We start from the raw sequence: 121,896 nt of genomic DNA on the forward strand, positions 1-121,896 counted from the left end.
GTATTTATGGTTAGGTATAGGTTTAGGGTTTAGGGTTAGGGTTAGGGTTTATGATGCACGGTTCTGCAGCTCCGGCGTCGTGGTTTAGGGATTTAGAGGGGTTTAGGGCTCGAAGCCTCCCCAGTTTAGGGTTTAGGGTTTAGGGGAGCTACTTTTGCACCATTACACCTTGCATCACACTTTGACACATATCATAGGTCCACATGCAAGGTTTGGTGGGGTTCCGGTGCTCCGGCGGTCGTTATCCCCTCCTCCCCCAAAACAGCGGAACGTGTGCCCCGGCGGGTCTACCCCCCTTGATTTCTGCGCGGTCGGGTGCACAAATGTGTGATTTCATTCTTTTAGGTTTGTTTAGTACATATACACATGGAGAACCAAAGATTGGGACCCTTTGGCACATATACCCGCAGCTAGAGCCATTATCACACGATCGACGGTGTGCACAGTCTCTTGGTTAGGGTTAGGTGTAGGGTTAGGGCTAGGGTTTAGGGGCTAGGGCTAGGGTTTAGGTTAAAGGGTAAGTATTTATGGTTAGGTATAGGTTTAGGGTTTAGGGTTAGGGTTAGGGTTTATGATGCATGGTTCTCAGCCCCCGCGTCGTGGTTTAGGGATTTAGAGGGGTTTAGGGCTCGAAGCCTCCCCAGTTTAGGGTTTAGGGTTTAGGGTTTAGGGGAGCTACTTTTGCACCATTACACCTTGCATCACACTTTGACACATATCATAGGTCCACATGCAAGGTTTGGTGGGGTTCCGGTGCTCCGGTGGTCGTTATCCCCCTCCTCCCCCAAAACAATGGAACGTGTGCCCGGCGGGTCTACCCCCTAGATTTCTCCGTGCGAGGGTGCACCAATGTAACTTTTCATTCTTTTAGGTTTGTTTAGTACATATACACATGGAGAACCAAAGATTGGGACCCTTTGGCACATATACCCGCAGCTAGAGCCATTATCACACGATCGACGGTGTGCCCGGTCTACTGGTTAGGGTTAGGTGTAGGGTTAGGGCTAGGGTTTAGGGGCTAGGGCTAGGGTTTAGGTTAAAGGGTAAGTATTTATGGTTAGGTATAGGTTTAGGGTTTAGGGTTAGGGTTAGGGTTTATGATGCATGGTTCTGCAGCTCCGGCGTCGTGGTTTAGGGATTTAGAGGGGTTTAGGGCTCAAGCCTCCCCAGTTTAGGGTTTAGGGTTTAGGGGAGCTACTTTTGCACCATTACACCTTGCACCACACTTTGACACATATCATAGGTCCACATGCAAGGTTTGGTGGGGTTCCGGTGCTCCGGTGGTCGTTATCCCCCTCCTCCCCCAAAACAATGGAACGCGTGCCCAGCGGGTCTACCCCCCTAGATTTCTCCGCGCGAGGGTGCACCAATGTAACTTTTCATTCTTTTAGGTTTGTTTAGTACATATACACATGGAGAACCAAAGATTGGGACCCTTTGGCACATATAACCGCATGACTAGAGCCATTATCACACGATCGACGGTGTGCCTGATCTACTGGTTAGGGTTAGGTGTAGGGTTAGGGCTAGGGTTTAGGGGCTAGGGCTAGGGTTTAGGTTAAAGGGTAAGTATTTATGGTTAGGTATAGGTTTAGGGTTAGGGTTTATGATGCATGGTTCTGCAGCTCACGTCGTGGTTTAGGGATTTAGAGGGGTTTAGGGCTCGAAGCCTCCCAGTTTAGGGTTTAGGGTTTAGGGGAGCTACTTTTGCACCATTACACCTTGCATCACACTTTGACACATATCATAGGTCCACATGCAAGGTTTGGTGGGGTTCCGGTGCTCCGGCGGTCGTTATCCCCCTCCTCCCCCCAAAACAGCGGAACGTGTGCCCCGGCGGGTCTACCCCCCTAGATTTCTCCGCGCGAGGGTGCACCAATGTAACTTTTCATTCTTTTAGGTTTGTTTAGTACATATACACATGGAGAACCAAAGATTGGGACCCTTTGGCACATATACCCGCAGCTAGAGCCATTATCACACGATCGACGGTGTGCCTGGTCTACTGGTTAGGGTTAGGTGTAGGGTTAGGGCTAGGGTTTAGGGGCTAGGGCTAGGGTTTAGGTTAAAGGGTAAGTATTTATGGTTAGGTATAGGTTTAGGGTTTAGGGTTAGGGTTAGGGTTTATGATGCATGGTTCTGCAGCTCCGGCGTCGTGGTTTAGGGATTTAGAGGGGTTTAGGGCTCGAAGCCTCCCCAGTTTAGGGTTTAGGGTTTAGGGGAGCTACTTTTGCACCATTACACCTTGCATCACACTTTGACACATATCATAGGTCCACATGCAAGGTTTGGTGGGGTTCCGGTGCTCCGGCGGTCGTTATCCCCCTCCTCCCCCTAAAGCAATGAACGTGTGCCCCGGCGGGTCTACCCCCTAGATTTCTCCGCGAGGGTGCACCAATGTAACTTTTCATTCTTTTAGGTTTGTTTAGTACATATACACATGGAGAACCAAAGATTGGGACCCTTTGGCACATATACCAGCAGCTAGAGCCATTATCACACGATCGACGGTGTGCCTGGTCTACTGGTTAGGGTTAGGTGTAGGGTTAGGGCTAGGGTTTAGGGGCTAGGGCTAGGGTTTAGGTTAAAGGGTAAGTATTTATGGTTAGGTATAGGTTTAGGGTTTAGGGTTAGGGTTAGGGTTTATGATGCACGGTTCTGCAGCTCCGGCGTCGTGGTTTAGGGATTTAGAGGGGTTTAGGGCTCGAAGCCTCCCGCGTTTAGGGTTTAGGGTTTAGGGGAGCTACTTTTGCACCATTACACCTTGCATCACACTTTGACACATATCATAGGTCCACATGCAAGGTTTGGTTGGGTTCCGGTGCTCCGGCGGTCGTTATCCCCTCCTCCCCCAAAACAATGAACGCGTGCCCAGCGGGTCTACCCCTAGATTTCTCCGCGCGAGGGTGCACCAATGTAACTTTTCATTCTTTTAGGTTTGTTTAGTACATATACACATGGAGAACCAAAGATTGGGACCCTTTGGCACATATACCCAGCCTAGAGCCATTATCACACGATCGACGGTGTGCCTGATCTACTGGTTAGGGTTAGGTGTAGGGTTAGGGCTAGGGTTTAGGGGCTAGGGCTAGGGTTTAGGTTAAAGGGTAAGTATTTATGGTTAGGTATAGGTTTAGGGTTAGGGTTTATGATGCATGGTTCTGCAGCTCCGGCGTCGTGGTTTAGGGATTTAGAGGGGTTTAGGGCTCGAAGCCTCCCCAGTTTAGGGTTTAGGGTTTAGGGGAGCTACTTTTGCACCATTACACCTTGCATCACACTTTGACACATATCATAGGTCCACATGCAAGGTTTGGTGGGGTTCCGGTGCTCCGGCGGTCGTTATCCCCCTCCTCCCCCCAAAACAGCGGAACGTGTGCCCCGGCGGGTCTACCCCCCTAGATTTCTCCGCGCGAGGGTGCACCAATGTAACTTTTCATTCTTTTAGGTTTGTTTAGTACATATACACATGGAGAACCAAAGATTGGGACCCTTTGGCACATATACCCGCAGCTAGAGCCATTATCACACGATCGACGGTGTGCACGGTCTCTTGGTTAGGGTTAGGTGTAGGGTTAGGGCTAGGGTTTAGGGGCTAGGGCTAGGGTTTAGGTTAAAGGGTAAGTATTTATGGTTAGGTATAGGTTTAGGGTTTAGGGTTAGGGTTAGGGTTTATGATGCATGGTTCTGCAGCTCACGTCGTGGTTTAGGGATTTAGAGGGGTTTAGGGCTCGAAGCCTCCCAGTTTAGGGTTTAGGGTTTAGGGGAGCTACTTTTGCACCATTACACCTTGCATCACACTTTGACACATATCATAGGTCCACATGCAAGTTTTGGTGGGGTTCGTGTGCTGCGGCTGTCGTTATCCCCCTCCTCCCCCAAAACAGCGTAACGCGTGCCCCGGCGGGTCTACCCCCCTAGATTTCTCCGCGCGAGGGTGCACCAATGTAACTTTTCATTCTTTTAGGTTTGTTTAGTACATATACACATGGAGAACCAAAGATTGGGACCCTTTGGCACATATACCCAGCTAGAGCCATTATCACACGATCGACGGTGTGCCTGATCTACTGGTTAGGGTTAGGTGTAGGGTTAGGGCTAGGGTTTAGGGGCTAGGGCTAGGGTTTAGGTTAAAGGGTAAGTATTTATGGTTAGGTATAGGTTTAGGGTTAGGGTTTATGATGCATGGTTCTGCAGCTCCGGCGTCGTGGTTTAGGGATTTAGAGGGGTTTAGGGCTCGAAGCCTCCCCAGTTTAGGGTTTAGGGTTTAGGGGAGCTACTTTTGCACCATTACACCTTGCATCACACTTTGACACATATCATAGGTCCACATGCAAGGTTTGGTGGGGTTCCGGTGCTCCGGCGGTCGTTATCCCCCTCCTCCCCCAAAACAATGGAACGTGTGCCCGGCGGGTCTACCCCCTAGATTTCTCCGCGAGGGTGCACCAATGTAACTTTTCATTCTTTTAGGTTTGTTTAGTACATATACACATGGAGAACCAAAGATTGGGACCCTTTGGCACATATACCCGCAGCTAGAGCCATTATCACACGATCGACGGTGTGCCTGGTCTACTGGTTAGGGTTAGGTGTAGGGTTAGGGCTAGGGTTTAGGGGCTAGGGCTAGGGTTTAGGTTAAAGGGTAAGTATTTATGGTTAGGTATAGGTTTAGGGTTTAGGGTTAGGGTTAGGGTTTATGATGCATGGTTCTGCAGCTCCGGCGTCGTGGTTTAGGGATTTAGAGGGGTTTAGGGCTCGAAGCCTCCCCAGTTTAGGGTTTAGGGTTTAGGGGAGCTACTTTTGCACCATTACACCTTGCATCACACTTTGACACATATCATAGGTCCACATGCAAGGTTTGGTGGGGTTCGGTGCTCCGGCGGTCGTTATCCCCCTCCTCCCCCAAAGCAATGAACGTGTGCCCCGGCGGTCTACCCCTAGATTTCTCCGCGCGAGGGTGCACCAATGTAACTTTTCATTCTTTTAGGTTTGTTTAGTACATATACACATGGAGAACCAAAGATTGGGACCCTTTGGCACATATACCCGCATGACTAGAGCCATTATCACACGATCGACGGTGTGCTCGATCTCTTGGTTAGGGTTAGGTGTAGGGTTAGGGCTAGGGTTTAGGGGCTAGGGCTAGGGTTTAGGTTAAAGGGTAAGTATTTATGGTTAGGTATAGGTTTAGGGTTTAGGGTTAGGGTTAGGGTTTATGATGCACGGTTCTGTGACTCAGGCGTCGTGGTTTAGGGATTTAGAGGGGTTTAGGGCTCGAAGCCTCCCCAGTTTAGGGTTTAGGGTTTAGGGGAGCTACTTTTGCACCATTACACCTTGCATCACACTTTGACACATATCATAGGTCCACATGCAAGGTTTGGTGGGGTTCGGTGCTCCGGCGGTCGTTATCCCCCTCCTCCCCCAAAACAATGAACGTGTGCCCGCGGGTCTACCCCTAGATTTCTCCGCGCGAGGGTGCACCAATGTAACTTTTCATTCTTTTAGGTTTGTTTAGTACATATACACATGGAGAACCAAAGATTGGGACCCTTTGGCACATATACCCGCAGCTAGAGCCATTATCACACGATCGACGGTGTGCCTGGTCTACTGGTTAGGGTTAGGTGTAGGGTTAGGGCTAGGGTTTAGGGGCTAGGGCTAGGGTTTAGGTTAAAGGGTAAGTATTTATGGTTAGGTATAGGTTTAGGGTTTAGGGTTAGGGTTAGGGTTTATGATGCATGGTTCTGCAGCTCCGGCGTCGTGGTTTAGGGATTTAGAGGGGTTTAGGGCTCGAAGCCTCCCCAGTTTAGGGTTTAGGGTTTAGGGTTTAGGGGAGCTACTTTTGCACCATTACACCTTGCATCACACTTTGACACATATCATAGGTCCACATGCAAGGTTTGGTGGGGTTCCGGTGCTCCGGTGGTCGTTATCCCCCTCCTCCCCCAAAACAATGGAACGTGTGCCCGGCGGGTCTACCCCCTAGATTTCTCCGCGCGAGGGTGCACCAATGTAACTTTTCATTCTTTTAGGTTTTGTTTAGTACATATACACATGGAGAACCAAAGATTGGGACCCTTTGGCACATATACCCGCAGCTAGAGCCATTATCACACGATCGACGGTGTGCACAGTCTCTTGGTTAGGGTTAGGTGTAGGGTTAGGGCTAGGGTTTAGGGGCTAGGGCTAGGGTTTAGGTTAAAGGGTAAGTATTTATGGTTAGGTATAGGTTTAGGGTTTAGGGTTAGGGTTAGGGTTTATGATGCATGGTTCTGCAGCTCCGGCGTCGTGGTTTAGGGATTTAGAGGGGTTTAGGGCTCCAAGCCTCCCCAGTTTAGGGTTTAGGGTTTAGGGGAGCTACTTTTGCACCATTACACCTTGCATCACACTTTGACACATATCATAGGTCCACATGCAAGGTTTGGTGGGGTTCCGGTGCTCCGGCGGTCGTTATCCCCCTCCTCCCCCAAAAGCAATGGAACGTGTGCCCCGGCGGGTCTACCCCCCTAGATTTCTCCGCGCGAGGGTGCACCAATGTAACTTTTCATTCTTTTAGGTTTGTTTAGTACATATACACATGGAGAACCAAAGATTTAGGTTAAAGGGTAAGTATTTATGGTTAGGTATAGGTTTAGGGTTTAGGGTTAGAGTTAGGGTTTATGATGCATGGTTAAGTATTAATGTGTTAGGATTTATGGTTAAGTATTAATGTGTTAGGATTTAGGGTTAGGGTTTAGGGTTAGGGTTATGATTTAGGGTTATATGATTTAGGGTTATATGATTTAGGGTTAGGGTTATGATTAATGTGGCTAGATCAATGGGTTAGGATTTAGGGTTAGGGTTAGGGTTATGGTTAATCACACATTTCTTGAAAAACATGAAACATATAGTATTAAATAATACACATTTTGAAAAACAAGTTTAATATAATTTACAAATAAAACTTAATGTTATTGATAATTTACAAATAAAATTCTTAGTGTTATAGAAGTGGTAAAAATAAAAAAAAAAATTCTTTGCCGTGCGTGACGGCAAAAGAAGCTTTACGCCGCACGGCAAAGGCGATCCTGCGCACGGCAAAGATGCCCCGCACGGCAAAGGTTCTTTGCCGCACGGCAAAGAAGGCCGCACGGCAAAGAGTGAGGATAAGGCGCGGTGTCGGGACGTCCTGAGCCAGAAAACCTTCTCCCCATCCTCCACGCACACGACGCCGCCGCATCGACCTCCCCACACACGACGCCGCCGCCGCCACCTCGACCACGCCGCCGCCGCCACCTCGACCATGCCGCTGCTGCCCGGCCCCACGACCACGCCGCCGCCACCTGCTGCTCCTCCCGGGCGCCGCCGCTGCCCGGCCCCACGACCACGCCGCCGCCACTGCTGCTCCTCCCGGCCCCCACGACCACGCCGCCGCCACCTCCTGCTCCTCCCAGCCGCCGCTGCCCCGCCCACGACCACGCCGCCGCAGCCCCTTCCCCCGGCCACCTACGGCAGTCCTCCCCCACGCCGTCGCCGCCACCTCCTGCTCCTCCCAGCCGCCGCTGCCCGGCCCCACGACCACGCCGCCGCAGCCCCTTCCCCCGGCCACCTCCTGCAGTCCTCCCCCACGCCGTCGCCGCCTTGCGCGCACGCAGTGCAGTCCTCCCAAGCCCCTGCATATGTAAGGTTCTTAGTCTTAATCTTGATTCCATGTATCTACATGTTTTTATTCAAGCATTGCATGTAGTTTAGGCGATCTAGGAAAGTATAGGTATGCCAATGATGCTTCGGCTGTGTGGGCGAAAGAGGCGAGATGCCAGGCTGCCGTGCGACGCGGTGAGAAGTTGAGATGCCCATGGTTAGTAGGGATAGTTAGTGCATGTTAGTGGAGTAGTGGGTCAAAGAGTGGCATGAGTGGCATGTGAGAAGTGCCTACCTCGTGTGTATATATGTTGCATTGATGAATGAGAAAAGGCAGCCGTGAGGGTGCAGCAAAATGTAGTCAAGGTGTTCACCTCGTGTGTATACATGCTCTTGGCCTCTTGCTCAACAACCACGGCGGGCGACAAGAAGCTCTCCGGCTCGCCGGATTTTAGTGTAGATGATTTTATTGTATAGATGATTTTATTTAGGGGATTTCATGTTCACTTGCATGACAATTTTATTTTCTCGCTATGCAGGTGAAGCTTTGAGGTGGACACGGGGGGCGGCGTCGTGGGGGTGTTTGACGGGGGGCGGCGTCCCAAATCTTCTTCGATGATTCTCTCACGCGTCTAGGGTATAAATCTCCGGCCCTCCCAGCTTTACATGTACCTAGGTTTTTTTTGTGTCTAGATCACCAAGTCTGTCGCGATACCTAGGCGTCTCTTCCCGACCGTAAGGGTTACGCGGATAAATATGCATTAGTGGTCTCGCATATTATGAACCGTAACTCTTACGGCATTTATCGGGACAGCCGGCGGATGCGTAGTTGGGTACGTTCTCCGTGCTCTACCCCGATCCGAGACAGGATTTCGGTAGCGCCTCCCCGTTGTTCTCCGGATGCACACCCCTCTCGGCTTTTTGCCGAGACGTGTATCGGGAGAGCAGCGGGGAGGTGCTGCCGAAATTCTGTCTCGGATCGGGGTAGAGCTGGGAGAACGTACTCAATCTACGGATCCGGCGGCTGCTAGGAGCCCACCTAGTAGAGTTTCAGGTTGATGCACGCGTAAAATAAATAAATATATGATGCATTTATTTCGTATTTGATATATAAATGCTATGTTCGTTTGTTTTGTTGCTGATTAGAGGATGGATAATCGTGGCTGGATGTACGATGGCAGAATCGGTCGGTGGGACTATCTTGATGAATGGGGAGAAAAGACCGAAGCGGTTTGTGGATAGGGCGTTTGCCATCCCTAGCAGACCTATAAGTGTTTGGTGCCCTTGTAGTAAGTGCGCTAACCGAAAGGCACAGGACAAGGAAACTATGAGTATGCACCTGATCAAGTTTGGGTTCACACCGTCCTACAGGATTTGGACTTACCATGGAGAAAAGGCAAAGAAACGTGCTAGGAAGGAGGTGCGGCAGATTCAACCTAGGGGGGGAATACGACACTGGTTTTGATAGGTGCTTAGAAAACTTGGCAACTGGTAATGTGCCTGAAAGCTCTCATGTAGAGGTGTAGACTCCTCAGGATGCGGAGACAAGTGAGGACCCGGAGGAAAACACAAAGGAGTATTATGAGGCTCTGTTTGCTTCGCAGAAACCCCTACATGAAAATACGAGAGGTTACCCAACTAGATGCCATCACTCGCCTTATGGCCTTGAAGTGCCATAGGAACTTGTGCGAGAGATGGGTTCGATGAACTTCTGGTCATCGTAGGCAGCCTTCTGCCGAAAGGGCACCTCTTGCCGCAAAACTTCTACTATTCGACCAAATTGCTCGGTGACCTTAAGATGTCATCTCATGAGATACACGCTTGTCCAAAGGGATGCATGCTATTCGAGAGGAGCACGCTGACACAAATTATTGCATCAAATGCAATTCCTCTAGGTACTTTGAGGTAGACCGCAATGGTGATGGTCGAAGAGGCAGACCACGGTTGCCAAGAATATCCTCCGCTATCTTCCAGTTCTACGGAGGATCCAGCGGCTCTTCTTGACCGAGGATAATGCCCAGCAGATGAGGTGGGCCGTGGAAGGAAACAGATACACCGACAAGATGATACATCCGTCGGATGGTACTGCATGGAAGATCTTTGTGAAGAAATTTCCACTTTGAAAGCAGGTGACCCGAGGAGCGTAGCGATTGCGATATCAACCGATGGGTTCAATCCATATGGTATGTCGGCTGCGGTATACGATTGTTGGCCGGTGTTTGTTATTCCCATGAACCTCCCCGTGGCGTACGCATGAGATCGGAGAACATGTTTGTGTCGATGATAATCCCGGGCCCAAATACCCGGGCAAGAACATGAATGTGTACACTGGAACCGCTGGTGGATGACTTGGTTCGTGGCTGGGAAGGTCGCGGGATCCGAACATATGACGCATCAAAGAAGGAGTACTTCGATATGTATGTGTGGTACCACACGTCCTGCATGACCTGCCGGCACGTGCTTTGTTCTGCGGGTGGTGTACACATGGGAAGTGGCCTTGCCCACGGTGCGAGGCAGTCGTGACTTTCTTACGGCTAAACAAGGGAGGCAAGTATTCATGCTTTGATGAAGCTCGACGTTCCTTGAGCGGAGGCATGAATACGGGAGTGATGTAAAGAGTTTCAAGAAAGGCCGTGTTGTCCGTGGCCCGAAGCCAATTCCGAAGACCGGAACGGAAATAATGGCCGAGGTAGATCCTCTTCAGCCTAGCCATGAAGGTAATCGATTCTTCGGATATGGGGAGACACACCAATGGACTCACAAGCCGTGCTTATGGAAGCTCCCTTACTTTGAGTTTCTCGAGCTCCCGCATAACATTGATGTAATGCACACCGAGAAGAATATCAGTGAAGCCATTTGGAGCACGATTGTGGACACTGAGAAGACGAAGGATAACATAAAGGCTCGAATTGATCAAGAAATGTGGTGTGATAGGCCGGAGTTGAACCTGCAGCCACCTAATGGTGCCAAAAACTTGGACTAAGCCACACGCTCCGTTCTGCCTCACAAAGGCCCAAAAAGGGAGGTCTTCCAATGGATGAAGGACTCCTTGTTTTTCCCCGATGGGTTCGCAGCCAAGCTGGATGAGGGGCCTGAACATTGAAACGCTGCGAGTACAAGGATCGAAGAGTCATGACTACCACATATGGCTTGAGCGGATAATGCGGTGATGATTCGAGGCTATGTCCCCGAGAAGACTTGGCGAGTGCTAGCGAGGTTGAGTTTTTCTTCCGCCGATTTGTGCTAGGGAGTTAGACACTAAAGTGATTGAGAAGCTGGATGAAGAGGCACCCGTGTTGCTTTGCGATCCGGAGAAGATCTTTCCTCCGGGGTTTTTAATCCGATGCAACACATGATCCTGCACCTCGCGGAGGAGTGCTTAAAGGGGGCCCGAATTGGGGCCGTTGGCGCTTTGGTCCCGAGAGAGAAACACAAAAGCTTCGTCAAATGACTGGCAATAAATGCAAGATCGAAGCATCCATAGCCGAGGCAGTCCTGAACGTGGAGGTGGCAAACTTCACCACTAAGCACTATGATCCCAACATTCCCACAAAGCACAACCCGGTCCTCCGTTACAATGCCGCCAACAATGAAGAAGTACCCAAGCTTAGCATCTTCGTGGGGCTTGGTGGCAAGTCAAGTGGCTCGAAGCCGTACGCGTAACGGACCTACATGAGCGGACCTTGATCCACTCGTATGTCTTAAACACCATGGTCGAAGTGAAGCCGTACATCGAGTAAGTGCGAACCATTTAATTATTCGCAAACATTCACTCGTATGTTCGTGGCTAACTCTTCCTCTTTTCATCGGTATAGGAAATTCAAGGCTATACATTGGAAGAATACCCACAGGGAGCCTACCCCGGAAGAATCCAAGCAAATTTTCGATAAGGGAGGTGGTTTCGGTTTCAGTAGCTGGTTTTGTAATTTGGTACTATTCTATCCAAATTAGCTAGCACTTCCGACATTTATCGGTCATTTCTCGTTCTAAACTTCTTGTGCTAAACTTGTAGGCAAGAAGCCGACAAAGAGATGAAGTCTGAGCTAAGAAAAATTGCTAGGGGCTTTGACCATTCCGTAGAAGCGTTCAACTCCTATGACGTGAACGGGTATCGCTTCCAGACCCATCAATACACAACAAGCCAGCCCAACGCGAAGACAATAAATAGTGGGGTGGTATGTCAAGGTGATGATGGGCTCCATTACTATGGAAGAGTCGAGGGTATATACGAGCTGAATTACGGGTTTCACAAAGGGCTAAATCCCGTCGTCTTCAAATGCCATTGGTTTGACCCACGTCGGGTGAGACGGGATCCTGAAATTGGGATGGTCGAAGTTGAAAGGAACTCCGTTTATAAGGGAGAGGATGTGTACATCTTGGCAACCCAGGCCTTTCAAGTATTCTATCTCCCGTACGCGTGCAGAAACCCGACAAAACGTCTACATGGATGGGATGTTGTGATGACGGTGCCTTCACGCAATAGGCCGCCCCCGCCAAACAAGGACGATTACCGCCCCGTAGACCCCTCAGCAAGGAGTGTCGAGTTTTATCAGGAAGAAGGGCTCCCCGGCCATTTCACAATCGGCTTGCCGACTATCGATGACATGGTCGTAGACGATGAACAAGAAGACGCGGGCATGGATGGAGACAATGCAGAAGATGAAGCTGAGGATGTCTGTGCCCCGGAAGACCTGAGTTTGCTCGAGGCGTTCAAAGCAGGGATTGACCTCGATGCAGATGGACCACCTCCAGGTTTCATTGATGATTATTGGTTCGCCGAGCCTGATGACGATGAGGAGACACGCGGTCCAATCACGGATGGCGACACAGGCTACTGATCTATGTAGTAGTAATTGTGAGGCTAGCCTATTTGTAATAACTCCGTGTAATAGAGATTGTCTAGCTAGGTTATTTGTAAGAACTCCGTGCTATGTTTGAGAGAACTCTATGGTAGCTATTTGTTGCTTCCACTAATTAATTAATGTTCATCCTTTTGCATTATTTGTTGCTTTCATTAATGTTCATCTACTTATATTTCTGTTGCTTTCACTAATATTTATCTCTTTACAATATTGCGTACTAATAAACCACTCTCTTCATTTGTGTTTGCAGGTGATTGAAGCATGCCGCCAAAAAAAAGGGGTGGCGGTCTTAAAAAGAAGCTCAAGGACTTGGTAGGTGTAGGGACTTCGAGGCGGGGCCGAGCTACTACCCCCCCTCCTAGCCCCCCTCCTGTCGCTCCCACAGGGCGGCCGCGTAGGAAGAATGCGACGCGGGTACTCACTCCTAGTCCTAGCCCCCCTCCCGCAGCCGATGATGATGACGAGGAGGAGGACCAGGAGCACCACGGGGGTGGGGAGGACCAGGAGGAGGAGGTGGGTGGGGAGGACCAGGAGGAGGAGGGGTGTGGGGAGGACCAGGAGGAGGAGGGGGATGAGGAGGACCTCTCGGAGGATGAGGGGTTGGGGAACTTAGTGTTCGATCCTGATCCAAGCCTAGAGTGGTGTGAGCCGGAGGATTACCAGTACGTTCCAGCTGTGGAGAGGCTGAGGCCACGTGATAGGAAGCCATATCGGCGTGGGATAACACAACTCCCCTCGCTAAAGAGCTGGCGCTACAGGCACGTTGTTCTTGTGCCCTATGGAAGGAGGTACATGTTAATTTTTGGCATTTCGTTATCGCAATTTTGTCATTATCAAAATTATTATCACATACATATTGATGTTGTCGTTTCATGGTGCAGCTCGTTCCAGTTTGAAGACCCGACGCAGAGACCACCACGTGGGTACTCGAACATCCTTGGGGGCCTACTTAGATGGTATTTCCCTGGGATAGTCAATTTCCCTACTGGTGGCTGCGACGTAGCTTGGAGGTGGGCGCACTACAGCCTCGCGGAAGTTCCTCTTGGCCGCGGCACCGCGGCGGATATGGTTGTTGCCAAATTCTGGGTACGTGACTTTTGACTTCTTACCATTCATACACTCTCCTTGGTTCACAATAATTGCACTAATGCCCCTTGTTTTACCTATGTGCATGGTTGCAGAAATACTTCAAGAGGGCCGAGGGCAAGGAGAATGCGTGCGATGATGTCCTACACCAGCTTGCAAGGAAGAGGGTGACTGGCATGCACTACGAGGCACGTATTCAATGCGTCCGCGACTGGCACGCCGACCGCTTCGTCCACATGAGTAAGGAGGATGCTCGCGACACGCTCATGCAGCCGTGGCAGTACTTGCAGGTATTTGCATTTATGTGTTATTGATTTCTTTATCGCCATGTAGTTTATTTTACCATAATGGGTTTATCTTGTGCATGTAGAACCCTCCTCAGTACGTCGGCAACGACGATAGGTGCTTTCGTGCGATGGTCATGTGGTGGACATGCCCCGCACCTCAAGAAGCACGAGGAGGGCAAGGCGAAGCGGGCAGAGATGCGAGGTGGATCGCATATCCAAGGCAGCATCCCCATCTCTCTTCACCTGCAGAAGGAGGTGAGCAAATTAATGGTTCCTTCATTCTTTGAATTCATGTTATATATTTGTTAACTCCGCAAGGGTGTGTCACTTCACTCAATTACATGTTCTCTTTTGCAGGAAGTCGGGACAGGAGCGAAGCCTAACGTCTTTGTCGTGCTAAAGAAGATGAAGCAAAGGAAGACGCACGATCCCGAGACGGGGTCCGTGTGGGTTAACCCGCAATCCGAGACCCGGTGCACGTCGTATGTCTCCAAGTTCAAGCGAAGTACGGCGAGGACGCCAATCCAGAGGCCGAGGACTTTGACTCGAGGTCGCGGTGCTTGCGGGAGAAGGCTTGAAGCATGGCCGCCTATGGTTTGGTGACGGGTGCGTCGACCGGCCGAGGGTTCCCTCTCTCCGCCGGATCCGTCGTGGTCGTAAGAGCGGCCAGCACGAGGTAGAGCCCCGGCCACGGGCTTCGGATCTAGGCTGTCGGCGGTTACGGGTATGTTCTTCCTCGGGTCTCTACATTTCCTTTACATGCTTTCCATTGAAATGTTAATGACATCGCGGCAACACAACGTAGGAGGAGATGGCAGCGAAGGAGCAGGCGGCCCAGAGCAAAGGGCGAGATGGAGCAGCAGATTCTGCAGTACCAGCAGCAGCAGACACAGATGATGCAGCAGATGCAACAGCAGCAGCAGATGATGCAGCAGCAGCAGGCACAGATGAGTTGGCTGATGAGCCAGACGGCTCTGTCTTCTCCACCGGGGAGTCTTCCTCCTCCACCTTAATCCCTGCCGTGGATGCCGCCACCGCCCACTCATTCCCCGGGGACACCTATCACCGTCAACAACATGAACATCATCCGGAGCATGAACCTCGGTGAGTCCTCTTGTGCCCAACCCGCTACTTGTACTTGTTCAAGTGTTCAATATGCAAATGCAAATGCAAATGTTCATTCCATCAACCTTATAGATAATATGTCACAAGGAAATGGCGATGAAGCCGGCGGAAGCGGAGGAGGACAATAAGGTTGATGGCATGGTCTTGATGGATTTGTGGACATTACACTTGTTATGGATTGTACTTGTACTTGATGTGTGTTGATGTATTTGTGGACATTGCACTTGTTATGCATAAACTATGTGTGCTCGATGTATTTGTGGTGTTGTTCATGTGTTTGGTGATGCTATGGTGAATATATATGTTGTATATGTTATATATATGTGAAATGCAATTTTGAAATGCAGGGATTAAAGAAAAACAGAAAAAAAATGAAAAAACCAGGGGCCTTTGCCGTGTGTATGCACACGGCAAAGGACATTTGGTCACTTTGCACGTGGCGCAAGCCTGTAGACCTGGTATGCTGCTGTGCGTGCCTGGAGGGAGTTTTGCCGTGCGTGCTGGGGCGTGGCCGCACGGCAAAGTGTGGCCGCACGGCAAAGTGTTGCCGCACGGCAACGACCGATCGCACGGCAAAGAATCTGCCGCACGGCAAAGAACAGCCGCACGGCAACGAGGCGCACGCACGGCAACGATGGCTCGCACGGCAAAGCGGCTGCCGCACGGCAACGCAACGCGCGCACGGCAAAGCCCTTTGCCGGGCATGTTGGTCAGGCGCACGGCAATGTTGTCTTTGCCGTCGGAGACTATGCCGTGCAGACGTTGCCGTGCGTCGACGCACGGCAAAGCCTTTGCCGTGCAAAATAGGCTCTTTGCCGTGCGATCGGTCGCACGGCAACGCCTGTTTCTCCCGTAGTGTCGGTGGTAGTATTGACATTGGTTGTGGAGTGCTGTGAATCTATTTTTGCTGTCGTGTCCCTGTTCATCATCATTGTGCATCTCGGTGATCTGCTGCTTCTTCATCAGCGAATGTGCCCCTGCTTACGCTCTTCGTTGCGGCTCATGCGACCGTTAGCAGTTCAATTGGGTAGGTTCGTTAGCTTTGGGAAGTTTCACTGGTTCCTTCCCATGTTCCCCTTATGATCAGTACCCTCCCTAGCTTAGTGTGAGTGCATCTGGCGTCCTTCCGGCTAAGATAAGAGTTCCTCTTAGGCGTTGGAAAAAAAGGGTGATGATGTATCTCAATACAAACTACACGAATGGGCATGTTTTTTTGTCAACTTCTTTAAAGTGCAAACCCCAACTAAAAGGTTGGTGTAAGTAATATCCTCTGATATATTTAAGGCACAAACGAATGTTAATTATTTCCCTTAGGAATATCAATGTTTGACCATCATGTAATCTGCATTGGCTATAATTACCTGATCCCGGAAATGCCATATCATAGACTCAATTCAATGAAAGAGCCTTTAACTAAGAATACAAAATAGACTCTAATGTCTTGATCTAATGTTTGACCACATTCAAGATCATATGCTTAAGATTCAACGGAATCACCTACCATTATCTATCAGCTAATACCGCTTGTATTGCTCAAATGCCTAAGGGTTAAATTAATATTTTCCAAACTAGGGAGATAAACACTTTGCAAACACATCATGTAAAAATCTATTAGATTTATCCATAGTGTTTCACAGATTCTCATATTCCTGAATTTAAGTTCATGGATTGGTGTGAGACAACTTTTAGATTTGCAAAGTCCAGGGGAAGTAAAACTCCCAAATTATAACCCGGTGACGATCATTAGATCATATATATTGTACTCTTTTTTCCTTTAATGAGTTTTTCCTAATGGTTTCTCATAAAAGGTTTTTAATGAGACGATATAAATACAAGTGTTTAGATATGCCACATTGCTTTCTCCTTACATTTTCACATTGGGTTTTAAAGGAGTTTTCGGTGGCACATCATATTGCGCTCTTTGCAATATTTACACAAGATATATGGCATACCTCCTATTTTCCCCACTGGGGTTTTTAAAGGAAGTATATAGGGCATATTTATTGATCTCTAAAGTCACTAAATGAGATTTTTTTCCTTCTATAAGGTTTTCCTCATACGATTCCTCAAGGAGATGTCAATCTTTATATGTTGTTTAATTTTCTCCAGATTTTTTCCAAAGGGTTTAAAGGAGTTTTAACAACATATGAAATACAACTCTCCTCATATTTATTCCCACATGTTTTTTGGGGGAGAGATTCTAAAGATTAAGAATTTCAAAGATGATAGAATTTATGAAGAACAATGTTGTTTACAAGGACATCAACATGAATGCACAAGAACACTCTCAAGACTATGCAGAAAGATGCCTCAAGATTATATAAGACATTTTGAAGAACGGTGTTGTCCAAGGGGGAGTGTTAGGAATAATTAGCGTTAGCATTAGGCTAAGTTTCAACAGTTATGATTTGTCTAACCGCCTTATTAAGTGAAGAGACACTTACCTTGTACGCAACCTTGTAAACCGCCATCAAAGGCGCCTATTCCAGGTTTTTGTTGTTGTTGATAATGGGCGCTTTATTACTCATAAAAAGAAATTACACCCGACCTCTGCATAGCTAAGATGCACACAGCCGTTTAAAAAGTCTCAAAAGTCTAGAGTGCTAAAAAAGGCGAATTACATATTCGACATGAGCAAATGTAAAACGCCTAAGGTGAAGACGGAGGCCTAATCCGTAGATTATGCTGCCACCCATGCAGGGAAAAAGTATCCCTCGCCGTGTCCTCCAACCATGTACAGACCTCCGTAAACAGGTCGCGGTTCTGCACCTTCAGCAGCGCAATCCATGAACGGAAAGTAGCGGTACATCTGTAGATAACCTGCAAGAGAGAACAATTCTTGTCATTGAAAACTTTGTCATTTCTACACAGCCATAGCGACCATATAATGGCAAGCGCCCCCACCCTATTAAACGTTCTAAATCTGTGATCGATCCCATGAAGCCAATCACCGAAGATGTTGGCCACACTAACCAGGGGATACAGATCAAAAGCTATTTGGATGCATGACCATATAGATCTGGCAAAGCGACATTGGAAGAACAAATGTTTAATTGTCTCATTGTGTTGACAAAAAAAAACACTGTTTACCCCCATGCCAATTGCGTTTCACAAGATTATCTTTGGTTAGGATTACTCCTCGGCGCAAATACCAGCCAAAAATCTTAATTTTGAGCGGTATCTTCATCTTCCATATCTTCTTGTTTTTATCAACTAGTATTTCCGGTTGGATAATGGCATTGTACAATGAACTTACAGAGAATTTTCCATTGGATTGTAAGTTCCTACGAAATTCATCTTGCCCTTCAGACAACTGGATGGATTCCAAACACAACAGTAATGCATTTCATGCAAGAAGTTTCGGACCGATTAAATCTCGTCTAAACGTCACTGTCGGAGGTGAGGTTGCCATTACTAATGCAATGGTATCATTTTTGCGATGAACAATGCCGTATAACGCTGGATATTGTTTAGAGAGAGGCATATTCCCTAGCCATGTATCCTCCCAGAACCGTATCTGCGATCCATCCTTAATAATGAAAAGTACCACATTTGAAGAAAAAATTCTTCGTTGCCATTAGGCCAGCCCAAAAATGCGAGTCTCCCGGTTTCCAAAGGATTTGGGATAACGTTTTGTCACCGATGTACTTTCTTCTAACCATGATCTGCCATACGCCTTCTTCGGTTAGTGGCTTGAAAAGCCACTTACCTAATAAGGCTAAGTTCTTGACCTCAAGGTCGTGAACTCCTAGCCCACCCATATCTTTAAGTCGGTATACGACAGACCACTTGACCAGTCGATATTTCTTTTTTTCACTATCCCCTTCCCAAAAAAATCTCGATCTATAATAATCAAGCTTGTGTAATACACATTTTGGCAAAATGAAGAAGGATATCATATACATCATCATATTGGTGAGTACTAAATTAATGAGAACTAATCTTCCTCCAAGGGATAGCATTTTACCTTTCCAACTACTAAGTCTCTTCTAAAGTCTTTCCTTGACTAGTTTCCACTCAGCCATCGTTAATCTCCGATAATGAATCAAGATGCCCAGATAGTTGAAACTGGCCTTGCCCACAGCCAAACAGTTCCGAATATTCCGCGATTGAACCCTGAGCATCGCCAAAACAGAACAATTCACTTTTATGGAAGTTTATTTTGAGCCCCGATAATTGCTCAAAAGCAACCAAAAGCAGCTTTTAATTTCGAGCTTTATCGAGATCATGTTCCATAAATAAAATTGTATCATTGGCGTATTGAAGGATTGATAAACCACCATCTACAAGATGTGGGATCACTCCTTCAATTTGACCATCAGATTTAGCTCATTCGATCAATATAGCGAGCATATCCGCCACAATGTTAAATAAAAGTGGTGATAGAGGGTCGCCTTGGCGTAAACCTTTTCGTGTATGAAAGAAGCATCCCGTATCATCATTGACACGAATCGCTACACTTCCTCCATACACAAAATTATCGATCAACGCTCTCCACTCCGGTGAAAAACCTTTCATCCTGAGTGTCTGATGGAGAAAAGACTAGTTGACTTTATCATAAGCTTTCTCAAAATCAAGTTTTAAGATTACCCCATTCATCTTTTTGGTATGCAGTTCATGAACTGCCTCATGTAGAATCACAACCCCATCTAAGATATTGCATCCTTGCATGAAAGCGGTGTGCAATGGCCTTACCACATGATCATCCATTGTATTCAGTCTAATGGTGGCCACTTTCGTGAATATCTTGAAACTTACATTTAAGAGGCATACGAGTCTATATTGTTGGATCCTTTCTGCCTCTTTAACTTTGGGTAATAAGATAACCTCACCAAAATTTAGACGGAATAATTCTAGCTGTCCAGCGTGTAAAACACTGAACATTTCTAGAAGGTCGCATTTGATTGTATCCCAAAAAGCCTGATAAAATTCAGCGAGGAAACCATCTGAATCCGAGGCTTTGTTATGTTCCATTTGAAAATTAGCCTTATTAACTTCCTCCTCCGAGTAAGGAGCCGTTAAAATAGTATTCTTCTCCTGAGACACTTGGGGTATATCTGCTATTTGGGACTCATCCAGAGAGAAGGAACTCTCATCTGGCGGACCAAATAGACCCTTATAATAATTAGTAATATAGGATTTGAGTTACTCATGGCCTTCAATTAGATCCTCATCTTGTACTAGAGATTGTATACATTTTTTCCTGTGAGGGCCATCGGAAATCCCATGAAAATATCTCGTATTTGAATCTCCTTCCAGAATGAATTTGACTTTTGAACGTTGGTACCATTTCAACTCTTCTTCCCGAAGAAAACCCGCTAATTAAGTATTAGATTGATTTTTCAAATTCAATTCAATGCTCTTAGCGGTCTCACTTGTATATAAGCCCCTCAATCATCAATGAAAATGGATAGTTGATTCTCTCAAACTTCAGTTCTAAACAACCCCACTATGAGCAGCCTAGCATGCCCCCCCCCCCCGGCGTCATTAAAATTTAAAAAGGGTTATGTTCCGACATATTTTCACGTACAGTTTATTTTGTGCTAAAGATTTTTTTTAGAAACAAAGTACAAACGCAGGCGCTCACATACACGTGCATACACTCACCCCTATGAACGCACACACGCACACCCTACCCTATGAGCACCTCCGGAAGACCGAGCCGGCGGATTGGATCTTGAAATTGACGAAGTCACCACAGACACCTCGCTGTCGACGGGAATGTTGACAAAGGGTTATTTCTGTCGCTTTTCACCCTCGCCTCCGACTCCCATCACCACGACACCATGGTTCTCATCAGCACCAGCGCCGTGTCACCCGCATCATGTTAAGCGGAAAGCAAGAACGGGCTGTTCACCGCGTCAGCAGGGCTATACAATCCCCCACCCCCAGCGTTGGCCGCTGATACGTCTCCAACGTATCTATAATTTCTGATGTTCCATGCTTGTTTTATGACAATACCTACATGTTTTGTTCACACTTTATATCATTTTGATGCGTTTTCCGGAACTAACCTATTGACGAGATGCCGAAGTGCCAGTTCCTGTTTTCTGCTGTTTTTGGTTTCAGAAATCCTAGTAAGGAAATATTCTCGGAATTGGACGAAATCAACGCCCAGCATCTTATAATTCCACGAATCTTCCAGAACACCCGAGAGGGACCAGAGGAGGGCCACAGGGGGCCCACACGTGTGGGCGGCGCGGCCAAGGAGCCAGGCGCGCCGCCCTACTGTGTGGTGGCCCCAGACTCCCTCCGACTCCGCCTCTTCGCCTATAAGAAGCCCCCTGACCTAAATCTTCGATACGAAAAATCCACGGTACGAGAAACCTTCCAGAGCCGCCGCCATCGCGAAGCCAAGATCTGGGGGACAGGAGTCTCTGTTCCGGCACGCCGCCAGGACGGGGAAGTGCCCCCGGAAGGCATCTCCATCAACACCACCGCCATCTTCATCACCGCTGCTGTCTCCCATGAGGAGGGAGTAGTTCTCCATCGAGGCTAAGGGCTGTACCGGTAGTTATGTGGTTAATCTCTCTCCTATGCACTTCAATACAATGATCTCATGAGCTGCCTTACATGATTGAGATTCATATGAGCTTTGTATCACTATTAATCTATGTGCTACTCTAGTGATGTTATTAAAGTACTCTATTCCTCCTCCATGATGTAATGGTGACAGTGTGTGCATCATGTAGTACTTGGCGTAGTTTATGATTGTGATCTCTTGTAGATTATGAAGTTAACTATTACTATGATAGTATTGATATGATCTATTCCTCCTTTCATAGTGTGATGGTGACAGTGTGCATGCTATGTTAGTACTTGGTATAATTGTGTTGATCTATCATGCACTCTAAGGTTACTTAAATATGAACATCGAATGTTGTGGAGCTTGTTAACTCCGGCATTGAGGTGCTCTTGTAGCCCTACACAATTAATGGTGTTCATCATCCAATAAGAGAGTGTAGAGTGGTTTTATTATGTGATCAATGTTGAGAGTGTCCACTAGTGAAAGTATGATCCCTAGGCCTTGTTTCCAAATACTGCAATCATCGCTTGTTTACTGTTCTACTGCATCTGTACTTCCTGCAATATTACCACCATTGACTGCACGCCAGTTGTAGACATCAACTATTTTCTGGCGCCGTTACTACTGCTCATATACATTCATACCACTTGTATCACTATCTCTTCGCCGAACTAGTGCACCTATACATCTGACAAGTGTATTGGGTGTGTTGGGGACACAAGAAACTTCTTGCATTGTGATCGCAGGGTTGCTTGAGAGGGATATCTTTGACCTCTTCCTCCCTGAGTTCGATAAACCTTGGGTGATCCACTTAAGGGAAAACTTGCTGCTGTTCTACAAACCTCTGCTCTTGGAGGCCCAACACTGTCTACAGGAAAAGAAGTGTAAGTAGACATCAAGCTATTTTCTGGCGCCGTTGCCGGGGAGGAAAGGTAAAAGGTACTCACACTCCGGATCCTGGCAACTAAGCTATTTTCTGGGTGAGTGCTCGAAGCTATTTCCTTTAGATCCTGCAATTGCATTTTTTTGTTTCTTGTTTTTATTTCACTAGTTAGGCATAATGGAAAGCAACTATGAGCTTTTTAATCTATTTCCTGAGTTAAGACATAAATGGTGTGTTGCAAAAATTAAAAAACCTATGGAACCTTATTTGCATGCTAATGGCAATGTTATTAGTATGAATGCTTTGAACACCACTGTTGCTAATGCTATGGAAAATTCTAAGCTTGGGGATGCTGGTTTTGATGAGCATGATATTTTTAGTCCCCCAAGCACGGAGGAGAAAATTTACTTTGATGATACTTTGCCTCCTATTTATGATGATTATAATGATAGTAGTCTTTTGGTGCCGCCTGTTATGGAGGATAAATTTGATTATGATTACAATATGCCTCCTATATTTGATGATGAGAATAATAATGATAGCTACTTTGTTGAATTTTCTCCCGCTATTACTAATAAAATTGATTATGCTTATGTGGAGAGTAATAATTTTATGCATGAGACTCATGATAAGAATGCTTTATGTGATAGTTATATTGTTAAGTTTGTTCATGATGCTACTGAAAATTTTTGTGAGAGAGGAAAATATGGTTGTAGAAATTTTCATGTTACTAAAACACCTCTCTATATGCTGAAATTTTTGAAGTTACACTTGTTTTATCTCTCTATGCTTGTTGCATTATGCTTCATGAATTTGTTTATTTACAAGATTCCTTTTCATAGGAAGTGGGTTAGACTTAAATGTGTTTTAAATTTGCTTCTTGATGCTCTCTTTTGCTTCAACTCTTATTTCTTGCGAGTGCATCACTAAAACTGCTGAGCCCATCTTAATGGCTATAAAGAAAGCACTCCTTGGGAGATAACCCATGTGTTTATTTTAATACAACACTTTTATTTTATATTTGAGTCTTGGAAGTTGTTAATACTGTAGCAACCTCTACTTATCTTTATTTTATTGCATTGTTGTTCCAAGTAAAGTCTTTGATAGCAAGGTTGATACTAGATTTGGATTACTGCGCAGAAACAGATTTCTGTCTGTCACGAATTTGGGCAGGGTTCTCTGTAGGTAACTCAGAAAAATCTTCTAATTTACGTGTGTGATCCTCAGATATGTACGCAACTTTCATTCAATTTGAGCATTTTCATCTGAGCAAGTCTGGTGCCTCTAAAAAATTCGTCTTTACGGACTGTTCTGTTTTGACAGATTCTGCCTTTTATTTCGCATTGCCTTTTTTGCTATGTTGAATGGATTTCTTTGTTCCATTAACTTTCAGAAGCTTTGGGCAATGTCCAGAAGTGTTAAGAATGATTGTGTCACCTCTGAATATGTGAATTTTTATTATGCACTAACCCGCTAATGAGCTTGTTTCGAGGTTGGTGTGGAGGAAGTTTTCAAGGGTCAAGAGAGGAGGATGATATATGATCAAGAAGAGTGAAAAGTCTAAGCTTGGGGATGCCCCCGTGGTTCATCCCTGCATATTTCAAGAAGACTCAAGCATCTAAGCTTGGGGATACCCAAGGCATCCCTTCTTCATCAACAATTTATCATGTTTCTTCTCTTGAAATTATATTTTTATTCCATCACATCTTATGTGCTTTACTTGGAGCGTCTGTTTGTTTGTATTTTTGTTTTGTTTGAATAAATGCTTGTGTGAGAGAGAGACACGCTCCACTGGTTCATATGAACACATGTGTTCTTAGCTTTACTTTTAATGTTCATGGCGAAGGTTGGAAACAGAAAATGTTGCATGTGGTAGTGGTATACTTGCATAATCTTGTAGATCATTGAGCTTTGATAACTTGATTCTTTGCAAATGTTTTGAGGTATTTAGATGGTAAGGCTTGCTGGATAAATAAGTTAAAATTAGTAGTGGATTGTTGTCTTTAAGCTTGTGCCGTACTACAAACTCTACTTAAATAGTTGAAGGTGTAGTTGGACTTGATAGCTTTCCATGTCTGAGAGTTCATCGTAATAACTAAGTTGTGCTGAAGGTCGAGGGAGCTAGCGGGGTACTTGTGCCACCGTGAACGGCCCTCCTTGGAGTAAATTTTAATCATGCTCTTAATGATGAACCTGCTAGTTGTTTGCAATAAGCTTGTGAGTTCTTTTTGACTAATGTTAAGCTACGGTTTTTGGCACTTCCACCATCCAAATTTGGTAGCCTCTTCGGTACTGTGCATTGCCTTTTGCTCACATTGAGAATTGTGCATACTTCGCCGGTACATCCAAATCCGTGGGAGTACTTTCTCTTGTTCTCCTACACATAAGCCCATACATCTCCTCAAAACAGCCACCATACCTACCTATCACAGCATTTCCATAGATGTTCCGAGATATATTGCCATGCAACTTCCATTTTACATCACATGTTGTCATTTATTATTTATATATTGCTTTGCATGATCCTATACAGTTGATGTGTGGTTTACCCATGTTACGCTAGATCATTGCACATCCTACTACACCAGCAGAGGCATACAGTTTTATACATCATGTTTCATTCATTATGAGTTAGTTGTACCAAAAAGTGTGTTGTCATATTAGGATGTTGCCCCTAAAAGTGAAAAGAGCCATGGAGGCCATCAAAAAGAGAAAAAGAAAAGAAAGAAAAAAATAGAAAAGAAAAAGAAAAAGGAAAAAGAAAGAAAAAAAGAGAATAAAGAAAAAGGGGCAGCATTACTATCTTTTATCCACACTTGTGCTCATGTTTTAGCACCCGCATTATTCATAGTCATCATTTGTGCTCATGTTTAGCACCTACACTTCATATGAGAGAGTTTTCATGTTTCACTAGTATAACTATGTGGGGAATTTACACTATAGAACTTGGGTTGTATATTCCAATGATGAGCCTCCTCAAAAGTGCTCTAGGTCTTCGTGAGCAACCAAGTTGGATGCACCCCCACTAGTTCCATTGGAGAGCTTTCATACACATATAGCTCTATGTGCATCCGTTGCATGGCAATCACTAATCCTTGCATAGCTTCGATTATAAGACTTCCTCTTGTCTAATAATCACTTATAGCTTTGTAAGACTTTCTTTCATTTGGCCTTCCAAACCCCCATTAACGTTCTTCATGCCATAACATCCTGGTGCTAATACCAAATGCTTGCGCTCACCGGTTGAGTAGACTTCGAAACAGTTGATTCATGACGTCCATGTTTATGTTTACTTGACTGAATCCTTCTTATGTTGTGAAAATTTACTTGATGCTTGGAATGAAGGATAGAACTTCTACGCTGAATACTTAACACATCTTTAATGAACTTTGTACGGTTTCATGTCTTTGAAGCAATAGTTCATGAAAACTTCTAGCTTGTTTAACTCTTGCATTATCATCTCTTATATCTATATAGATATTTGCTTTGAGTGATTTGATCTCAGTTCACATGCTTTACATTATTATTGGATCAAGATTATGTTGGTAGCATGTCACTTCAGAAATTATCTTTGTTATCGTTTACCTACTCGAGGACGAGTAGGAACTAAGCTTGGGGATGCTGATACGTCTCCAACGTATCTATAATTTCTGATGTTCCATGCTTGTTTTATGACAATACCTACATGTTTTGTTCACACTTTATATCATTTTGATGCGTTTTACGGAACTAACCTATTGACGAGATGCCGAAGTGCCAGTTCCTGTTTTCTGCTGTTTTTGGTTTCAGAAATCCTAGTAAGGAAATATTCACGGAATTGGACGAAATCAACGCCCAGCATCTTATAATTCCACGAAGCTTCCAGAACACCCGAGAGGGACCAGAGGAGGGCTACAGGGGGCCCACACGTGTGGGCGGCGCGGCCAAGGAGCCAGGCGCGCCGCCCTACTGTGTGGTGGCCCCAGACCCCCTCCGACTCCGCCTCTTCGCCTATAAGAAGCCCCCTGACCTAAATCTTCGATACGAAAAAGCCACGGTACGAGAAACCTTCCAGAGCCGCCGCCATCGCGAAGCCAAGATCTGGGGGACAGGAGTCTCTGTTCCGGCACGCCGCCGGGACGGGGAAGTGCCCCCGGAAGGCATCTCCATCAACACCAACGCCATCTTCATCACCGCTGCTGTCTCCCATAAGGAGGGAGTAGTTCTCCATTGAGGCTAAGGGCTGTACCGGCAGCTATGTGGTTAATCTCTCTCCTATGTACTTCAATACAATGATCTCATGAGCTGCCTTACATGATTGAGATTCATATGAGCTTTGTATCACTATTAATCTATGTGCTACTCTAGTGATGTTATTAAAGTACTCTATTCCTCCTCCATGATGTAATGGTGACAGTGTGTGCATCATGTAGTACTTGGCGTAGTTTATGATTGTGATCTCTTGTAGATTATGAAGTTAACTATTACTATGATAGTATTGATGTGATCTATTCCTCCTTTCATAGTGTGATGGTGACAGTGTGCATGCTATGTTAGTACTTGGTATAATTGTGTTGCTCTATCATGCACTCTAAGGTTACTTAAATATGAACATCGAATGTTGTGGAGCTTGTTAACTCCGGCATTGAGGTGCTCTTGTAGCCCTACACAATTAATGGTGTTCATCATCCAACAAGAGAGTGTAGAGTGGTTTTATTATGTGATCAATGTTGAGAGTGTCCACTAGTGAAAGTATGATCCCTAGGCCTTGTTTCCAAATACTGCAATCATCACTTGTTTACTGTTCTACTGCATCTGTACTTCCTGCAATATTAGCACCATCGACTGCACGCCAGTTGTAGATATCAACTATTTTCTGGCGCCGTTACTACTGCTCATATACATTCATACCACTTGTATTTCACTATCTCTTCGCCGAACTAGTGCACCTATACATCTGACAAGTGTATTGGGTGTGTTGGGGACACAAGAGACTTCTTGCATTGTGATCGCAGGGTTGCTTGAGAGGGATATCTTTGACCTCTTCCTCCCTGACTTCGATAAACCTTGGGTGATCCACTTAAAGGAAAACTTGCTGCTGTTTTACAAACCTCTGCTCTTGGAGGCCCAACACTGTCTACAGTAAAAGAAGTGTGAGTAGACATCAGCCGCTGCCATCGGGGAGCCCTGAACGGTAGCTCCTGGTTCTCCTGATACCACAAGCACCATGGTGCCCGCGTCCTGTTCGACGGATTGTGCGGCCCAAACCATCACCGCATCAACCACGATGGTCTCCCCCGAGCTCGCCGCCGACAGCGACGCCGGCGAGCATGGCACTTCGTTCCACGACATCGCCATCGACGTCACCTCTGTGCTCGGTGCAGCTGCAACAGGCGACGGAGTGCACGCGTTCTGTTTGGTGGATTGCACAGCGCGCCCAAGTCATCACCGCGCCATCGACCACGCCCGCAACCACAACACCACCCCTGCTATGGGCATCTTTGATATCCACCAACCTCTGCACCGACAACGATGACGGCGAGCATGGTGCTCCACTGACAGTGGCACCGATGCCCAATTCTGAGTTCCAGGTCCTGATATGTTCTCAACAGCGAGTGCCACTGAAGTTGGTGTCCTGCCTGCTCTGATCGAAGGTGGCCACATCACACCTGTTGATGTGGTGTTGGCCGCCATCAGAGATGGCTACGCCCACGTGCTTCAAGCCGGAGCAGAACATCATCGTCTGGAGTAGTGGTGTGACCACTATGGCACTACTACAGGAGGGCGATCCAGAGCTAGTCCATGTTCCAGCAGTTTTCTATGTCTCTGCATCACCAGCCAAGAGTGGCAAGACAACCCTTGAAGTGGTTCCATCATCTGTTGGCTACATCACGCCCTGGCTTTCCCTCATGGATGTTCCTGACACTGGAGATGAATCACGGCCTAGGCCATAGCCATCGTTTCTGGTAGGTCAACTTGATGCTACAGTAAACCGTCCCCAACCATGGCCATCGTTTCCTTCTTGTGGAGGTATGAAGCCAACATATTTTGCTATTGGGAGTTCCTCTATACTGCAATTAGTGGTGTTTTCTGGCGACAGTGAATGGTGCTCATACAGTCATACTGCTGGTTTTTCGACTGTGTTTATGGGGCATATAATTCAGAGGGCAGTTTTGAACAATACGATACTGCAATGGTATGCAATCCTGAAGCTTTTCTTATGAGCATGGGGGAGCATCTGTTATCCATGTTTTGGCTCAATTTCCATGTCAAGTGCACTACACGTCGGATCTTGAATGAGCCACAAGTGCTGGGATGTATCAGTATGGATGTTTATGGTTTAAGTCATCAGGCTCATGACTGCTCTTTCTTCTTCCCTGTCACTGTTGGATGCAATAGTGCCATGGAGTTTGGTATTCAGCCAAAAATTTCCTTTGTTAGTGACAAATCCGAGGTGATTTTCGGTGCATGCTCACATGGACCTGTAAGTCCATTTGCCCAGTGGCTGCGGAGTCATGTTCAGCTGATTTACCAAGATCAAGACAAGTGGCCTTGAAAGTCTATGCAAGCTAGATGTGCAACTATTCACTAGACCCTCTATTGTCATCTATCTGCTCGTTGGAGTTTCTGCAACTGTTTTCAAGCTATGATACATTCATTGGTTCAGTTTCCTCTTCAGTGGCAAGGCAAGCGAGTGCGCAGCCAGCCCACCCGGGTTCGAATCCCTATCTCGCGGTAATTTCGCAGGGAGGGGCGAATAAACCGGGTTATCATCCTAGCGTCCATCCGCGGGGAGAGTCTCATCCTACCTAACAACGTATAGCCAAGGGAGGGATCATTTCCCCGTTGGTCAACGTTTTTTATTGGTTCAGTTTCCTCTTCAGTGAACGGAGTAGTGAAGAGCGATATTGCTTGGCGACTGGCCGGAGAATATTTTGATGTCAGCACAGCAGTGCAATTCTCTGTTGTTGATGAGCAGTATCTTCTTACTGGGTCTGCTGGCCTATTTTTGTTCACCAAATTATGGGTTACAGGATTCATCTTCCATTATTTCCAAGGGCATGCTGCCCGGGCACTACCCATCTTTGTTACTTTGAAGGCGAGCCAATATCTTCTAGCAAGGGTATCCTCACAAGAGTGCTATCTGAGGGCTCACTACTGCCATGACCATAAATTTGAAGGATTTCCATCGACATGTTATGCATTGTTGTTGTTGCTATACTTGAATCACGATCATCTGAATCCCTACATTTTGTATCCTGCCCTCCACTGCACAGCTACATCACTGATGCAATTTTGCACGACCATGTATGGCAACCAGTGCAACCATTAAGCTAGCAACCATTACAGATGTTGTCCTGGAGTTGACCTGATATTGTCTAGTGGAAATCTAGGCGGATTGGCATTCCCAGATCATTCAAACACTGGAGCACCCGTTTTTGGTTCATCATTCGAGAAGATTGGAACTGTACATTCAGTGTGATGATGGAGATGGTATAGTCACAAGGATGCAACACACAGTTCTGGTGCAACGCATGGAATTACCATGGGATCCAGGCGGTTTATCAGTGGCGTTGGCAACTTGGCATGGGGACAAGCCGAATTTCAAGAAGGGAGGGATGTTAGGACCCTATTCCTACGCTACCTATATTGGTACCTAGAACGGCCCAAGGCTGGCACATGGGCCTGCCCCGACAGTGAATCTCAGGAGCAGGTCACATATACCAGGGAGGAGGCAACGGAAAGATCATCCAGAAGGATCACGAACGGCACGGCGGCGGAACTTCCTCTCCCACCTTGGCTCTGATTTCTCACCCCCCTTCATGCTTGTTCTTGTAATCAGCTAGCAAACTCCAAATATCCTGTATATGTGTGGTGATTGAGTGAATTTGGCATTTGGGTGTTAACATCTGATGATGTCATCATGGAGGTAGGATGTTTGCTTACACTGAGGCGTCGTGGTATAAAGGAGGAGGGAGATTGGCGATGAACTCCTTGCAGCCATAGTCGGCGGTGCAGTGTTATTGTTCTTGTCGATGGTGTCAGCCATGCCGGACTCTTGCAGCGCCTGCACGCACTGCAACTCGCCATAGCTGCACGCAAGTGGTGCCCCTGCCTCTATGAGTCCTGCTTGTCCTTGTTCATGGATCATCTTCTAATGTCTTCTTCAGCCAATCAGCCCTTTCATGCTGGCCGTGAGGTGGATTGCCGACTCTTCCATGTACTCCTTGGGTTCCTCATCAACATCAGCCTTTTTTTCTTCATCTGAGGCTCCGGTGGCAGACAGGCCTCCCATGCCCATGGCAATATTGGCTAGCCAAAATTCCGAAGCTCCTCTAGAGTCCAGACTCAATCAATCTCGTCGATCAATCATTGCAGTCATTCTTATCTTCCATGGCAGGAATAAAATGCTTCAAGGGGGACCAAGCACTGAACTTCATCATGGGCCAGGGCCGCTGGACTTGATCACGTTGAGGAGGGATGAGTTTTGTATTAAAAATACTTAACTACACCAACATGCACTTTATTTCGAAGAGGTATGTTTTAATCTCCACCCTTGGTGTAACGGGAGGGGGGGGAGGGGGTCTATGAAAGGTAGAAGCACACGCCGCGTGTTACAGTTAACTTGGAATCAATAACACAAATTGAATCACGAATAGAACAATAAAAATACCTAATGTGAAGATGCGGAGAAGAAATGAACTTATCCCATGCACATGACATCCCGTGCATGGCTCCACCCTTGATTTTCTCTTTTGTGCTTTCAGATATGGAGAGAGAAATCTTTTGCATGCACCACATTCTCTCTCCCATCCATTTGCCCTCTCTTTTATTTATTTCCAAACTAAAACTTAAAAAGTCCATATATGTTGGAATAAGAGTCATATACATCTTTGGTCCTACAACTTGTATCGGATGTGCAGTTTAGTACGACATCTTGTAAAACATGAACCCTTGGTACCACAACTTGTATTAAGAGAGCAAATAGGTACCTAATTATTCTAGAGCTGACATGTGGCATTGTAAATATTGCACAAACACCCCTGGATTTATTTTTGTGGCAAAGGTTACCTTGGTGATGGAATTAAAAACGCAAGCGCATAGATGAGATTCGAACACAAAACCTTATGCTGCCGAACTTCCCAGGAATTCCACTAGGAAGCACACTTATTCAAGCATAATATTAGGTTGTCTAATATTTGTATTTGAATGCAGAAACGCACGAACATGAGGATGGCAGTGGTATTCACGTGACGATGTGCGGGTTGCTTCCGCCAACGAGGACCCGATTGTAGGCCGATCTACGTGTCTGGCCTGTAAAGCACTATGGGGTTCTGCGGTGTTCGTCGCGCTTGCGTTCTGGTCCTTAAGTACACCCGGTTCCCGCGGGAGATGGCCATGCTTTGGAGCAGTGTGATGTGACCGTTTTTCGTTGCCTATTCGACGGTGTCTCGGAGGAAGGATCCTCACGAGGGGAAATACAAGTTGCCTAACTACGGAATACTACATTACCGTGCCGCTGGGGCAGCCCCCGATGCAAACAGACGCGCGATCAGTTTCGACCATTTCAGCCGACCCAAACGAACATGCGCGGATAATTTGGACGTTCTCTTTGCGTCGCCTAGTTAGAGGCGTGTGCCTAACTAAGCTGCGAGGGGCGCATGTGGCCGGGCGTAATGATAATGTACAAAATTTAACCATCTTACGAAATTTCCAAAAAGAATTATTGGTGTGTTGGCAAGCACGTATGAGCGGTAGGCCAAGGTGCTGATATCGAATTCCCTCCTATCCCAATCAGTTTTAATCTTTCTCCTGACACTGACAGGTGGGACCCTCCTATAAGGCCTCAACAAGGCAACTTGTGCTAGAGAAAAAATACAGGGTTGTTTGTGCAAAATTTACAATGCCACTTGTCGGCTTTGGAATGATTTGGTACCTATTTGCTCCCTTTAATACAAGTTGTGGTACTATTGGTTCACGTTTTGCAAGATGTGGTAACAAATTGCACATCCAATACAAGTTGTGATACCAAAAGTGTATATATATTCAAATAATAATTTGTTTTAATCTATGTTTTTTATTCCGATGATATCTTTATAACAAGTCAAAAATTAACGAAATACAAAAAACTGAATTCTGAAGCACAATGAAATACAAGTTGTGATACCAAAAGTGTATATAGCTCTTGGAATAACTATTCAAATAATAATTTGTTTTAATCTATGTTTTTTATTCCGATGATATCTTTAAAACAAGTCGAAAATTAATGAAATACAAAAAACTGAATTCCAAAGCACAATGAAACAAACTGTTTTAGAAGAAAGTTTTATCAAAGCTTGAAACACAAGTCCAAAATATGGTGAAACACAAATTTCACAAAATTTAGAACACAATGAAATAAACTTTTTCGCAATAAAATTTCACCATGTGTCATCAAGTTTTTCAAAGTTTCATTAGGTTTAAAAAGTCAAATTTCAAATATTGTAAAAATATTGAGTATTGGCCTTGTTTTGAAACTCTCTTCAATAGGAACTCAGATATTCAAACTATTTTAAAATCAGACTTTTCAAACCCTGCAGAAGTTTTAAAATGTGAAAGGAGAGAGAGTGAGTTGACACAATATCTATGGAAAAATGTAAGGGTGGACCATGCATGGGACAATCGGTGCTCTCCATGCGGAGCCCATGTAGCCAAACGGAGGAAACTAACGGATTTGCTAAACTAGAACTTATGAGAGCGAAGAGAAGTAGTTTCAACTCAATCAGTAACAAATGAATCTTGAAAGGATAGAACGTCAGCAATGGTGGTACGGTGTCACTGTCGGATGTATCACCGGAAAGTTACCAATTGCTTACTTGCTTCCATGGTTAGCTAGGAGAGGGGGAATTTTGGCAACCTCTTGCATCGGGACAAAATCAATTCCAAGTTAAGCATGTACAAGTCCAAGTTAAGAAACAGCCGGCGCCTGTCGAACTGACAGAAAGCAATATTAAGATGTTCTGAACAAGAAAAATAAAGGAAAACTAGAACAGCACATACATACGATTCGCTACTTAAGCGTCACAATTTGTTGCGTCTAAGCATGCGCAGATGTTGCTGTCTATCTTCCAGGGGCGATCACGGCACTGTCAATGAATAAAAGACAGTAGATTACACGCCATGCAACAATAATGTAAGTACGCTACGGCGCCAAATTCAAATACTAGCAAGGAAAGATGTCTATGGTTGTTGGCAGCTATCCAGCTGATTCTTGTTCTGCTGCTGCTGCATCGATCTCCACAGGCCCACACCGGCCGGAATATGAATATACTAATCAGCCACTTAACTATCCTTTCGATGGAATTAGTATGTAGTACGCCACTACACTAGCTACTTCTGAAAGGAACGCCATCACAATGTGCCATATATAAAGAGGGACATGACGGATCTTTAGCTGCATCTTCATCCGGCCCGACTTTTGGCGCCAGAGGCAAATTGAAGCAGAGCTCACATTTAGCTATGGCTCTACTCTCTTTCTCGCTCATCTTCCTCTTTCTTCAGACACAGCTGCTCCTGCTGGTCGCCGGCGATTTCCTCCGCCTGCCGTCCGAACAGGATGTCGTCGGCACGAGGTGGGCCGTCCTCATCGCCGGCTCCAACGAATACTACAACTACCGTCACCAGGCAGGCAACATCTAACTGATTAATTACTTCTCCTTAATCATTTAATTGTATAGTAATAATATTTTCCAAGAATTTCTCTGCGCTATAGCGACTTATTTTTGACGTTCTGCCGGATTCACTCCTGACTTAATTAGGTTCTGCTTAATTATATTACGCTGTACGTTCGTGCAGGCGGACGTGTGCCACGCGTACCAGATCATGAAGAAGGGTGGGCTGAAGGACGAGAATATCATCGTCTTCATGTACGACGACATTGCCCACAACCCTGACAACCCGAGGCCCGGAGTCATCATCAACCACCCCAACGGCAGCGACGTCTACGCCGGAGTGCCTAAGGATTACACGGGAAAAGACGTGAACGCGAACAACTTCCTCGCCGCCCTGCTCGGCGACAAGTCCAAGCTCACCGGGAGCGGCAGCGGCAAGGTCGTCAGCAGCGGCCCAGATGACCATATATTCGTCTACTACGCCGATCACGGCGGCCCAGGTGTCCTCGGTAAGTATCATTCGGTCGCCATCTATCTTTGTTCAATTGAATCTTGTTTTATTCAGGGACGGAGACAAGGGGGGACGAGGGGGGGCTAGCCCCCCCCCAGATTTTGTGAAAAATAGTAGGCACTTAAACTGATTTTTCATGGTGATTTATCCATGTCTGCCCCCCTCATGAAGTTCACAACACAATTCGCCCCCCTCATGTTTCGATCCTAGCTCCGTCCCTGGTTTTATTGAATATTATTCGGCCTCAAATATAACTGTATCTTGTTTCATTGCATCGTAACGTGAACTGATAATGACGTTTGATTGAATGATCGGTTAGGGATGCCGGACGACGAGGAGTACCTGTACGCGAACGACCTGGTACAGACACTCAAGAAGAAGCACGCCGGCGGGGCCGGGTACAAGAGCCTGGCCTTCTACCTGGAGGCGTGCGAGTCCGGGAGTATCTTCGAGGGCCTCCTCCCAGGCAACATTAGCGTCTATGCAACGACGGCATCGAACGCGGAGGAGAGCAGCTGGGGCACCTACTGCCCCGGCGACGATGATGGCGCCCCACCCCCGGAGTACGACACCTGCCTCGGCGACCTGTACAGCGTCTCGTGGATGGAGGACAGCGACGTCCACAACCTCCATACGGAGTCCCTCAGGCAGCAGTACGGCGTCGTCAAGGATCGCACCTCGGCGCATGAGACGTACAGCCTCGGCTCCCACGTGATGCAGTACGGCGACCTGGGCCTAAACGAGCAGAGCCTCTACCTGTTCATGGGCACTGATCCTGCCAACGACAATGCCAGCTTCATCGGCAACTCCTTACCCTCGTTGAGGGGTGCCGCGGTGAACCAGCGTGACGCCGATCTCCTCCATTTCTGGCACAAGTACCGAAGATCCGCAGAGGGATCGACACGGAAAGGAGAGGCACGCAGGCGGTTGGTGGACATGATGGCACGACGATCTCACGTTGATAGTAGTGTGGAGTTGATCGGCAACCTCCTCTTCGGCTTCGAGGAAGGTCCCAAGGTCCTCAACGCCGTCCGGTCGGCGGGGCAGCCTCTGGTCGACGATTGGGACTGCCTCAAATATATGGTGCGGAGATTTGAGGAGCGGTGTGGGGGTCTAGCGCAATATGGGATGAAGCATATGCGTTCTGTAGCCAATATTTGCAACGCTGGAGTTCGAGAGGAGGCCATGGACAAGGCTGCGTCTCAAGCGTGCGCGATTAGTCCTCTTTCCATAGTTGTATAATTGTTCCATGGGACATCAATCGCTCAATATTTGGTGTTCTTGATATACATGAATATATCCAATAATAACAAATGTAAATATATTGTTCAATGTACATTATTGCCACAACTAGTTTGAGAACCAAAGGTAAATTATTTACTGTAAATATATGGTCATGTTAACCATGAAAGCAGGTTAAAAGAACACCTTGAACTCCCGGAGAGGCAAATCTCACTAATGAGTGATCATGAGAAGGTAAATTTTGAATAGCTCAAGAGGGAACAAGATTAGGCTCAAGTGTGCCAATGACAACATTTTGATTAAGCACAATTTTGCCTGCAAAGCGAGTTTCGTTTTTTCAGTAAGAGATATTCTAATAATATAAACAGAATATATTAAATACACTTAGCCTTTGCAACAACTCACTATCATGATGGATTCAAAACAACAGAGGATACACACAACCAAACTATTAGAAAAGAATTATCGACACACTAATTAACAACAACATCAAACACTTGCCTGAAAACACACAGGCCACAAGAAGGTTCTCCAAAAGCAATGTCTTCACCGAGACAGCAGCACACAGGTGTCTGCATTGCCAAATTCTATCAAAGATTAAATCATGAGTTTTCACCTCGGAAGTATAATTGAGCTTAAATTTCATGCAATGTCTTCAACAAGGCAACAATGCCAAAACACCTCTAGTGCTAGGTATGGCGATGAAGGTCAAACCAAGGGTTTTCACTCCGTTGCTCCACTCTCTGTACTGAATTTGCACCACAAAACCTCAACGACTTAGTGTTGTTGCATCCGCTTGACAAAGAACATTTTTTTCTTCTACCCTTGACTGTTGAACACAGACAAACGCCCACACTCTTGTACATGTTGTCTTCCAAAACACTTGGTAACAAATATGCATAAGCCTCACATTATGAGAATCATGAAACATGACATCTTAGAACGTCTTCAGCCTAAATTTTGGGTCTTCAAACAACACACGTAGTTCTGACTTGATCAACGCTACATAACCAAAACCTATGCTCAGATAAACATACCGACGGGAGGACGAGACAAGCGTGATAGGCACCACTGAAACCCACTTGAAGTGCCCCTCCAAAAGACACATTTAGTCTTTATAATCGGTAGATGACGGACTTGCGAAAATGGGAATTCCCTTTGAAAAATCATTTATTTTGTCCAACAACAGTTTTCACTGTACACCAAGCGCAATCTGCAGGCCAGAACTGACATGAAGCCGTATTACCCTGCCTCATTGGTTTGGTCACCCTTGGTATTTTCATTTTCATGGAAAGATGCCATACAACATGAAGCGCATCACACGGGTTGAGTTCCCATGTGGTGACGGAACTTCCTTAGGGACAAAGGGGGCCGTTGCCCCCTCCAAAAAATTCTCAAGTGTGCATATCACCTTTACGAGTTGCACATAAATTGTACATGAAATTGATTGAATAAATTAAGTTAATTCTAGGTCGACCAACAACTAGCCGTGGTTATTTGTTTTGTTGCATCGTACAAGAGCCTCGCGTTCAACCTGGAGGCGTGCGAGTCCGGTAGCATCTTCAAGGGTCTCCTCCCGGGCAACATCAGCATGTATGCAACGACGACATTAAACACGGAGGAGAGCAGCTGGGGAACCTACTGCCCTGGCAAGACGATGGCGCTCCACCCCCGGAGTACGACACCTGCCTCGGCGACCTCTACAACGTCTCCTGGATGGAGGACAGCGACGCCCACAACCTCCATACGGAGTCCCTCAGGCAGCACTACAGCGTCGTCAAGGACCGCACGAGACTTACAACCTCGGCTCCCACGTGATGCAGTAAGGCGACCTGGGCATAAACAAGTGCAATCATGGAAAGATGCCATGCCAACATTAAGTGCATCACACGCAGGTTGAGTTTCCATGCAGTGACGGAACTTCCTTAGGGATAGAGGGGGCCGTTGCCCCCTCCAAAAATCCTTAAGTGTATATATCACTTTTACGAGTTGCACATAAATTGTACATGGAATTGATTGAATAAATTAAGTTAATCCTAGGTCGATCAACAACTAGCCGTGGTTATTGTTTTGTTGCATCGTGGCATGAACTGATAATGACAGTGTCAGGGATGCCGTGAAACGAGGAGTAACTGTACGTGAACGACCTGGTACGGACACTGGAGAAGAAGCACGCTACCTAGAGGCGTGCGAGTCCGGTAGCATCTTCAAGGGTCTCCTCCCGGGCAACATCAGCATGTAAGAAACGACGACATCGAACACGGAGGAGAGCATTTAGGGAACCTACTGCCCTGGCGACGACGATGGCGCCCCACCCCCGCAGTACGACACCTGCCTTGGCGACCTCTACAACGTCTCCTGGATGGAGGACAGAGACGCCCAAAACCTCCATACAGAGTCCCTCCGGCAGCAGTACGGCGTCGTCAAGGACCGCACCTCGGCGCACGAGACTTGCAACCTCGGCTCCCATGTGATGCAGGACGGCGACCTGGGCCTAAACAAGCAGAGCATCTACCTGTTCATGGGCACCGATCCTGCCAACGACAACGCTAGCTTCATCGGCAACTCCTTACCCTCACTGAGGGGTGCCGCGGTGAGCCAGCGTGACGCCGATCTCCTCCATTTCTGGCACAAGTACCGGAGATTGGAGGAGGGGTCGACACAGAAAGGAGAGGCGCGTAAGCAGTTGGTGGATATGATGGCACGACGATCTCACGTTGATAGTAGCGTGGAGTTGATCGGCAACCTCCTCTTCGGCTTCGAGGAAGGTCCCAAGGTCCTCAACGCCGTCCGGTTGGCAGGGCAGCCTCTGTTCGACGATTGGGACTGCCTCAAATATATGGTGCGGACATTTGAGGGGCGGTGCGGGCCGCTTACGCAATATGGGTGAAACACATGCGGTCGGTAGCCAACATTTGCAACGCTGGTGTCCGGGAGGAGGCCATGGACAAGTCTGCGTCTCAGGCGTGCACTATCAATGCTCTTCCACTTTCCGATCAAGTTGTTTAAACGAATCATGTCGCATCAATCACTCAATGTTTTGTGTTATCAATATGCATAAATATATATCATGATAATTGTAAATATATGCTATACGAATAGTATGTGTTTTGGTGTACATTGTCGCACTAGCTTGATAGTCTGTAAAGTGTATGGTCATGTGTTAACCATAGGAGCATGTCCAAAGAAAACTAAGACAACTTAAACAAGTAAACGAGTGAGACAAGATTAACTATCATATATGACCATTTCACTTAATTAACTAAACTAGTAATTAATTCATTTAAGTGACATGTATGATCAACATAAACAATGGAGTGTGACATGCCTACAGTCCTATATTCGTATAGCCATCTTGGAGATACACCTATTCTCTTGACCTTTTGTCCAATACCGATTCGGCACGCCTAAACGAAATCTAAATAGAAATAGCTATATTGGGCTTTATGAATGGATGGCGAGAACAAATTATGAATATATCAAGGATTTCGACTGTTTTATAGTTTGTCTAGATAGTATGGAAAATGGATCTGGAACGGTAGGCAGTGTTGACCGGGTTACCGTTCACTATGGATCGGGTCAGTGAACATTCTGCATGAGTAGTGTTTACTTATTTGTATGTATAGGCTTTGATTTGGCACAATAAGCTAGATGTGTTTGATCGGATTACTATTGGGTTTCTACAAAGTTTGGGTCCTATGAGAAGAAAGGAATTATCATGTTAGCAGCAAGTGGCTTTTCGGTTTCTGTCAGAAAAAATACATAAAAGGATCTCTCGTATGTCCGATGGTGCCGGAACACAGACTCAAAGGCGAGAATGATTCCACCAACGAGAGGAGTGCGGAAAGGTAAGAGCATCATCTTTAGAGCGCACCCTACGCGGATGCAGCGTACGGGGCCGGCGAGATCTTCACCAGACGTTGCAGTTTACAACGCGCGCATAGCAGCCGAAAAACGTCTCCACCAAGCGCTGCAAACTACAGTGCATGACACCGGCGCAAACAGCATATGCACAGTTGTATATACTCAACAAGATCAAACACACAAACTAAAAATCAGCATATGCACAGTTATTACAACACAATCAAATAGTATAGCAATTAATACAACAAATACAACACAATCAACTACCGTTGTCTGTTCTATTTCCACCACTCATCCATAAGATCTCGTTGAAGCTCATCATGCACATCATTGGATTTAATAGAATGATAGGATTGAATGGAATGATATGACACAATGAAACGAGCCACCCTTTGTTGTGTCCTCCTCATTTGCATGGGACTCCCATCAATTCAAAATGGGTGTGGTCAACATCTTTACCACGACCGTTCTCTATGATCATGTTATGCATGATGACACATGCGTTCATGATATACCAAAGGTAATCTTGATCCCAAAATCTCACCGGTCCTCTAACAATAGCAAATTGGGCTTGTAAAATCCCGAATGCTCTCTCCACATCTTGCCTAGCTGCCGCTTGTGTATCGTGAAATTGGGTTTTTTCCTTACCTTTGGGGTTGACAACCGGCTTCACAAATGTTTGCCACTTTGGGTAGATGCCGTCGGCAGGAAAATAGCCATAGTTGTACTTGTGGCCATTTGCTTCGAACTCCACATTTGGACCCTCACGCAATGCAATCCTTGTCACCAGTGGTGATCTTTGAAGAGCATTGATGTTATTGCACGATCCGGGCATTCCAAAGAATGCATGCCAAATCCAAGTCTCGTGATCGGTGATGTCTACGCATGCACGCTTCTATTCCTGTAGACATTGTTGGGCCTCCAAGAGCAGAGGTTTATAGAACAGCAGCAAGTTTCCCTTAAGTCAATCACCCAAGGTTTATCGAACTCAGGGAGGTAGAGGTCAAAGATATCCCTCTCAAGCAACCCTGCAATTACGAAACAAGAAGTCTCTTGTGTCCCCAACACACCTAATACACTTGTCAGATGTATAGGTGCACTAGTTCGGCGAAGAGATAGTGAAATACAAGTGATATGGATGAATATGAGTGGTAATAACAATCTGAAATAAATATGGCAGGAAATAAATATGCAGTAGAACGGTAAATAAACGGAGATTCGATATTTGGAAACAAGGCCTAGGGATCCTACTTTCACTAGTGGACACTCTCAACAATGATCACATAATAAAACTACTCTACACTCTCTTGTTGGATAACAAACACCATTCATTGTGTAGGGCTATAAAAGCACACCTCAAGCCAGAGTAAACAAGGTCCACAACATCCGGAGTTCATATTTAAGTAACCTCTAGAGTGCATAATAGACCATTGCAATTTAGACCGAGTACTAACATAGCAAGCACACTGTCACCATCAGCTATGAAAGGGGGAATAGATCGCATCAATACTATCATAGTAATAGTTAACTCCATAATCTACAAGAGATTACAATCATACCCTACGCCAAGTACTACATGATGCACACACTGTCAACTTTACATCATGGAGGAGGAATAGACTACTTTAATAACATCACTAGAGTAGCACATAGATTCATAGTGATACAAAGCTCATGATCACATAAAGATCACATGGGAGAGAGAGATGAACCACATAGCTACCGGTAGAGCCCCTCAGCCTCGGGGGAGAACTACTCCCTCCTCATCATAGGAGACAGCAATGGCGATGAAGATGGTGGTGGTGTCGATGGAGATGGCTCCGTGGGCAATTCCCCGTCCCGGCAGGGTGCCGGAACAGAGATTTCTGTCCCCCGAAACGGAGTTTCGCGATGGCGGCGGCGTCCCTGGAGTCTTTCTGGAGTTTCGTCAATCGGTGTCGAAGTTTTAGGTCACGAGGGGTCTTATAGGCGAAGAGGCGGAGTCGGAAGAGTCCCGAGGGGCCCACCCCATAGGGTGGGGCGGCCACCCCTCTGGCCGCGCCGGCCTATGGTGTGGAGTCCCTGGGCCTCCCCCTGGCTTGCCCTTCTGGCTCCGTGAGTCTTCCGGCGAAATAGAATTTATGTGATTTTTCTGGATTTTTCCGAGCACTTTGGTTTTTGGGCCTTTTCTGCAATAAACAGACATAATAAACAGAAACTGGCATTGTGGCATCTTGTTAATAGGTTAGTCCAATAAATGCCATAATATGATATAAAGTGCATATAAAACATGTGAGTATTGTCATAAAACTAGCATGAAACATAAGAAATTATAGATACGTTTGAGACGTATCAAGCATCCCCAAGCTTAGTTCCTACTCGCCCTCGAGTAGGTAAATGATAACAAAGATAATTTCTGAAGTGACATGCTATCATAATCTTGATCAATATTATTGTAAAGCATATGAGATGAATGCAGCGATTCGAAGCAATGGTAAAGACAATGAGTAAACAACTAAATCATATAGCAAATACTTTTCATGAATAGTACTTTCAAGACAAGCATCAATAAGACTTGCATAAGAGTTAACTCATAAAGCAATAAATTCATAGTAGAAAGCTTTGAAGCAACACAAAGGAAGATATAAGTTTCATCGGTTGCTTTCAACTTCAACATGTATATCTCATGGATAATTGTCAACACAAAGTAATATGATGAATGCAAATAAGCAAGTATGTAGGAATCAATGCACACAGTTGACACAAGTGTTTGCTTCTAAGATAGAAAGAAGTAGGTAACTGACTCAACATAAAGTAAAAGAATGGCCCTTCGCAGAGGGAAGCATAGATTACTATTTTTGTGCTAGAGCTTTTATTTTGAAAACATAGAAACAATTTTGTCAACGGTAGTAATAAAGCATATGTGTTATGCATAAGACATCCTATAAGTTGCTAGCCTCATGCATAGATTACCAATAGTGCTCGCACCTTGTCCTAATTAGCTTGGATTTACATGGATTATCATTGCATAACATATGTTTCAACCAAGTGTCACAAAGGGGTACCTCTATGCCTCCTGTACAAAGGTCTAAGGAGAAGGTTCGAATTGGATTTCTCGCTTTTGATTATTCTCAACTTAGACATCCATACCGAGGCAACATAGAAAACAGATAATGGACTCCTCTTTAATGCATAAGCATTCAACAACATATAATATTCTCATAAGAGATTGTGGATTGATTGTCCAAATTGAAACTTCCACCATGATTCATGGCTTTAGTTAGCGGCCCAATGTTCTTCTCTAACAATATGCATACTCAAACCGTTTGATCATGATAAATCACCCTTAGTTCAGACAAGACGAACATGCATAGAAACTCACATGATATTCAACAAAGGTGTAATAGTTGATGGCGTCCCCAGAAACATGGTTACCGCTCAACAAGCAACTTATAAGAAATAAGATACATAAGTTACATATTCTTTACCACAATAGTTTTTAAGGCTATTTTCCCATGAGCTATATATTGCAAAGACAAAGAATGGAATTTTAAAGGTAGCACGCAAGTAATTTACTTTGGAATGGCAGAAAAATACCACATAGTAGGTAGGTATGGTCGACACAAATGGCATAGTTTTTGGCTCAAGGTTTTGGATGCACGAGAAGTATTCCCTCTCAATACAAGGCTTTGGCTAGCAAGGTTGTTTGAAGCAAACACAAGTATGAACCGGTACAGCAAAACTTACATAAGAACATAGTGCAAGCATTATAAGACTCTACACTGTCTTCCTTGTTGTTCAAACACCTCACCAGAAAATATCTAGACTCTAGAGATACCAATCATGCAAACCAAATTTCAACAAGCTCTATGGTAGTTCTTCATTAATAGGTGCAAAGTACATGATGCAAGAGCTTAGACATGATCTATTTGAGAGCTCAAAACAATTGCCAAGTATCAAATTATTCAAGACAATATACCAATTACCACGTGAAGCATTTTCTATTTCCAACCAAATAACAACGAACGAAGCAGTTTCAACCTTCACCATGAACATTAAAAGTAAAGCTAAGAACACCAGTGTTCATATGAACGAGCGGAGCGTGTTTCTCTCCCACATAAGCATGAATTTATTCAGAGAATGAAAATAACAAAAACGAAAATAAAAGCACACAGACGCTCCAAGTAAAGCACATAAGATGTGACGGAATAAAAATATAGTTTCACTAGAGGTGACCTGATAAGTTGTTGATGAAGACGGGGATGCCTTGGGCATCCCCAAGCTTAGACGCTTGAGTCTTCTTGAAATATGCAGGGTTGAACCACAGGGGCATCCCCAAGCTTAGACTTTTCACTCTTCTTGATCATATTGTATCATCCTCCTCTCTTGACCCTTGAAAACTTCATCCACACCAAACTCAAAACAGACTCATTAGAGGGTTAGTGCATAATCAAAATTTCACATGTTCAGAGGTGACATAATCATTCTTAACACTTCTGGACATTGCAGAAAGCTACTGAAAGTTAACGGAACAAAGAAATCCACCAAACATAGCAAAACAGGCAATGCGAAATAAAAGGCAGAATCTGTCAAAACAGAATAGTCCGTAAAGATGAATTTTTCCGGGGCACTTAACTTGCTCAGATGAAAAAGCTCAAATTGAATGAAAGTTGCGTACATATCTGAGGATCACGCACGTAAATTGGCAGATCTTTCTGAGTGACCTACATACGGGGCTGCTCAATTTCGTGACAGAAAGAAATCTGTTTCTGCGCAGTAACCCAAATCTAGTATCAACCCTACTATCAAAGACTTTACTTGGCACAAGAATGCAATAAAATAAAGATAAGGAGAGGTTGCTACAGTAGTAAAAACTTCCAAGACACAACAAAACAGTAGCAAAATAAAAACATGGGTTATCTCCCAAGAAGTGCTTTCTTTATAGCCATTAAGATGGGCTCAACAATTTTAATGATGCTCACATAAGAATGATAGTTGAAGCAAAGAGAGCATCAAAAAAGCAAGTATGAAACAAATTTAAGCCTAAACCACTTCCTATGAGAAGGAATCTTGTACACAAATAAATTCATGAGGAGCAAAGTGACAAGCATAGGAAGATAAAACACGAGTAACTTCAAGATTCTCAACATAAAGAGGGAAAACTTAATATTATTAAGATGCATATAACCATGTTTCCCTCTCTCATAATAACTTTCAGTAGCATCATGAACAAACTCAACAATATAACTATCACATGAAACATTCTTATCATGAGCTACTTGCATAAAATTATTACTCTCCACATAAGCATAGTCATTACTATTAATTGTAGTGGGAGCAAATTCAATAAAATAGCTATCATTATTATTCTCATCGCCATAATTATCATATATAGGAGGCATATTGTAATCATAATTAAATTTCTCCTCAATAGTAGGTGGACTGAAAATATGATAGTCATCATTGTAATCATCATATATAGGAGGTAAAGTATCATCAAAGAAAATTTTCTCGTCCATGCTTGGGGGACTAAAAATATCATGCTCATCAAAACCAGCTTCCCCAAGCTTAGAACTTTCTATATCATTATGTAAAGAAACATGGATAGTACTAATACTATGGCAATTATTAATATCATCATTTTCAGAATTAGTGTCCCAGAGATCTTCAATATCAAAGGTAGTGTGCTCTTCCAAATCATGATCACTAATATAGGTAAAGGGCATAGGAAGATCATTGTACTCAGATTCATTATCATAATAATCATTAGGAGCAACATACTTACGGTTACCTATCATTATCTCATACACGCGGGGATATGCCGTTACCTCTTTCTTTTTATTTCCCCTCTTCTTCTTGTTCTTTTCCTTCTCCTCGTTCCCTTCTTTAGGAGGAAGAGGCTTGAAGGGAGGCTTCTCCACATAACCTGATTTATTTCCAGAAACAATAGAAGAAACTTGGGAGGATTCCTCCTTTTCATTAATAAGTTCAAAACACACAGCGGTCCTATCATATTTTGGCAAAGTGTCATCTTCTAAGATATTCTGTATGTAAGTATTTGTATGGTAATTATTAATGCAATAAGAAAGATACCCATGCAGGACATCATCACTATCAAGATCACTCATATGTAACAAAGAGATTTTCCTTGATAACTCTTCACACCACAAAAATAAAGTAAGTTCATCATGCTGATTAGGAGTAATTTCATCATCACAACACAAATTTGCAGCACTCATGGGGTTCGAATTATCATTGGAGGAGCATTGAAAATTAAAATGACCCACTCTATGGCAAAGTTCACAAATATAAGGATAGAGGGCACAAACTTTTTCACCAAGATCATCTAGGGCCCTAGACCACTTTCTAGTTTTTTCATTCCTGTGATGGATACAATATTCATCTTCGATTTGATTGATTCCACAAGGTCTATGCATTCCACAAAAATTAAGATGCTTATAAGAAATAGTATTTTCAGAAGTTTGGGCATGTTTATTGCAATCATTAATAACAGTTTCATCCTTCATGCAAGTGTCTTTAAAAGGTTCATGATACTTATCAAAATTCTTCCTAGGCAATTCAAAATGAGAGGCAAAAGCTTTATAAAGATTTGCAACAACTTGAGAGTCAAGACCATAAGTAGCACTCATATTTCGAATTTTATCAGTATCCATAAAAGTTTCAATGCATTCATAATTATAATTTATACCCGACTCTTTACCTTTGTTGTTCTCCCATCCTTCAGTATTCTCCTGAATTCGATCAAGAAGGTGCCTTTTAAACTTTTCTTCATTGCGTGTAAATGATCCAGAACAAGTAGTATCCAGCAAGGTCTTATCTTGAAAAGAAAGTCTTGCATAGAAATTATCAATGATGATATTACCAGGAAGCTCATGAATGGGGCATTTGAGCATTAAAGACTTCAATCTCCCCCATGCTTGGGCAATACTCTCTCCATCATGAGGCCATAAATTATATATGCGGTTCCGGTCTTTGTGAATTTCACTTGGAGGATAGAATTTAGAATAAAATAGAGGCACAATATCCTTCCAATCAAGAGAATCCCCATTCTTCAGTAATTTATACCAATGCGCCGTTTTACCGGACATCGACATAGAGAATAGTTTCTTCCTCACTTCATCCATAGAGATACCTGCACACTTGAATAACCCGCATAATTCATGCAAAAACAGTAAATGATCTCTAGGATGGATAGTTCCATCCCCTTCATAGCGGTTATCCATAACACGTTCAATAATTTTCATGGGTATCTTGAAAGCAGTACTTTCAGTAAGTGGATTTAGAATATCACAAGCATCATTAGAGTTATCGCCTATGGGAGATAAAGTATTATTAGAACAATTTTTCTCCCCTAAAGATGAGAAGCTAAAAAGATCATAACAACTAGCTTCCCCAAGCTTAGACTTCTCCATAGCATTATCAGTAATTGCGTTCATACTAATAACATTGCTACTAGCATACAAATAAGGTTCCATAGGCTTTTTAATTTTCGCATCACACAATTCATGTCTTAACTCAGGAAATAGATTAAAAAGCTCACTGTTGTTTTCCATTACGCCTAACTAGTGAAAAATAAAAACAAGAAACAAAAAGATGCAATTGCAGGATCTAAAGGAAATAGCTTCGAGCACTCACACACCGGCAACAGTGCTAGGAAATAGCTTAGTAGTCGGAGGATGTGAATACCTTTTACCTTGCCCCCCCAGCAACGGCGCCAGAAAATAGCTTGATGTCTACGCACGCTTCTATTCCTGTAGACAGTGTTGGGCCTCTAAGAGCAGAGGTTTGTAGAACAACAGCAAGTTTCCCTTAAGTGAATCACCCAAGGTTTATCGAACTCAGGGAGGTAGAGGTCAAAGATATCCCTCTCAAGCAACCCTGCAATTACGATTCAAGAAGTCTCTTGTGTCCCCAACACACCTAATACACTTGTCATATGTATAGGTGCACTAGTTCGGCGAAGAGATAGTGAAATACAAGTGATATGGATGAATATGAGTGGTAATAACAATCTAAAATAAATATGGCAGCAAGTAAACATGCAGTAGAACGGTAAATAAACGGAGATTCGATATTTGGAAACAAGGCCTAGGGATCCTACTTTCACTAGTGGACACTCTCAACAATGATCACATAATAAAACTACTCTACACTCTCTAGTTGGATAACAAATACCATTCATTGTGTAGGGCTATAAAAGCACACCTCAAGCCGGAGTAAACAAGCTCCACAACATCCGGAGTTCATATTTAAGTAACCTCTAGAGTGCATAATACACCATTGCAATTTAGACCGAGTACTAACATAGCATGCACATTGTCACCATCAGCTATGAAAGGGGGAATAGATCACATCAATACTATCATAGTAATAGTTAACTTCATAATCTACAAGAGATTACAATCATACCCTACGCCAAGTACTACATGATGCACACACTGTCAACTTTACATCATGGAGGAGGAATAGACTACTTTAATAACATCACTAGAGTAGCACATAGATTCATAGTGATACAAAGCTCATGATCACATAAAGATCACATGGGAGAGAGAGATGAACCACATAGCTAACGGTAGAGCCCTCAGCCTCGGGGGAGAACTACTCCCTCCTCATCATAGGAGACAACAACAGCGATGAAGATGGTGGTGGTGTCGATGGAGATGGCTCCGTGGGCAATTCCCCGTCCCGGCAGGGTGCCGGAACAGAGACTTCTGTCCCCCGAAACAGAGTTTCGCGATGGCGGTAACGTCCCTGGAGTCTTTCTGGAGTTTCGTCAATCAGTGTCGAAGTTTTAGGTCACGAGGGGTCTTATAGGCGAAGAGGCGGAGTCGGAAGAGTCCCGAGGGGCCCACCCCATAGGGTGGGGCGGCCACCCCTCTGGCCGCGCCGGCCTATGGTGTGGAGGCCCTGGGCCTGCCCATGGCTTGCCCTTCTGGCTCCGTGAGTCTTCCAACGAAATAGAATTTATGTGATTTTTCTGGATTTTTCCGAGCACTTTGGTTTTTGGGCCTTTTCTGCAATAAACAGACATAATAAACAGAAACTGGCACTGTGGCATCTTGTTAATAGGTTAGTCCAATAAATGCCATAATATGATATAAAGTGCATATAAAACATGTGAGTATTGTCATAAAACTAGCATGAAACATAAGAAATTATAGATACGTTTGAGACGTATCAATCGGCCACCGCTTCAAGAATGATAGTAGAATCCCCTCGTGTCCTTTAAATTGGTCATACCATGCCATAGAACAATTCTTCCAACTCCAGTGCATATAATCAATTGAGCCAATCATACCTACAAACCCCCGAGCTGCATTCCCCTCCAAAAGTCTAGCTATATCTTCTTCAATAGGGACTCTTAAGTATTTGGGGTCAAACAATTGCACAATTGTAACGACAAACCACTTGACACACTTGATAGCGGTACTCTCACCCATGGCCAAGTGGTCATCAACTAAATCCATCGGTATACCGTATGCCACCATGCTCAAGGCGGTGGTGATCTTCTGATAGGTGCTATGACCAAGCTCTCCGGCGGCATTCCTCCATTGCTCAAAATACTTATCATGCTTCATCACCTCCTGCGCTATGTGTTTGAAAAACCCGATGCTCATTCAAAAATGTCGGGGAAAGTAGCTCTCGGGAAATGTCACATTTTCATTGAAATACATCCGTATCAAATTGTTGTGTCCTTCAATTCGTTCCCTCCACAACTTCTGCCTGCCAAAAACCGAGCCACTAGGATTCCAGTTCTATATGAAGTAATGACTATTTGATAATCTATAATATCTAAATTGGAGCAACCCACTAAGTGATTTCTCTCAACATGCAAGCCCTCCACATTACCCCAATTGTTTCTATTGGCCCTCATCTCATTCAGCCATGCCATGTCATCAGGTACTCCATTAACTTAATACGTACTTATTTTCCTTTTTTCTGCATCTCCATGTTTACTGCAATAATTCACCGACCCATTCCGCTAATGAAAACACACTTATATTTAATAACTCCCAACGCATCGACTTATGACTGATGGCCTACCGAGCCATTATATACCTCATCTGCCTGGGGCACTAGACATCTATGCCTTGTAGGTGACCGTATTGCTACGGATGTCACACCCAGCTCCGTTGGGGCCTGCACTACCAGGTCCTTATCTCCCTCTCTCTGGAATTAATTTTGTTCGTGGATTACAGGAAACACTTTCTCTAGCCATTGGGATATTTCCTTATAGTCTAATATGCAGATTGCTTTTTGGAGAACAGGTCAGTACGGTATTGGGATGATGTATTGGAACAATCTAAGTGTTCAGGAGATGCTTGGGACAATCATATGATGCCTCTCAATTTTCTTTTGTTTTTCACCCTTGGATATTTTTCAAATAGTTCTGTTCTGGTCTGCGTCGATGATGTTGGTTGGATGAACAAATCCATTTCAACTTTGCCATTTCATATTCTCTCCAGAGTAAAGAAACAAATAAATGTTTCTAGATGGATTGGTATGTTCAGGAATTAGTTTATTTTATCTCTAGCTATATACTGTAGCTGTGAATGGAACATGAGCTGTTAGTTGTGGAAGCACAACGAAAATACCATGCAGGTAACCAAACTATAACGATTTGCTATCTACCTTCATTGTAAAATGATATCCCCTTGGAAAATTCCTCTTATGCTTCTCTTTATTTTCCAGTACTTCTATTCTGGTTTTATTCGGTGATGTTTGCTAGATGTACTAATCCATTTCCACTCTGCCATTTCCGATTCATTCAAGAGTAGACAAACAGATAATTAATTTTGGAGTAGATGGATTATTGGTATGTTCAGAATAGAAATATATATAGTTCTTAATCTCTATACAGATGGGAAGCGAACATGAAATGCTAATTGTGGATGTAGAATGTGGAAAAATGCATGTAACAAAACTGTAATGATTTCTTATTCAGTCTTCCGCTTTAATTGGCAAGAGCTAGAAATTGTGATGAGAATTGTATGCAGAATTTGAATACAAAACGCATTTTTGTTAGATAACTCTTTTCTCTCTCAAGTCTGTACGTCAGTATGGATAACTCTCTATTTTTCTTTCTCTCAAGTCTGTATAAGGACACTTCATATAGTAGGTTGTTTATGTTTTCTGTTCACTTTTAACTTTATATCAACCAGTTATTGACAATATTATACCCAAATATTTCCACAGCAACGCGCGGGGTATCATCTAGTTTATTATAAACATGGGTTTTCTTTTTATTGGAATTTGATTAATCAGTTACAAAACAAGAGAGCTGTTTCATCTTTGTTTTAAAAAAATATCAAAATTAATAGAAAGTAAAAAATGCAACCTTTTTTATTTTAATAAATATCCTTATTTAGGTAATAACTAGGTAACGAAGTTATTTGATTAACCTTTTTAATTTAATCAATTAAACCCGCGGCTTTTTTATTGGCGCGCACAACCAATAGCATGGAAATGTTCTCCTCTGCCTCAATATCAAATTCATCATCAGACGAATCGTAGGAAGAGCTCAACTACAAACATAAAATATTTGAGCTATTTTTTTTTCTAGAAACTACAAACATGGGGCGCGTCGGCGGCGGCACATACGTTGATGGCATTTCGGCGAGCAGCTAGGGTGCACCATGTTGAGTCACAGGTCGAGGAGGACATCGTCGCTGCCAAGGTCGGTGCGGCGACGCGGCAGCACAGCGCTGCGACGACGGCAGCGGCTAGCCTGATTAACCTCCGACATCGGTGGCCGGGAGAGCCACCCAGAGGCACTGCAGTGGTGGATCTACAGCAGCGGAGGTCGAATCGGCGCGGTGGGATGCGAAATCAAGGCGACAAAGGAGTAAATCAGCGCGCCCGTGACTGACTGAAATGGAGAAGGAGAGGCACAAGCGAGGGGGATTTTTCATAGTGGCGGTTGAGCGTCGCGCGCGAACGAAATCAATAGTGTGCGATGTAGTCAACGCTCGAGATATGGCGCGGCGAATAGCGCAACGCCCCGCGCTAAAAGAATTGCAGCGCACGGTTTTTCGCAGCCCCTGCTAAAGGGGAAAAAACACCACGTGCGGTATATTGGTGGTTAATTTAGAGCGCCCATGTTATACAGTCTGCGTCTGCTGGAGATGGTCTAAGGGAGGTCATCGAAATGAGCAGCGGGATGTAGGTAAAGCAATTTTCCAGGAAAAGATGGGTTCCTAGCCAAGATAATGGCTACCGATATTGGCCGCAGAGAGAGCTCAATCGGGAGTGCTTGAGAAGCGATACGACTGAGCGCCCCGTGCATTGCCCATGCGTTGAATCCTAGATTGCCTTCTTACTTAACTAAACTAGTAATTAATTCATGCTAGTTGAATAGTTGAATGCTCATGAGTTGTCCGTGAGTAATAACTACTATATTAAAGCGTAATAGGTTCCATTTTTTTCAGAATTTTGAGCCTCTCTCGGAATTAACCTCACGGTGGCATATGTGCTTCTGGTTCTTTAATTACTGTTTGCTCTTTTTTTCGTGTACTGTTTGGTGCTGCCTAGCAGTTTAGCCTAACATGCTACTTCACTGGTGGGTTGTTGTGGTATGTAACGGGTGTGGCCATAGCTACATGGTGGGCTAGACAGTGTGGGCCGGCTGGTGCCAACGCAGGCGGTAGGAGGGGCGGTAGCGCCGGCGTCGGGGCGAGAAGGAGGCGAGAGGGGGGCGAGACGAGAGCGCGGGGCGGTGGCGCGGGCGCCCGGCGGTAGCGCCCGCTATCGCCCGGCTGCCGCCCACGCTGGGGGCGATAGCGGGGCAAGAGGGGGCGAGAGGGAGGCGGCAGCGTTGGCACCAACGGGCGATAGGCGGGGTGAGAGGGAGGCGGTAACGGCTAGCTGAGGTGGCGCGATCTGATTCGTCCACCTCAGCTAGCCGTTGGGGTAGCCGTTGCTGGCTCAAAAAATTCGAAAAAATGCCAAAAACACCAAAATTTCATCTCCACCCCCTATAAATACCCTCATATGGTTTCACTCATTCCACACCTCACTTCATCTCCTCCACTGTCCATTTCCACTCCTCTCAACGCCATGTCTTCTTCTAGCAGCAGTTCGAGCGACGGAATGGAGGGTGATATGATCGATGCATTCCAGGCGGAGTATGAGGAGGCGGAGCCAAGACGACCGCGACGCCGCCGAGAGTTCATCAGGCGTGATCGTCTAGGTGCCCACGATCGGCTCTTCGAGGACTACTTCGCCGACGACTGCAATTATCCCTCGAGCTTCTTTCGGCGAAGGTATCGGATGAGGCGATCCCTTTTTTTGCGCATTGTGGATAGATTGGGTGAATACTCTCCGTATTTCACCCAAAGAGTTGATGCTCTCAACCGTGCTGGTTTTTCTCTCCTACAAAAGTGTACTGCGGCTTTGCGTCTGTTAGCTTATGGAGCCGCTGCAGATACGATAGATGAGTGACTTAAGTTAGCTAGACAAACTTCATCAGATTGTCTAGATAGATTCTGTGAAGGCATTGATGTCTACGCACACTTCTTTTCCTGTAGACAGTGTTGGGCCTCCAAGAGCAGAGGTTTGTAGAACAGCAGCAAGTTTCCCTTAAGTGAATCACCCAAGGTTTATCGAACTCGGGGAGGTAGAGGTCAAAGATATCCCTCTCAAGCAACCCTGCAATTACGATACAAGAAGTCTCTTGTGTCCCCAACACACCTAATACACTTGTCAGATGTATAGGTGCACTAGTTCGGCGAAGAGATAGTAAAATGCAAGTGATATAGATGAATATGAGTGGTAATAACAATCTGAAATAAATATGGCAGCGAGTAAACATGTAACAGAACTTGTTGGAAACGGTGTTTCAATGCTTAGAAACAAGGCCTAGTGATCATACTTTCACTAGTGGACACTCTCAACATTGATCACATAACTGAATAAATAAGTGCTACTTTCTCTACACTCTCTTGTTGGATAACAAACACCATTCATTGTGTAGGGCTACAAGAGCTCCCTCAAGCCGGAGTTAACAAGCGCCACAACATTCGGTGTTCATATTTAAGTAACCTTAGAGTGCATAATAGATCATTGCAATTATACCGAATACTAACATAGCATGCACACTGTCACCATCAGGCTATGAAAGGGGGAATAGATCGCATCAATACTATCATAGTAATAGTTAACTCCATAATCTACAAGAGATTACAATCATAACTTATGCCAAGTACTACATGATGCACACACTGTCACCATTACATCATGGAGGAGGAATAGAGTACTTTAATAACATCACTAGAGTAGCACATAGATTAATAGTGATACAAAGCTCATCATATGGATCTCAATCATGTAAGGCAGCTCATGAGATCATTGTATTGAAGTACATGGGAGAGATATGAACCACATAGCTACCGGTACAGCCCTTAGCCTCGGGGGAGAACTACTCCCTCCTCATCATAGGAGATAGCAGCGACGATGAAGATGGCGGTGGTGTCGATGGAGATGCCTTCCGGGGGCAATTCCCCATCCCGGTGGCGTGCCGGAACAGAGACTTCTATCCCCTGAATCTTGGCTTCGCGATGGCGGCGGCTCTGGAACTTTTCTCGTATCGTGGCTTATTCGTTTCGAAGGTTTAGGTCATCAGGGCTTAAATAGGCGAAGAGGCGGAGTCGGAAGGGTCCTGGGGGGCCCACACAGTAGGGGGGCGCGCCCCCCCTTGGCCGCGCCGCCTTGTGGGGTGGGGGCCCCTGGCTCCCCTCTGGCCCCTCTTCGGTGCTCTGGAAGCTTCCGGGAAAAATAAGATCGTGGGCCTTGATTTCGTCCAATTCCGAGAATATTTTCTGTGTAAGATTTCTGAAATCAAAAACAACAGAAAACAAGAACTGACACTTCGGCATCTCGTTAATAGGTTAGTTCCGGAAAATGCATCAAAACGATATAAAGTGTGAATAAAACATGTGAGTATCATCAATAAAGTAGCATGAAACATAAGAAATTATAGATACGTTTGAGACGTATCAAGCATCCCCAAGCTTAGTTCCTACTCGCCCTCGAGTAGGTAAACGATAACAAAGATAATTTCTGAAGTGACATGCTATCATAATCTTGATCAATACTATTGTAAAGCATATGTAATGAATGAAGTGATTCGAAGCAATGATAAAGACAATGAGTAAACAACTGAATCATATAACAAAGACGTTTCATGAATAGTACTTTCAAGACAAGCATCAATAAGACTTGCATAAGATTTAACTCATAAAGCAATAAATTCATAGTAGAAAGTTTTGAAGCAACACAAAGGAAGATATAAGTTTCAGCGGTTGCTTTCAACTTCAACATGTTTATCTCATGGATAATTGTCAACACAAAGCAATATAACAAGTGCAATAGGTAAACATGTAGGAATCAATGCATAGTTGACACAAATGTTTGCTTCTAAGATAGAAAGAAGTAGGTAAACTGACTCAACATAAAAGTAAAAGAATGGCCCTTCGCAGAGGGAAGCATGGATTACTATTTTTGTGCTAGAGCTTTTATTTTGAAAACATAGAAACAATTTTGTCAACGGTAGTAATAAAGCATATGTGTTATGTATAAGATATCCTATAAGTTGCAAGCCTCATGCATAGATTACCAATAGTGCCCGCACCTTGTCCTAATTAGCTTGGATTTACATGGATTATCATTGCATAACATATGTTTCAACCAAGTGTCACAAGGGGTACCTCTATGCCGCCTGTACAAAGGTCTAAGGAGAAAGCTCGCATTGGATTTCTCGCTTTTGATTATTCTCAACTTAGACATCCATACCGGGACAACATAGACAACAGATAATGGAATCCTCTTTAATGCATAAGCATTCAACAACATATAATATTCTCATAAGAGATTGAGGATTGTTGTCCAAACTGAAACTTCCACCATGGTTCATGACTTTAGTTAGCGGCCCAATGTTCTTCTCTAACAATATGCATACTCAAACCATTGATCATGATAAATCACCCTTATTTCAGACAAGACGAACATGCATAGCAACTCACATGATATTCAACAAAGGTGTAATAGTTGATGGCGTCCCCAGGAACATGGTTATCGCTCAACAAGTAACTTATTAAGAAATAAGATACATAAGTACATATTTAATACCACAATAGTTTTTAAGCTATTTTTCCATGAGCTATATATTCCAAAGACAAAGGAATGAAATTTTAAAGGTGACACTCAAGCAATTTACTTGGAATGGCAGAAAAATACCATGTAGTAGGTAGGTATGGTGGACACAAATGGCATAGTTTTTGGCTCAAGGATTTTGGATGCAGGAGAAGTATTCCCTCTCAATACAAGGCTTAGGCTAGCAAGGTTGTTTGAAGCAAACACAAGTATGAACCAGTACAACAAAACTTACATAAGAACATATTGCAATCATTATAAGACTACACTGTCTTCCTTGTTGTTCAAACCCTCACCAGAAAATATCTAGACTTTAGAGAGACCAATCATGCAAACCAAATGTCAACAAGCTCTACGATATTTCTTCATTAATAGGTGCAAAGTACATGATGCAAGAGCTTAAACATGATCTATATGAACACAACAATTGCCAAGTATCAAATTATTCAAGACATTATACCAACTACCACATGCAGCATTTTCTGTTTCCAACCATAATAATGATGAACGAAGCAGTTTCAACCTTCGCCATGAACACTAAAAGTAAAGCTAAGAACACATGTGTTCATATGCAACAGCGGAGCGTGTCTCTCTCTCCCACACAAGCATGAATTTTTTCAGAGAATGAAAATAACAAAAATGAAAATAAAAGCTTCACAGACGCTCCAAGTAAAGCACATAAGATGTGACGGAATAAAAATATAGTTTCACTAGAGGTGACCTGATAAGTTGTCGATGAAGAAGTGGATGCCTTGGGCATCCCCAAGCTTAGATGCTTGAGCCTTCTTGAAACATGCAGGGATGAACCACGGGGGCATCCCCAAGCTTAGACTTTTCACTCTTCTTGATCATATTGTATCATCCTCCTCTCTTGATCCTTGAAAACTTTCTCCACACCAAACTCAAAACAAACTCATTAGAGGGTTAGTGCATAATCAAAAATTCACATGTTCAGAGGTGACACAATCATTCTTAACACTTCTGGACATTGCACAAAGCTACTGAAAGTTAATGGAATAAAAAAATCCATCAAACATAGCAAAACAGGCAATGCGAAATAAAAGGCAGAATCTGTCAAAACAGAACAGTCCGTAAAGACGAATTTTTCGGAGGCACTTAACTTGCTCAGATGAAAAAGCTCAAATTGAATGAAAGTTGCGTACATATCTGAGGATCACTCACGTAAATTGGCAGATTTTTCTGAGTTACCTACAGAGAATACTACTCAAATTCGTGACAGCAAGAAATCTGTTTCTGCGCAGAAATCCAAATCTAGTATCATCTTTACTATCAAAGACTTTACTTGGCACAACAATGCAATAAAATAAAGATAAGGAGAGGTTACTACAGTAGTAACAACTTTGAAGACACAACAAAACAGTAGCAAAATAAAAACATGGGTTATCTCCCAAGAAGTGCTTTCTTTATAGCCATTAAGATGGGCTCAGTAAATTTAATGATGCACTCGCAAGAAATACGAGTTGAAGCAAAGGAGAGCATCAGAAGGCAAGTTCAAAACACATTTAAGTCTAACCCACTCCCTATGAAAAGGAATCTTGTACATAAATAAATTCATGAAGGACAAAGTGACAAGCATAGGAAGATAAAACACGAGTAACTTCAAGATTCTCAACATAAAGAGGGGAAACTTAATATTATTAAGATGCATATAACCATGTTTCCCTCTCTCATAATAACTTTCAGTGGCATCATGAACAAACTCAACAATATAACTATCATATAAAGCATTCTTATCATGAGTCTCATGCATAAAATAATTACTACTCCCAACATAAGCATAGTCATTCTTATTAATTGTAGTGGGAGCAAATTCAACAAGGTAGCTATCGTTATCACCATAATCATAAAATATAGGAGACATAGCATAATCATAATTAAATTTCTCCTCAATAGTAGGTGGATGATAGTCATCATATATAGGAGGTAAAGTATCATCAAAGTAAATTTTCTCCTCCATGCTTGGGGGACTAAAAATATCATGCTCATCAAAACCAGCTTCCCCAAGCTTAAATTCTTCCATAGCATTATCAACAATGGTGTTCATACTAATAGCATTGCTACTAGCATGCAAATAAGGTTCCATAGGTTTTTTAATTTTCGCATCAAACAATCCATGTCTTAACTCAGGAAATAGATTAAAAAGCTCACTATTATTTTCCATTATGCCTAACTAGTGAAAAACAAGAAACAAAAAGATGCAATTGCGGGATCTAAAGGAAATAGCTTCGAGCACTCACACACCGGCAACAATGCTAGGAAATAGCTTAGTAGTCGGAGGATGTGAATAACTTTTACCTTACCTCCCCGGCAACGGCGCCAGAAAATAGCTTGATGTCTACGCACACTTCTTTTCCTGTAGACAGTGTTGGGCCTCCAAGAGCAGAGGTTTGTAGAACAGAAGCAAGTTTCCCTTAAGTGAATCACCCAAGGTTTATCGAACTTAGGGATGTAGAGGTCAAAGATATCCCTAAGCAACCCTGCAATTACGATACAAGAAGTCTCTTGTGTCCCCAACACACCTAATACACTTGTCATATGTATAGGTGCACTAGTTCGGTGAAGAGATAGTGAAATACAAGTGATATGGATGAATATGAGTGGTAATAACAATCTAAAATAAATATGGCAGCAAGTAAACATGCAGTAGAACGGTAAATAAACGGAGATTCGATATTTGGAAACAAGGCCTAGGGATCCTACTTTCACTAGTGGACACTCTCAACAATGATCACATAATAAAACTACTCTACACTCTCTAGTTGGATAACAAATACCATTCATTGTGTAGGGCTATAAAAGCACACCTCAAGCCGGAGTAAACAAGCTCCACAACATCCGGAGTTCATATTTAAGTAACCTCTAGAGTGCATAATACACCATTGCAATTTAGACCGAGTACTAACATAGCATGCACATTGTCACCATCAGCTATGAAAGGGGGAATAGATCACATCAATACTATCATAGTAATAGTTAACTTCATAATCTACAAGAGATTACAATCATACCCTACGCCAAGTACTACATGATGCACACACTGTCAACTTTACATCATGGAGGAGGAATAGACTACTTTAATAACATCACTAGAGTAGCACATAGATTCATAGTGATACAAAGCTCATGATCACATAAAGATCACATGGGAGAGAGAGATGAACCACATAGCTAACGGTAGAGCCCTCAGCCTCGGAGGTAGAGGTCAAAGATATTCCTCTCAAGCAACCCTGCAATTACGATACAAGAAGTCTCTTGTGTCCCCAACACACCTAATACACTTGTCAGATGTATAGGTGCACTAGTTCGGCGAAGAGATAGTAAAATGCAAGTGATATAGATGAATATGAGTGGTAATAACAATCTGAAATAAATATGGCAGCGAGTAAACATGTAACAGAACTTGTTGGAAACGGTGTTTCAATGCTTAGAAACAAGGCCTAGGGATCATACTTTCACTAGTGGACACTCTCAACATTGATCACATAACTGAATAAATAAGTGCTACTTTCTCTACACTCTCTTGTTGGATAACAAACACCATTCATTGTGTAGGGCTACAGGAGCTCCCTCAAGCCGGAGTTAACAAGCGCCACAACATTCGGTGTTCATATTTAATTAACCTTAGAGTGCATAATAGATCATTGCAATTATACCGAGTACTAACATAGCATGCACACTGTCACCATCAGGCTATGAAAGGGGGAATAGATCGCATCAATACTATCATAGTAATAGTTAACTCCATAATCTACAAGAGATTATAATCATAACCTATGCCAAGTACTACATGATGCACACACTGTCACCATTACATCATGGAGGAGGAATAGAGTACTTTAATAACATCACTAGAGTAGCACATAGATTAATAGTGATACAAAGCTCATCATATGGATCTCAATTATGTAAGGAAGCTCATGAGATCATTGTATTGAAGTACATGGGAGAGATATGAACCACATAGCTACCAGTACAGCCCTTAGCCTCGGGGGAGAACTACTCCCTCCTCATCATAGGAGACAGCAGCGACGATGAAGATGGCGGTGGTGTCGATGGAGATGCCTTCCGGGGGCAATTCCCCGTCCCGGCGGCGTGCCGGAACAGAGACTTCTGTCCCCCGAATCTTGGCTTCGCGATGGCAGCGGCTGCGTAACTTTTCTCGTATCGTGGCTTATTCGTTTCGAAGTTTTAGGTCACCAGGGCTTAAATAGGCGAAGATGCGGAGTCGGAAGGGTCCTGGGGGGCCCACACAGTAGGGGGCGCGCCCCCCCTTGGCCGCGCCGCCTTGTGGGGTGGGCCCCTGGCTCCCCTCTGGCCCCTCTTCGGTGCTCTGGAAGCTTCCGGGAAAAATAAGATCGTGGGCCTTGATTTCGTCCAATTCCGAGAATATTTCCTGTGTAAGATTTCTGAAACCGAAAACAACAGAAAACAGGAACTGACACTTCGGCATCTCGTTAATAGGTTAGTTCCGGAAAATGCATCGAAACGATATAAAGTGTGAATAAAACATGTGAGTATCATCAATAAAGTAACATGGAACATAAGAAATTATAGATACGTTTGAGACGTATCAGGCATCATTGACTATTACGGGGAACAGTTTGCCGTCGACCAACTGTCGAGGATACTCAGCGTCTGTTAGCGAAAGCCGAGGATCGTGGCTTTCCGGGCATGTTAGGGAGCATCGATTGCATGCATTGGCAGTGGAGGAACTGCCCAGTGGCGCATGCCGGTCAATTCACAAGGGGAGACATCAAACACCCTACCATAATCTTAGAAGCCGTTACGTCGTATGATCGTTGGATCTGGCATGTATTTTTTGGAGTGGCCGGGTCCAACAACGACATCAATGTACTCAACCAGTCGCCGTTGTTCACTGATGTGCTTAGGGGAGAAGCACTCATAGTGAACTTCACGGTGAATGGACACGAGTACAACCATGGTTACTACCTTGCCGACAGTATCTACCCCTCCTGGCCGGTGTTCATGAAAGGTGTTACTCTTCCACAAAGTGAAAAGCATCGACTGTTTACTGCTGCTCAATCAGCTTGGCGCAAAGATGTCGAGTGTGCCTTTGGAGTGCTGAAGGCTAGGTTCAACATTCTAGCAGTTCCGGGACGCTCCTACTCGAGGCGTACTCTTGGGCTGATCATGTGTGCATGTGTCATTCTGCACAACATGATCATCGACGATGAGCGTGGTACAAATTTGGAGAACATCTATGAGACAGTTGATTCCAATGTCGGCCCTGCGATACACAACCATGCACCACCAAGCCTAGCAGCCAGGATTCAGATGGACAACGAAATGAGGGACTCACCGATGTATACACAGCTCCAGCATGATTTGATTGAGCATGTGTGGGCTAATGCCTAGATTATGTAATTTTTTTAATTTTTATGTAATCTTTTCAAATTTTTATGTAATTTTTTTATGATTTAATCGGTAACAATTTTAGTTCAATAAAATAATTTCCTTGCATTATTTTTAATGTTGTAATCTGAAAAGGAAATGCTGATGTCGAGGAGAGAGAAAAGCTGATGTGGAGGAGAGAGAAGTGAGAGCTGTCACTATAGCCCGTGCACTGGCACCGTGGGGTGAGAGTGGAGTGAGAGTGAGAAAAAAAGCTGACGTGGCAGGCTATAGTGGTGTGGTGCATTGGCACAAGCCTAACATCACCGCTTTGACTATTGCTTTGTCTCATGCGTGGCATCTGTGATCTGTCTTCGCAAATCACCTTCCCCTACCTCTCGATTACCTCTCCCACCGATGTGAGCTTCTCCCAGCCAGATCCTCTGCTCCTTCGCTGGCTCCCCCCGCCGAAGTTCCTCCTTCCTTATCCCCCGAACTTTCACCGGCTTCCCCTCCCCTCTCTACCAGTACCAGATACCCTACCCAGAAGCAGAACGGGCTGCCCCCGTTCAAGCAGGCCAAGTGTGTGGCCGGAGATAAGGTTTGGGAAGGTCAGCTTCAAGCGGAGGATGGAGAGATCGGCGTTTCAGCCTGGTGTTGAGAGACGCCGGAGGCGACCAACCATCTATGGCACAGGGAGGTGGAGCCAGGCTGGGGCGGGTGGTAGGCGGCAGGAGGCAGCGCTGCTTGGGCAACGAGGTAGAGGCGGTGGCGGATTCAGGCGGAGCAGCCTGGGACAAGCTGTTGGCGACGTGCAGCTGTTGTGGTCCTGGACGTCCGCGTCAAGCTGCGTCTATTGTGGAGAGCGGCGGCGAGGCAGCGGCGGATTCAGATGTGACCAGCCCGGGACGAGCTGCCGGCGAGGTGCAGCCCGTGTCGTCGCGGACGTCCGCGTCAAGCTGCGGCCGCCGCGGGTAGAGGGGAGTAGTAGCGCTGGAGAAGAGCAGCAAGGGAGGATCGACACCGACGAGGAGGCGGCGAGTTCAGGTGGGCTGCGATGCCACGAGACTGCTATTCTGAGTTCTTGGTTCCCAACCTCTCTGCTGCCCTTGCTATGCGTGATTCTTCGGTTTCTCCTGCTGATGGAGTGCCTGCGTTAATGGCTGGGTCAGTTGCACGAGTTGCTCCATGGTGGCGTGGTTCGTGCAACCTGTCTTCTTGCTGCATCTCTGGTACTACTTTTTTTACTTACTATCTGACTAGACTTCTTCGTTTCAGTTTCTGCTACTCCTTCTACTTCTCACGTGGCAGCTGCAAATCTCCCTTGCTATTTGGCTATGCGTCAGTATACTGCTCTTGTTCGACCAGGTCAGCTTGCTAATTGTTCAGATAGATACACCTTGCAAAATTGTTGGCCAATCTGAAACAGATGGCTATAATGAATAAGTTACACGTTGGGACAGTTTTAGCCTCCATGTCTAATCCAAAAAAAAAACAGAGTAGTGATACTGTTTGCTAAATAGTCCTACGCTCCTATGTGTTAAGAAGAAGATGATTGATCTTCGAGCATCGAACAAACTAGCCCGGTATTCATTAATGTGCGTGTATAAGAAATGTGCATTCCATGTTTTCAACACAGGTGTAAAGTATATAAATGCGCACATTACACACATTATATATAGATGCCAAAATGTGGTGGCCTACATCCTTTTGGAGTGTCACAAAGTTTGCGGCTTGAGAAAAGTAGGGGACCATCGTGAGGCAAGAACGCACGCTGTCATAGCAACTTAAGAAGGCAAGGTGCCACACTGTCCTACCAAGTTAAGAAAGGATGAGACAATCCCAACTATCTGGAACAAAAAAATATTTGGGTACGAAATTTGAATAGGCAAACGATTAGTATACAGATTTTTTCACACGGTGTCCCATCATTTAAAGCAGTATTCATAAGAAATAACCAAAGCTGTCTGCACTATGGCCTTCAACATATTTGCTGATGTCACAAGAAGTGCATACCGAATCATTCAGCGTATCTGCAGATTGCTTTAGTAGTAGCCCAACATCCAGAGCATTAAGTGCAAGCTGAAGGGAAGGGTAGAAGGGTAGGCATTGTTGAGTCCTTGGCTTTGTTGCTCTTCCTGGGCTGATTTTTTACCTGATAGATTTTGCGTGCTATCTGAAAATCGAACACTCAGGTCAAACATGGAAGACGTAATAACATGTAGTATTTATAGGTAGCATAGTATTTATAACACAAAGGCCCATTCAAGAATATATATGCTTACACATGCAACCAAGATTTAAATCTGGACTACCAGTATAGGCCAGCAAAAAATAAAATCTAGAAGGCAAAGAGGCCAAAAAATGTGCATGCTTTGTAGGAGAATTTAGCTTGGGGGCCAAGAAACTATAATTGCCAGCTGCAGATTTTCTGGATTGAGCCCTCCCAACAGGATCTTTGTCCTCCAGTTAAACTTAGGTGGTCAGCTTCCAACGTTCATACTCATGGAAATAACTTAGCAAGGTAGAATATAACAAGTTGCTATAATGGTGCTTAAAAGAGAAGAATGAATACAAACGATAGTAGGTTTTATATTCATTAGGGCTGTCGCAGACTTGAAACTCTCAAATTAGCAGAGAATTGTAGGGTCCTCATGCATGTCGCGTAGATGGTTATGCACTATGTTAAAAACTGCCATCAGTGCATTCAGTCGTTGTTTTTCTGTTGTGCGTGCGCCTGCTATATATAGAATTTCTACATTTACTTCATTGATGTATGCTTAGTTGCTTACACAGAAAGAGAATCAGGTTTGAATATAACATCACATGAATGAGTAGGACAACAGCTGCACAATCACTCTCAAAATTAAATGGGCCATGGCACCAGGAGCAGCAAGGTCGATGCTCTCTTGGCAAATGTGCGCCAACTCAGAAGACCAAGTTGCAGTCAATTTCTTGCTACTACACCGAGACCGGTTTCCCCGGCCAGTTGATGCAGAAAAGTAGGATATCTCTGATGCTGGACATATATTGTATGTATGCCTACAGTTTTAGCGTGCTTCTCTGACGCTAGCTGGTTGTGGGAAGTGCCTTAAACTCCAAACCATCTTTTAGTTGCATTCTGATTGTTCATGTGATATGGATAAACCATGATCATGCATCTGGCTCACAACTACATTAACTATAGATATGGAACCAAAGTTATAAACAGATGAAAATAAATAGAAAATCATTTCAAAATATTATGTGGAAATGACCTACCCATCGTTTACAATTTCAACTGGTCATAGCCAAGTAATATGAATGCATTAGTTATTTAAGAGAAAAAAATCAAATTTAGAGAAACAGGGCTATCGTGTTTTCAAGACCTGAAGAGCATGCATATTTCATGTTTGGTTGGCCTAACATCTTTAGGTGGAATTAATTCATCAAAATTAAAATTATCCATGTGTTTTTTGTAGCCGTGCAAATGTATGCTTAATGTAGTACATGGTATGTTCATGCAAAGTTTGAATATATAAAGATCATATTTATGCTTTGTCTTTGGGAGATGAACTGCATATAATCTGCATGTTCCTTTTTTGTTGTCTTGAATATTTCTAGCAACGAATGATTTCTACAAATCGAATGATCCATTTAATAAATTTCATTCTAATCTATAGAAAAGTACCTTTAATATATTAGCATGTGTATGTATGCAGTGAACATTTCCTGTGGTAATCAATATTTCACATAAAACTGACATTTTAATCATAGGATTTGCGTCATCTCAATCCAATGCTTACTGCATAGGCCTATACTTTAGATTGCATTGTACTTGATAATCTGCATTCACAATGAGATCATCAAGATATAGATATTACCATGTGTTCTGGGATTTATCTTCATTTCCCAGATATTGATCCTTTAGGTGCCATTTTTATTGCTATTTTATACTAAACATAATCCCTTCAAAAGTCATTCGCATTTATGCTACATATGCATAGTTAGGGGCCATTGATGCCATGAAAGAAGGACATATGAATCTTTTAGTTAAGATTGTCTTTAGTATTTCCCTGTCCTACAAGCAACTCCGATGTGAAGAATTATAAATTTAGTATTAATTGTTGGCCTCACTTGCAGTACTCCAACATTGGAGAGTGTAGTTAAAATGCTGCCAATGCTCAAATTATTGGCTTCACCAAAAAAGATTATGAAATATTCAAGTACGGATATCAGTAAGAGATGTTTTTATTATTTGTATATCACATAAAACTTAACAGTGTAGCCACACTTCTGAACTATTTTGCAGCATTTAAGGTTTGGTCATTCCTAACACCCCTGGTTATGTAGTGTCAGTTAGGGTCATAGAGAAACCAGCAGGAGATCTCAGATTTGTGGATGTGGCCAACATGGGCGGCATCATCGAGCTCAAAAGCTCCTTCCAGGGATGCTCAACATCCTCTAATAGAATAACAAATCCACAACTCCAACAATAAGGAGTGAAGAAGAAGGGAAATATACATGCTCCCTTCGACGATGAAGCAGACTCCACGCCATCCATCGATTTCTCCACCAACCGCCAACAACTCATCATACTTCCCTCCGTCAATGAGGACAACAACGCCGAGCACTGTTGGCTCAAAGACCAAACAACAACAGCATTAACAGTAGTACCATCCTATTATGTTATTTCCTCCAGACATGGATCACCAAAACATGTTGTGCCTTAGATGAAGTAGAACCTGATGTCTTCTCATTATCCCATATATAGGACAATGCCATTAAATATGTAGTCAGATCTAATTATGTATCAGTGCATGTGTTACTTATGCAAGGGAATTTCATGAACTATGTAATTAAGTATAATTATATATCACCGCTACTGCCCATCATTGCTTAACAATATTGGCAGAAATCCTTTACAACCATTGATATACCTCACGGGCACGGCGTGCCGCCGCGCCATACCTTGCTAGTATTCTATGAAGGATCTGCAAATCTACTTCAAGTTGGCACTGGCACGCTTCCATGTTCTCCTTCTATTGCTTAGGTTTGCACGTTATGCGTTCAATCCTAATCATGGCCATGGAAGCATGCATGCCAAGAGAAAACTAATCCAACAGGGACAAGTAACTGACCAAGACAAGATTTGTAGTGAACTACTTTTTTAAGGTTTACCCCGGGTAAAAACCCACTGTAATTTTTATATATTATATTGAAAAAAGTATTTAAAATGATACAACAAGGGAAAGAGTGAGTGGAAAATCAATTCGGCTCCCGGGTGCATATGCTTCCTCTACCAAAAAAGCATATTTTAAAGTGTCCAAAACTTTTGACAAAAAATTCTACATGTACATATCCACAATATATGTGCGTTTGTGAAGTTTCGTGAAAAACGGATAATTTTTGTGGCCTACGTAAAAATGAGAAAATTTTTATTGTGAAATTTTTTATTTTTAGCACCGAATTTTGTCTTTTTACACGTGACCCACAGCAAGTTGATTGTTCATGAAGCGACTTTGTGAGCACGTAGCACATGAATATGCACGTGCGAATTTTTTGTTTAAATTTTTTTGACATTTCAAAATATGTCTAAACTGTATTTCAAAATAAAGGGAGTATATGCTCCCATGTTCCAAAATATCATGCCCGTGAGCTTAAAGTCGAAGATAAACTAAACTAAACTTGATACTGAAGGACTCTATGCTTTTTCTTTATTCTATATGCCACCAATCGAAGGTCCTGATAGTATATGGTAGTTGACAAGCCCAATTAATCTCTTTTTTAAAATCTATTGCTGTAAAGTTAGATTTTATTTTCTACCGTGCTGTTATCAAAACATAAGTCATAATTCGCAAATATTTATGCAAGCGCACACGCAATTACGTGTGTTCATGTACTACTAGTACATGTCCTACGTATCATACGGGCAGTCTCTCGTCGAGGACCGGGACTGCCTCTAGTCCATGTGCAGAGGTTAGAGGAACGGTGCGGGTCTCTGACGCAACATGGGATGAAGAAAATGCGGTCGGTAGCCAACATCTGCTGACGCCTCGCCACAGAAAGGCTGCATCTCAGGTGTGCGCTATTAATCCCCCTTCCATATATAGTTATGCAATCGATCCATGTGACATCGATCACTCAATATTTAGTGTTCTCGATACATATGAATATATGTGATAATGATAAATGTATATATTGCTTATATTTTCTAACTACAATCGTGACCGCACACCAACCGCAATCTATAGGACAGAATGACACGAAACCTTAGTAATCTGCCGCATCAGAGTGGTTGTCCTTTGTATGCTCCTATTTATGGAAAACCACCATGAATACTTGGCACACATCATAGAGATGGAGCTTCCATAGGGACAAAGGGGACCACTGCCCCCTCCCCCCTCCAAAAATCCTTAAGGATGCCCTTGTTACAATGCTTCAATTTCAATGATTACTCAAACCTTAATTAGAATGTAACTTCTTAGCCCCATCCATGCTAGTAGATTATCAATGCTCTGAAGTTCTACTCCAAGAAAGTTGGTGGACATGATGACATGGCGATCTTACGTTGATAGTAGTGTGGAGTTGATTGGCAACCTCTTCGGCTACAAGGAAGGTCCCAAGGTCCCCAGCGGTGTCCGATCGGCAGGAAATCAATGGTCGACGAATTGGGCTGCCTCAAATATATGGTGCAGAGATTTGAGGAGTGGTGTGGGCCGCTAGTGCAGTACAGGATGAAGCATATGCGTTATGTAGTCTGAGGAGGACGTGGACAAGGCTACGTCTCAGGCGTGCACTATTAATCTGCATTCCTCTTTCTGATCAAGTAGTTTAATCGATTCATGTGGCATATATCACTCAATATTTTGTGTTATCAATATGCATACATATAAAATCATGATAACTGTAAATATATGTTATACGAAAAGTATGTGGTCTGATGTACATTATCCTGACTAGTTTGATATCCAAATGTGAAGTATATGGTCATATGGTAACCATATGAGCATGTCAAAACAAAACTAAGCCAACTAGAACAAGTAACCGACTTAGACACGATTAATTATCCTAGATAGTCATTTTACTTAATTAACTAAACTAGAATTATTTATATAAGTGACATCCAGGATCAACATGAACAATGGATAGTGACATGCGAACAGTATGATATTTGTATAGCCGTTGTCGAGATACCCCTATCATCTTGACCTTTTGTCCAATACCGATTAATTGCCATAGCGGACCTTATTAACAAAAAAGACAAATCCAAATAGAAATAGCTAGATTGGGTTTTATGAATGGATGGTGAGAAGAAAATGTGAATATATCAAGGATTTTGATTGTTTTATAGTTTGTCTAGACAGTGTGGAAAATTGATCTGGAATGAATTAAAATGTGTATATGTGATGTTTCAGGGTTAGGCAGTGTTGGCCGGGTTACTGTTCACTATGGGCTAGGTCCGTGAACATTGTGAATGAGTAGTGTTTACATACTTGTGTAGGCTTTGATTTGGAACGATAGGCTGGATGGGTTTGATTGGATTACTATTGGTCTACTACAAAGTTTGGGCCCTATGAGAAGAAAGGAATTATTGGGCTAGCAACGAGTGAATTTTCTGTTTCTGTTGTTCAGGAAAACAAACAGAGAAGGGGATTGTATGCGTGGACGACACCTCTTTCTCTCAACTTCATCGAACCCACCGGCGGTGACAAAATAGGTCCCTTCGATGCCGGTGATAGAGAAGGCACGAGCCTCGCTGTAGTGAAGGAGGAGGAGCCTCACGAGGTCGACTATGAGTTGTTTTGGCGCGTGTCGCGAGGACATCCATGAAGATGATTAGGTGTAGGCTGAGTCTAAATTTTAGTTACATTTTGTTTAAACTATGTAAAATATATTCAAATTAAATGAAATTTTAAATGTTTGTGGAATTTTAATTTTTCCGTAAATTCATATGAGAGTCGTGGATGAGCAGGGGCGTCACCCAACACGACCACATTTGCTTGCGCACCCCATCTATCCAGCGTGTTTGCAAAATGACGTTCGAGAAAGTGGCCCGGAGATGCTCTAAGAGTTGGGGAGGTGGTGTTCGTGCGTGCAGGGAGACGTGTGCCACGTGTACCAGATCATGAAGAAGGGTGGGTTGAAATACGAAAACATCATCGTCTTCATGTATGATGACATCGCCAACAACCTTGATAACCCTAGACCCAGAGTCATCATCAACCACCCAAATGGCAGCAATTTCCTCGTGGCTCCGCTCAGCGAAAAATCCAAGCTCACCGGGAGCAGCATCGGCAAGGTCGTCAGCAGCGGCCCTGATGACCATATCTTCGTCTACTACGCCGATCACAGGGGCCAGGGGTCCTTGGTAAATATTACTCCATCTCCATCTATCTTCGTTTAAATTTATCTGGTTTTTTAAATAAAGTAGTAAAGGTGGCATGCAATTTGATGCACAGACCGGGGAATATCCCCATTTCGAAAAAACTTTTTCTTTTTTTTATTGCATCGTGACACGAACCAGTGGCGGAGCTTTGGGGGGGGCGGGGGGGGGGGGGGGGGGGACACAAAATATATATATCTGGGGGCAAACTGTTATTTTTTTTTATCTTCTAAGCCTTGTAAAAATCCTTCGGTAATTCTCAAAAAGTTGGGGAGGGGGGGCGGTGGCCCCCCCTGACTTGTACATAGCTCCGCCTCTGACGCGAACCGATACTAATGTTTGATCAGTCAGAGATGCCGAACGACGAGTAGTACCTATACGCTAATGACCTGGTACAAACATTGGAGAAGAGGCATGCAGGCAAAGTCAGGCACAAGAGCCTCGTGTGCTACGTGGAGGTGTGCGATTCATTAGCTTCCGGTCGGCAGGCCTGCCTCTCGTCGATGATTGGGACTGCCTTAAATATATGGTGTGGAGATTTGAGGAGCGGTGTGGGACCCTAGCGCGGTATGGGATGAAGCATATGTGTTATATAGCCAATATCTGCAATGCCAGAGTTCGAGAGGAGGCCATGGATAAGGCTGCATCTCAGGCGTGCGCCATTGATCCTCCTTCCATAGTTGTCTAATTGTTTCATGGGACATCAATCTCTTATATTTGGTGTTCTTGATATACATGAAGATATGCAATAATGATAAACTACAAGAAAAGTATGTGGTTCAAGGTACATTATTGCCACAACTAGTTTGAGAACCAAAAGAGAATCAAACTAAGGTTGGGTGCTTAGGAGTGTGGTTGTACCTCTAGCCCACCAGAGTTCAAACCCCTGGTTTGACATACGTGTGTCTCATAAAGGCGAAATATTCATTCAGTGGAAGGCGACGTTTTCTAAAAAAAGAGTTTGAGAACCAATATAAATATATGGTCATGTTAACCATGAAAGCGGGTAAAAAACATCCCTAACTACAAGTCAGTTATTTTATACGTAACAGATGTATTGTTGGATACGAGAACCAATTACGTCATTCACTATAGTTTTTTAGAACCGTGAGAGCATGCGTGTCAAATAGTTTGAGAACCGTGAGAGCATGCATATCAAACTATGCAGTAGTCGATTGCCAATAATTGTTCTAGATGGTTATTTGAATGAACTACTCGATCTATCGAGAGCTGAGAGGCCAAATTAATCTAAAAAATAAATTATATTTCCATAGAAAAGAAAATAAATTATACTTACACTAGTGAAAAACAGGGCTTTTGTTCCGGGTTGTAAGAGCCTTTCGTTGCGGGTGGCCATCCGCGACAAAAGAGGCGCGATAAAAGGTCGACCTTTTGTCGCGGGTCGCTTACCACCCGCGACATACAGTCCACCACGTGGCAGGCGCGGGGCGCGCAGGGGACAGGCCCTTTTGTCGCCGGCGGTATTACCACCCGCGACAAAAGGCCCTCTACGTGGCGCGCGCACAACGCTGCTGCTTTAGGGTTTGAGGGGTGCAGCACCCCCCCCCCCCCCCGCCACCGACCCCCTTTTATTTCATTTTTTTCATTCGAAAATATATATATATATATATATCGATCAAACAAATATTGGAAGCAAAAGTCGATTCCCCTTACATATTCGTAGATTCCCTTACATATATATATATATATATATATATATATATATATATATATATATATATATATATATATATATATATATATATATATAGGTCTGCTATTCTCGAACCGGTTCGAGAATAACTATTCTCGAACCACTTGTGAACTTCGTGCCATTTTCTAAGTGAACTTCGTGGCGGAACTTCAAAATTGTATGTTTAGGCGGACAGTATTTTTATGTTTATTTTCAAACCACTAATCGGAATGACGCGTGTGATATACCGTTGGATTCGTATGAAAATTTCGCAACTTTTTCATGTTCAATGTTTTTCCAAATTCTCTATGGTTCGAAAACAATTTTAAATACACCAAACTATGTTTTCGCGGATTACTCCGTTTTCATACAGTAATTTAGGTGTATTTTTCAAACGGTTGGTCGAAATGATGCGTACGATATACCGTTGGAAAGCTGATGACTAGGCGCACATTTGTCATGTACAACATTTTTCTAAATTAATCACGGTTTAAGAGCAGTTTTGAAAATACGTGATTTTGTTTCGAGCTTCTTAGTTTTTTTCGTACAGTATTTTGGAGTTTAATTTTGAACCACTTGTCGGAATATTACAAATGATATGGCGTTGGAAAGATATAGCTCAGGCGCAACTTTTTTATGTTCAATCTTTTTTCAAATTCTCAACGGTTTAAGTTTAATTTCAGAAATATGCAAAATCAAAGATAACGCCGACACTGCGTGCGATTTGAAATTGGCTCATCTAAATTGATTAGGTTTGGCATAGCCGCATGTTGGAGTATTAATAGAGTTATATCACTGCTAATTCCATGTGGTGCTGGTCGATTTGTGCAACGAAAGGCCTTACCAACGATTTCTATGTGTATGATTTCCGCCCAGAAAAACAAAGTACTTAAAATGTCCCGGTTCATAGAAGTGAACTTCATGAAGTTTTGTTAGTGAACTTAAGTCGCTGTGTAAAAGTTCACCGCATATTAAATATTAACTTCTCACGCGGTTGATGGTGAACTTCACTATTTTATGCTTATGTGCATCTGTGGACAAGCGAACTTACATTTTAAGTAAAAGTGAACTTCACAATTTTATGTTTATGTGCATGAGTTAGACAAGCGAACTTACATTCTAAAAATTAATAGAAAGTACACACCAACAGAAACATCAGTGCAATTCACACGATTTAAAGTTTACACTTTGTGAACTGCTGTAGGCGGCTATACGATTAACTTTTGGCCAATTACACAAAGTGAACTGCCAGTAGATTTTGGGGCGACTTCCCCAAAATAAAAGCATTAACTTACAATCTGGTGAAGTGAACTACTATTTTTCTATCACCCACACATCGAGAACATATATGTATTACCTATCCTCTAAGCAATCGAAGGTGTACTATGAATACAACAGCATCACCACCATCTGCTCGTGCACATATACTTCACAAGTCCCTGCTCGTGCACATACTTCACAAGCCCCATCTAGCTGGAAAAATCTGAACTGAAGCACTTGGGAGGAGTGAACTTCACCGAATTAGGTGAACTGAACATTCACGCTGGCTACAGAAAAAGCAAGAAACTTTCTTGCATCCCATTTCTTTGCCTTCAAGCTGCATGTGTATGACAAAAGAGTACAGCTTAATTAAACAAGACTGCTACCTCTCCAAATTACAATTCAGTCACATCTTTAAGATAAAGTAATATACTCTCATTTGATACGTGTTCCACTCACAAATCAGCAATATCAATGTATGAGTATGATTTTGATGTCGAAACATGTAGTGAAATTGTGGAAATTGTGCAACGTACATTTACTAAGTGTCACCAACACATCAGCAGCATCCAACAGAATAAAATGAACAATGATGAATTGTACCACAACGTGGGAGTAATACAAGGAAATAAACTAGAACGGACTGCAGCATCAGCATAGATCATTTAAAAGGAAATATCATAGGTAATTGTTTGGGAGTGCATACCAAATGCAAGTGTCTTCATTTTCATACATTTTTTTACTGGTAAGTTCCAAACATGCTTGCCATCAGGAGCCTCAAAGGTCCTGCCATACAAAAGATATAGTTCATCACCTAGAGCTCATTGTAGTGATATATAAAAAAAATGGAATAGCATAAATGCTAGATATACAATCGCAGAGCAGCATTGTTATAAAAGTTGATTAACGAGATATTTTTGAGTTTCAACACATGATGAAAACAAGTGAGCTTCCCCTAATGAAGGAATTGAACTTTTAGAAAATAAAAAGGTGAACCTCCGAACCACATTGCTTTTTAATTAGCTGTAATTCCCATGTACATGTACCAAACTTCGCGGTAGGGAGAAAGTGAACTTCAGATAAGAAAGATTAAGCTTCCAGTCATGCCTAAAGTGCAAACGAATAAACGATCACCATGAAGAGTGTTTCTTAGGTGCAGAACAAGAAGCAAAGTGGAGAGTGAATTGTGTGAGCTTCCAGGTCGTAAACAAGTGGACCTCCGGACATGCAATTTTATAAAGGTTATTTTTCCGCGCAGGAACTTTTGTTATGCTGGTATTGAACCAGTTTTAATCAAAGAGTGAACTTCGAGGCGTTATTGCAAAGCCATTTTTGTAAATTAGGAGAAAATTTTGGTGGAATTTATTTTTCAAGCATAATTCGTTTTTGTAGACATAGAAGGAAACACTTGTAGGGAACAAATTCACAGATTGTGAACTGCTTGCCATGGTCTAGAGTGAGCTGCGCCATGGCCACTTGGTCACAAACGATACTAAGGAGAAGTGAACTATAAGGATTAGAAGAAGTGAACTTCACCCATCCTCGCCCGTCCCGCTAAGCCTAGGAGGAGGGCCTCTTACCGACAACAAGCGAGACAAGCACCGTTGAGAGATGAACTTGTGAAGTTCACTCCATCGTGACGGCAGAGCTCCGCTAAACTCCAGCAGCGGATATTGTGAACCAAGTGAGCTTCCGAAAGAAGTTGAGGTGAACTTTCAAATTATCTTGGCCATAAAAATTGGAGCTCACATATGTACAAATAGAACTTCCCTGAAATCAAAGTTTAAGAATTCTCTGAAATAAATAAAGTGTACAACCCGAATTCGTCTAATAAAATGAACTCATATGTAAAAGTATATGAAATCTCAGTGACAAACAAAGTGCACATCCCAAGATAAACATATTTTTTGAAACACAAATTAACTTGCCAAACAAATACACTCCTAATAAAAATGAACTCCAACGACAGACGTAGTGCACTTCTCGACAAATTTAAACCCAGACTTTAATAAACAAAAGAAACCAAACTTCCAGAACCTCATGATTTGGAACCATTTTTGGTTATTTGTATTTCTTTTTTCGAATGAACTGCAAGAAAAAAATTAACATCCCGTGTGGCTAAATCAAACTTCCAGTTGAGTTTCAGCGAGCTTCTCAAAAAATATATATTCCGGCAACAGTTGATAAACGTCCAGAAAAAAGTGCTTTTTATGTGTGAGACGAAGTGCACTTCTGTGTTAACCAAAACGAAATGTCTGAACCGACCAATAAAACTTGTTCACATAACCAACAATTTGTCAGAATAAAGGTGCACATGGTTCAACCACATGGTCCGCATGAGAAGTGAACTACACTATAAAATGAACTAAACTTGAGCAGCTCTTCGATCTTTTGTTTATAACCCATGGCCTGAGCTGACCAACAAGCAAGCAAGCATGAGCCTGCAGCAAACTAGCTTGGATTTAGAAAAGCCATCGGCCAACAAGGAAAGCTGTATAGTAGAGTAATTGCTGTTGTTTCACAAACACAGTTATATTCAGAAGACAAATACAAGCTGAAACTCCCTGGAAACTCACACGATCCAAGCGCATTTCCAAACCAAGACAAGACTAAAAAAATAGAGAAAACTACGTAAGTGCAGTCTCTCTGAATCTACAAGTGCAGTCTCTCTGAATCTACAAGTGCAGTCTCTCTTAGCTGAACCTGTCACATTTTTTTATGAACTTTCAACTGTGCTATTATGCACTTCTCTGAATCTACAAGTGTTATTGTCGATGGTCCTGGAGACAACCTTTTTTACAAAAAAAAAAAGTGAGAGATATTGCGTAATGGTAAATAGCATGACTGCACTTACATGAATGGAAACTGCAGCTCGCATCAGCGGCCGCTGTAGTGCAGTTAGAGCCAAGCAGCATCGTGGCTCTCCACAATCCATGCGCGTGCGGCCGGGAGTGGAAGGTCAGCGCAGCAGCGACAGACACAATAGGCGTAGGAGGTAGTATCCACGAGATTGGTTGACGGGCGGCAAGTCTGGGAGCCCAGTGGTGCTGGCGGCCGGGCTAGAAACGTGAGCATGTGCTCACTCGGCGACCACGGCGTGGCTGATACTTAAGCAGAGTTCCCCATGGTGCGCCGCCCAGCCCAGGGCGGATCTAGGCAAAGGAGGGGCGTCGACCGGCGGTGCGCCAAGCATAAGATCCGGCAGCGGGGAGGGGCGCGAAGAGGAGCCTCTCTGTGCTGAGGCACACCCGCGAGCCGGCGGCCGACACCAGGGTCGCGTGCAGGGGGCAGCCAGCGGCGAGGGATGGAAGGCTACTTCGTTGATGCGTCTCGACCTCGCATGAACTTGGGGATAGCGAGGACTAGGAGGCAATCGAGGCTGGTTGGACGCCGGTGGAGTACCGCGGACATGGCCGGAGGCCGCGCGAGGGGTGGAAGGTGGGCGGCGGCGGCGGCGGGGAAGAAGGCTAGGCGGGGATTTGGCCCAGCCGCCGGGAAGAGGCTGGGCGGGGATTCGGCCCTGCCGCCGGGAGAAGAAGGCTGGGCGGGGAAGAAGGCTGGGCGGGGATTCGGCCCTGCCGCCGGGAAGAAGGCGGGCGGGGGTGGGGACCGGCGCGGTGCCAGCAGATAGAGAAGATGGTTGGGGTCGTGGGGAGTTCACAAGGAAGGAGATGCACGAGTTGATTCGGGTTAGAAACTAGGGGTTCGAGAATAACTATTCTAGAACCACTCTTAAGGGGGTTCGAGAATAGTTGGGCTTAGACCCAACTATTCTCGAACCCCCTTAAGAGTGGTTCTAGAATAGTTATTCTCGAACCCCTAGTTTCTAACCCGAATCAACTCGTGCATCTCCTTCCTTGTGAACTCCCCACGACCCCAACCATCTTCTCTATCTGCTGGCACCGCGCCGGTCCCCAATTCCCGCCCCGCCTTCTTCCCGGCGGCAGGGCCGAATCCCCGCCCAGCCTTCTTCCCCGCCCAGCCTTCTTCCCGGCGGCAGGGCCGAATCCCCGCCCAGCCTTCTTCCCGGCGGCTGGGCCAAATCCCCGCCTAGCCTTCTTCCCGGCCGCCGCGCGCCGCCGCCCACCTTCCACCCCTCGCGCGGCCTCCGGCCATGTCCGCGGTACTCCACCGGCGTCCAACCAGCCTCGATTGCCTCCTAGTCCTCGCTATCCCCAAGTTCATGCGAGGTCGAGACGCATCAACGAAGTAGCCTTCCATCCCTCGCCGCTGGCTGCCCCCTGCACGCGACCCTGGTGTCGGCCGCCGGCTCGCGGGTGTGCCTCAGCACAGAGAGGCTCCTCTTCGCGCCCCTCCCCGCTGCCGGATCTTATGCTTGGCGCACCGCCGGTCGACGCCCCTCCTTTGCCTAGATCCGCCCTGGGCTGGGCGGCGCACCATGGGGAACTCTGCTTAAGTATCAGCCACGCTCGGTGGTCAGCGAGTGAGCACATGCTCACGTTTCTAGCCCGGCCGTCAGGCACCACTGGGCTCCCAGACTTGCCGCCCGTCAACCAATCTCGTGGATACTACCTCCTACGCCTATTGTGTCTGTCGCTGCTGCGCTGACCTTCCACTCCCGGCCGCACGCGCATGGATTGTGGAGAGCCACGATGCTGCTTGGCTCTAACTGCACTACAGCGGCCGCTGATGCGAGCTGCAGTTTCCATTCATGTAAGTGCAGTCATGCTATTTACCATTACGCAATATCTCTCACTTTTTTTTTTTGTAAAAAAGGTTGTCTCCAGGACCATCGACAATAACACTTGTAGATTCAGAGAAGTGCATAATAGCACAGTTGAAAGTTCATAAAAAAATGTGACAGGTTCAGCTAAGAGAGACTGCACTTGTAGATTCAGAGAGACTGCACTTGTAGATTCAGAGAGACTGCACTTACGTAGTTTTCTCTATTTTTTTAGTCTTGTCTTGGTTTGGAAATGCGCTTGGATCGTGTGAGTTTCCAGGGAGTTTCAGCTTGTATTTGTCTTCTGAATATAACTGTGTTTGTGAAACAACAGCAATTACTCTACTATACAGCTTTCCTTGTTGGCCGATGGCTTTTCTAAATCCAAGCTAGTTTGCTGCAGGCTCATGCTTGCTTGCTTGTTGGTCAGCTCAGGCCATGGGTTATAAACAAAAGATCGAAGAGCTGCTCAAGTTTAGTTCATTTTATAGTGTAGTTCACTTCTCATGCGGACCATGTGGTTGAACCATGTGCACCTTTATTCTGACAAATTGTTGGTTATGTGAACAAGTTTTATTGGTCGGTTCAGACATTTCGTTTTGGTTAACACAGAAGTGCACTTCGTCTCACACATAAAAAGCACTTTTTTCTGGACGTTTATCAACTGTTGCCGGAATATATATTTTTTGAGAAGCTGTTGAAACTCAAGCTGGAAGTTTGATTTAGCCACACGGGATGTTAATTTTTTTCTTGCAGTTCATTCGAAAAAAGAAATACAAATAACCAAAAATGGTTCCAAATCATGAGGTTCTGGAAGTTTGGTTTCTTTTGTTTATTAAAGTCTGGGTTTAAATTTGTCGAGAAGTGCACTACGTCTGTCGTTGGAGTTCATTTTTATTAGGAGTGTATTTGTTTGGCAAGTTAATTTGTGTTTCAAAAAATATGTTTATCTTGGGATGTGCACTTTGTTTGTCACTGAGATTTCATATACTTTTACATATGAGTTCATTTTATTAGGCGAATTCGGGTTGTACACTTTATTTATTTCAGAGAATTCTTAAACTTTGATTTCAGGGAAGTTCTATTTGTACATATGTGAGCTCCAATTTTTATGGCCAAGATAATTTGAAAGTTCACCTCAACTTCTTTCGGAAGCTCACTTGGTTCACAATATCCGCTGCTGGAGTTTAGCGGAGCCTGCTGCTGGCGATGGAGTGAACTTCACAAGTTCATCTCTCAACGGTGCTTGTCTGCTTGTTGCTGGTAAGAGGCCCTCCTCCTAGGCTTAGCGGGACGGGCGTAGGATGGGTGAAGTTCACTTCTTCTAATCCTTATAGTTCACTTCTCCTTAGTATCGTTTGTGACCAAGTGGCCATGGCGCAGCTCACTCTAGACCATGGCAGCGATTCACAATCTGTGAATTTGTTCCCTACAAGTGTTTCCTTCTATGTCTACAAAAGCGAATTATGCTTGAAAAAATAAATTCCACCAAAATTTTCTCCTAATTTACAAAAAATGGCTTTGCAATAACGCGGAAGTTCACTCTTTGATTAAAACTGGTTCAATACCAGCATAACAAAAGTTCTGCGCGGAAAAATAACCTTTATAAAATTGCATGTCCGGAGGTCCACTTGTTTACGACACGGAAGCTCACACACTTCACTCTCCACTTTGCTTCTTGTTCTGCACCTAAGAAACACTCTTCATGGTGATCGTTTATTCGTTTGCACTTTAGGCATGACTGGAAGCTTAATCTTTTCTTATCTGAAGTTCACTTTCTCCCTACCGCGAAGTTTGGTACATGTACATGGGAATTACAGCTAATTAAAAAGCAATGTGGTTCGGAGGTTCACCTTTTATTTTCTAAAAGTTCAATTCCTTCATTAGGGAAGCTCACTTGTTTTCATCATGTGTTGAAACTCAAAAATATCTCGTTAATCAACTTTTATAACAATGCTGCTCTGCGATTGTATATCTAGCATTTATGCTATTCCATTTTTTTATATATCACTACAATGAGCTCTAGGTGATGAACTATATCTTTTGTATGGCAGGACCTTTGAGGCTCTGATGGCAAGCATGTTTGGAACTTACCGATAAAAAAATGTATGAAAATGAAGACACTTGCATTTGGTATGCACTCCCAAACAATTACCTATGATATTTCCTTTTAAATGATCTATGCTGATGCTGCAGTCCGTTCTAGTTTATTTCCTTGTATTACTCCCACGTTGTGGTACAATTCATCATTGTTCATTTTATTCTGTTGGATGCTGCTGCTGATGTGTTGGTGACACTTAGTAAATGTACGTTGCACAATTTCCACAATTTCACTACATGTTTCGACATCAAAATCATACTCATACATTGATATTGCTGATTTGTGAGTGGAACACGTATCAAATGAGAGTATATTACTTTATCTTAAAGATGTGACTGAATTGTAATTTGGAGAGGTAGCAGTCTTGTTTAATTAAGCTGTACTCTTTTGTCATACACATGCAGCTTGAAGGCAAAGAAATGGGATGCAAGAAAGTTTCTTGCTTTTTCTGTAGCCAGCGTGAATGTTCAGTTCACCTAATTCGGTGAAGTTCACTCCTCCCAAGTGCTTCAGTTCAGATTTTTCCAGCTAGATGGGGCTTGTGAAGTATGTGCACGAGCAGGGACTTGTGAAGTATATGTGCACGAGCAGATGGTGGTGATGCTGTTGTATTCATAGTACACCTTCGATTGCTTAGAGGATAGGTAATACATATATGTTCTCGATGTGTGGGTGATAGAAAAATAGTAGTTCACTTCACCAGATTGTAAGTTAATGCTTTATTTTGGGAAGTTAAAATCTCTTGCAGTTCACTTTGTGTAATTGGCCAAAAGTTAACTGTATAGCCGCCTACAGCAGTTCACGTGTAAACTTTAAATCGTGTGAATTGCACTGATGTTTCTGTTGGTGTGTACTTTCTATTAATTTTTAGAATGTAAGTTCGCTTGTCTAACTCATGCACATAAACATAAAATTGTGAAGTTCACTTTTTACTTAAAATGTAAGTTCGCTTGTCCTGAGATGCACATAAGCATAAAATAGTGAAGTTCACCATCAACCGCGTGAGAAGTTAATATTTAATATGCGGTGAACTTTTACACAGCGACTCGAAGTTCACTAACAAAACTTCATGAAGTTCACTTCTATGAACCGGGACATTTTAAGTACTTTGTTTTTCTGGAAATCATACACATAGAAATCGTTGGTAAGGCCTTTCGTTGCACAAATCGACCAGCACCACATGGAATTAGCAGTGATATAACTCTATTAATACTCCAACATGCGACTATGCCAAACCTAATCAATTTAGATGAGCCAATTTCAAATCGCACGAGTGTCGGCGTTATCTTTGATTTTGCATATTTCTGAAATTAAACTTAAACCGTTGAGAATTTGAAAAAAGATTGAACATAAAAAAGTTGCGCCTGAGCTATATCTTTCCAACGCCATATCATTTGTAATATTCCGACAAGTGGTTCAAAATTAAACTCCAAAATACTGTACGAAAAAACTAAGAAGCTCGGAAACAAAATCACGTATTTTCAAAACTGCTCTTAAACCGTGATTAATTTAGAAAAATGTTGTACATGACAAATGTGCGCCTAGTCATCAGCTTTCCAACGGTATATCGTACGCATCATTTCGACCAACCGTTTGAAAAATACACCTAAATTACTGTATGAAAACGGAGTAATCCGCGAAAACATAGTTTGGTGTATTTAAAATTGTTTTCGAACCATAGAGAATTTGGAAAAACATTGAACATGAAAAAGTTGCGAAATTTTCATACGAATCCAACGGTATATCACACGCGTCATTCCGATTAGTGGTTTGAAAATAAACATAAAAATACTGTCCGCCTAAACATACAATTTTGAAGTTCCGCCACGAAGTTCACTTAGAAAATGGCACGAAGTTCACAAGTGGTTCGAGAATAGTTATTCTCGAACCGGTTCGAGAATAGCAGACCTATATATATATATATATATATATATATATATATATATATATATATACATGGAGCTCACGATCGACAGACAAGCGGTACTAACGACCGTCTATTTGGAGGTAGAGCATCTACTTGGACTAAACAAGCCTTTGTTATTTAATACTTCTCTAACCAAAAGTCCCGCCAGTTCCTCGGCTATTCCTAGTAGGTGTTCCTTTGGTTGGAGTATGTCCCGCATGTAGTCGACCTATATACGAAAATGAGATGAGTATGACTATATCAATCTTGATAACGAAATATTGATGATAATAAATGAAGTTGTGAACGTTATTGCTTACGTTGAATTTATTTTTGTTCTGCTTCTCAGTGGTTAACATGCGAATGGACTCGTAAACGTAGTATCCACATAGATTCGTCCCTTGTGGCTCCTGGGGGCACGGTACATGAGTAAATGTTAGCTTCTCTGCCCAGGTACCCTCCTTATGATGATTCTTGAAAGCTCTCCAATCCCTGCTAGGCAAAAGAATGATTGAATGAGTGGATAATTAATTGATATATCACGAAAGATAAAGCGTGGCGATGAAGGAAATTACACTTGGAGCAACTTCTGCAAGTCGTGGAACCCGTCCACGCCTCTACTCAGTGGGTCTCTTACTTCAACTATTCCCTGATCAGGTTGAATGTCTAGGAGAATCCAGTGGAAGCTGCACATGTTATGTATATACGTCAGGAATTACACTTAACATCGAGTAAGAAAAATTGAATGTGCATAAAAGATCATTAAGACTCTCACTCGTAGTTGTAAGGAAACAATATTGAATCAAAGAAATATTGCTCCCCAAAAAACCTTAGTAGGTTTCCCCCCGTTTTTTCGCGTTTATGCTTTACTGTTTGAACATGTATTTTACCTGGGTCAATAAACCCAATATTGATAATATTATTACTTTTGCATTCACTGATCTTCAGTCTGCATAAGAGAACTCATAAGATATAATGAGTATATGCAATGAAAACGAACATGAACTGAATGAAAATGAACTTATATGTAGTTAACAACTTACAAGCAATAGCAACTCATGAGAGATTTGTCGAGGGCATCTAGATTGAATAACTGCCAGAGTTCATTCATCTCAATATGGATCTCCTCCTTTCGGTAGTAATATTCAAATGGTATATTCGCCACGATGTACCTTATGTTCTCCTTGCATGCATCAAGGTACCACTGATGCAAATTCCGCATATGTGTTGGCAGTTTATGCAGCTGCTCTTTGCTGACCAAGTCGGCCCCGTAGACAAATTTAGGAGCTATATCAGCAGTGGGTAGTGCAGCATCTGCTGCAAGCAGCAATTCCTCCACGGTAACTGAATAGGCAGCCGCTAGCCTTGCAGCTTCTTCCATATCGAAACCACCATGTTCCTGGTACACCTTGGGAACATTAAACACTTTGAGTGCTGGGATCGATTGTTTGGGCTGATCTCCGAGGAGGGGAACTTCCTTTCTCCTTTTGCCTTTTGTCGTTTGCTTGGCCTTGAGGGGTGCACTTGTTGAACTTGACTTTTTCTCGGCTGCACTTCTAGCTGATGATTTGCTCGTGCCAGCAATATCCTTCTCCTTAGCCTTTTCATCCTTCTTCTTGTCAATTACCTTCGCAAGGTGGCGTGTATAGTCATCCTTCTTCTCGTGTAAGTCATACTGCGATGGTGTGTTCAGAAAACTAGCAGCATATTCTTTTTGCTTCTCTGTGTATGGCTCTGGCGCTGGAGGTTTCTCCTTATGAAAAAAATCATAATTGTATTTCGCAACAATGGCCTCATTTTCCTCGACAGTACGATCGTAAGGACGGGGGGAGGAACCTTTGGTACTTTTGGGAGGGGCGACATCTTGCGGACAGGACTCTTGAAACGCTTCCAGCGGCTGGGTGCATTCTGAGTCTTAGTGGGCGGAGGCGGCGGCGCTGGAGATGGAGATGGACTACATATGTCGTGGTCGACGTCGTACCCATGGGGTGATGGTGGCGACATGTGATCAGTAGGAGGAGGTGATGGTGGCCTGCGATCACCTGGAGGAGGTGATGGTGACCTGCTGGGACGACTGGTACTAGGGGCTACCCAGCCTGGCAGCCTGATGTTCTTCTTTTCCCAGAGAATGATTTCTCCCATCACCTCTCTGAGTGTAACCCCCCATCACCTCCAGGGATGTCGAGCTCCAATGTCTCCCACGACGGTACAACTGAATCCACCCCGACACGAGCATAGCCAGCTGGAATCTGATTGCCATGCCATGTTGCCGGCTCACCTTCAGGTCCAAATGCCGGTAAGACATAGCCGACCGCCACCTTAACAGACACCTTCCTGAACACCTCATGGAGATCACAATGTGTTTGCTCCTTGATTCCATCCAAGGGGTCGCCAGGACCGACATCTATCATCATCCGTGTAGGCGGGGCCTCCGAGTCGGCCACGCTGCTGTCTCGTCGTTGAGATATGCCGGCGGTATTATCTGGCTGGCGATGTCCTTTAAGTTCATTAATCTCCCGCTGCTGCTGAATCTCCCGCTTCTGCTGGTCTAGTTGCCGTCGGAACTCAGCCATCCGGTCATTCTGCACCTCCAGCTCGCTGATACGTCTCCAACGTATCTATAATTTCTGATGTTCCATGCTTGTTTTATGACAATACCTACATGTTTTGTTCACACTTTATGATGATTTTATGCATTTTCCGGAACTAACCTATTGACGAGATGCCGAAGTGCCAGTTGTTGTTTTCTGCTGTTTTTGGTTTCAGAAATCCTACAAAGGAAATATTCTCGGAATCGGACGAAATCAATTCCCAACATCTTATTTTTCCCGGAACCTTACAGAAAGTCAAAGGGGGACCAGAGGGGAGCCCTGGGGGCCCCACACGTGTGGGCGGCGCGGCCCAAGGGGGGGCGCGTCCCCCTACTGTGTGGCGGCTCCGTGGCCCCTCCGACTCCGCCTCTTCGCCTATAAGAAGCCTCCTGACCTAAAACGTCGACACCGATTGACGAAACCCGAGAAAACCTTCCAGAGCCGCCGCCATCGCGAAACTCCAATTCGGGGGACAGAAGTCTCTGTTCCGGCACCCTGCCGGGACGGGGAATTGCCCCCGGAAGCCGTCTCCACTGCCATCTTCACTGCCATCGCTGCCTCCATGATGAGGAGGGAGTAGTTCACCCCCGAGGATGAGGGCTCTGCTGTAGCTATGTGGTTCATCTCTCTCTTTGTGATCTAGTTGAATATCATCTATGTGCTACTCTAGTGATGTTATTAAAGTAGTTTATTCCTCCTCCATGATGTAATGTTGACAGTGTGTACATCATGAAGTACTTGGTATATGCTATGATTGTGATCTCTTGTAGATTATGAAGTTAACTATTACTATGATGGTATTGATGTGATTTATTCCTCCTTTCATAGCTTGATGGTAACAGTGTGCATGCTATGTTAGTACTTGGTATAATTGTGTTGATCTATCATGCACTCTAAGGTTATTTAAATATGAATATCGAATGTTGTGGAGCTTGTTAACTCCGGCATTGAGGTGCTCTTGTAACCCTACACAATTAGTAGTGTTCATCATCCAACAAGAGAGTGTAGAGTGGTTTTATTATGTGATCAATGTTGAGAGTGTCCACTAGTGAAAGTAGGATCCCTAGGCCTTGTTTCCAAACATCGAATCTCCGTTTGTTTACTGTTCCGTTGCATGTTTACTCGCTGCCATATTTTATTCAGATTGTTATTGCCACTCATATTCATCCATATCATTTGCATCTCACTATCTCTTCGCCGAACTAGTGCACCTATACATCTGACAAGTGTATTAGGTGTGTTGGGGATACAAGAGACTTCTTGCATTGTGATCGCAGGGTTGCTTGAGAGGGATATCTTTGACCTCTTCCTCCCTGAGTTCGATAAACCTTGGGTGATTCACTTAAGGGAAACTTGCTGCTGTTCTACAAACCTCTGCTCTTGGAGGCCCAACACTGTCTACAGGAAAAGAAGTGTGAGTAGACATCAAGCAATTTTCTGGCGCCGTTGCCGGGGAGGAAAGGTAAAAGGCACTCACACTCCGGATCTCGGCAACTAAGCTATCTTCCGGCGCCGTTGTAAGTGCTCGAAGCTATTTCCTTTAGATCCAGCAATTGCATCTTTTTGTTTCTTGTTTTACACTAGTAAGGCATAATGGAAAACAACTATGAGCTTTTTAATTTATTTCCTAAATTAAGACATGAATTTTGGAATGCGAAAATTAAAGAACCTATGGAACCTCATTTGCATGCTAGTAGCAATGTTATTAGTATGAACGCAATCACTCCTAATGCTATGGAGAAGTCTAAGCTTGGGGAAGCTAGTTTTTATGATCTTTTTAGCTTCCCACCTTTAGGGGAGAAAATTTGCTCTGATAATACTTTATCTCCCATATGCGATAACTCTAATGATGCTTGTGATATTTTAAATCCACCAACTGCAGGTACTGCTTTCGAGATACCCATGAAAATTATTGAACGTGTTATTGATAACCGCTATGAAGGGGATGGAACTGTCCATCCTGGAGATCATTTACTGTTTTTGCATGAATTATGCGGGTTATTCAAGTGTGCAGGTATCTATATGGATGAAGTGAGTAAGAAACTATTCTCTATTTCGCTGTCTGGTAAAGCGGCGCATTGGTATAAATTGCTGAAGAATAGTCATTCTCTTGGTTGGGAGGAAATTGTATCTCTCTTTTATTCTAAATTTTATCCTCCTCATGAAGTGCATATTGATAGGAATTACATTTATAACTTTTATCCTCGTGATGGAGAGAGCATTTCTCAAGCATGGGGAGATTGAAGTCACTAATGCTCAAATGTCCCATTCATGAGCTTCCCCGTAATGTTATTATTAACAATTTTTATGCGAGGCTTTCAGGACATCACAAGGACTATCTAGATGCCTGTTCGGAGGGATCTTTCACAAGCAAGGAGGTTGAAGCTAGGTGGGATCTTCTTGATCGGATTGAGGAGAATGCTGAAGATTGGGAGAACAACAAAGGTAAAGAGTCAGGTATAAATTATGATTATGAATGCATTGAAGCTTTTATGGATACTGGTAAATTTCGAAATATGAGTGCTACCTATGGTCTTGACTCTCAAGTTGCTGCAAATCTTTATAAAGCCTTTGCTTCTCATTTTGAATTGCCTAAGAAGAATTTTGATAAGTATCATGAACCTTTTAAAGATGCTTGTATGAAGGATGAAATTGTTGTTAATGATTGCAATAAGCATGCTCAAACTCCTAAGAATGCTATTTCCTATAAGCATGTTAATTTTTGTGGAATGCATAGACCTTGTGGAATTAATCAAATCAAAGATGAATATTGTATCCATCATATTAATGAAAAAACTAGAAAGTGGTTTAGGGCTCTAGATGATCTGGGTAAAAAAGTTTGTGCCCTCTATCCTTTTATTTGTGAACTTTGCCATAGAGTGGGTCATTTTAATTTTCAATGCTCCTCCAATGATAATTTGAACCCCATGAGTGCTGCAAATTTGTATTGTGATGATGAAATTACTCCTAATCAGCATGATGAACTTACTTTATTTTTGTGGTGTGAAGAGTTATCAAGAAAAATCTCTTTGTTACATATGGGTGATCTTGATATTGATGATGTCCTGCATGGGTGTTTTTCTTATTGCATTGATAATTGCCATACAAATACTTACATACAAAATATTTTAGAAGATGACACTTTGCCAAAATATGATAGGACCGCTGTGTGTTTTGAACTTATTAATGAAAAGGAGGAATCCTCCCAAGTTTCTTCTATTGTTTCTGGAAATAAATCAGGTTATGTGGAGAAGCCTCCGTTTAAGCCTCTTCCTCCTAAAGAAGGGAACGAGGAGAAGGAAGAGAAGGAGAAAAAGAAGAAGGGAACGAAGAAGAAGAAGAAGAAGAAGAAGAAGAAGGGAAATAAAGAGAAAGAGGTAACGGCATATCCCCGCGTGAATGAGATAACAATTGGTAACCATAAGTATGTTGCTCCTAATGACTATTATGATAATGAATCTGAATACAATGATCTTCCTATGCCCTTTACATACATTAGTGATCATGATTTGAAAGAGCACACTACTTTTGATATTGCAAATATCTGGGAAACTAATTTTGAAAATGATGATGTTAATAATTGTCATAGTATCAGTACTATCCATGCTTCCTCCCATAATGATATAGAAAGCTCTAAGCTTGGGGATGAGGTGTTTGAAAATCCTTTTGCTACTGATCAATATATGTTTGATACATCTCGTTCTAGTAACAACGATGGTATAATCACAGATGAACATACTTTGAAAGATAACTATTCTATTTCTTATGATGACACTATGCCTCCAACCTTTGATGATTATTATAAAGAATGCTATGATATAGGTTATAACTGTCCTTATGAAACTTGTCATAGTCATGATTGGATTGCCAAAAACAATTCCCTTAGTATGCAACTTGTTTACCATGTTCAAATTCTTGATAATAATCCTGCTCCAATTACTATTAACGAGAAGAATTCTTCTTGCGCCAAAATTAATGATACTTTTATGCATATGAACCATGATAAGAATGTTTAAAGTGATGGGTGTATTGCGGATTTCATCAATGATGCTACTGAAAGTTATTATGAGAGAGGGAAACATGGTTATATGCATCTTAATATATTAATTTTCCCCTCTTTATGTTGAGAATCTTGAAGTTACTCGTGTTTTATCCTCTTATGATTGTCACTTTGTTCTTCATGAATTCATTTGTGTACAAGATTCCTTTGCATAGGAAGTGGGTTAGACTTAAATGTGTTTTGAATTTGCTTCTTGATGCTCTCTTTTGCTTCAACTCTTATTTCTTGGGAGTGCATCATTGAAATTACTGAGCCCATCTTAATGGCTATAAAGAAAGCACTTCTTGGGAGATAACCCATGTTTTTATTTTACTACAGTACTCTTGTTTTATATTTGAGTCTTGGAAGTTGTTACTACTGTAGCAACCTCTCCTTATCTTAATTTTATTGCATTGTTGTGCCAACTGAAGTCTTTGATAGTAAGGTTGATACTAGATTTGGATTACTGCGCAGAAACAGATTTCTGTCTGTCACGAATTTGGGCAGGGTTCTCTGTAGGTAACTCAGAAAAATCTGTCAATTTACGTGCGTGATCCTCAGATATGTACGCAACTTTCATTCAATTTGAGCATTTTCATTTGAGCAAGTCTGGTGCCTCTTAGAAATTCGTCTTTACGGACTGTTCTGTTTTGACAGATTCTGCCTTTTATTTCGCATTGCCTGTTTTGCTATGCTTGATGGATTTTTCTATTCCATTAACTTTCAGTAGCTTTGTGCAATGTCCAGAAGTGTTAAGAATGATTATGTCATCTCTGAACATGTGAATTTTGATTATGCACTAACCCTCTAATGAGTTGTTTTGAGTTTGGTGTGGAGGAAGTTTTCAAGGATCAAGAGAGGAGGATGATACAATATGATCAAGAAGAGTGAAAGCTCTAAGCTTGGGGATGCCCCGGTGGTTCATCCCTGCATATTTTAAGAAGACTCAAGCATCTAAGCTTGGGGATGCCCAAGGCATCCCCTTCTTCATCGACAAATTATCAGGTTCCTTCTCTTGAAACTATATTTTTATTCGGTCACATCTTATGTACTTTACTTGGAGCGTCTGTATGTTTTTGTTTTTGTTTTTGTTTGAATAAATGCTTGTGTGGGAGAGAGACACGCTCCGCTGGTTCATATGAACACATGTGTTCTTAGCTTTTAATTTTCATGGCGAATGTTGAAACTGCTTCGTTAATTGTTGTATGGTTAGAAACGGGAAATGCTACATGTAGTAATTGGTATGATGTCTTGAATAACTTGATACTTGGCAATTGTTGTGCTCATGTTTAAGATCTTGCGTCATATACTTTTCACCTATTAATGAAGAAATACATAGAGCTTGCTAAAATTTGGTTTGCATGATTGGTCTCTCTAAGGTCTAGATATTTTCTAGTAAGGGTCGAACAACAAGGAAGACGGTGTAGAGTCTTATAATGCTTGCAATATGTCTTTTATGTGAGTTTTGCTGTACCAGTTCATACTTGTGTTTGTTTCAAACAGCCTTGCTAGCCTAAGCCTTGTATTGAGAGGGAATACTTCTCGTGCATCCAAATCCTTGTGCCAAACACTATGCCATTTGTGTCCACCATACCTACCTACTACATGGTATTTCTCCGCCATTCCAAAGTAAATTGCTTGAGTGCTACCTTTAAAATTTCTATTCTTTATCTTTGCAATATATAGCTCATGGGACAAATAGCCTAAAACTATTGTGGTATTGAATATGTACTTATGCATCTTATCTCTTAAAAGTTGCTTGTTGAGCGATAACCATGTTCCTGGGGATGCCATCAACTACCCTTTGTTGAATATCATGTGAGTTGCTATGCATGTTCGTCTTGTCTGAAGTAAGGGCGATTTACCATGAGTTGAATGGTTTGAGTATGCATATTGTTAGAGAAGAACATTGGGCCGCTAACTAAAGCCATGATCCATGGTGGAAGTTTCAGTTTTGGACAACAATCCTCAATCTCTTATGAGAATATTATTTGTTGCTAAATGCTTATGCATTAAAGGGGAGTCCATTATCTGTTGTCTATGTTGTCCCGATATGGATGTCTAAGTTGAGAATAATCAAAAGCGAGAAATCCAATGCGAGCTTTCTCCTTAGACCTTTCTACAGGCGGCATAGAGGTACCCCTTTGTGATACTTGGTTAAAACATATGTATTGCGATGATAATCCAGGTAATCCGAGCTAATTAGGACAAGGTGCGGGCACTATTGGTATACTATGCATGAGGCTTGCAACTTGTAGGATATAATTTACATAATAAATATGCTTTATTACTACCGTTGACAAAATTGTTTCTTGTTTTCAAAATAAAAGCTCTAGCACAAATATAGCAATCAATGCTTCCCTCTGCGAAGGGCCTTTCTTTTACATTTATGATGAGTCAGTTTACCCATTTCCTTCTATCTTAGAAGCAAACACTTGTGTTAACTGTACATTGATTCCTACATACTTGCTTATTTCACTTGTTATATTACTTTATGTTGACAATATCCATGAGATATACATGTTACAAGTTAAAAGCAACCGCTGAAACTTAATCTTCCTTTGTGTTGCTTCAATGCCTTTACTTTGAATTTATTGCTTTATGAGTTAACTCTTATGCAAGACTTATTGATGCTTGTCTTGAAAGTATTTTTCATGAAAAGTCTTTGCTATATGATTCAGTGGTTTAATCATTGTCTTTATCATTGCTTTGAATCACTTCATTCATCTCATATGCTTTACAATAGTCTGATCAAGATTATGTTGGTAGCATGTCACTTCAGAAATTATCTTTTATCGTTTACCTACTCGAGGACGAGTAGGAACTAAGCTTGGGGATGCTGATATGTCTCCAACGTATCTATAATTTCTGATGTTCCATGCTTGTTTTATGATAATACCTACATGTTTTGTTCACACTTTATGATGATTTTATGCGTTTTCTGGAACTAACCTATTGACGAGATGCCGAAGTGCCAGTTGCTGTTTTCTGCTGTTTTTGGTTTCAGAAATCCTACAAAGGAAATATTCTCGGAATCGGACGAAATCAATTCCCAACATCTTAGTTTTCCCGGAACCTTCCAGAAAGTCAAAGGGGGACCAGAGGGGAGCCCTGGGGGCCCCACACGTGTGGGCGGCGCGGCCCAAGGGGGGGCGCGCCCCCCTACTGTGTGGAGGCTCCGTGGCCCCTCCGACTCCGCCTCTTCGCCTATAAGAAGCCTCCTGACCTAAAACATCGACACCGATTGACGAAACCCGAGAAAACCTTCCAGAGCCACCGACATCGCGAAACTCCAATTCGGGGGACAGAAGTCTCTGTTCCGGCACCCTGCCGGGACGGGGAATTGCCCCCGGAATCCGTCTCCACCGCCATCTTCACCGTCATCGCTGCCTCCATGATGAGGAGGGAGTAGTTCACCCCCGAGGATGAGGGCTCTGCTGTAGCTATGTGGTTCATCTCTCTCTCTTTGTGATCTAGTTGAATATCATCTATGTGCTACTCTAGTGATGTTATTAAAGTAGTTTATTCCTCCTCCATGATGTAATGTTGACAGTGTGTGCATCATGAAGTACTTGGTATATGCTATGATTGTGATCTCTTGTAGATTATGAAGTTAACTATTACTATGATGGTATTGATGTGATTTATTCCTCCTTTCATAGCTTGATGGTAACAGTCTGCATGCTATGTTAGTACTTGGTATAATTGTGTTGATCTATCATGCACTCTAAGGTTATTTAAATATGAATATCGAATGTTGTGGAGCTTGTTAACTCCGGCATTGAGGTGCTCTCGTAGCCCTACATAATTAGTAGTGTTCATCATCCAACAAGAGAGTGTAGAGTGGTTTTATTATGTGATCAATGTTGAGAGTGTCCACTAGTGAAAGTAGGATCCCTAGGCCTTGTTTCCAAAACATCGAATCTGCGTTTGTTTACTATTCCGTTGCATGTTTACTCGCTGCCATATTTTATTCAGATTGCTATTGCCACTCATATTCATCCATATCATTTGCATCTCACTATCTCTTCGCCGAACTAGTGCACCTATACATCTGACAAGTGTATTAGGTGTGTTGGGGACACAAGAGACTTCTTGCATTGTGATCGCAGGGTTGCTTGAGAGGGATATCTTTGACCTCTTCCTCCCTGAGTTCGATAAACCTTGGGTGATTCACTTAAGGGAAACTTGCTGCTGTTCTACAAACCTCTGCTCTTGGAGGCCCAACACTGTCTACAGGAAAAGAAGTGTGAGTAGACATCACTCACATTGTTTTGCTCTCGCTCGGCTTCTATAAGTCTCTGCGTCATTCGGAAACCCAAGCGCCCACGGAACACTAGGGCCGTAGCCTCTTGTTCGTCCTCCCTTTTCAGGATTACCGAGGACAAGCGTCAGCAAGTCTTTCTCTCTATCAGGAGCAAACTTCAGTTTTCCCGCTTTAATATCAGCCGTCACTTCAATCCATTTTTTCCTGGGTACCCTAACCTTGCTGTCACTTTCAGCAAGGTTCCCTGTCTTCATGTCATACTCACAGCCATGCCCAAGGAACCAATTTCGAGCCCTAGTGTCCCATCCTTCTCGCTGTGGTTCTGGAGTGATCCCATTCAGCTTCATCTCAGCCTCTTGTGCATCCCACTTAGGCATGGCTACTTCGTAGCCCCCTCGGCCCGTATGATGGTGATATTTCTTTTCGCTTGCATTCTTCTTGTTTTTCGTTGACAGGTTCACAGCCTCCTCCGATTCTTTGTACTTCACAAATTCTTCCCAGTTATGCTCCTGCTTCGCTAGGTAGTTTTCGAATACTGGAGGCTTCTTCTCGGCCTTATAAGCTTTCCATAACCGGTTCTTATACGCTCGGAAAAGTTCCCCCATCTTCTTAAGAGCCCATTTCTTTACTAGCGCCCTCTGCTTGCCATTCTCAGAGTCCGATCCCAAATTTGGCAAAGTGAAATGTGACATGAGGTCGTCAAAAAGTGTGTTCTTGTACCTATCGGCAACCTGATCTTCGGACACATTCTTGGTCTTGTTCCATTCTCTAATAGTGATCGGGAGATGATCTCTAACCAGAACTCCGCACTGATTCTTAAATGTCACTCTGACACTCGCGGGTGCCACCGGTTGGCCTTTCTGCGATATAGCTTCAATGTTGAAGTGGTCTTTTTTGCCCAATTTCTTTGCCGGGCCTCGTTTCTCCAACTTTTCTTCGGAGGCCTAAGAGAATAAAAATCAGTTAATTTATATACATATGTACATATGGAATTCCATTAATGCCTCAACTGATCGTATACCTCGTCATGACCGGAGCCGTCGGCTTCTCCATCACCGGAGCCGTCGGCTTCTCCATCACCGAAGTCCTCGGCTTCTCCATCACCGGAGCCGCGGTCTTCTCCAGCTCCGGAGCCGTCGGCTTCTCCATCACCGGAGCCGCGGTCTTCTCCAGCTCCGGAGCCATCGGCTTCTGGACCTTCGCGTATTATGTCCTCGAAAAAGTCTTCCTGTTCCAAGTCTCGACGGATTTCGAATGGATCCATTGTTTCTGCAAAAAATTAAATCGATAAGTACATGGTCTAACCCTAACCAAACCCTAACCCTAATGGCGACGCGTGTTTGCGAGAGGGAGAGGGTGTCGGTGACGCGTGTTTGCGAGAGCGAGAGGGTGTCGGTGACGCGTGTTTGCGAGAGGGAGAGGGTGTCGGCGACGCGTGTTTACGAGAGCGAGAGGGTGTCGGCGACGCGTGTTTGCGAGAGGCAGAGGGTGTCAGCGACGCGTGTTTGCGAGAGAGAGAGAGGGTGTCGGCGACGCGTGTTTGCGAGAGCGATAGGGTGTCGGCGACGCGTGTTTGCGAGAGGGAGAGGGTGTCGGCGACGCGTGTTTGCGAGAGAGAGGGTGTCGGCGACGCTAGTTTGCGAGAGAGAGGGTGTCGGTGGACGCGTGTTTGCTGTTTGCGAAAGAGAGGGTGTCGGCGACGCTAGTTTGCGAGAGAGAGGGTGTCGGTGGAGAAGTCGTCCTCTAGACATGAACTAATTATAAACTAACTAACTAAATACATGAACTAATTATAAACTAACTATACAAAATACATATACTAATTAACTATAAACTATACTAAATACATATACTAACTAAGTAAATACATATACTAAATTACAAACTAAATCCATATACCAAATACATATACTAAAGCACAAACTAAATCCATAAAGCAAATACATATACTAAAAACCGTAAATACATATACTAAACATTTTTCTGAACTAAAAATAACACAAAAAAGCCGGCCATGACATCAGCGCGACGTTATGGTGGCCATGGCCGGCGGGCAGGTCGAGCTCGGTGCCCTCGACGACTGGCGCCTCCACTGCCGAGGACTACGCGCGGGGGCTACGCGGAGGGGCGGACGAGGAGGAGGAGCTCACCACGGTGGCGATTCGCTTGCCGGCGAGGCGTGGGGAGGTGGGGAACGCCGGCGAACGGCGGAGGCCGGCGGCGCAGCACCGCCCGATTCGCGCGAAGGAGGGCTCGAGGAGGAGAACGCGTCGGCGGAGGATGGGGGCGACGAGGCGACGCGTCGGAGGACGAGGGAACACCGGCGAACGGCGGCGGCGGCGGCGAATTTGGGCAGCCTGGCGGCGTGGTCTAGGGTTTGGCCTCCTTCGTCGTCACGGGTTGTGCGTCGGCCCGCGACGCGCGGCGCCTTTATACTTACCACCCTTTTGTCGCGGGTGGTGGCATGATCCGCGACAAAAGACCCCCCTTTTGTCGCAGGTCGTGCCACCACCCACGACAAAAGGGGGGGGCTTTTGTCGCGGGTCGAGCCACCACCCGCGACAAAAGGGCTTTGGGCTGATCCGTGGCACAGCCCATCCAACGGCTCTGGCCGTTTGAATCCAACGGCCTAGAGCCGTTGGATGGGCTGTGCCACAGATCAGCTCAATCAACCCTCTTCACCCCTTTTCTTTTTTCTATTTTAAATTAATAAAACTGTTATTTCAATAACTTTTGAATGGTAACTCAAATACAAATGTTTTATATATGAAAATTGATCAGAAAAAGCTAATGAACATGAATATGACATCCATATACCTATTTGCATCTCGCATCATATCAAACATTGATAGTCGTGTATGTTTCACCCCTGTGCACCGCCGCCGTGCCAAACGTGTCGCTTCCCCGTGCCACGTGTCGCGTCCCGTCGACGCCGTCGTGCGACGTGTCGCCACCGCTTCCACGTGCCTCGCCCCGTCGACGCCGTCGTGCGACGTGTAGCCACCGCTTCCACGTGCCTCGCCCCGCCGATGCCGGCGTGCGATGTGTGTAGCCGTGGCTTACACGTGCCATGCCCCGCGTGCGCTATATAGAGCGACGAGTACGGGCGCAACCACACGTCGCCACCGCCTCCTCTGCTCATTCATCTCCGGGATGCCTCCACGTCGTTGAGGGGCGTCCGGTTTCCGTGGCGTTCGAGTGCGTCCGAGTGGTAGGTTCTACGCCGAGATACGCGCCGGTGGCTTCCGCCTCACCCTCGGCACGTACAACACGCCGGAGCTGGCGGCGCGCGCTTACGACGCGGCGGCGTGGCGTTTTCGGCGGCCACGGCGCGACATGAACTTCCCGGATGAGGTTTGCAGATATGAGTCCAAGCCTACATATATATAGTTAAAAAATGGCGGGAATGCGGGAAGAAAATAGGCGGGAACGAAGTGGCGCGCGAAACTTTCATCCCGGGTGGAGGCTCCAACCGGGACAAAAGACTGGGGGAGACTTATCTAGGAGGGCCTTATCTAGGGAGCTGATGTGTGGGTAACCTTTTGTCACGATTGGTGGGTGCAACCGGGACTAAAGCTGTCGGCAGGATATGGATGTGTCGGTAACCTTTTGTCACGGTTGGTGGCTGCAACCGGGACTAAAGCTATCGGCAGGATAAGGACGCGTGGGTGGACGAACTGCTCAATGAGATAAAGCATGTAGCGCATGACGCCCTGTCGAAGGAACAAGAAAAAGTAGAAGCGGTGCCATTCCTATAAAAGGAGCATCGATACGCCTTGCCAAGCAGATCAACAAGCCAAGCACCGTTTCATTCACATGAATGAAGGAAAGGGTTGGGAAATCTCCTGTGGCGCAGCTTCTCGAAGATGTCGTTGGTGCACACGCCCTACGGCATCTTCGGAAGCTGCTCCTCGGAAAAAATTCCCTGCAAGCTCGTGAAAGACTCCGTCTCCTCTAACAGTGTTGGGGAAAGGGTTCTTATTATTACATAAATGTAGAGATTGTCTTGGGAATACATTCTTACATCGCCATCTACTGTTGTGATCTTCTACGCCGTAGCCATGGAGAATCTTCAGCATTTAGCAAGATGCTTGGGTCAATTTTCACCGTGAAGGGCGGAATTTCTTTAAACTTATTATAATCTTCTGACATGTCTGTCTTGTCATCCACTCCAACTATGTTTCTTTTCCTAGAAAGAACTATGTGGCGCTTTGGCTCCTCCGTTGATGTATTCTTTTGTTGATTTCTTTTTTTCGATTTGCTAGATATGTCCTTCACGTAGAAAACTTGAGCCACCTCGTTGGCTAGGACAAATGGCTCGTCCAGGTACGCAAGATTGTTGGGATCCACTATTGTCATACCGTACTTATCGTCTATATGTACACCGCTGAGCTTCACCCATTTGCACAGAAACAAAGGGACCTTAAAAGTGGGTCCATAGTCAAGTTCCCATATCTCCTCTATGTATCCATAATATGTGGTGGTTTGCCCATTCTCGTCTTTTGCATCGAAGCGGACACCACTGTTTTGGTTGGTGCTCTTTTTATCTTGGTCGATCATGTAAAATGTATTCCCATTTATCTCGTGCCCTTGGAATGTACATATGTTTGAAGATGGTAACCTGGTGATACGTCTCCAACGTATCGATAGTTTCTTATGTTCCATGCTTGTTTTATGATGATACACACATGTTTTATACATACTTTATGTCATTTTTATGCATTTTCCGGCACTAACCTATTAACAAGATGCCGAAGAGCCAGTTGATGTTTTCTGCTGTTTTTGGTTTTAGAAATCCTAGTAAGGAAATATTCTCGGAGTTGGACGAAATCAACGCCTAGGATCTTATTTTTCCACGAAACTTCCAGAAGTCCGAAAGGGAAACGAAGTGGGGTGACGAGGCACCGACACAACAGGGCGGCGCGGCCCAGGCCTTGGCCGCGCGGCCCTGGCGTGTGGGGCCCTCGCGTCGCCCCTAAACCTACCTCTCCGCCTATAAGAAGCCTTCGTCGATAATAACTCCAGTACCGAGAGCCACGATACGGAAAACCTTCCTGAGACGCCGCCGCCGCCAATCCCGTCTCGGGGGATTCAGGAGATCGCCTCCGGCACCCTGCCGGAGAGGGGAATCATCTCCCGGAGGACTCTTCACCGCCATGGTCGCCTCCGGAGTGATGTGTGAGTAGTTCACCCCTGGACTATGGGTCCATAGCAGTAGCTAGATGGTCGTCTTCTCCTAATTGTGCTATCATTGTCGATCTTGTGAGCTGCCTAACATGATCAAGATCATCTATTTGTAATGCTACATGTTGCGTTTGTTGGGATCCGATGAATATGGAATGCTATGTTATGTTGATTATCAATCTATCATCTATGTGTTGTTTATGATCTTGCATGCTCTCCGTTATTAGTAGAGGCTCTGGCCAAGTTGTTACTTGTAACTCCAAGAGGGAGTATTTATACTCGATAGTGGGTTCATGCCTCCATTAAATCTGGGACAGTGACAGAAAGTTCTAAGGTTGTGGATGTGTTGTTGCCACTAGGGATAAAACATCAATGCTATGTATAAGGATATTTGTGTTGATTACATTACGCACCATACTTAATGCAATTGTAAGTTGTTTGCAACTTAATACTGGAAGGGGTTCGGATGATAACCTGAAGGTGGACTTTTTAGGCATAGATGCATGCTGGATAGCGGTCTATGTACTTTGTCATAATGCCCAATTGAATCTCACACTACTCATCATAACATGTATGTGCATTGTCATGCCATCTTTATTTGTCAATTGCCCAACTGTAATTTGTTCACCCAACATGCTATTTCTTATGGGAGAGACACCACTAGTGAACTGTGGACCCCGGTCCATTCTTTACATCGAATACAATCTACTGTAATTCTCATTCTACTGTTTTCTGCAAACATCATCATCCACACTATACATCTAATCCTTTGTTACAGCAAGCCGGTGAGATTGACAACCTCACTGTCACGTTGGGGCAAAGTATCTTGGTTGTGTTTTGCAGGTTCCACGTTGGCGCCGGAATCCCTGGTGTTGCGCCGCACTACACTCCGGCCCCATCAACCTTCAACGTGCTTCTTGGCTCCTACTCGTTCGATAAACCTTGGTTTCTTACTGAGGGAAACTTGCCGCTGTACGCATCACACCTTCCTCTTGGGGTTCCCAACGGACGCGTGCTGTACGCGTATCAAGCACATTTTTCTGGCGCCGTTGCCGGGGAGATCAAGACACGCTGCAAGGGGAGTCTCCACTTCCAATCTCTTTACTTTGTTTTTGTCTTGCTTTATTTTATTTACTACTTTGTTTGCTGCATTATACCAAAACACAAAAAAATTAGTTGCTAGCTTTACTTTATTTACTATCTTGCTTGCGTTCTCCATATTAAAAACACAAAAAAATAGTTACTTGCATTTACTTTATCTAGTTTGCTTTATTTACTATTGCTAAAATGGGTACTCCTAAAAATACTAAGTTGTGTGACTTCACAAACACAAATAATAATGATTTCTTATGCACACCTATTGCTCCACCCGCTACTACAGCAGAATTCTTTGAAATTAAACCTGCTTTACTGAATCTTGTTATGAGAGAGCAATTTTCTGGTGTTAGTTCTGATGATGCTGCTGCCCATCTTAATAATTTTGTTGAATTATGTGAAATGCAAAAGTATAAGGATGTAGATGGTGACATTATAAAATTAAAATTGTTTCCTTTCTCATTAAGAGGAAGAGCTAAAGATTGGTTGCTATCTTTGCCTAAGAATAGTATTGATTCATGGACTAAATGTAAGGATGCTTTCATTGGTAGATATTATCCTCCTGCTAAAATTATATCTTTGAGAAGTAGCATAATGAATTTTAAGCAATTGGATAATGAGCATGTTGCTCAAGCATGGGAAAGAATGAAATCTTTGGTTAAAAATTGCCCAACCCATGGACTGACTACTTGGACGATCATCCAAACCTTTTATGCAGGACTGAATTTTTCTTCGCGGAACCTATTGGATTCAGCTGCTGGAGGTACCTTTATGTCCATCACTCTAGGCGCCGCAACAAAGCTTCTTGATAATATGATGATTAATTACTCTGAATGGCACACGGAAAGAGCTCCACAAGGTAAGAAGGTAAATTCTGTTGAAGAAACCTCCTCCTTGAGTGATAAGATTGATGCTATTATGTCTATGCTTGTGAATGGTAGGACTAATGTTGATCCTAATAATATTATGTTAGCTTCATTGGTTGCTCAAGAAGAACATGTTGATGTGAACTTCATTAAAAATAATAATTTCAACAATAATGCTTATCGGAATAATTCTAGTAGCAACTATAGGCCATATCCTTATAATAATGGTAATGGTTATGGTAATTCTTATGGGAATTCTTACAACAATAATAGGAATACACCCCCTGGACTTGAAGCCATGCTTAAACAATTTATTAGTACACAAACCGCTTTTAACAAAACTATTGAAGAAAAGCTTGGTAAAATTGATATTCTCGCTTCTAAAGTTGATAGTCTTGCTGCTGATGTTGATCTTTTGAAATTGAAAGTTATGCCTAATGAAGATAAAGATATTAAGTCATTTGCTACAGCAAACGCCATCCAAGTTATAATTAATGAGAATATAAGATTGATGGCCGAATTGCGTGCTAGGTGGGAAAAAGAAGAAAATGCTAAAGAGAATAACATAGCTAAAGTTTGGACTATTACCACCACTAGCAATGAAAATGCTTCACATGTTGACACACCTCCTACTATCAATGGTAAAATAATTGGTGTTGGTAATGTTTCTACTCCTAATGCAAAGCTTACAAAACTGCCTAAGACTGCTAAAACTGCTGAAACTGCTTGTGATAAAACTGCTGAATTTTTTTCCAATATTGGGGACAATGATCCCATTGCTTTAGATTATAATGGTTTAGATTTTGATGATTGCCACATCTCTGAAGTTATAAAGTTCTTACAAAAACTTGCTAAAAGTCCGAATGCTAGTGCTACAAATTTGGCCTTTACAAAACATATTACAAATGCTCTCATAAAAGCTAGAGAAGAGAAACTAGAACGTGAAGCTTCTATTCCTAGGAAGTTAGAGGATGATTGGGAGCCCATCATTAAGATGAAGGTCAATGATTTTGATTGTAATGCTTTATGTGATCTTGGTGCAAGTATTTTCGTTATTCCTAGGAAAATCTATAATATGCTTGACTTGCCACCATTGAAAAATTGTTATTTGGATGTTAATCTTGCTGATAATTCTACAAAGAAACCTTTGGGGAGGATTGATAATGTTCGCATTACGGTTAACAATAACCTTGTCCCCGTTGATTTTGTTGTCTTGGATATTGAATGCAATGCATCTTGTCCCATTATATTGGGAAGACCTTTTCTTCGAACTGTTGGTGCTATTATTGATATGAAGGAAGGTAATATTAAATATCAATTTCCTCTCAAGAAAGGTATGGAACACTTCCCTAGAAAGATAATGAAGTTACCTTTTGATTCTATCATTAGAACAAATTATGATGTTGATGCTTCGTCTCTTGATAATACTTGATTCACACTTTCTGCGCCTAGCTGAAAGGCGTTAAAGAAAAACGCTTATGGGAGACAACCCATGATTTTACTTCTGCACTTTTGTTTTATATTTGAGTCTTGGAAGTTGTTACTACTTTAGCAACCTCTACTTATCTTTATTTTATTGCATTGTTGTGCCAAGTAAAGTCTTTGATAGTAAGGTTCATACTAGATTTGGATTACTGCGCAGAAACAGATTTCTTGCTGTCACGAATTTGAGCATTATTCTCTGTAGGTAACTCAGAAAAATCTGCCAATTTACGTGAGTGATCCTCAGATATGTACGCAACTTTCATTCAATTTGAGCATTTTCATTTGAGCAAGTCTGTTGCACCTAAAAAATTCATCTTTACGGACTGTTCTGTTTTTGACAGATTCTGCCTTTTATTTCGCATTGCCTGCTTTGCTATGTTTGATGGATTTCTTTATTCTATTAACTTTTAGTAGCTTTGTGCAATGTCCAGAAGTGTTAAGAATGATTATGTCACCTCTGAACATGTGAATTTTGATTATGCACTAACCCTCTAATGAGTTGTTTTGAGTTTGGTGTGGAGGAAGTTTTCAAGGATCAAGAGAGGAGGATGATACAATATGATCAAGGAGAGTGAAAGCTCTAAGCTTGGGGATGCCCCCGTGGTTCATCCCTGCACATTTCAAGAAGACTCAAGCATCTAAGCTTGGGGATTCCCAAGGAATCCCCTTCTTCATCGACAACTTATCAGGTCACCTCTAGTGAAACTATATTTTTATTCCGTCACATCTTATGTGCTTTACTTGGAGCGTCTGTATGTTTTTGTTTTTGTTTTGTTTGAATAAAATTGGATCCTAGCATTCATTGTGTGGGAGAGAGACACGCTCCGCTGTTGCATATGAACATATATGTCCTTGGCTTTACTCATGATATTCATGGCGAAGGTTGAAACTGCTTCGTTAATTGTTATATGGTTGGAAACGGGAAATGCTACATGTGGTAACTGGTATAATGTCTTGAATAATGTGATACTTGTCAATTGTTGTGCTCATGTTTAAGCTCTTGCATCATATACTTTGCACCTATTAGTGAAGAAATACATAGAGCTTGCTAAAATTTGGTTTGCATGATTGGTCTCTCTAAGGTCTAGATATTTTCTAGTAAGGGTTTGAGCAACAAGGAGGACGGTGTAGAGTCTTATAATGCTTGCAATATGTTCTTATGTGAGTTTTGCTGTACCGGTTCATACTTGTGTTTGCTTCAAAGAGCCTTGCTAGCCTAAGCCTTGTATTGAGAGGGATTACTTCTCGTGCATCCAAAACCCTTGAGCCAAAAACTATACCACTTGTGTCCACCATACCTACCTACTACATGGTATTTCTCCGCCATTCCAAAGTAAATTGCTTGAGTGCTATCTTTAAACACTTCAAAAGTTATTACCTCTTATTTGTGTCAATGTTTTATAGCTCATGAGGAAGTATGTGGTGTTTATCTTTCAATCTTGTTGGGCAACTTTCACCAATGGACTAGTGGCTTCATCCGCTTATCCAATAATTTTGCAAAAAGAGCTGGCAATGGGGTTCCCAGCCCCGAATTAATTAACTTTCATAAATTTACAAATAGACACTCCTCCATGGTATGTGATTGTTGGGCGGCACCCGAGGATTCGGTTAGCCATGGCTTGAGAAAGCAAAGGTGGGGAGGAGTGTCATCTAAATAAAAAATAAAATAAAAAGGAACTCCTTCATGGTATGAGATTGTTGGCAGGCACCCGAGGATTCGGTTAGCCATGGTTTGTGAAAGCAAGGTTGGAAGGAGTGCCACCCAAAAAAAAATTCATGGGAGCCGCTCTTTGAAAGTCTGTCTGGCAAGGGGGTTAGAGTGCCCACTACCATTCGTTGACAACAACAAACACCTCTCAAAACTTTACTTTTATGCTCTCTTTATGTTTTCAAAATAAAAGCTCTAGCACAAATATAGCAATCAATGCTTCCCTCTGCGAAGGGCCATTTTTTTACTTTATGTTGAGTCAGTTTACCCATTTCCTTCTATGTTAGAAGCAAACACTTGTGTCAACTGTGCATTGATTCTTACATGTTTACCTATTGCACTTATTATATTACTTTGCATTGACAACTATCCATGAGATATACATGTTACAAGTTGAAAGCAACCGATGAAACTTAATCTTCCTTTGTGTTGCTTCAATGCCTCTACTATGAATTTATTGATTTATGAGTTAACTCTTATGCAAGACTTATTGATGCTTGTCTCGAAAGTACTATTCATGAAAAGTCTTTGCTATATGATTCAATTGTTTACTCATTGTCTTTACCATTGCTTCGAATCGCTGCACTCATCTCATGTGCTTACAATAGTATTGATCAAGATTATGATAGCATGTCACTTCAGAAATTATCTTTGTTATCGTTTACCTACTCGGGACGAGTAGGAACTAAGCTTGGGGATGCTGATACGTCTCCAACATATCGATAATTTCTTATGTTCCGTGCTTGTTTTATGACTATACACACATGTTTTATACATACTTTATGTCATTTTTATACATTTTCCGGCACTAACCTATTAACAAGATGCCGAAGAGCCAGTTGCTGTTTTCTGCTGTTTTTGGTTTCAGAAATCCTAGTAAAGAAATATTCTCGGAATTGGACGAAATCAACGCCCAGGATCTTATTTTTCCACGAAGCTTCCAGAAGTCCGAAAGGGAAACGAAGTGGGGCGACGAGGCGCCGACACAACAGGGCGGCGCGGCCCAGGCCTTGGCCGCGTGGCCCTGGCGTGTGGGGCCCTCGCGTCGCCCCTAAACCTACCTCTCCGCCTATAAGAAGCCTTCGTCGATAATAACGCCAGTACCGAGAGCCACGATACGGAAAACCTTCCAGAGACGCCGCCGCCGCCAATCCCATCTCGGGGGATTCAGGAGATCGCCTCTAGCACCCTGCCGGAGAGGGGAATCATCTCCCAGAGGACTCTTCACCGCCATGGTCGCCTCGGAGTGATGTGTGAGTAGTTCACCCCTGGACTATGGGTCCATAGCAGTAGCTAGATGGTCTTCTTCTCCTAATTGTGCTATCATTGTCGATCTTGTGAGCTGCCTAACATGATCAAGATCATCTATTTGTAATGCTACATGTTGCGTTTGTTGGGATCCGATGAATATGGAATGCTACGTTATGTTGATTATCAATCTATCATCTATGTGTTGTTTATGATATTGCATGCTCTCCGTTATTAGTAGAGGCTCTGGCCAAGTCGTTACTTGTAACTCCAAGAGGGAGTATTTATGCTCGATAGTGGGTTCATGCCTCCATTAAATGCAGGACGATGTGACGAGAAAGTTCTAAGGTTGTGGATGTGCTGTTGCCACTAGGGATAAAACATCAATGCTATGTCTAAGGATATTTGTGTTGATTACATTACGCACCATACTTAATGCAATTGTCTGTTGTTTGCAACTTAATACTGGAAGGGGTTCGGATGATAACCTGAAGGTGGACTTTTTAGGCATAGATGCATGCTGGATAGCGGTCTATGTACTTTGTCGTAATGCCCAATTGAATCTCACACTACTCATCATAACATGTATGTGCATTGTCATGCCACTTTATTTGTCAATTGCTCAACTGTAATTTGTTCACCCGACATGCTATTTCTTATGGGAGAGACACCACTAGTGAACTGTGGACCCCGGTCCATTCTTTACATCGAATATAATCTACTGTAATTCTCATTCTACTATTTTCTGCAAATATCATCATCCACACTATACATCTAATCCTTTGTTACAGCAAGCCGGTGAGATTGACAACCTCACTGTCACGTTGGGGCAAAGTATCTTGGTTGTGTTGTGCAGGTTCCACGTTGGCGCCGAAATCCTTGGTGTTGCGGCGCACTACACTCCGCCGCCATCAACCTTCAACGTGCTTCTTGGCTCCTACTGGTTCGATAAACCTTGGTTTCTTACTGAGCGAAACTTGCCACTGTACGCATCACACCTTCCTCTTGGGGTTCCCAACGGACGCGTGCTGTACGCGTATCACCTGGCCAACAAGTACAGCTGCTCTACAATAGTGGTGTCCGCTTCGATGGAGAATATGAGATGTCTTTGCAACCAACTGCCGAAGGTATTCATGTGTTCACGTGTAATCCATGAATGGGGCTTGCCCGGGTTTATTTCTCGTAAAACATTCTTATATTTCTCGATGTACGGAGCCACCAAGCTGGAATTGTATAGAACTGTGTAGTGTGCTTGATTGAAAGAAATCTTTTCCCTGCACACCGTTGCTTTCCTTCCTAGTGTGCCTTGTCCAGTCAGCCTCCCCTCATACTGAGATTCAGGAACACCAATCGGCTTAAGGTCAGGAATAAAGTCAACACAAAACTCAATGACCTCCTTAGTTCCGTAGCCCTTTGAGATACTCCCTTCCGGCCTAGCTCGGTTATGAACATATTTCTTTAAAACTCCCATGAACCTCTCGAAGGGGAACATATTGTGTAGAAATACAGGACCGAGAATTCTAATCTCTTCAACTAGGTGAACAAGGAGGTGCGTCATAATATTGAAGAAGGATGGTGGGAACAACAACTCAAAGCTGACAAGACATTCGACCACATCTTCCTGTAATCCTGACAAAGTTTCTGGATCCATTACCTTCTGAGAAATTGCGTTGAGGAATGCACATATCTTCACAATGGCTAGTCGAACATTTTCTGGTAGAAGTCCCCTCAATGCAACCGGAAGCAATTGTGTCATAAGCACGTGGAAGTCATGGGACTTAAGGTTCTGGAACTTTTTCTCCTTCATATTTACTATTCCCTTTATATTCGACGAGAAACCAGACGGAACCTTGATACTGAATAGGGATTCAAAAAAGATCTCCTTCTCTTGTTTGGTAAGAGTGTAGCTGGCAGGCCCTTCAAACTTCCCTGGATGATTGCCGTTTCGTCCTTTATGATCTTTCTGGTCCTCCCGTGCTTCTGGTGTATCTTTTGTCTTCCCATACACGCACAGGAAACCTAGAATATTCACACAAAGATTCTTGGTCAGGTGCATCACGTCGATTGCAGAGCGGACTTCCAGGACTTTCCAATATTCTAGCTCCCAAAAAATAGATTTCTTCTTCCACATGGGCGCGTGTTCGTCAGCGTCTTTCGGAACAGGTCGACTACCTGGACCCTTTCCAAAGATAACATTTAAATCCTTGACCATGTCAAATATATCAGCACCACTACGGGGGACAGGCTTCGGACGGTTGTCTGCCTCACCATCGAAATGCTTGCCTTTTTTCCTTAAGTGATGCTTGCGCGGAAGGAAACAGCGATTGTACGGGTACACAACTTTTTTTCTTTTTCCCAAATATTTACCTTCAGTCTCATATAAACAGTGTGTGCATGCGTTGTATCCTTTGTTCGTCTGTCCTGAAATGTTACTAAGAGCAGGCCAATCATTGATGGTTACGAATATCAACGCTCGTAGGTCAAATTCTTGCTCGGTGTGCTTATCCCACACACGTACACCTGGTTTGGCCCACAACTCCAAAAGTTCATCAACTAATGGCCTTAGGTACACATCAATGTCGTTGCCGGGTTGCTTTGGGCCTTGGATAAGCACTGGCATCATAATGAACTTCCGCTTCATGTACAACCAAGGAGGAGGGTTGTAGATACATAAAGTCACGGGCCAGGTGCTGTGACTGCAGCTCTGCTCCCCAAAAGGATTCATGCCATCTGTACTTAGACCAAAGTATAAGTTCCTTGCCTCACCTGCAAAATCCGGGAACTCTCTCCCGATGTTCCTCCACTGCCGACCATCAGCGGGGTGCCTCAACATCGCGTCTTTCTTACGTTCTTCCATGTGCCATCGCAACAACTTGGCATGCTCTTTGTTTCTGAACAAACTTTTCAACCGTGATATTATTGGAGCATACCACATCACCTTCGCAGGAACCATCTTCCTGGGTGGCTCGCCCTCAACATCACCAGGGTCATCTTTTCTGATCTTATACCGCAATGCACCACATATCGGGCATTTATTCAAATTCTCGTACTTCTCACCGCGGTAGAGGATACAGTCATTAATGCATGCATGTATCTTCTGCACATCTAATGCTAGAGGGCAGACAACTTCTTTGCTTCATATGTACCGACGGGCAATTCATTATTTCTTGGAAACAACTTCTTTAATATTATCATCAATTTCTCAAATCCGACCTCTGCCTTCCATTTCATCAATTCCAATATGCTACCCAGCTTTCTCTGCCCATCTTCACAACCTGGGTACAACAATTTATGGTGGTCCTCTAACATCTTGTCGAACTGCAACCTCTCCTTATCCGTGCCACAGTCTCTTCTTGCATCAGAAATGGCCCGACGAAGATCATCATCAACATGATCATTTGATGCCTGTTCTTCACCTCCTTCTTCTTCATTGTCGTCCATTGCGGTATCATCGCATTTTGAGAACATAGATCGGTACTGGTCATCATTATCTTCTTCTTCATCGCCGTCTTCCATCATAACCCCTTCTTCTCCGTGCTTGGTCCAAACATTATAGCTGGACATGAATCCAAACCGAAGCAGGTGGCTCTTAATGTCTCTTGAGCAATAGTAATCCTTCTCGTTCTTACATTTTAGACATGGACAACACATAAAACCTTGCTTCGACTTGTTGGCCTCGGCCACAAGCAGGAAAGAATTCACGCCCTCTCTGAAAGCGGGAGCACATCGGTTACCGTACATCAATGGATGACTCATCTGCATCATAAGTACAATTATATATGTATCAGATGCAATCACCTTGCTAAAATTAGTATTGTACGGACTATGCATATATATACGAGAAAATAGTTGCTAACCTTTTAGGATCAAAAAGAGGAGAAATCTTATCAAATAAAATCAAGTGCCATCCCTCTCACAAGCATTCCATCAAACACCTCTTGTGCACATGTAGAAAAAATGAGCTAGCATACACCTCCACCTTCACCACCAAGGAAAAAATGAGTGGGGGGGGGGGGGGGTGGCTGCGTGTCTATATATATAGGGATGGCCCTTTTGTCGCGGGCCGTATTACGACCCGCGACAAAAGGGGTCGACAAAAGGGGTGCCTACCCCTTTTGTCGCGGGTCGTAATACGGCCCGCGACAAAAGGCCGCGATAAAAGGCTCTGCCGGCTTCGGAGCGACGTGGCCACCCCATTTGTCACGGGTGCAGGCGCGCCCGCGACAAAAGGCTCCCACGAAATCCCTATTTTCCACTAGTGTTAGGTAGCCGTGGTCAAGTCCGAAAATGGTGAATGGAACCTGGGTGCGCGCGCACCCATTTACAAAAAGTTCAAAAAATGCTATTTAAAAGTTTCAAAAAAATGTGAAGTAAATTTTTGCATGTAGATATTATGTTGATACTTACTCGTGTGTGTTTTCACGGAGAAATACCATTGTGTGTGATCTACACAAAAAACAATCAATCAATCATAGAATCTTTCCTTGCCGTCCAATATAAGGAAAGCTCTCGTGTCTTTCCAATCAATCTACTTTTCAGCAAACATGGAAATCAATCGTAGGAAATTAGCATCTTCAATCGCTACAAACGTAAATTTACATAAGGTAAATCGCGCCTCAGCAATTATCTCACATCAATCAATGTTCACTAACCTGGAAACCTATGGTAGGCTTGTTTTCTCGGGTCAATTACAAAAGATCCTCGGGCGATGGTTCTCTTCTCTCCCATCCTCCATGGAACTCTTCACACTCGCATACTTGGCGGAGATTGGCCATCTTCTTGCTGACGCGCGGCGCGCCAGCCACCCTCTTTGGCCTGCGGGCACCATATCCTCACTATCCGCACGCGCAACCCCGGCCCGAGCCTCACTGCCCGCCTCACTAGAGCGCGGCGTGGTGTCGCATGGGCTCATGGCCATCAGCGCCTCTACCCGATGCGTCGCTGTTTCAACATGGAGATCGACATCGGTGCGCAAGATGATCTGGGCCACCACGAGATCCTTCTATCAACTCCCCCTTGTCGGACAACATCGACCTCGAGCGCATTGTGGACACGGGCGACCATGCTCTGCTTCGAGATAGCCTTCCATTGCATCTTGCGATAAATGGATGATGTCGATCTCAAGGTAGACCCCAACGATGTGGATGTGTCCAACTCCATGTCCGGCACCGTGGTCGATCCCTCAAGAACGCCATCAAGGTGGTATGGTCAAAGGAATTTGGCATGTGCATTCTGCTGCTGCTGAATCGCCCGGCTTGGCGTGGGAAAGACCAATACTCAAAGGGTGGAGCTATCTTTTAACGATTGCTTTTCAAGGTAAGTCGCCCCAAGCAGCGATGTACTCGCTGGCGGTGCCAAGTCAGACGACCACCTCCGCAGCCTCCGTGCTGTAAGACTGCAACGGTGGCGCCAAGTTGGACTGCGACCTCCGCGCCGATCCTCCACGCTCAGCCAGGTTGACGCGTGCGAGGTTAGGTACCTTAAACGCCTGTGAGCTCTCCCTTTCCTCTCGCTGGCGACGCTGGCTGCCCTTTCCTTTCTGACAGGCGACCGCACAGAAGCCTGTCAGCGATGCTGAGGATGTAGTGCATGTTGGCCTCCTGCGATCGCCATCACCAACAATGCAACAAATATGGACTCAATTAGCGGTAAAACAATAAAGAGCCGGAAGTAGTGCAGAAGCTTCAGAGAGAAGTTCTCACACATCGACGTCTCCCCCTCAACCTCATGTATAACCAAATTCCTATCCCTGCTACATAGGTGAATAATCCACTTGTTTCCATGTCTCCCATTTCCAGAGTTTTTGTAGTAACCCGTTAGTTGATTGGTTTGGTACTCTGCTTTGCCTTTCTTACTTTGTTCCGTAATGTAGATCGAGAATGAGCCTGGTCCACAGATTGGAAGCTGGATATACAGTTATACACCACAAGTGCAAGCTATAAAATACGCAATAAAGAACTTTTTAGGAGGTAATAATTATCAGTGGAGTAAATAATAAATTGCAAATGTAGCACATTTTCCCGCAAGCATTGTGCTGAAATCTATTTTCTTGCAATCTTACTGCTGAAATCTATTTAATGATTCAGCACAAAGCTAAGAATCATTGTGGATGCATATTCGGTGATGCCATTCCACGTCATGGGAGTGATTCCTGAAAATAATTCTTTCTTTCTTATATAGAGTATAAGCCAATGCATTGCTTTTATAATATGGGTTAGGATCAATGTAAGTTTGCAAGTATTTCCCTAAATTTGTAAATTTAACTTGTTAACGAAATTGTACCTTGATGTAGCAGGCTAAGCTTGCATTAGTCTTCTCTAAACTTCCACATGACAACCTTAAAAGGAATTTCCTTTGTATTGATGTATCGCTGGCGTGCATACGTTCCTACTCAGTTGGCACTGAAATATATTTACTTCATGCTAGATAGGGTTAAACTACAAGCTTTTCTGATCCATATTTCGGTTATCTGCTGACTTATCAATGACTATTTCATTACATATGAGGGACACCTCTTACCCGATTCTGCATTTCTTTCCTATTCTAGGACAACATTTTGTATATGCACAAGTGCACAACAGATATAGACCTTCCACTATGCAGGGCCCTACACTTATTTGCACTTGCAGTTTTTGGTATTAACAAAATGATTCCATGCCATCTGTAGTCCCCTCCTCCCCCAAAAGTATTGTATTTCTCTGTACATACAAAATTATAAATAATTTACTCATTTTTATTTAACTCATCACTCCAAAGATTTCTCAGTATTTTGATTTATTGTGAACTGCATGGTTGGTGTGAGGACACACACTATGAACTGCATGATTTACTGTGAACTGCATGATTTCTCTGTACCTACAAAATTATAAATAATTTACTCATTTTTATTTACTGATCAGTTCGAAGATTTCTCACTATTTTGATTTACTGTGAACTGCATTGTTTGCTATGAGGACACACCTTGTTTCTGAAGGTTCTAGCTGCAATAAAGTTGTTGTTGAAAGGAACTTGCATCATATGTGTTTTTTTTCATGATGCAGCAATCAATTATGGTTATATGTTGTAAACTTCCTGGTCTGGAATGCTTTACACTTTATAGTTTTGCTTTTGATGATATTTGGTCAAAGAGTTCTTTTTTCGTGAAAACGCAAAAAACTTGCGTTTCGATGCATTGATAGATAGGAAAAAGGTTATATGTACAAGTCCACGAAGGGACCAACACCCCACACTACAACTCGACCCAAGAAAGAGGACCTAGTCTAGGGGATGATCTGGCGGACGCCCCGGGCCCCCGCGCTCGCCCACCGTTGCGCCTCGGTCTTGATGTCGTTGAGCAGGGAAGGCACCGAGGGTTGTGCGTTATCAAAGATCGCAGCATTCCGGTGCTTCCAGATCCACCACGCCGTGAGCATGATTACCGACGATGTACCTTTGCGCAACTGGCGGGGAGCAGCCCGCAGGTCAAAGAGTTCTAATTGTAAAAATTCTCAGAACTGACTTGAAAAGTATAATACTGAATGGTAAGCGTGGGCTTGGTGTTGTTTTGAGGAAATATTCAGCACCGAGTTACACTCTGAGAACTCTAGAGAAGTTGACAGTAAGTATTGGTTTTTGGGATCATGAGTTAGTGGTTGTAGTATCACTTCCGTCATGGAACTTTTAACTTGGATTTTTTTCTCAGAAGTTCCAAGTAATGTTTTCCCCTTATCTTCAAGCTTGTGGTTGATTAATTAATTATGAAATCTTCGCCAGCAACATTCTCACCGTGAAGCACTTTTTTGCAGAAATTATGAAAACAGACTCTAGATAGCTAGCTCAACTACCGAATGAGCCTGTTAAAATAGAGGTAATAATACTCAGGAGGAGCAAATTCAGTTTTCTAATGTGTTGCCTTCATATCCTTTATTGGTTGATGTGCCCCCGATAATTGTCGCTTGGAAAATCAACCAATAATTTGCAAGCCAATTTGTAAACTTGTGCAAGCAACCAGCTACTCGCAAAGATGGATGGCTTATCTGTAAATAGCGGTGTAGCCCCGCTCTCAGATTATTGCTTGCGTGAAAAGTAAGATGAGATTTGATCAAGGTTTAAAACAACGCGATATTTCTCCTTTAATAGCACGTTATAGCATATTTGGAGGGTCCATGCTAAATTTTAGTAATTTTACTCTATTTAAAAAATAGCATACTATATCGCGCTATTTGGAAAATAGCATGTTATATCGCGCTAAAACTTCATAGTGTTAACACGCTATTTTTTTAAGCTAAGTTGCTTTCACTTTTTCTTGGTGATGAACTATACTCTGTTCGTTCCACTTCTAGATTAGAACATAATATCGCTAATGCTGATGATTTTTAATAAATAATTAATACTATTTTGTTGCCTTGTGGAATGCTGATATTAGCCAGCCTTCTGAAATATTGGAGATCTATTTGTTGTATGTATAATTCAGTCATTTTTTGTCAACACCCGGATTTTTAAGTCCAGATGCCTATTATGCCGTACATCGCAATCCCAGGAATAATATTTTTGCGATACATAATAGTAAGTAGCATAGAGTCATCATTTATTACAACACATACTTGTCTTACAACAATAGATCACATGATCCAATATTACACAAATATATTGTTCAACAACACAAATAGTAGCGGAAACGAAGTAGTAGTGGACTATCTATTCCACAGGCAACGCTTGACGTTAGAAGACGATCCTAGTTATCGTAGACGTCCTGCTGTCCGTCATCCTGATACTGTTGCTCTCCTTCAAAGTCTGGCATTTGAATAGCCAGGGCAAAGCCATGAGTACTTTAAAGTACTCGCAAACTAACACTAAAGTAATTACTTATTGAGTGTAGTAAGGGGTGCTAAGCTCTAGGTTTATTTGCATAAAGCCAAGTTTTAATTTGATAAACATTTAGTAAGCCTTATCATTTGCTAGACTAACTCAAGTGGGAACATTAGTGTCATTCCCACAACTCGTTGTGATTTACCTCAATATCACCTTTCAATTCATCATTCCTTTTTAGGATCAAAATTCTGATAACGGAGACAGTATGGCCTTTCCAATCGCCCGTAACCGTGGACACGGCTATTCGAATAGGTTTAACACTCTGCAGAGGTTGTACTCTTGTGCCACAACTTTTGATTACATCCGTCGAGGATAACCCCGAATCATCGTAACTCAGTACGCGGATCATCAACCGTAACCTTTCACTTATATGAGCACCTCTCCCCATGAGCTTGGCCTCCCGGTGAAAACCACAGTTAACCCGGGAACTGCACAGGGCTTGGACCGTACATTCACCTCATATTAACATCATCCCACACTTAACGGAGGCAGCCTCGGCGTAACCCCTATGATGCTTGTTTAGAGGGAACCCATACTAAAATACACAAGTTTCTAGTTAAGCCCTACCCATAATCAGGTATTGTGGGGGTACTTACATAATTGGAAGGGTATCGCATTCAAACCCAATCATCAGTTTTCATTTAAATTCACCAAGTCAACCATGTCACCTTCAACTCCACATTCTTTCAAAGTCATTTCACTTCACCATGTTCCCATCTAGAGTAGTCAATTTTATTTGATTAGCACTAGCAACTATTTCATGAGGGGTGCTATCTAGCTTTGATTTGTTCTAAGCTAACCTTGAATATTGTTCTACTCTAGACCAAGTGAATCATAAATCAAAAAGTACTTTGAAATAAATAAGCAAAAGTAAATTTAAAGTAAAAACATGGGATAAGTAAGACATAATATAAAGTGTGATGGTGCCTTGCTCTTGTAGAGCTATGCACTTGTGTTTAGCAAGGGTTAGCTTGCCTTGAGCAGGGTAGTTGTCAAAGTTCTCCTCTTCTTCCTGGGAGTAGGCTTCCTCCTCTTGATACTCCTCGTTACTAGCGTCTATATACGAATACGAGATATAAATACTAAACCAAGCTCACATACTAATCTAAAACACTCAAAAGAGTTCACACACTAATCCTATCATCATATCAAACATGGCATGGTGGATTACTTGGTTGGTTCTTATTTAAGAGAAAAATAATTTCCTCTCATTATTCTTATTTCTTTAATTTGGTATTTAGATCTTTAGAGAAAATAATTTCCTCTCATTAAATCTTATTAAGATTTAATCTCCTCATATAATAATCAGGTATGAAATATAGGTTAACCAAGGTCAACATTCCATATCTATTATATGTGAGTATAATTTAATTGAAGTGCTACACTTCACATAATTTAAAACTAACAATTAAATGATTTAAAATCTCTAAGTAATAATAATCAGAGGTTTATTAGCCTAAGGTCATTTCCTCTGGTTGTATTACTTAGGATCTAAGTTTAAATGAGAGAGTAGCTCTCATACTATTTATAGAATTTGAATTTCAATATTTAGTTGCACTAGAATGACTACATAGCCATTATTTTGATCTAGTCCATGATCATACAAACAACCTGTCTATATTATTGCATAATCAATTAGAGGACATCATTTGTGATTTATTGGAGTTGGAATCAATTCAAAATCAATTATGGTTGAATTTTAAATAAAGTTTCAATTTGCAAAAGTCCCTGTCTGGTTATTTTTATCAGATTAATTCTACTTTGAATTTGGAGGTGGGACCAGTGGCATTAGTTAGATAATTTCATTAGCTTTCCAACGATATAAAGTTTGTTAAATTTGGACTGGTAGATTTCAAACTATACAAAACTTACTAAAGCATCTGCAGGACATTTGAATAATTATTAAATCTATTTTTGAATTGCTGGGCTAGGCGGGAAACGTTACTGGGCCGAAACAGAATTTAAAAACACAGCGCAGCCCATCTAGCAACTGGTGCCTTGGGCCGCCCTGACGAGGTGGGGGCCACCCGTCAGTGGCTTTTAAACCAGCGAAACGGTACGCGTGAGATGAGCCGTAGGATTAGAACAGAATCCAACGGCGTGTGATCGTCGTCGTCTCCGACGAGCGACGGGCGCACTGGCGGCCAGCCTAGGGGGTCGGAGGGAGTACTAGGCCGTCGGAGAGGAAGGGCAGGCTGCTCGGTGAAGTGGAAGTAGATGAGGAAGCGTCTGGTGCAGCGGCGGAGCTCGGCGAGGCTCCAGTCGATGCAGAGCTTCCGCGGGCTCCGGCGGCTTCGAGCTCTCGATTCGAGCTACTCTGGCGAGGTGGGGTGAAATTGACTAGTGGAGAAGGATCAGTGAGGAGAGGGGAACAAGTTGTGTGAAGAAATGGAGGGCTGAGGTCCTCTATTTATAGCGGGAGGGAGGTGGACGAAAGGTGCTGTGGAGGAGCGTCCATGGCGTGGCGTTTCTGGCGATCGAAGGGGCAAGGCGAGGACGGCTAGAGGTAGGCATCGTCCTGGCGATGCTCAACGTGCAGCGACGCAGAGAAAAGGGTGACGGGATCGCTCGAGCGCTTGGACGGAGTGCGGCAGAGCATGCGGCATGATTCTGTCGAGGACGACGGCGACGGTGCAGGGGCAGGCTAGGGAGTGTATCTGGCGTGTAGAGGGCGTGGAGGCGATGCTCGACGCAGGCGTAGTCTTTGCAGGGGTGGAGTAGGGCGCTTGATCGCGTGGCGTCCTGGCGCGGCCAGAGCGCGGTGACCGCGTGCACGGGCGTTTACTGGCAAGGTTTTGGACGAGCTCGTTCTGGCCAATACCGTGGCTTGGCGATGCTTGGCTGTGTACCGTCGGTGTCCTTGAGCTGCAGAGATGCTCCAGGACAAGGAGAAGGGGCGAGATGGTGGCCAGAGATGGATTGGCCAAAGGTGGCCGGCATGGTACGGGTTGGGGTTCATCTCCTCACTTTTCCACTTTAAACGATGGTGACAAAGGCTAGGCTCGATGCAGGGATCATAGAGGGAGCTAATGATCACGAGATAAAGTTGGTTTAGGCCAAAATCCATTGTGTAAAAGGGTGCAACCCATTTCTGGAATAATGCATGTAAGGTGTTCGGTCTTATGGCCGCATGAACTTTTTTGATGAATTTTGGAAATCTTTTTGGTACATCTCATTTATATAATTAATGTGAAGGATTGGTGGTGGTGGTGTTCATTTTGGAGTTGAATTGCAAAGTTTCAAATTTGAGGTTATCTTCTCTTTATTTCAATATCACCACTTGCCACAATCATACTGGTCAACCTAGTCAACATTAGCAATGGTGGTCAACATGAAAGTTACTCACCTTGACAAGGTCTTGGATGACATGGCACTGGTTGACCAAGTTTAGTTTAAGAAAAGAGAAAACCAGAGGGGTAAAGTAGTGAAGAAAATAAAAAGGTGACATATGACCATTATCATATGTGTGAAGGTTTTGAGTTTTGCCTTGGTTTGATTCTGGTTTCTTTGATGAAATTGTGTTTGTTTATCATATACAAGCATTCTACAAGCAAGAGATCAAACAAATATGGCCTTTGGTGAAGATTTGCTATTTGACCTAATGTGTATGTGAGTGAGAAATGAGTTGTTTTCCATTTCTTCTATTTTTCTCAAATGAGGGTTAGGTGATCTTAGTTTAAGGTTTAATAGCAATTGATCAACATACTAACACTCATCATGGCAATTGCACAAAAGAAAATCACTCATATGCATGAAACTATATGTGGCACTATATGCATAGAAAAAGTTTTTGTTAATTGCTAATTTTGAGTTTGGGAAATTCTCTTTCTTGATTATTATTGTTGAAACTTGGGATGTTACAAACCCTTCCCCCTTACAAAAGATCTCGTCCCGAGATCTGAGAGAAAACTAGGTACTAAAGAGATCTGGGTACTCAGTCCTCATGAAGTCTTCTCTCTCCCAAGTGGCTTCTTCTTCGGTGTGATTACTCCATTGGATCTTCAGAAACTTGATACTCCGGGTACGGGTGGTTCTGAAAGCTTCTTCCAAGATGCGAATAGGTACTTCGCGGTATGTCAGATCTGAGTTGATATCCACAGCTCGGTGATCGATGTTCTTGAAAACCTCGGTCTTCTCAGGCACTTCTAAGCATTTCCGGAGTAATGAGATGTGAAACACATTATGTACCGCTGACATTTCTTCCGGTAACTCCAGTTGATAAGATACTTCTCCTTGGCGACTCAGGACTTTGAAGGGTCCGACATATCGGGGTGCAAGCTTTCCTCTAAGCTGGAATCTCTGCATTCCTTTAAGGGGGGACACTTTGAGATATACGAAATCTCCGATCTCGAAGGTCATCTCTCAGCGTCTCTTGTCGGCGTAGCTCTTCTGTCTGGATTGGGCTGTCTTGAGGTACTCGCGGATCTTGTGAACCTTCTCTTCCGCTTCTCGGAGAATATCTGGTCCAAAGACTTGACTCTCTCCTACTTCCGACCAATTCAGAGGGGTACGGCACTTCCTTCCGTACAGTGCTTCAAAGGGGGCCATCTGCAAGCTGGCTTGATAGCTGTTGTTGTACGAGAATTCTGCGTACGGCAGGCAGTCTTCCCACTTAGATCCATACTCTAGCACACATGCTCTCAACATATCTTCCAGTATCTGGTTGACTCGTTCAGTCTGTCCATCTGTCTGCGGGTGATAGGCTGTGCTGAAATTCAGACGAGTTCCGAGTCCTTCATGTACTTTCTGCCAGAATCTGGAGGTGAATTGGGATCCTCTATCGGACACTATTGACTTCGGGGTTCCGTGCAGGCTGACTATCCTTGAGATATATAACTCAGCGAGTCTTGGCCCTTGATAGGTGGTCTTGACGGGGATGAAGTGGGCGACTTTGGTCAGTCTGTCGACCACTACCCAAATGGAATCATTCCCTTTACTAGATTTGGGCAGTCCGGTGATGAAGTCCATTCCTACGGAATCCCACTTCCATTCGGGAATCTGTAGGGGTTGCAACAGTCCTGCGGGGCGTTGATGTTCTGCTTTGACTCTTTGACAGATGTCACATTTGGCGATGTAGGGAAATTCTCCACGTCTGTATCACTGTATGTTGTATATTTTGATTTATCAGAATTCACTTTGCATTATAGTATTGGGATAAGTACTTCAAATCATAATTTGAATACAATAGATTCTTTTGACTAAAGATCAACCAGTAGTTAATTATTCCAGCCCTCTATCATAATGTTGTATTCACCTTTTCTGATACACTAAGAAAAAACTGGGATTGAGGGAGATAAATTGTGCTTCTGGCATGCATTTTCTTCTTCAAAATCTACAACACAGCGAGGATGAGTGAGAGAGAGAGAGCTATGTGAAACACAAATGTGTCCTTCATGTTGCACCTGTGAAGATAGCGAGCGAGAGTGCATGTTCGTGTAGATAATGATAAAATGTTGATTAAATATGTATCTTTGTTCGCATCTTCAAGTCATCGGTCATATTCAAGTGCATTACATTTAAATGTTGATTTGAGTGAGCAAGAGAGAGAAATGTGAAACAAAAATATGTGCTTCAGGGTGCAACGGTTAAGATAGTAAGTGAGAGTGCATGCTCCTATGGATGGTGTTGACACTGATAAAATATTAATTAAATATGTATCTTCATTTGGATCTTCAAATCATTGACCATAGTCAAGTGCATTATGTTCACATGCAAAAAATGAAAGGGTTTAAGAACTTACGGATCCATGGCAACGCATAGGCATTTAACTAGTCTTTTGAGCTTAGCAATGTGGGACTAAAAATTGCAACACCATCTTTTTTTCTTAACATAATGCAACACCATCTTGTATTTTTCTGCTGGGTTTTTGTTTGGGCCACACACACAAGACTGGCTTTAGCATATGGAGAGCCCGCCGGTGAGAGAATGAATACCTACCATTGTCAGTAGAGGTTCACGTTTGTCATATGCCAACCCTCCTTACATGCACATCCCAATGCTTATTGGACTAGCAAGAAAAAAGTATATTGGCACCTCCTTACATGCACACCAAGTATTTACCTAATTAGTTCGTATTTCATATGATCAGCACCTAACATCTCAACATGTTAGCTTAATTTTATCTAAGCTATAATTTACCATTAAGAGCAAGATCTATGGACTAGAGGCAACATAGGAAGTGATGCTACATCCGGTGAGCGGAGACAGCAAGCGCAAACTCCTGGTGCCACAAAACTAGCCGCTATGAGCAAGGTGCAACATCTAGCCACCTTTGCTGCGAGGGTCGGTCATCGATGCCACAAACGGAGGCGGCGCTGCTGCAAGGCCAAGTCATCGGAGCTACACCGACATATTTCTCTAAGAGATTGTGAAAGACGAAAATAGCGGTGGGGATTTCTATGCATCATGAACCCTGCAAGAAGAGAGGGGACAAAAGCGGTTGAAAAGAGATTGTGAAAGAGACATGAACTGGGGTCCACCTAGATTGCAATGAGAAGCAATGTCGACTGGCTCTTAGCTAGATCAAATGATTTTTAGCGTGGCCATCGAACGGTTGTGGACTCGGGGGATTGGGGATTTGATCCCCTATGAGACACTTAGCACGACCCTTGTTTATTTCTCTTCTATTTCTACACTAAGTAGTTTGCGGATTAGAGAGAACTTAGTGTTCGCCCAATCTCTCCCAGCCTCTTAAATACTCTATCCATAAATAAACTAGTGTGATAGGGAAGATTTAATCTAAGTAAAAAATGTACGAATTTGCCAGGCTTTTCTGATATTATGTCCAAACCCAGACAAATGAACAAAACAATTGGCGATTTTCGGGGATTCGGGATAATCCCCTCCGATCTCCACATATACACTAGAAGTAAAAAACCATAAGGATAATCGGAGAGGATTTTGGCCGAAGGGGGAGTTTGAATTTATGGTCTTATATTGGTTTTTGAAAGTCTAATGAAATTGCAAACATTTGTTGAAACAAATAATTAATAAATTTGGGTATATTGTGCCGAGATAAGATATAAGTGTTCCTTCTGGTCCTAAATATTTGTCGCGGGTTTAATGCGTCTAGAAAGAACAAAAGGGAGAACTATTTCGGGAATTTCATTTGGCTCCCAGATGCATATGCTCCCTTAACACCCAAAAACCATAATTTTATTTGGCAAAAAAATCCAATAAAAAAATTGCATGTACATATTCTATGTGTGTTTGTACAGTTTCACAAAACGATGATATTTTTCTGATCGATGTAAAAAACACAAAACATGTCTCACAAAAAGTCTTTTTTACACACGCCAAATGACAAGTCTATTTTTCATGGAATTTTTTTGTGTATCATGTGAAGATGTACAAGTGAAATTTTTGTTTCTCGTACTATTTCCTCTATACCAAGTTTACTATGGAGGAAATAGTAGCGTGGAGTTGATCGGCAACCTCCTCTTCGGCTTTGAGGAAGGTCCCAAGGTCCTCAACGCCGTCTGGTCGGCATGGCAGCCTCTGGTTAACGATTGGGACTGCCTCAAATATATGGTGCGTACATTGGAGGAGCGGTGCGGGCCGCTTACGCAGTATGGGATGAAACACTTGTGGTCGGTAGCCAACATTTGCAACGCCGGTGTCCGGGAGGAGTCCATGGACAAGTCTGCGTCTCAGGCGTGCACTATTAATGCTCTTCCACTTTCAGATCAAGTTGTTTAATCGAATCATGTCACATCAATCACTCAATGTTTCGTGTTATCAATATGCATAAATATATATCATGATAATTGTAAACATATGCTATACGAATAGTATGTGGTTGGGTGTACATTGTCGCACTAGCTTGATAGTCTGTAAAGTGTATGGTCATGTGTTAACCATATGAGCATGTCCAAAGAAAAATAAGCCAACTTAAACAAGTAACCGAGTGAGACAAGCTTAACTACCATATATGACCAACCACTTAATTAACTATAAACTAGTAATTAATTCATATAAGTGACATGCATGATCAACATAAACAATGGAGTGTCCTATATTCGTATAGCCATTTTTGAGATACACCTATTCTCTTGACCTTTTGTCCAATACCGATTCGTCGCCTCTTAATTGCAAAAACGAAAATCTAAATAGAAATATAGCTATATTGGGTTTTATGAATGGATGGCGAAACAAATTATGAATATATCAAGGATTTCGACTATTTTATAGTTCGTCTAGATAGTATGAAAAATGGATCTGGAACGGTAGGCAGTGTTGACCGGGTTACCGTTCACTATGGATCGGGTCAGTGAATATTCTGCATGAGTAGTGTTTACTTATTTGTATGTATAGGCTTTGATTTGGCACAATAGGCTGTATGTGTTTGATCGGATTACTATTGGCTTTCTACAAAGTTTGGGTCCTATGAGAAGAAAGGAATTATCGTGGTAGCAGCAAGTGGCTTTTCTGTTTCTGTCAGAAAAAAAAAGAGAAGGAGCTCTCGTTCGATGGAGCCGGAACACAGGCTCGAAGGCGAGAATTATTCCATCAACGAGAGGAGTGCGGAAAGGTAAGGGAGGTCATCGAAATGAGCAGCGGATGCAGGTAAACCAATTTTTCAGGAAAACATGGGTTCCTAGGTAAGATAATGGCTACCGATATTGGCCGCAGAGAGAGCTCGATCGGGATTGCTTGAGAGGCGATGCGACTGAGCGTCCCGTGCTTTGCCCGTGCGTTGAATTCTAGATTGCCTTTTTTACTTAACTAAACTAGTAATTAATTCATTCTACTTGAATGCCCATGAGTTGTCTGTGAGTAATATTCTATGAAGGATCTGCAGATCTCCTCCAAGTTAGCACTGGCACGCTTCCATGTTCTCCTTCTAGGCTTAGACTAGTCACAATCAGAAGTATCATATACTAGTATCATGCACATGATACTACCCCACAATGCATAATATCATAAGGTAGTATCATAGTATTATTATATTTAATGTTTGTCAATGTAAATTTGTGTACATGATATGTTTGTCATTAAGTTTTCTAGTTTTACGTGCTATGATATGGTATCATATTAGAGCAAGTACAATAAGTTCTAGTCAGCTGGCTATAAAGATTAAAATAGTATATTATTGCTTAGTTGGAGGCGAGAGATAAGGAGAGAGAAGGAGAGTGGAGTCTTATGCAAGAGCCAGCTCTAACACGTGCTCCTAGGCACATTGTGAGAGTGAAATATGGGCCATACATTGATAAAGTACTACATTTTTATAGCTCACTATTATATATGTTGGCTCTAAGTTGACTATAGATGACATGACACTTAGCTTATAGCCAGCAGCTGGCTACACTATTGGAATTGCTTTTATGATACCACTCCCATCTCTCGCTTCATTAATTGGTGCGCCACATCAGATTTTTGCCAACATGACATGCATGA

At 43.4% G+C, this 121,896-nt stretch overlaps 3 protein-coding genes and 2 pseudogenes across 6 annotated transcripts; all 5 read left to right on the forward strand.

Moving 5' to 3' along the window:
- Positions 1 to 33,684: 33,684 nt before the first annotated feature.
- Positions 33,685 to 35,894, forward strand: LOC127321270 (vacuolar-processing enzyme). The gene is made up of 3 exons (XM_051350303.2): positions 33,685 to 34,029; positions 34,201 to 34,525; positions 34,847 to 35,894. The coding sequence occupies exons 1-3, from the start codon at positions 33,865 to 33,867 to the stop codon at positions 35,767 to 35,769; spliced, it is 1,413 nt and encodes a 470-aa protein (XP_051206263.1). The 5' UTR covers positions 33,685 to 33,864; the 3' UTR covers positions 35,770 to 35,894.
- Positions 35,895 to 36,464: 570 nt separating this feature from the next.
- LOC127321273 (vacuolar-processing enzyme-like) lies at positions 36,465 to 38,778 on the forward strand (annotated as a pseudogene).
- A 21,699-nt stretch (positions 38,779 to 60,477) lies between these two features.
- Positions 60,478 to 61,182, forward strand: LOC127321272 (protein ALP1-like). Its single transcript, XM_051350306.1, has one exon. It carries the CDS (start codon positions 60,478 to 60,480, stop codon positions 61,180 to 61,182), a length of 705 nt encoding a protein of 234 aa, XP_051206266.1.
- A 309-nt stretch (positions 61,183 to 61,491) lies between these two features.
- LOC127321271 (uncharacterized) lies at positions 61,492 to 69,064 on the forward strand. 4 transcript variants are annotated; one of them, XR_011745364.1, is made up of 3 exons: positions 61,492 to 62,357; positions 62,437 to 62,526; positions 68,773 to 69,064. XR_011745364.1 is itself a non-coding variant. In XM_051350304.1 (3 exons), exons 1-3 carry the CDS (start codon positions 62,216 to 62,218, stop codon positions 65,634 to 65,636), a joined length of 378 nt encoding a protein of 125 aa, XP_051206264.1. In that variant the 5' UTR covers positions 61,492 to 62,215; the 3' UTR covers positions 65,637 to 66,016. The 4 variants fall into 4 exon arrangements, 1 of the variants encoding a protein (XP_051206264.1); XR_007863948.1 differs by lacking the exon at positions 68,773 to 69,064 and adding an exon at positions 65,491 to 66,016 and having other exon boundaries at positions 62,437 to 65,363; XR_007863949.1 differs by lacking the exon at positions 68,773 to 69,064 and adding an exon at positions 63,997 to 66,016.
- A 109-nt stretch (positions 69,065 to 69,173) lies between these two features.
- LOC139831706 (vacuolar-processing enzyme-like) lies at positions 69,174 to 120,198 on the forward strand (annotated as a pseudogene).
- The last annotated feature ends 1,698 nt before the right edge of the window (positions 120,199 to 121,896 follow it).

Source organism: Lolium perenne, chromosome 5 (genome assembly GCF_019359855.2).
Source record: "Lolium perenne isolate Kyuss_39 chromosome 5, Kyuss_2.0, whole genome shotgun sequence".
NCBI classification, from domain to species: Eukaryota; Viridiplantae; Streptophyta; class Magnoliopsida; order Poales; family Poaceae; genus Lolium; species Lolium perenne.

What these genes read in the sequence shown, in the direction of transcription:
- LOC127321270 (XM_051350303.2), top strand. Translation starts at nt 33,865, where the DNA reads ATGGCTCTACTCTCTTTCTCGCTCATCTTCCTCTTTCTTCAGACACAG. An exon ending in ACTACAACTACCGTCACCAG is followed by an intron (nt 34,030 to 34,200) that starts GCAGGCAACATC and finishes ACGTTCGTGCAG; the next exon opens with GCGGACGTGTGCCACGCGTA. An exon ending in CGGCGGCCCAGGTGTCCTCG is followed by an intron (nt 34,526 to 34,846) that starts GTAAGTATCATT and finishes ATGATCGGTTAG; the next exon opens with GGATGCCGGACGACGAGGAG.
- LOC127321272 (XM_051350306.1), top strand. Translation starts at nt 60,478, where the DNA reads ATGTTAGGGAGCATCGATTGCATGCATTGGCAGTGGAGGAACTGCCCA.
- LOC127321271 (XM_051350304.1), top strand. Translation starts at nt 62,216, where the DNA reads ATGCCACGAGACTGCTATTCTGAGTTCTTGGTTCCCAACCTCTCTGCT. An exon ending in AGTTGCTCCATGGTGGCGTG is followed by an intron (nt 62,358 to 62,436) that starts GTTCGTGCAACC and finishes TCTTCGTTTCAG; the next exon opens with TTTCTGCTACTCCTTCTACT. An exon ending in TACTGCTCTTGTTCGACCAG is followed by an intron (nt 62,527 to 65,490) that starts GTCAGCTTGCTA and finishes CTGGTTATGTAG; the next exon opens with TGTCAGTTAGGGTCATAGAG.